Source organism: Elephas maximus, chromosome 9 (genome assembly GCF_024166365.1).
Source record: "Elephas maximus indicus isolate mEleMax1 chromosome 9, mEleMax1 primary haplotype, whole genome shotgun sequence".
In the NCBI taxonomy this organism is placed as follows: Eukaryota; Metazoa; Chordata; class Mammalia; order Proboscidea; family Elephantidae; genus Elephas; species Elephas maximus.
The window spans coordinates 56729052-56873230 of NC_064827.1; the positions used below are offsets into that span (position 1 = coordinate 56729052).

The window sequence follows — 144179 nt, forward strand, 5'->3', positions numbered from 1 at the left end:
AATATGAAGGAGAAATTAAGATATTTACAGATAAACACAAGTTTAGAGAATTTGCAAAAACCAAACCAAGGCTACAAGAAATGCTGAAGGAGATTGTTTGGTCAGATGACCAATAATATCAGGTACCAGCACAATACAAGGTCACAAAACAGAACATCCTGATATCAACTCAAATAGGGAAAGCACAAAAACAAACAAATTAAGATTAATTCTAAAAAATTAATAAATAAATAAAATAATACACATAACAGGGAATCATAGAAGTCAATAGGTAAAAGATCACAATAATCAAAAAGAGGGACTAAATACAGGAGGCATTGAACTGCCAGATGGAGAGTGATACAAGGCGATATAGAACGATACAAGTTAGGTTTTTACTTAGAAAAATAGGGGTAAATAATAAGGTAACCAAAAAAGGTACAACAACAGGCACATAGACCAATGGAACAGAATTGAGAATCCAGATATAAATCCATCCATGTATGAGCAGCTGATATTTGACAAAGGACCAGTGTCAGTTAATTGGGGAAAAGATAGTCTTTTTAACAAATGGTGCTGGCATAACTGGATATCCATTTGCAAAAAAATGAAACAGGACCCATACCTCACACCATGCACAAAAACTAACTCCAAGTGGGTCAAAGACTTAAACATAAAGACTAAAACGATAAAGATCATGGAAGAAAAAATAGGGACAACCCTAGGAGCCCTAATACAGGGCATAAACAGAATACAAAACATTACCAAAAATGATGAAGAGAAACCAGATAACTGGGAGCTCCTAAAAATCAAACACCTATGCTCATCTAAAGACTTCACCAAAAGAGTAAAAAGACCACCTACAGACTGGGAAAGAATTTTCAGCTATGACATCTCAGACCAGCGCCTGATCTCTAAAATCTACATGATTCTGTCAAAACTCAACCACAAAAAGACAAACAACCCAATCAAGAAGTGGGCAAAGGATATGAACACACATTTCACTAAAGAAGATATTCAGGCAGCCAACAGATACATGAGAAAATGCTCTCGATCATTAGCCATTAGAGAAATGCAAATTAAAACTACGATGAGATTCCATCTCACACCAACAAGGCTGGCATTAATCCAAAAAACACAAAATAATAAATGTTGGAGAGGCTGCGGAGAGATTGGAACTCTCATACACTGCTGGTGGGAGTGTAAAATGGTACAACCACTTTGGAAATCCATCTGGCGTTATCTTAAACAGTTAGAAATAGAACTACCATACAACCCAGAAATCCCACTCCTCGGAATATACCCTAGAGATACAAGAGCCTTCACACAAACAGATATATGCACACCCAAGTTTATTGCAGCTCTGTTTACAATAGCAAAAAGTTGGAAGCAACCAAGGTGTCCATCAACGGATGAATGGGTAAATAAATTGTCGTATACTCACACAATGGAATACTACGCATCGATAAAGAACAGTGACGAATCTCTGAAACATTTCATAACATGGAGGAACCTGGAAGGCATTATGCTGAGTGAAATTAGTCAGAGGCAAAAGGACAAATATTGTATAAGACCACTATTATAAGATCTTGAGAAACAGTAAACCTGAGAAGAACACATACTTTTGTGGTTACAAGGGGGGGAGGGAGGGAGGGTGGGAGAGGGTTCTTTATTGAATAATCAGTAGATAAGAACTGCTTTAGGTGAAAGGAAAGACAACACTCAATACATGGAAGGTCAGCTCAATTGGACTGGACTAAAAGCAAAGAGGTTTCCAGGATAAAATGAATGGTGCAAAGGTCAGCGGAGCAGGGGCGGGGGTCTGGGGAAGATGGTTTGCGGGGACTTCTAAGTCAATTGGCAAAATAATTCTATTATGAAATCATTCTGCATCCCACTTTGAAATGTGGCGTCTGGGGTCTTAAATGCTAACAAGCGGCCATCTAAGATGCATCAATTGGTCTCAACCCACCTGGAGCAAAGGAAAATGAAGAACACCAAGGTCACACGACAACTAAGAGCCCAAGAGACAGAAAGGGCCACATGAACCAGAGACCTACATCACCCTGAGACCAGAAGAACTAGTTGGTGCCCAGCCACAATCGATGACTGCCCTGACAGGGAGCACAGCAGAGGACCCCTGAGGGAGCAGGAGATCAGTGGGATGCAGACCCCAAATTCTCATAAAAAGACCAAACTTAATGGTCTGACTGAGACTAGAGGAATCCCGGTGGCCATGGTCCCCAGACCTTCTGTTGGCACAGAACAGGAACCATCCCCGAAGACAACTCATCAGACATGAAAGGGACTGGTCAGCGGGTGGGAGAGAGATGCTGATGAAGAGTGAGCTAATTATATCAGGTGGACACTTGAGATTGTGTTGGCAACTCTTGTCTGGAGGGGGGATGGGAGGATAGAGAGAGAGGGAAGCCGGCAAAATTGTCACGAAAGGAGAGACTGAAAGGGCTGACTCAAGAGGGGGAGAGCAAGTGGGAGTACAGAGTAAGATGTATGTAAACTTATATGTGACAGACTGTTTGGATTTGTAAACGTTCACTTGAAGCTTAATAAAAGCTAAAAGAAAAAAAAAAAGGAAATAGAAGCTAGCAGAGATGGGGGACCTCAAACCACCAAGAAAGCAGCACCAGAAGCAGAGTGCATCCTTTGGACCTGAGGTTCCTGTGCTAACGCTTCCAGACCAAGGGAAAACATGCATCTCAAGGGCCTTCCTCCAAAGCCGACAGAGAGAGAAAGCCTTCCCCTGGAGCTGATGCCCTGAATTTGGACCTGTAGCCTACTTGACTGTGAAAGAATAAACTTCTCTTTGTTAAAGCCAAAAAAAAAAAAAAAAAAAGTTGCTATGGTGGCCTTTTTTTGTATATTTGTCTTTTCAAAATTTTCTATGATGAACATACACAGGTAGTCCTTATTTGAATGGTTCCTTTATTCAAAAATTTCAGTTACCATGGTTTAGTTAAATAACACCAGTCCCCCAACAACACAGGTCAAGCTTCAGTTACCAGGGCACATTAACTGTGAGTAACTTCACAAAGTACAAACTTCACTGCTAGCTCTTCTGCCAACAAATCACTATGTAAATAACAGATGCTCACCATAATCAGTGACTAAGCATTTCACATCTTTAACAGTCGCAATTTGTTACTGTAAATCTGTTAACCTGTTCATGAACAGACAGCAAAGTATGTAGTTGTGTTGCCTCCTTAACTCTCAGTGATAAACCCGCGTGACATTTTACAAAAAAATCGGTAATCGAAAGAAGCAATTGGTCAAGATGAAAGTACAACAAAGAAATGAGAAGTAGTAACACTGGAAGTAAAATTCAAATGAAACATAAATACAGTTACTGAAGAAATTGCCCACTGGGAATGTTGACACTGCCATTCTTCCAAACTCTTGATATGCACCTAGAGAAACTTAGTGACGGTGAATGTGAACTTATAGACATAAATGAGAAAAGTGGTAAGGACAAAAAGGATAAAGTGACACCGGCAAAAAAAGTCACATTAGGCGGAGCCAAGATGGTGGGATAGACAGACGCTTCTGGCGAGCCCTCTTTACAACAAAGACCCGAAAAAACAAGCGAAATGAGTATATTTGTGACAAGCTGGGAGCCCTGAGCATCAAAGGCAAGCTTAGACAATGAACTGAGGGGCAGGGGAAGGAAGAGACCATTCAGAAGCAGAGAGGAGTTACCGGACCTGAATCGCGGGGAGCCCTCAGGCACCATTCCTGGAGCAGTGGCGGCGGCTGCGGGCCGGTCCTAGCATTCAGCCGCAGTTTCCTCGGGGAGAAGCAGCCAGCCGCACAGCCCACTCACACCTCCAGAACCCGAGGAGAACGGCGCTTTCGGCAAAAGCTAAGTACCTACATATATTTTACCACGCCCCCCACCCCGCCCCCAAGCTGGCCTCAGCAGCTGAATCCCTGGGCCTGAGATAGACCCTGGTGAGCACCTAGAGCCATCCTCCCAGCCTTGGGGAATGAAAAAATTTGCAACTGGGGGGAAAAGATAATTTGCTAGCTCCATTAACCAGGGGAGCTCAGGTTGGAAGCAGTTCCTGTCCAGGCATAAACCACCTGTGGGTCTTGAGCACCTTTCCGTTCTGCACAGGCCTGTGTGGGCCTATTTCGGGAGAATAGGCCCTTGTCGGCAGACTCCAACCATTTCGGCTGTGTGGTGGAGAGGTGGGTGTTTGACATTTGACATTGCTTTGCCTATTAAACAAGGTCCTCACCTACCCACATCAGGGACCAAAGGACTGGAAGCTCCACTCAGGTCACTTAGCCACCCTTGACAGGGGTCCAAAGATAACTGGTACCTCCCAGTCCTTACGACCAAAAACTTTGGGTGCCCATGGTCGCTCTGCAGAACCCACCCACCAGCACGCTCTAGGGAACAGAGACGCGTTTTCCTCAGAGACACTTGGGGCTTGGTTCTCAGCCCCCTGCCTTGTTCAGAGTGTGACCCCCAGCTGCAATCAGATACCGGTATATATGCCAATCACCCCTGCCCCTCTAAGACTGTAGGACAGAGCCTGTACCACACACTTGATGATCAGCTACCTGGAAACCTGAGCTGAACTCATACAAGAAAACTGAATGGACTCCTAGACTGATATGCCTGATAAGAGGTCTAGCCAGCTGGGGACAGGACACCAGAGCTCCAAAGATGAAAATAATCAAACTAGCTCACTCAAGCAACCCATGGGGTATACCAAAACAAAACAAAGCAAGCAGCTACGACACAGTAAGCAAGCATAAACTAATACAATAACTTACAGATGGCTTACAGTCAGTATCAAGCCACATAAAGAAACAGGCCATGATCACCTCAACAGGCTCTCAAAACAAAGAATCCAGGGATCTTCTAGATGAAACTGCATTCCTGGAATTACCAGATGCAGAATACAAAAGTTTAACATACAGAACCCTTCAAGACAAGAAGAAGGAAATGAGGCAATGCACAGAACAAGCCAAGGAACACACAGATAAAGCAACTGAAGAAATTAGAAAAATTATTCAGAAACATAATGAAAAATTTAATAAGCTGGAAAAATCGATAGGCAGCAATCAGAAATTCAGAAGATTAACAATAAAATTACAGAATTAGACAACTCAATAGAAAGTCAGAGGAGCAGAACTGAGCAAGTAGAAGCTAGAATTTCTGAACTCGAAGATAAATCACTTGGCACTAATACATTGGAAGAAAAATCAAATAAAAGAATTAAAAAAAATAAATCTTAAGAATCATGTGGGACTCTATCAAGAGAAATAACCTACGAGTGATTGGAGTACCAGAACAGGGAGGGATAACAGAAAATACAGAGAAAATTGTTGAGGATTTGTTGGCAGAAAACTTCCCTGATATTGTGAAAGATGAGAAGATATCCATCCAAGATGCTCAATGAACTCCACATAAGGTAGATGTTAAAAGAAAGTTACCAAGACATATTATAATCAAACTTGCCAAAACCAAAGATAAAGAGAGAATTATAAGAGCAGCCAGGGATAAACGAAAAGTCACCTACAAAGGAGAGCCAATAAGAATAGGCTTGGAATACTCAGCAGAAACCATGCAGGCAAGAAGGCAATGGGATGACGTATTTAAAAAATTGAGGGAAAAGAATTGCCTGCCAAGAATCATATATCCAGCAAATCTGTCTCTTAAATATGAAGGTGAAATTACGACATTTCCAGATAAACACAAGTTTAGGGAATTTGTAAAAACCAAACCAAAACTACAAGAAATACTAAAGGGAGTTCTTTGGTTAGAAAATCAATAATATCAGGTATCAACCCAAGACTGGGCAGAGCAACCAGAAGTCAACTCAGACAGGGAAATCCAAAAAAACAAAGCAAGATTATATATATATATATATATATATATATATATATATATATATATATATATATATATATATATAAGCCCCAAAACAGGGTAACAGCGATGTTACTATATAAAAGAAGACAACATTAAAATAATAAAGAGGGACTAAGAAAGGTAATCATACACCTTCCATATGAAGAGGAAGATACGGCGATACAAAGAAATTAAAGTTAGTTTTAAATTTAGAAAAATAGGGGTAAATAATAAGGTAACACAAAGGAGACAAACTATCCTACTCATCAAAATAAACTACAAGGGAAAAATACAGACTCAGCAGAAACAAAATTAACAACAACAAATATGAGGAAAGGACAATATATAAAGAAAATCTACTCAGCACATAAAATCAAGTGGGAAAAAGAAACTGTCAACAACACACAAAGACATCAAAATGATAGCACTAAATTCATACCTATCCATAATTACCCTGAATGTAAATGGACTAAATGCACCAATAAAGAGACGGAGAGTGGCAGAATGGATTAAAAAACAAGATCCGTCTATATGCTGCCTACAAGAGACACACCTTAGGCTTAGAGACGCAAACAAACTAAAACTCAAAGGATGGAAAAAAAGGTATCAAACAAACCACAATCAAAAAAGAGCAGGAGTGGCAATATTAATTTCTGACAAAATAGACTTTAAAGTTAAATCCATCATAAAGGATAAGGAAGGACACTATATAATGATTAAAGGGACAATACACCAAGAAGATATAACCATATTAAATATTTATGCACCCAATGACAGAGCTGCAAGATACATAAAACAAACTCTATCAGCATTGAAAAGTGAGATAGACAGCTCCACAATAATAGTAGGAGACTTCAACATACCACTTTCGGTGAAGGACAGGACATACAGAAAGAAGCTCAATAAAGACACGGAAGATCTAAATGCCACAATCAACCAACTTGACCTCAGACATATACAGAACACTTCACCCAACAGCAACCAAGTATACTTTCTTTTCTAGTGCACATGGAACATTCTCTAGAATAGACCACATATTAGGCCATAAAGCAAGCCTTAGCAGAATCCAAAACACTGCAATATTACAAAGCATCTTCTCTGACCATAAGGCCATAAAAGTGGAAATCAATAACAGGAAAAGCAGGGAAAAGAAATCAAACACTTGGAAACTGAATAATACCCTGCTCAGAAAAGACTGGATTATAGAAGACATTAAGGATGGAATAAAGAAATTCGTAGAACCCAACGAGAATGAAAACACTTCCTATCAGAACCTTTGGGACACAGCAAAAGCGGTGCTCAGAGGCCAATTTATATCAATAAACACACACATGCAAAAAGAAGAAAGGGCCCAAATCAAAGAATTATCCCTACAACTTGAACAAATAGAAAGAGAGCAACAAAAGAGACCCACGGGCACCGGAAGAAAACAAATAATAAAAATTACACCTGAACTAAATGAAATAGAAAACAGAAAAATAATTGAAAGAATTAACAAGACCAAAAACTGTTTTTTTAAAAAAATCAACAAAATTGATAAACCACTGGCCAAACTGACAAAAGAAAAACAGGAGAGGAAGCAAATAACCTGAATAAGAAATGAGAGGGGCGATATTACAACAGACCCAACTTAAATTAAAAGAATCGTATCAGATTACTATGAAAAACTATACTCAAACAAATTTGAAAACCTAGAAGAAATGGATGAATTCCTAGAAACACACTACCTACCTAAACTAACACAAACAGAGAAAACGAAAGAGATTGAAAAGGTAATCAAAAAACTCCCAACAAAAAAAAAAAAAGCCCTGGTCTGGACGGGTTCACTGCAGAGCTCTACCAAATTTCAGAGAAGAGTTAGCACCACTACTACTAAAGGTATTTCAGAGCATAGAAAAGGATGGAATACTACAAAACTCATTCTGTGAAGCCACCATATCCCTGATACCAAAACCAGGTAAAGACACCACAAGAAAAGATAATTATAGACCTATATCCCTCATGAATGTAGATGCAAAAATTGTCAACAAAATTCTAGCCAATAGAATTCAACAAAGTATCAAAAAAATAATTCACCGTGATCAAGTGGGATTCATACCAGGTATGCAGGGATGGTTCAACATTAGAAAAACAATTAATGTGATCCACCACATAAATAAAACAAAAGACAAGAATCACATGATTTTATCAATTGATGCAGAAAAGGCATTTGACAAAGTTCAACACTCATTCATGATAAAAACTCTCAGCAAAATAGGCATAGAAGGAAAATTCCTCAACATGATAAAGGGGATTTATGCAAAGCCAACAGCCAACATCACCCTAAATGGAGAGAGCCTGAAAACATTCCCATTGAGATCAGGAACCAGACAAGGATGCCCTTTATCACCACTCTTACTCAACGTTGTGCTGGAAGTCCTAGCCAGAGCAATTAGGCTAGATAAAGAAATAAAGGGCATCCACATTGGCAAGGAAAAAGTAAAACTATCCCTGTTTGCAGATGACATGATCTTATACATAGAAAACCCTAAGGAATCCTCCAGAAAACTACTGAAGCTAATAGAAGAGTTCAGCAGAGTATCGGGATACAAGATAAACATACAGAAATCAGTTGGATTCCTCTACACCAACAAAAAGAACATCGAAGAGGAAATCACCAAATCAATGCCATTTACAGTAGCCCCCAAGAAGATAAAACACTTAGGAATAAATCTTACCAGAGATGTAAAAGACTTATACAAAGAAAACTACAGTATATTTCTGCAAGAAACCAAAAGAGACTTACATAAGTGGAAGAACATACCTTGCTCGTGGATAGGAAGACTTAACATTATAAAAATGTCTTTTCTACCAAAAGTGATCTATACATTTAATGCAATTCCGATCCAAATCCCAACAACATTCTTTAATGAGATGGAGAAACAAATCACCAACTTCATATGGACGGGAAAGAGGCCCCGGATAAATAAGGCATTACTGAAAAAGAAGAACAAAGTGGGAGGCCTTACTTTACCTGATTTTAGAACCTATTATACCGCCACAGTAGTCAGAACAGCCTGGTACTGGTACAACAGATACATGGACCAATGGAACAGAATTGGGAATCCAGACATAAATCCATCCACATATGAGCAGTTGATATCTGACAAAGGCCCCAGAACAGTTAAATGGGGAAAAGACATTCTTTTTAACAAACGGTGCTGGCATAACTGGATATCCATCTGCAAAAAAATGACACAAGACCCATACCTCACTCCATGGACAAAAACTAACTCGAAATGGATCAAAGACCTAAATATAAAATCTAAAACAATAAAGATCATGGAAGAAAAAATAGGGATAACGTTAGCAGCCGTAATACATGGCATAAACAGTATACAAAACATTATAAAGAATGTAGAAGAAAAACTAGGTAACTGGGAGCTCTTAAAAATCAAGCACCTATGCTCATTCAAAGACTTCACCCGAAGAGTAAAAAGACTACCTACAGACTGGGAAAAAGTTTTAAGCTATCACATTTCTGATCAGTGCCTGATCTCTAAAATCTACATGATACTGCAAAAACTCAACTGCAAAAAGACAAATAACCCAATTAAAAAATGGGCAAAAGATATGAATAGACACTTCACTAAAGAAGACATTCAGGTAGCTAACAGATATACGAGGAAATGTTCACGATCATTAGCCATTAGAGAAATGCAGATCAAAACAACAACGAGATTTCATCTCACTCCAACAAGGCTGGCATTAATCCAAAAAACACAAAATAATAAATGTTGGAGAGGCTGTGGAGAGATTGCAACACTTCTACACTGCTGGTGGGAATGTGAAATGATACAACCACTTTGGAAATCGATTTGGCACTTCCTTAAAAAGCTAGAAATAGAACTACCATGGGATCCAGCAATCCCACTCCTTGGAATATATCCTAGAGAAATAAGAGCCTTTACACGAACAGATATATGCACACCCAAGTTTATTGCAGCACTGTTTACAATAGCAAAAAGATGGAAGCAACCAAGGTGCCCATCAATGGATGAAAGGATAAATAAATTATGGTATATTCATACAATGGAATACTATGCATCGATAAAGAACAGTGAGGAATCTGTGAAATATTTCATAACATGGAGGAACCTGGAAGGCATTATGCTGAGTGAAATTAGTCAGTTGCAAATGGACAAATATTGCATAAGACCACTATTATAAGAACTTGAGAAATAGTTTAACCTGAGAAGAAAACATTCTTCTGTGGTTACGAGAGGGGGGAGAGAAGGAGGGTGGGAGAGGGGCATTCACTAATTAGATAGTAGATAAGAACTACTTTAGGTGAAAGGAAAAACAGCACACAATACAGGGGAGGTCAGCACAACTGGTCTAAACCAAAAGCAGTTTCCTGAATAAACTGAATGCTTCGAAGGCCAGCGTAGCAGGGACAGGGGTCTGGGGGCCATGGTTTCAGGGGACATCTAAGTCAATTGGCATAATAAAATCTATTAAGGAAACATTCCACATCCCACTCTGAAGAGTGGCGTCTGGGGTCTTAAACGCTAGCAAGCAGCCATCTAAGATGCATCAATTGGTCTCGACCCACCTGGATCAAAGGAGAATGAAGAATACCAAGGACACAAGGCGATTATAAGCCCAAGAGAGAAAGGGCCACATGAACCAGAGACTACATTATCCTGAGACCAGAAGAACTAGATGGTGCCTGGCTACAATGGATGACTGCCCTGACAGGGAACACAACAGAAAACCCTTGAGGGAGCAGGAGAGCAGTGGGATGCAGACTCCAAATTCTCATAAAAAGACCAGACTTAATGGTCTGACTGAGACCTCATGGCCCCCAGACCTTCTGTTGCCCCAGGACAGGAATCATTCCCGAAGCCAACTCTTCAGACATGGATTGGACTGGACAATGGGTTGGAGAGGGATGCTGGTGAGGAGTGAGCTTCTTGGATCAGGTGGACTATGTTGAGACTATGTTGGCATCTCCTGCCTGGAGGGGAGATGAGAGGGTGGAGGGGATTAGAAGCTGCCGAAATGGACATGAAAAGAGAGAGTGGAGGGAGGGAGCGGGCTGTCTCATTACGGGGAGAGTAATTGGGAGTGTGAAACAAGGTGTATATGGGTTTTTGTGTAAGAGACTGACTTGATTTGTAAACTTTCACTTAAAGCACAAAAAAATTATTAAAAAAAAAGGTCACATTAAAGGAACTCTTAGAGATATTTCATGATATTGAAACCATAAAGGATTAAAGATTGTAAGCTAATCCAAACTTAGAAAGGATGTGATAATTCATCAAGGCATAAAAAAGATGCTCACTCCATATCATAAGTTAAACCATGAGAAGAAGCCAAGCACTTCAAACTACTCTTGATAAGATTTTTACAAATAAATAAAACACCTTTATTCTCAGTGTTGCCAATGTTTTTATGTTACAGAGTACTAAACCAATACGTTTTACTATTTTTTTACTTTCCTATACATTTATTAGAGAAGGCCTAGTGGCGCAGTGGTTAAGCACTCAGCCATTAACCGAAAGGTCAGTGGTTCAAACCCACCAGATGCTTCACAAGAGAAAGATGTGGCAGTCTGCTTCCAAAAAGATTAAAATCCAAAATCAGACCCATTGCCATCAAGTCGAGCCTGCTTCCGTAAAGCTTAACAACCAAAACCAAATCCACTGCCATCAAGCTGATTCCAACTCATAGTGCCCCATACGACAGAGCAGAACTGCCCCATAGGGTTTCCAAGGAGCAGATGGTGGATTTGAACTACCAACCTTTCAGATAGTAGCTGAATGCTTAGCCACTGCGCCACCAGGGCTCCTCTGTAAAGATTACAGCCTTGGAAACCCGTCGAGACTGTTCTACTCTGTCCTATAGGATTGCTGCTAGTTGACAGCAGTAGGTTTGGTTTTTTTGGTTTACATTTATAAGTTAGACAGTTTTTAATGTTTTGATTTAAAAATTTTAAAGGCCACAGAACAGTCACAATTTTTCCCATTGCTTATTAAAATCACTCTGCACAGTTTTAGCTTGCACTGTCATTGCTAAGATTCCATGCTACTGGGCAAAGTGGGAATTGCATGAGGAAAAAAAAAAAAAAGTGCCTTTAACACATGTTTTAAAGAAACAATGAAGAGCAGTCATGTTCTTCCCTTTCCCTCCTGCTCCTGCTAATTGGCAGTGTCTCCAAGAGGAGCTACATCCTGACACAGCAAATGTTTGTAGGTCAACTTCAGCATACACAAGAATCATAAGCATCCAATCTCATAAGCAGTTATACATAACATAATCCATTGCATGATTTTACCAATCATTTTGGGGTAAAAAAGGTGAAAAAATAATATATGAACTTAGCATATTTATTGACTCCATCATTCAAAAAAATTCATTCAAACCTTTTCAACTGAAATCTTTTTAAGTTTTCCCAAAAAAGGAAAAAAAATTTTCCTAATTCTATAAACTTTCAGGTGTCTAAGTTCTTTGACCTTGCAGTCCACCTTTTTGTAGCTATTCACCCTGGTGTTACTTCCAGGAACATAAACTTTTCTTGGAAAAATATATTAATCATTTTCTATATCCAAGAATCTACGATAAATTCTGAGAATACAAAAACAACTCAAACACTGAATTTTCAGTCTAGTATAAATGTGGTGCTTCTAGTAAGGCACCGGAGATTTTAGAGATGATCTTGCTCAGTTAGGGTTTCCTTGTATTTGAGGAGCCAAATCATTCATAGACTGCATTTTTAAGGGGTGATGTTTTGACATTTCTTTAGGAAAACAATTCTTTCAGTAATATTTTGTATCAAAATTATTATCATATATTAGTCATAACGTGTTTTAATTCTCCATCTGCAGAGGTCCCCAGTGTTAATAGCTTCATGTATTTACTTTTGCACTTTTCTCTTTATTATACACACACACACACACACACCAAGAATTATATTCTTTATTCTTTTTGTCCCCCCAAGAAAAGTGGGAGGTATCTGAAACTTATTTATTCCCCCAATAAAATAAAAAAGTATGTCACACATATCTCTCCAAATCAAACCAATACGTAAATACCTTTTATATTTCACAGTATGGACAAGTCAAAATGTATTCAATGACGCCACTATCGATGGACATTCAAATTTTTTCTAGTTTTCCTTTTTCTTACCCCTATAAGCAAGATTACAAAAAACGTCTGGGTGTATGTATACATATATGCATGTGTTTGTTAGTAGACTTTCTGGCTGACTCCCTAATATCCACTCCCAGATAACTGGTCAAAACCAAGGGCAAGTCCCACTCCTAACCAGTGATTGCTGAGGGGGAACAGGCATATGGCCCCCTTCTGGACAATGAATGTGGAGGAAGTTGGCTACAGAGACAGAAGAAGAACCAGGGTCCTCGATGACGTTTTTGCACACAGAATTAACCAACTCAACAGTCTGTCCTGCTTTTCTGAACTTCTTTTCAGGTAAGATACACAGTTCTTGTTGTTTAAACCAGTTTAGGCTGGGTTTTCTGTTCATTGTGAGGAGTCCCGGGGTGTAAATAATGGTTAACACATTTGGCTGCTAACTGAAAGGTTTGAAGCTTGAGTCTACCCAGAAGCATCTCGCAAGAAAGTCGTAGTGATCTGCTTCTGAAAAATCAACCACTGATAACCCCGTGGAGCAGTTTCTACTCTGACACATACGGGGTTGCCATCAGTCAGAGGCGACTCGATGACAACTGGGTTTCTTTTTTTCTGCTCATTGTAGCTGAGAACACATTCTAACACATATAGCTTATGTAGTAGATGCTTTTATTTCTGTTACAAAAATTCACAAAAGAGTTTGCTATATATTTGAGTTTTACTACATTCCAAAAATGTTGTAGCAATGCGTACTTCCACCAACGATGATACATGAAAATGCCTATTTTCTCCACATCTTTCCAAGGAAGGGAAATTACCAATTATTTGAGTTGCAATTCAGTTTCAAGTGACGGATAACTGAACTAAAGTGGCTTAAGCTAAAAAAAAGGAATTCATCTGCTCATGTAACAGAGCAGTCCAGGAGTAGATACAGATTCAAACATGGCTTGACTCACAATATACACAGTATTGTTACTGTGAAACAGAAGAAGTTGATATAGGACAGAGGGGGGAAAAAACAGGTGTACATTACATCAATATTTTAAATTTTCACCGATATGACAAATTTTAAAAAGTGTATTTTTATTTATATTTCCCTGGCCACTGGTGGTGTAGTGGTTGAAGTGGGATTTGAACCTAGGTCAATTGACCCTGAAGTTCATATTCTTCTACCCATACCGAACACTGTATCCTTGATAACAGCTCCATTTGGAATCCTGGACTAGAACAAGGCAAGAAAGAAATATAATACTGTCTAGTGGATCTATGAAAATGACAAAAGATTTATAAATTCTACCTGGAAAAACTTAATGAAAATAGGATTGTTTTTCTCAATGCTAAATTTTTAAAGGCCACAAAATAATGTAACTTTTCAAGAAATTTTAAGGGTTTAATTGTTGGCTTTTATTGAGAAAGAATCTTGAAAAGATACTGACCAGCTAGCAGAAGAGGAAAGAGACTGAATTGGAGCCAGAGGGACTCCACTTAATCACACAATCACATTTCTCAACAGAAAGCGTACAACACAGGGATGGGTGTAGCACACATGTTGTTTGTCTGTCCTGCCTCTCCCCCAGTTCACGTGGTCCTGATGGAACTGTGAATAATGACACTGACTCAAGAGTGATTGTGTAACCCAGGCTGACCAATCAACATGCCCTAACCCTGTGGTCATGGTGAATGGTCACAGTGAAGGATAGGCCTGTGATATAAGCTAAGCTAATCAGAGTCCTCACCAGGACTTTTCTGCCAGAGTAATCAGAAAAGAACACCTAAGAAATATCCCTTGAAAAGAAATGCGCGTAGTCTAGCAAATGGAGGCACTGATTATGATGATAATGATGAAGGTCTTAAATGAGAACACCAACATTTTGACAGGGAAAATCTCAGGGATTTGGCCACTGTGGTCACAACACCTACTGAAAGGGAAATCAGTTCTCAACATTAATGTTTCCCATGAGTGTTGACTGTTTGGGTGAGGAGGGAGGAAGAGGGAAAGAGAAGTGGGAAAATATTTCGAAACATGAATTTATTCCACATAGCTGTACATCAGAAAACTCAAATATAACTCAACAACTCTATCAAGACTTTCTTTTTGTTTTCAGATGGTAAAAGGAGAAAATAAGCTGTCATTATCAGAATGATCAAATGCAGAGAAAAAAAAGAGGCAGAGGCAAGTAAAACACCAATTACTGCACTGCCAGTCTGTCTGAATTGGGTTCCTTCCAAACAACAGACCAAATGGATTTGAGGACGTGGGGAAGGGGGAGGTGGGGGAAGGGAAGCAAGAGCTGCCAAAATACAAGACAGGGAGGCTTAGAGAAATTGCCCCCTGGCGCTCTGGCAGGAGTTTAATCAGGCAGAGCCCGAACATTCCCATGCACCATTTCCATTGTGTGTGTTCACTTGCAGGCTTGCTCTCTTTGTTTTGGTATCTAGACATGAAAAAGAATCATCTGCAACCACAGCTCAACCTAATTCCCAGTTCCTCTCTGGAAACTATCTGTTGGCCTCATGAAATGTTCTGTGTAAAAGGCCACGCTTGTGCTGGTCAAAAGGGGAATTTCAGACCCTCTTTCAGGGCTTTGTGGGTAAAGCTAAGCCAATTCCCGGAAAGTGACAGAGGAGCCCCACACCCCTGGAATAATTTGTGTTGCCCCAGCAGCTCACTGTTCTTGCCAATGACAAACAAGAACCCCTGACAAGTTTTCCTCTCTCTCCTGGCAAATGCGATAATGGCACAGCTGTTTTCTGTCTATAAAAAGACAGTCACTCCTTTTTATCATTCCAGCCTATCGCAAAAGGTCAACTTATATTTCTGATCGAACTACCTACCATGCATGTGGCATGTGAAGAAACTCCAAAGAGATTTACCAGGAGAGGTTCTAAGTTTCTAATCATGTTGTGCACATTGCAGCAACCTGAATGAAGGAATGAATGCAGGATGAGGAATTTGGATAAGAAAAAGTCATGGCCTGCTGTTTTCAGCAATCTTCACCCAGGGTAATTTAAATCCCCTTCCCCTTTTTTTCCTTTGGGTCAGGAAAGCCACTGTATCATATTATAATTGCTTTTATTTGTGTCGAACATCTACTAGATTCAAAACACATCCATGAGTACTCGTAAAGGATTATAAAAATTGGAAGAATGAGTGAGTAGACTTCTAGTAAATATGAAAGGCTGAGCACACAAATTTGTTTTTTTCTTTCCCAAACCCATCTAAAAATTAAAAGAAAAAATGTAACATAAAACCCATAAAAACAAAGAATATAGAAAAGGAGGTGCCAGCAAGGGGGGTGGCCAGGAGCCAGGGGAGGGGAGGAATCTACCAGAAGCAAACCAATGCATGCCTTAGAATCCCCAGAAAGGCTTGGGCATTGAGGGCGCCAGGTGTCTCCGAAGGCAGGAGCACTGAGAGGGGTTGAAAACAAAGCAATTGATTCAAGTCTTTGTAAGGCGCAAACCATCTCCCAGGGGGAGGGGAGCCACTCATCAGCCCTTTGTACCCAGGGAGCCAAGTCTCTCTACCCCAGCAGAAGACCAGAAGTGTCGTCCCTGGAAATGTCAACACAGGTGTTCTAGACTTGGGAATATCAGGCACAGCTGAGGATGGGGTGAGACACCACAACTAAAGAGCAAGATTGAGTGAAAAATCATAAAATAAACAAAAGGTACAACTCTTCTTTATCTCAGTTCTCAGAAATGTTGCCTTTCAAACTTGAAACTGCAGGCGGGAGACAGTAAAATGAGTCACAAAGAATTAGGAGTTGAATGGCATCATCTCCTCAGTGGTAATACTAGCAGCCTAATACTCCTTTACTCTCATCCAATCCTACCCCTATTAGCACAAGTGGCTGTGGAGTCAACTCCGACTCATGGTGACCCCATGTGTGTCAGAGTAGAATTGTGCTCCATAGGGGTTTTAGTAGTTGATTTTTCGGAAGTAGATCGCCAGGCCTTTCTTCTGAGACTCTCTGGATAGGCTCAAATCACCAACCTTTCGGTTAGCAGCTGAGCATGTTAACCATTTGCACCACCCAGGGACTCCCAATCCCATCCCTACATAGCTCCAACCTCTGGGTTCCGTGGCTTTGACTCTATACATACCTTCCCACAAAATATTGATGTTTGCCTCTTTATTGTCGGTATGGCATAGTCATCCAATCCCGTGTTACCAAAGGAATGGTGCTGGTTCTTAGCCTAAAGAGATACTGAGGAGCTGGCCTTTGCAAAGGAAAAGGGCAGCAAGGATTGTGATCCCAGATCTTGGGATGGTGCTTTACTCTTCATTCACTGTTCTCTTCTTGTGATAATAACGAAACTGCAACTACAGCAGCCAATTCCAAGTATGTTCCTGCTTCCTGTAACACAGCCCAAGACTGATTTCATCCCTCTTTCCTCTTTTTAGTGGTGATTGGAGGAGCAATTGGATCGTGAGCCTGGCGATATTTGGAGTGGCAGCCTTCCAGATGTGCAATCACCACAAAGCTGCAGACAGGAATAATGAACCTAGGGTGGAGTCAGTGGGTTCAGGGGCCATAGATCTGGTGGTATCTCATCATCAGAACATCAGCCTTGGCTTCCTTTCTTGGCTGTATTCAGGGACTAGATGCCAGCTCCTCAACAGCTGTGCAATGGAGGCAAGAAAATGATGCCCAGAAAGTCCGCCTCAGTTTATGGAGCCTGCGGCAGCCAGGGCCTAGCCATTACTTCATACATACTGTAATTTTGTTGTTACAAGTGTCCTTTTAGTGTTTAAATTTTTTATTCTTTAGGTAACTGATAGAGACGATGATCATTTTTACTTCCAGCAAGCCAATAAAGAAGAAAAGTCAACCCACATAGCCTGAAAAAGAAAAAAAGATAGGAACCTAGTTATTTTATACCAGGCAAAATTTAAGAGAGGTTTTTAGGGATTCACATATGTACACTTCTATCCTGCCTCTTGTCCCTGGGCCTTGTGTTTGTACTTGGCCTCTCTGCCATTTGAATCTTGACACTGGAAAGGTTGGCCCACTTCACCCAGGAGGAGGAAATGTGCACAGTGCCAAGGTTAAAACCCTGAGTGAGTAAGAGAAAACAGTGTCATGAACTGAAGCTGGAAATAAAAGAGAAGAAGCAATTGAGGGAAAGAAGATAAGTTCGTTTGGGGGCATGGTCTATTTGAGATGCCCGCAGAACATTCCGGTTGAAGTTCTTGTGAGCAAACCTGGGACCTAAGCTAAGGGGAGAAATGAAGATTAGTTTGTAGATTTGGAATTCATTTGATTAGTGAATAAAGTTAAAACCATGATCTTGGATGGACCTACTAAGGGATAAGATAAATAGTTTAGAAAAAACAAACAAACTAGAAGGCTATATTAGTCAGAGTAGAGCTAGATTATGCAGCAATGGTCTCTGTAGCCGAAGGAAAGGAGGGTCTCCCACTAGCAATTAAATGCTATAACCCAGAAGAGCACTGGGTCGCTGAGTCAAATATCAACATGATGGCACTTAACAATAACAGTCCAGAAGTGACAGACGTTACTCCTGTTCATAACTCAAAGGCCAGAATTCATCACATAGCCGCACCCAACCACCAGAGGGCAGGAAGTATAAGCCAGCCATGTGTCTGGAAGGAGAGGAACGCTGACACTAACAAGCCACGTAAATGACTACCGCATGGTCCAGGAGATAATTTATATAAACATGTTACTTTAGAGGTGTGAGAACTAAGAACAGAAGATGCAGGAGACAATCAGACATAGGAGGAGGGCTGGAAAAGCAGAAGTCATGGATGACCAGGAGGAAGGAGACAGAATGAAGAAGGACATTATTAATGCAAGAGCTTCTAGTGGAAAGGTGCACCATGCACAGTAAAGCAGAGGGGCTTAATGAGCTTAGTTGGCTCACACAAGAGGCTCTTCAAGGTGGCACTCACTTCCTTAATGAACTTCTCAGAGTCACAGCTTCTGTGTTATGAGCCTACCTCAACCCCAGACCTAAACTTATTTATAATGATGCATGCTTAGGGCTATCTTAGCCTGTTACCACTAAACATTCTAAATGTCCAACCTCAAGCCCTTTGCTCGGATTTCCTTCTTATTAAGCTAAGTTCTGCTTATAATTTGGCTTTCCTTGAAGGTCTGTCTTCAGTAAGAGAAAGTGGTAGTCACACAGACTTAGAACATTTCAGGCTAGATGCCAACTCCATTGCTCAATGGGAGAGTTTGAAAACCAGAATTCTGATTCTATGCATCAGTGTGATGAGCTTGGTATACATGAGTCTGCCACTAGATGGTTCCATCTGTGATATACACGCAAACATAAGACCTACAGGCCTTATGTGCAATATCTGATTTTTTTTTTTTTTGTAATGAGCATTCTGAAGTAAGGAAAAATACAATAACAATAAATTTTGTATTAGAGAGAGACAGAGGAGTGAAAAGGAGAATTCAACTGGGCGGAAAGGGAGGGAGTAAAACGTAGATGAAAAGGAAAAAAGAGACAATCAGCAGAGTCTGCAATTTCAAAAACCTAAAGAGTCTGGTGGTGTTTTATTTTTGCTCAATTTAAAATAGGACTGCAATTGTATATAGATATGATATAAATGATAACATTTGTTGCAATTTTGCAAAAATTTCAGTTAAGGTTATCGATGATGGTGTAAGAATATTAAAACTGAACACACGCCAGAAGTATGTACCAGGGTCTTCTATTTCTAAAAATAAGCCTGCTGGGAACTGTTAAATAAAGTACAATAGAGCTGGATTATATATTACAATATTATATATAATATAGTAAATTATAACACATTATAAGATGATGGAATACAATCCAGTCATCAGAACTAAAAGTGACTATTAAATGGAACAGGAAAAAAAAAAAGAGGGCCTCAATGTAACCTTTAGTGGGAAAAGCAGCAGGATTTTAAAATGTGTGTGCCTTATCATACCAACGTTGAAAAACAGAAAAGACTGGAAGATCTCAAAGACAGGTATGGGAGTGGTGGTGTAATTATGGCTGATTTTTATTTTATTCTTTATACTTTGCTGTGTTTTTTACATTTTCTATAATGAACTTAGAATTCCTTTATGATAATGTAAATTACTTTTATAGAGAAGCATGCTTCCATTAGCAACTCACTTTTTCCATTATTTTATATTGAAATTAAAAACTCATTAGATACATTAAACATAATGTTTTTAAATGCTCAGGGTATATATGCTCCCGACTACTTTTAAAATGAAGTTCTAATTAGATGGAATAAGAGAACTGAGACTAGAAAAGCTCTCTGAGGGTAATGGCAAGGATGTGATAGGCCCTATTTCAAATTCTGTGAAATACCATACAAATGGTAATCTTGTAGACATACCTTACACAATGCAATACATACAAATTAAAACAACTTTAGATCCACTTCTAGATTTTAATATGAATAAAACAAGTTTCCAAATTGCATGAAAAGTTTATTTGTACATATAAGAAAATGACTTAAGCAAACCAATATTGAAAATAAGATTATTGAGGAAATAATCCGCCTGCCTATAATTTATACTGTTTTCAAATAGTGGAACTATCCTTCACATACTTTACAATGTATGTTAATTAACAATTAATACTCTAATTATAGTTCTAAGCTCCATTTGGTGATACAGAAGAAATGGAGAGAATTTCCTTTCATCTGATGGATTCTACTTTCTCTGTAAAGACTGCAGCAAGATCATGTGAGAGTAAGGACGCGGTGTGAAGGTCAGGGATCAAGGAAGGTAGAGGGGCTTGAGTTAGTTTGCAGAGAATAGGAGAGCATGCCCACCAGAAAAACATAATAGGATTGCCAGGGCTTGAAGGTTGAGACCTAGCTGTGGATTGATACCATTCAGGTACTTGGTGATACTAATCTAAAGATCCCATTGAACAAGCTAGATTCCTAGGATGCAAAGAGAAAACATTATTCTTCACTCCCAACTGTCCATTTGAATCCTCTTTGTTGGGTCAGCCCACTTCATATGAAATATTAGGGAGGTCTCCTGATTCTGGTCATCACAGATAACAAAATGTCCTAGAGTCACTTCTGTCTCAAACCACAGACTCAGTTTACAAATTAATATGTTCCCAACTTTTATAATAAAATCCCAAACTTCATTCCAAGATTAGCTACACTTTAGGCAGAAGGGCCTGCAGTGGGGAATAAGGGTTCCCCATTAGTGATACTTCCCCCTACTGTATACCCCGTCCCTACCACTTGGCTCTCAATGGCTCCTCCAGGATAGTGGCAAAGGAAGCAAGAAGGTAAGAGGAGAAAAGGTCTTATCTGACTTGCAAGATACAAACTGGTGTAGTTTCCCTCTGTCTTGGGCTGATGTGTAAGCAGACTCTTACTTTCTCATTTGAGCATCTGCGGCCTCTGCAGACCCTCCTCTGCTGGACCTTTCCAACTGGAGTGACGTCTTAGTTATCTAGTGCTGCTATAACAGAAATACCACAAGTGAATTGCTTTAACAAAGAGAAGTTTATTTCCTCACAGTCTAGTAGGCTAGAAGTCCAAATTCTGGGTGTCAGCTCCAGGGGAAGACTTTCTCTCTTTGTTGGCTCTGGAGGAAGGTCCTTGTCATCAACCTTCCCCTGAACTAGGAGATTCTCCGCACAGGAACCCCAGGTCCAAAGGACACACTCTGCTCCTCGTGCTGCTTTCTTGGTGGTATGAGGACCCCAACTCTGCTTGCTTCCTTTTCCTTTTATCTCTTGTAAGATAAAAGGTGGTGCACGCCACACCTGAGGGAAACTTCCTTTACATGGGATCAGGGATGTGGCCTCAGTAAGGGTGTTATAATCCCACCCCAATCCTCTTTAACATAATATAATCTTGCCTCATTAACCACAGGCAGAGGTTAGGGTTTACCCAAAACCAAAAACCCACTGCCGTTGAGTCACTTCTGGCTCATAGCGACCTTATAGGGCAGAGTAGAACTGCCCCATAGAGTTTCCAAGGACCACCTGGTAGATTTGAACTGCTGACCTTTTGGTTAGTGGGTATAGCACTTAACCACTTCGCCACCAGGTTTTCCTAGGTCTTACAACACATAGGAAAATTACAATCACAAAATAGAGGACAACCACACAATACTGGGAATCACGGCCCAACCAAGTTAGCACATATTTATGGGGGGCACAATTCAATCCATGACAAGTGGCCTCTCCTTTAACTGGCCACTTACAATCCCCCTCTGCTCCTATATCCAGTAGAACCTCTAACCCCTGTTTGTGGAGGCCACTTTACCCATTATAGGAGGTCTTCTTAGTTTAAAACAACCCAGGCTTACATTCCTACTGTGGGTTTCCCATTTGGTCCCTGGAAAAATGCAGCTTTGACCTGGCATCCTTCCTAAATGCAACCCTCTGCTGTGCTGACAGTTCACTTCAGCTAGCCTCTCACTCAAAGGCTTTTTATTTTTTTTCTTTGCATGAGTCAATTGTTTGCCTATGTCCTCCAAGCCTCAAAAGATACCTGTCAAGCTCTCTGTGAAGCTACCAATGTCTGGGAGGTGTGTGGGGAGGGTATGTCAAATAGGAAGAACTCACAGCTCAAGGTAAGTGAGAAATAAGGATCACAAAACCCACCTCTCTATGACTTCTTTGAAATCTTCTGTTCAGCTCTTTTACTTCACCATTTCTTCCTTTCGCTTTAGCTATTCAATGTGTAAGAGCAATTTCCAGACTCTCTTCTGACATCCATTTTGGTCTTTTTTTTCTTTCCTGTCTTTTTAATGACCTGTTGCTTTATTCACATATGATGTCATTCCACAGCTTGTTTACTCTTTGGTCATTAGTGTTCAGTGAGTCAAATCTATTCTTGAGATGGTCTCTAAATTCAGGTGGGATACGCTCAAGGTCATACTTCAGCTCTTGTGGACTTGTTATAATTTTCTTTAGTTTCAACTTTAACTTGTATATGAGCAATTGACGCTCTGTTCTACAGTCAGCCCCTGGACTTGTTCTGATGATATTGAACTTTTTCATCATCTCTTTCCACAGATGTAGTTGATTTGATTTCTGTGTATCCCATCTGGCGAGGTCCACCTGTATAGTCACTGTTTATGTTGGTGAAAAAAGGTATTTGGAATGAAGAAGTCGTTGGTCTTGCAAAATTGTATCATGTGATCTCCGGCATCATTTCTATCACCAAGGCCGTATTTTTCAACTTCTAATCCTTCTTCTTTGACTCCAACTTCCATATTCCAATCACCAGTAATTATCAATGCACTGTGATTGCATGTTTGGTCAATTTCAGAATGCAAAGGCATTTGACTGTGTGGATCATAATAAATTATGGATACCATTTTGAAGAATGGGAATTCCAGAGCACTTAATTGTGGTCATGAGAAACCTGTACATAGATCAAAAGGCATTCGTTCAAACAGAACAAGGGAATACTGCGTGGTTTAAAGCCAGAAAAGGTGTGCATCAGGGTTGTATCCTTCAGCCATACCTATTCAATCTGTATGCTGAGCCAATAATCTGAGAAGCTGGACTATATGAAGAAGAATGGGGCATCAGGATTGGAGGAAGACTCATTAACAACCTGTGTTATGCAGATGACACAACCTTGCTTGCCAAAAGTGAAGAGGACTTGAAGCACTTACTGATGAAGATCAAAGACCACAGCCTTCAGTATGGATTATGCCTCAACATAAAGAAAACAAAAATCCTCACAACTGGACCAGTAAGCAACATCATGATAAACGGAGAAAAGATTGAGATTGTCAAGGATTTCATTTAACTTGGATCCACAATCAACACCCATGGAAGCAGCAGTCAAGAATCAAAAGATGTATTGCACTGGGCAAATCTGCTGCAAAAGAACTCTTCAAAGTGTTTTCTAAAGCAAAGATGTCGCCTTGAAGACTAAGGTGCACCTGACCCAAGCCATGGTGTTTTCAATCGCATCATATGCATGTGAAAGCTGGACAGTGAATAAGGAAGACAGAAGAATTGACTCCTTTGAATTGTGGTGTGGTGAAGAATGTTGACTATACCGTGGACTGCCAAAAGAAAAAACAAATCTGTCTTGGAAGAATTACAACCAGGATGCTCCCTAGAAGCAAGGATGGCCAGACTATGTCTCACATACTTTTGGACATGTTATCAGGAGGGATCGGTCCCTAGAGAATGACACCATGCTTGGTAACTATAGAGGGCCAGCGAAAAATAGGAAGACCCTCAATGAGATGGACTGACACAGAGGCTGCAACAATGGGCTCAAGCATAACAACGACTGTGAGCATGGCACAGGACTGGGCAGTGTTTCGTTCTGTTGCACATAGCGTCGCTATGAGTTGGAACCAACTTGATGGTACCTAACAACAACATAACAGAAATACCATAAGTGAGCAGCTTTAACAAACAGAAATTTATTTTCTCACAGTTTAGGAGGCTAGACTTCTGAATTCTGAACTCCTCTAGGGGAGGCTTTCTCTGTTGGCTCTGGAGGAAGGTCCTTGCCTTTCAGTTTCTGCTCCTGGGCAATCTTCATGTGGCTTGGCATCTCTCTTCCCTCATCTTTGCTTCTCTTGCTTAGTTGTTTAATCTCTTTTAGAAATTGATTTAAGACATACCCTACACTAATCCTGTCTCATTAACATAACAAAGACAACCTATTCCCAAAAAGGATTATATTCACAGGCATAGAGGTTAGGATTTACAACACATATTTTGTGGGGACACAATTCAATCCATAACAGGGGTCTCAGTGAAAACTGGAACAAACAGTTCTATTTTGACTTTATTTTCCCTCTGTGCAATTACCGTAGCAGTGCTCAGCCTCCTAGGTAAAGAGAAAGCAGATGACTGGGTTCAGATTATATTAGATAAGAATAATGAAAAGTAGAGGGGCAAGGGGATTTGGGCTCTGGGTAAGAGTAATTGAATTGACGCACCGTGGACTGTAAGCTGAACAAGGAAGTGAAGAAGGTCAATGGGCTAAAAGACCCAGAGAGGTTGGAGAATGTAGAAGGAATGGCTGAGTAAGCATTCCGGAAAGATAGTCTAAGCAGCTGATTGGCTAAAAGCAATGGAGATGAGAGGGTGAACAGTCTTTGGGTTTTGGAGCCTTGCTCATTGGTCAGTAATTATTGAATTGTTGACAAAGTCAGGGTACTGGTTTTAGGAACTGCTGATAAACTCCACTTTGAAAAAGCCGAACCTGAGGGACAGTGAGACATCAAGTGGAGATGTTACAGGAGTGCTAGAGCTCAGAACAACAGGATCCGAGATGCCCCTTTCAGAGCCAGGACAAGAAATATTATTGGAAGTCCTAAGATTCAGTGATTCCTCCAAGGAAGAAAGTAAAATGACTGAATTGCAGAGGTCAAGGACCACTTGAGAAATGCTTCCTGTTAGAGGGAGGGGACACACAGAGAACTTATTATCTGTGGGAAAACGGGGCTCTCTGCCACCAAGAGAAAGAGCTGCATCTGAGTCAAGTCATCTGTTCTGAAACGGGTTTCATCCAAATATATCTCTTCTTCCTTCCCAATCAGCTTTATCTCCTTGTTATGTAGCTAAATCTCCTCCCACCTCTTAAGCCTCAGTTTCCACATCCATAAAATGGAGATAATAATAGTGTCTACATTCTATCTAGGGCTATGATAAAGATGCAGTGAGAGAATGGGTGAATGCCTGGCACAGAGTGCAGACCCAACAAATGTTAGTTACTCTTACTACTGTCGATATTTGTCTGCTTAATCAAGATTCACTCCTTGACAAGATGAGCATCTCAAATTTATTTTCAGCTGTTTTATCCTTTTGGTTACTCACTCAGAGGGAACTTTGATGCAGATAGCACTGAGAAAGAAAGAATGACTCCAACACCCCGATTGCTAATACCCTGGCATGGTTAAGATAGTTTGCCATTATGATACTGGTTTTATTTGCAAAGATATAAGTTTAGAGTTTATTTACAGTTTCATTTTAAGGACTAGACCTACAATTTAGAGACATTGCCACTAGGTGGTTGGTGGCTGCTGAATTATGACATTTATTTTCTGCATTACTTTTCTATTGTTGCACAAGTTACCACAAACTTGGTGGCTTAAAACAATACCCATACATGAGAAAACGTTCCCGATCATTAGCCATTAGAGAAATGCAAATTAAAACTACGATGAGATTCCATCTCACACCAACTAGACTGGCATGAATCCAAAAAACACAAAATAATAAATGTTGGAGAGGCTGCGGAGAGATTGGAACTCTCATACACTGCTGGCGGGATTGTAAAATGGTACAACCACTTTGGAAATCCATCTGGCGTTATCTTAAACAGTTAGAAATAGAACTACCATACAACCCAGAAATCCCACTCCTCGGAATATACCCTAGAGATACAAGAGCCTTCACACAAACAGATATATGCACACCCATGTTTATTGCAGCTCTGTTTACAATAGCAAAAAGCTGGAAGCAACCAAGATGTCCGTCAACGGATGAATGGGTAAATAAATTGTGGTATATTCACACAATGGAATACTACGCATCGATAAAGAACAGTGACGAATCTCTGAAACATTTCATAACATGGAGGAATCTGGAAGGCATTATGCTGAGAGAAATGAGTCAGAGGCAAAAGGACAAATATTGTATAAGACCTCTATTATAAGATCTTGAGAAATAGAAAAAACGGAGAAGAACACATACTATTGTGGTTACAAAGGGGGGAGGGAGGGAGGGAGGGAGAGGGTTTTTTATAGATCAATCAGTAGATGAGAACTGCTTTGGGTGAAGGGAAAGACAACACTCAATACAAGGAAGGTCAGTCTAATTGGACTGGACTAAAAGCAAAGAGGTTTCCGGGATAAAATGAAAGCTTCAAAGGTCAGCGGAGCAGGGGCTGGGGTCTGGGGAACATGGTTTGAGGGGACTTCTAAGTCAATGGGCAAAATAATTCTATTATGAAACCACTCTGCATCCCACTTTGAATTGTGGCGCCTGGGGTCCTAAATGCCAACAAGCGGCCATCTAAGATACATCAATTGGTCTCAACCCACCTGGAGCAAAGGCAAAGGAAGAACGCCAAGGTCACATGACAACTAAGAACCCAAGAGACAGAAAGGGCCACATGAACCAGAGACCTACATTATCCTGAGACCAGAAGAACTAGTTGGTGCCCGGCCACAATCGATGTCTGCCCTGTCAGGGAGCACAACAGACAACTCCTGAGGGAGCAGGAGACCAATGGGATACAGACCCCAAATTCTCATGAAAAGACCATACCTAATGGTATGATTGCGACTAGAGGAATCCCAGAGACAATGCTCCCCAGAACTTCTGATGGCACAGGACAGGAACCATCCCCGAAGACAAATCATCAGGCATGAAAAGGACTGGTCAGTGGGGGGGAGAGAGATGCTGATGAAGAGTGAGCTAATTAAATCAGGTGGACACTGGAGAGTGTGTTGGCAACTCTTGACTGGAGGGGGGATGGGAAGATAGAGAGAGAGGGAAGATGGCAAAATTGGTACGAAACGAGGGACTGAAAGGGCTGACTCAATAGGGGGAGAGCAAGTGGGAGAAGGGAGTAAGATGTATGTAAACCTACATATGACAGACTGATTGGAATGGTAAATGTTCACTTGCAGCTTAATAAAAATTAAAAAAAAAAAATACCCATTTACTAGCTCACAGTTCTGTACGTCAGAAATCTGTGTACAGCAAGGCGGGATTCTCTGTTCAGGGTCTCATTCACAAGGCTGAAATCAAGGTGCCAGATGCAGTGCAGTCCTCATCTGAGAGCTCAGGATCCTCTTCCATGCGTACTGGCTGTTAGCAGAATTCAGTTATTTGTGGTTGTGGAAGTGAGGTCCCTATTTTCTTACTAGCTATTAACTGGGGGAGGAACCCTGGTGGCACAGTGGTTAAAGTGATCGGCTGTTAATCAAAAGGTCGGTGGATGGAACCCACCAGCCACTCTGAGGGAGAAAGATGTGGCAGTCTGCTTCTGTAAAGATTTACAGGCTTGGAAACCATATGGGGCAGTTTGACTCTCTCCTATAGGGTTGCTATGAATCAGAATCAACTCAGTGGCGGTGGGTTTTGGGTTGATTGGGGACCTCTGCTCATAGAAGCTGTCCCTCTCCACCAGCAATTCATATCATAGTTGTTTGCTTTCTTCCAGGCCAGCAGGAAATGTTTATGATTTCTTCTTCTGCTACCAGTCAGAGAAAACTCTCTGCTTTTCAGGGATTCACCTGATTAGGGTGGGCTCACCCATGATAATCATCACCCATGAAAATGAAATGTCCTTATATCCATAGCTTCCAACCATACTCAAAGGTAAGGGAATTATACAAAGACAAGGATCATTGGAGGTGATCTTAGAATTCTACCCACCACATTTATTATAGAACAGCATTTATGTTCCAGCCATTGCACAAAGCACTGTGGGCACAAAGATGTATTAGATACTGCCTTTGAGTTACTTATCCTCTAGACCTGCATTGTCCAATACGGGAGCCACTAGCCTCATGTGGCTACTGAGCGCTTGAAATATGGCTAGTCAAAACTGTGATGTGCTGGAAGTGTAAAATACACACTACGTTTCAAAGAATTAGTACAAAAAAGAACAGTGTAAAAGATCTTGTTAGTATTTTTTATATTGATTACAGGTTGAAATAATAGCATTCTGGATATATTGGAATGCTATATATAAATAGTATATATTACTAAAAGTATTTTCACCTATTTCTCTTAAGTTTTTTTAATCCAGCTACTCTTGGTGGTGGTGTGTACCGTAGAGTCAGTTCTGACTCATAGCAGCCCTATAGGACAGAGTAGAACTGCCCCATAGGGTTTCCGAGGCTGCAATCTTTATGGGAGCAGATCACCAGGCCTCTTCTGTCACAACGCTCCTGGTGGGTTCAAACCACTGACCCTTCAGTTAGCAGCTGAAGGCTTAACCACTGTGCTACCAGGGCTCTTTAATGTGGCTTCTAGAAAATTTAAAATTGTACATGTGGCTCACATTGTACTTCTATTGGACAGACTGGCCTAGATTAAGAGAAAGATAAGCACTTCCAAGTGTACCAGGTACCATGAGAGGAGGAGGCAATGGTATTTTGTGGACACAAAGAGACAAATACCAATTTGCCTAATGTCAAATCAGAAAAAAGGAAGAAATGCTGAAATCTGATATATAAATTTTTTCCCGTAATGGCCTTTTTTTCAAAAGAGTATTTCCCTGTAGATTATCCTCTTAGACGAGGTCCCACTTCCATACGACCCATGTGAATAATTTTTTCTCATTAGTCAAATACTTTTATATGCAAATAGTTAATACTTGTTGAGTACATGCTATGTATCAGATATTGTGCTAAGAACTTACCACAAAGACAGAGTGGTCAGTGTAGCTGGGGAAGAGAGTGAGACTAGGAAAAGCTCAATTGCCTGGTTTCTCATTCATAACACACAAGGTAGAACATACTGTCTCAGGCAAAAATCCTTTCCCTGTAAACAGAAATTCTTTATACACAAATGCAGAGCAATTACCCCTGAATATTTTATTTTAGAAGAGTCCCTGAGTGGTGAAAATGGTTAACACGTTCGATTGCTAGCTGGAAGGTTGGAGGTTCGAGTCCAACCAGAGGCACTTTGGATGAAAGGCCTAGCAATCTACCTCCCCCCCAGCCCGCCCCCCAACAACAACAAAAAAGCAGCCATTGAAAACCCTACGGAGCAGAGATTTACTCTGATACAAATGGGTCACCATGAGGTGGAAATGACTCCACGGTAATTGGTCGTAATAAAATACCAATTTTAGAAGATACAATTTGGAGCAAGATTTTAAAACAAGTACAAATCCTCAAATACTAGTTAGTACTTTTCTGACAAACTTTTAACTGTTCTCCATCCATCTGTACCTTCTTCTCCTTTCTTTTGGACCTGAGACAACATGGCTCTCTCTCTGAGCTTCTTTTTTAAATTTTTATTTTGTTGTGCTTTAGGTCAAAGTTTACAGAGCAAACTAGTTTCTCATTCAAAAATTTGTACACAAATTGTTTCGTGACATTGGTTGCAATCCCTCAGTGTGTCAGCACTCTCCCCCTTTCCACCCCAGTTTCCCCGTTTCCATTCATACAGTTTTCCTGTCCCTTCCTGCTGTTTCATCTTTGCTTTTGGGCAGGTGTTGCTCATTTGGTCTCATATACTTAATTGATCTAAGAAGCACGCTCCTCACATGTGTTATTTTGTTTTATAGGCCTGTTTAATCTTTGACTGAAAGATGAACTTCAGGAATGGCTTCAGTTCTGAGAAGCGTGGGTGGGGGCCATAGTCTCGGAGTTCCTCCACTTTCTGTCTAACCAGTAAGTTGGGTCTATTTTGGTCTACATTTTTCTCCCATTCAGTCTGGAACCCTCTATTGTGATTCCTGTCAGAGCAGTCGGTGCTGGTAGCTGGGCACCGTCTAGTTCTTCTGGGCTCAGGCTGGTGAAGGCTGTACTTCATGTGGTCCATTAGCCCTTTGGATTAATATTTTCCTTGTGTCTTTGGTTTTCTTCATTCTCTTTTGCTCCAGACAGCATAGATGTATCTTAGATGGCCGCCTGAGCTACTTCTTAGGGTCAAAACCATCAAGGCTCTCATCATCAGGGCTTTGAACTGGTTCATTCTAGTTCAAACTCCTGCTGAGAATTTGCATTTCTACCCCAGATATACTGAATCAGAATCTACAGTTTAAGAAGACCCCCAGGTGATTGTTATGTAATGAATTTTGACAACCACTGCTCTACTAGTGGTTCTCTAATCAATCCCTAGCCAGCATTAGCATCCCCTGGGAACTTGTTAAAAATGCAAATTCTCAGCAGAGGTTCAAACTGGTCATCATTGAAAGCAGTCTGTCTTCAAAAGTCCTTGCAGACGTTTCTCTGGCTTCTGATCTTTCCAACAGAGGGCAGCTATTACCAGCTTAATTACAGAGCAGTTAATTACCTTCTTGGCCTCCCAATTAGTTCAAAGACCTCTCTGGCTTCCTTGCGTTATGTCAAATCAGAAAAAGGAAGAAATGTTGAAATGTGATGTATAAAATTTTTTCTATAATGGCCTTTTCTCAAATGAGTGTTTCCCTGTAGGTTATCCTCTTAGACCGGGTCCTACCTCCATAATATCCCATGTGAATAATTTTTACTCATTAAACAAATACTTCTTTAGCTAATAGTTAATACTTGTTTAGTACATGCTATGTATCAGACGGAAACCCTGGTGGTGTAGTGGTTAAGTGCTACGGCCGCTAACGATAAGGGTCGGCAGTTCAAATCCCCCAGGCGCTCCTTGGAAACTCTATGGGGCAGTTCCACCCTGTCCTATAGAGTCGCTATGAGTCAGAATCGACTCTATGGCATTGTGTTTGGTTTTTGGTTTATGTATCAGATGTTGTGCCAAGCAGTTATATGTATCATCTAATTTAATCTTTACAACTCAAGAAGGTAATAATATATGATACTAACCTTTATTGAGTCTTTATTAAGTATAAGGTATTTTTCTAATCTCCTTATATTTGTGATTAAATTAATTTAAAGATTTAAGGATTAAATGAGCTGAAGACATGGAAAGTGCTAAAAACAGTGCCTAGATCTGAGTAAATGCTCAATAATATTATATATTAATATGATACACAATATGTTAATATTTCATTTATATATTATTAAGCACCCTGGTGGCACAGTGGTTAAGGTCAGCAGTTTGAAACAACCAGGGGCTCAACAGGAGAAATGACCTGGTGATCTGCTCCAGTAAAGATTACAGCCTAGGAAACCCTATGGGGCAGTTGTATTCTGTCCTATAGGGTCCCTATGAGTCAGAACCAACTCGACGGCACACAATAATTATTAGTAAATGTTAATCAATAATATTTAATCCTCACAAAAATCCTGCATTATAAATACCATTATCATTGTTATGTTAACCAAAAAAAAAAAAAAGCCCGTTGCCATCAAGTCTCCTAGTAATCCTACAGGACAGAATGGAACTGTCCTATAGGGTTTCCAAGGCTTTTTTTTAATCAGTATGGAAGCTAGACTGCCACCTCTTTCTCTGGTGGAGTGGCTGGAGAGTGTAAACCGCTTTAGTGGTCTTCAGAATCACCTGGAGGGCTTGTTAACACACAGATTGCTGGGCCCTACCTCAGAGTTTCTGATTCAGTAGGTCTAGGGTGGGGCCTGAAATTTTGCATTTCTAACAAGTTCCTGGTGTTGCCTGCGAAGCAGCTCAGGGATCACACTGCTCTAGATCATACAGCTACTGAAGATTCCAGCCCAGCTGTCCACGCTCTTCACTACTACTCAACACCCCCTCTTGGTCAAGTTATATTAACAGGGCTTAAAGTGTCTAGAATTCAATCAAATGTCAGATTAGACAACTTCAGGCAAACTATAGATTTTTTTTTAAAAACTGTATAAAATGATTGACTTCCATTACTGAGAAACCACTGTAATTCTTCTGGAATCCAGATTTTTGGGTCCATGGAGTTAGGGTGACCCACCCAGGCCATCTGCCCTTAGGTGTGATTTAGGAGATAATATTGGAGCCATTATTCCCTGTCCTAAAATGTGACCCAGCTGGAGCTGGACTTCCAAGGACTCACAAGGACACATCAAATGGGCCCTGAGGTATACAGACAGTAGCTAGGACAATCTTAGAACACATCTTTTTGGGAAACTTACACATAAACAAATCATAAAATATAGCACAAAAGACCCACATACTTTCCACTGTTATCTTTTTCTGTTACAGTTTAATGAATAGTGAGATTTGTTGGATCAACAGGACCCTCCTGACTGTTACTGAAACCTGTACCAATGATTGTTAAGAAAGACAATTCAAAATGTAGAGTCACAGTGATTTGGCAGTTTCTAGCCAACCTGTGAAAAGGTGAAGCTTTCAATGGTTTTGTCCATTTGTAACGGTAATATATACTAATGATTCTGTAACTTTCCTTTGGAAAGACAAGGCTCTAGCAGCATGCTTGTCCATTTCCCCACTTTTGTCTTTTCTGTAATATTGCTTGGACTCAGGCAGACATGGCTCTAGCAGCATGCTTGTCCATTTCCCCACTTTTGTCTTTTCTGTAATATTGCTTGGACTCAGGCAGACATGGCTCTAGCAGCATGCTTGTCCATTTCCCCACTTTTGTCTTTTCTGTAATATTGCTTGGACTCAGGCAGACATGGCTCTGGCAGCATGCTTGTCTGTTTCCTACTTTTGCCTCTTTGACAATATGCCGAATAAAACCTTTCTTTTGCTTTACTAAACTTTGTGATGTTTTTACCCTAGACTCCCTCTTGATCAAGTTACGTTAACAGGGCTTCAGGTGCCTAGAACTCAAGTGAATGTCAGAACTTAGAAAACTTCAAGCAAACTACAATAGATTTTTTAAAAATAGTATAAAATGATTGACTCACATTACTGAGAAACCATTTTAATTCTTCTGGAATCCAGATTTCTGGGTCCACAGAGTTGGGGTGACCCACCCAGGTCATTTACCCTTCGGTGTTCTTTTGAACTTTGAGCCTTTAAGGATGGGTCTTTTGCTCATTTCTAGCATCTCTTTAATCAGGAGTTCTCAATTTCAGCAACTCATAGATGAAGTCTGGTCATCCATATATGCTGGCAAGAATGAGTAACGTGTTTTCTAAATACGCATTTGGATGCACCTTCCCATACAAATGATGGCTTGTTCTTATAGGAGAGGGATACACACCAACCTCAGGTTGAGTGTTATCTCCAGAGAGGGAAAGAGAGCTACGGGATCAAAAGGAATTCACAAAGGGCTTTCATAATAATGTAAGAGTTTTAGTTCTTAAAAAAAAAAAAAAGTGAAGCTATTTTGGCAAAACATTGAGGTTTGTTAAAACTAGTTAGTGAGCATACCAAAACCAAACCCACTGCTGTTGAGTCAATTCCAATTCACAGTGACCTTACAGGACACAGCAGAACTACCCTATAGGGTTTCCAGAGCAGCTGGTGGATTCTAACTGCCAACCTCATGGTTAGCAGACACATGCTTAATCACTGCACCACCAGGGCTCCTAGTGAGCATATAGATGTTTATCATATCATTCTCTACCCATTTCTGAATCTTTGAACTGTTTTCTAAATACATATTTCTCAAAAGCCCTATGCCTACTACTTGCTAAGGAAACCACACGGAGCAAAAATAGACACAACCCAACTACTACAGTAGCAACTGCCCAGTGAAGGAGGCAGCCCTGAATCAAATAATTATAGATAAAAAAAAAAAATTTTTTTGATAGATAGGTATATAGTCCAGAGTGCTATGAAAGCCTTTAACTGTGGTACCTGACTTAGCCTCGGTGTCAAGCAACACTTCCCTGCGGAAGTCGGAATTCAACTATGACTGAAGAATATCTAGGCGCAGGTGGGCTGGGGTACAGAGAGAACAGTATGTGAAAGGCCAAGTAGTGGGAAGGAGCAAGGGATTTTTCAAAGAATGAAAGAATTTGTGTCTGGAGAAATGAGAAGGATGACACAAGATAAAGCTTAAGAGGACAGACCGCGTAGAGCCATTTGAGAAGTTTGAACTTTGTTAGTGCCATTTAGTCGATTCCAACTCATAGCAACCCTACAGGACAGAGTAGAACTGTCCCCTAGGGTTTCCAAGGAGCAGCCTGTGGATTTGAACTGCCAACCTTTTGGTTAGCAGCCAATCTCTTAACTACTGTGCCACCAGGGCTCCATATATACATATATTTATATAACAGAATTTTTTGTTTAATATAGCACATGGTTTATATTTGTCTTCATGTTAATTCTTCTTTGGTACACAGTAGGTGTTTTCAGTACCTTTTATACTTCTGGCTATACGGAAGATAGACTTTCCTGATGGCAAGTTTGTTTTTTTTTTAAGACTGAAATGCAAGAGTGGTCTCCTTGGAAAAGGGCACAGACAATCCTCCAGCATCACTCACAAGGGGCAGAAATAATTTCCCTTTTAAACTTTTCCTGTATGATTCATTTATCACATTAAGTACAAGTGAAGGGTAGCATGTGCTTCTGTGGAATATCATTTGAGATCTCTCCAAAGACTTGTTATTACTTTAAAAACACTCCATTTCAGCAATTTATTGCTATTGCAGTATCTTATTCATTCCTGCTTGCTTCAAGGGCTGTACTCAGAGCCCCAAAGAGCCACCCAGGGGTACGTGGCCATGGGCTGGCCGTATTTCTCTGAGAGACTTGTCTAAACTTTTACTATGGACATGAATTTTCAAACATACAAAAAATTAGCAGAATGAACCACCATGTACCCAGCTTCAATAATTATCAACCCATAGTCAATCTTGGTTTACCTGTACCCCCAGTCCTTTCCCAAGACAATACTGGATTCCTGAAAGGCTTCCAAAGGAAGTAATGGAATCTTGTCCTGTGGCAATAATACCACACACATTCCCTCCGGGAGATGTAGATTTTCTTGTAGCTTCATAGCATGAGAACAACCATCAAAGAAGGAATGACCACATTTTCTAAGGCATTCTATCTTACATGCTTGTAGTTTTACAACAAATAAGTAAAAGAGGGTGACATTTTCAGTCCAAACTCAACTGACTGATCAAGTCAAAAGGGTGGTCATTGAGGACATAAAACAATTTCCAGTTTAACCTACTATGTGACTGTGAACACCTGCAATAGTCCTATTACTATAAATCTCTCCCTGACCTTTATGTAATGAGAGACACTGTTTACCGAATCCTGAACCCTGCTGGGATAGTAGGAAATGGTTTCAATGTTTATTTCAGGAATCCTCAATTTGGAGAGTTTAAATTTAAATCACATTCAAAAGCAAGTTCATATCTTTACTTTAGAAGTAAACCATTAAGAAAAGCATGGGGAAGGGAGAAAGAGAGAGAAATTAAGAAAACTTGAACATTGATCAGTTATTGAACAAACTATGGAGTTTTAAATTATTTTTTTAAATGTGACATGGTATTTTATTATTATTTTTAAGTTTCATGCTTAAAACCTAAAGTTCCATGCTGATGGGGGTATGGGTAAGGCTACAGAGGAAACAAACCGACAAAGTTTGATAATATATTAAACTGAGTGATGAGTCCCTGAAGGTTCATTACATTCTGTTCTTTATGTACATGTGTAAAATTACCCACTATAAAAAGTTTTTTAAAGTAATAAAATAATACGTATACTGTGATCCTATTAACTTATTTTTATATCTTCTTTCTTATTCTTTCACATGAGACATACTTAGTTTTTTAATATAGATATAATACACTTTTTTAAAAGAAATAATTTGCCAACTTGAACTTATGCTAGACATTAATTCCACAAATTTACTATTTTCCTAGTATTTCTAATATATCACTGTGTTTAACAGTTCTTAAACTATTAAATATACCAATGTGTTTGGGAAAATATTAAAAAAAAATAACAACGATGTAAGTTGAAGTCACTCATAGTCTCAAATTAAATTTGTGGTTTTTTTATTATCCTAAGGGCCATATGAGGAGCCCTAGGGATGCAATGGTTAAAGCGCCTGACTGCTAACCAAAAGACTGGTGGTTCGAACACACCTGCCACCCTGCAGGAGAAAGATGTGGCAATCTGCCTCCGTAAATATCTACAGACTTGGAAACCCTATGGGGCAGTTCTATTCTCTCTATAGGGTTGCTAAGAGTTGGAAATGACTGGATGGGAACAGTTTGTTTTTTGTTTTGGTTTAAGGCCCCATACATCAACTAGGAAATGTTTTTTATCCTGTGGCCCAGGAGCCTGATAATTCATGCCTAGAGCAAGCAAAAAAAGAAGAACAACTCCTTTGAAACCTGGGCTTTAAAGTCTGAATCCAAAGGTAGACCTTCGTAAACAAAGCAAGGAAGAAAAGGCAATCTCCTATCAGGTGAGTCCAGAGAAACAAACCAAAACCTTTTTTTTTTTTTTACATAGATGACTTGAGTAGTTTCCAAAATTTTAAAGAACCACTTTGCCAAAATTAGCAAGAAGTGATTGTCTCAGGTACCAATTTTTCTTTTGCTCTGTTAAGGTGGCTGTATTTACCTTAATCCCTTGGGTAGCGAAACAGTAAACCCTCAAGACCTCATATTTTCAAACTTCTAAAAGAGGCATTTAAGCCTTAAATGGGCCTTCCTAAAAGCAAGTATACAAAATGGAATTAGGATAAATTAAATATAAAGTACTTATCAATTCAGAGCTTCTGTTGATGGGCGTGCAGTGCTATGTAACATTAAGAAAAAAAGCAGCTTTGTAACATACTCTTGCTTAAAAGCTCAGCCACAGGTACTGCACGCAAGAAAAAAATAGCAATTTGAAAACTGAATGACTGTGATTCTTCTTGCACCCTGCAAGGGTCCAAATTGTTTAACAGTCTAGAAAATGCTGCTTTATTTCTAGTGTTGGTGTCCCCACCTACAGGGCCCTCTCAACTACAGGCCCTGAGCTCTATCTCGGTAATTAAGTTCTATTCCACTCAGTCCCTGAGCCCAAGTTTATTATCTGTCTGGAGCAAGTCTATGCCCCACCAGAGAGCAGGATCTGGAATGGGCATTGCTCCTCTATCCTGTAGCCAGATAGGCAGGGGGGCAGGAGGCTTCTCTCCAACCCCTTCTCCTACAGCAGCGCAGGACTCTGTTTTAATTTCAGGGGCTTCATTGCTCCCCTCGTCCATGCCCAGAGAGCAGACTCCAAAACATAGCCTTCAGCCCCCAGAGGTGACCCCTTTCCTTCTTCCTCTACATAACGGACCACCTGGAACCACACTGCCCCCTGCTGGATGCCATTCCTCCTGGCTTGAGATTTCTGCAACCAGTCTGGCCAGCCCCTCACTTCACCAGGGCCACCCAAATATCTCCTCAGGCAGGGATTGAACTGCAATTTGCGGCACCTATAAACAGTTTTTTTTTTTTTTTTTTATAAACAGTGGCATGCTGGAACAGGAGCTGACTGATAAAATTTTAGAAATTTTGCAAGCTGGATTGCTGAACACAACCTTTAACTAAAATATAAATGACATAAACTTACAAGTAAATAATTTACATTAAAAACAAAAAGTTAATAAATAGTCAAAACTCATCACTCCTTAATTATCTTACTGTATTTTACTATTTTCCATACTCTTGAGGTTATTTACATCTATTTTTGTCCCTGTGGTGGAAATCACTCCGGTTGTCAAATCATGGTTGAATCGAAACTATAAACTGGCTATGGATGTAAGAGTTCAGCAAAAAAATCAATGAAAACATCTGTGAGAATCATCTGGCTCCATGGAATTTAAAATAGAGTATTCTATAGTCTATTATGATTTATAAATTACGTGTTACACATCCTTTGCATTGATAAAACTTATAATTTTTTTTCCCAGTGAACCAATTGTTAAACACTTCCCAGCACAGCACCACGTCCCTTCCTTCCACTTCAGGGCCAGTTTTACAGTCTCATTAACTCTCCTAGTTCTGCTCACCTCCCATTCCTGATTTTGAGTCTGTTGGAAGGGGAGGCTCATCCCTAAACCGCTTTTGATTTATCTTGTTCATGCCAATGGATATCAATTAGCACAACACACCTAGCCTCTCTAAGTCCCTCAAACATTCCTCCCCTGGGAAGGTGAGTTGACCTGCCTGGCTGGAGAGTTTGGAAGGAAAACCGGGCACGCACAGCTTAACTCCCTCCGCTTTTCCTTCTCTTAAGAGCTACCGACAGGGGAGCATCTTTCTCTACATGGGAAGGCTGCCCAATTCTGGTGTTCCCTAGGCTGATGGGTAAGCTGGTCAAATTCTGGAGTTCAGTGCTAGGAACTCCACTTGTTCAAGGAGAAGCTGCATCATCCAAAGTAGCACTGATCAGCAATTTGTTGTTGTTGTTAGGTGCTGTTGAGTCAGTTCCAACTCATAGTGACCCCATGTACAATAAAAAGAAACACTGCCTGCTCCTACACCATCCTCACAATCGTTAGGCTTGAGCCCATTTTTGCAGCCACTGTGTCAATTATCTCATTGAGGGTCTTCCTACTTTTTGCTGACCCTCTACTTTACCAAGCATGATGTCCTTCTCCAGGGACTGATCCTTCTTAATCGGGGCCATATGCTGCTCTCCATCTGTGGATTCCTTTTTATTTTTCAATTACTTCAAAACTAGTGTGGGGGAAAGAGTGCTATTAGGCCCTTTAGAACCCCAAACAGGTCCTCTCCCATCAGCCTTTGCTCCTGAGGTCTGAGAATGCCTTGTGGCTGAGCCCATACAAGCCCTTTCTAAGAAAAAAAAAAAAACAAACAAATCTTGAAACAGACTGGCAAATTTATTTACCTCTAATCCCTCTTATTACCAACATGTGTATGTAATAGTAACAATGTTTACACAATCAATCACCTTTTATATGCCAGGTATTGTACATGTCAGATACTGTACAAACTTCACAATGATCTTGAAAAACAGGTATTATCATCCCTTTTACAGATGAGGAAATTATGATGTAGGGTGTTTAAGTAACCTCCCAAAGTCACAAAACTACTAAGGGACCAAGCTAGTTATCTGACGACAAAGCCCTTGCTCTTCCCATTACACTTTCTCTCCCTCCTCTTTTCTTTCTCTTTCTTTCCATACTCAGTTGAGCTCTCTCTCTTTTCCTCCATTTCTCTTTCTCTTCCTAAATTTTCTTTTCTGTCCCGCTAGTCTTCCCTCCCTCTTCTTCTCTCCCTTCTAAAACCACCTTCCCTCTTTTCCACATTTTCCAGCTCTTAGACATTACAGAAAACCAAAGCTGCTTTGGAAACCTCAGAGACTGCAGTATATTCAAAAATCTTACCCCAACAGCTGGCCCTCAAGAAACCTGGCAGCAGGCAGTAGGAAAACTGTGGCTGTCTTTTTAGTATCCTCCTCAGGTTTCTCATGAGGAATGTTGAGCATCAAGCACTGCATTCAAGGTCCTAGGGGAACAGGTCACAAAAAAACTAGTGTGCATAGAGACACCACCTGACTTCCTCAGCCTGGGGTCTGCCTGCGGCTGGGATCTAAGGAAAATGCAGCCTTTCGTCAACTGAGGTGCTTGCTGTTACCTCCAAATCAAAATTTCTTTCCCTGGGGTCAATAGTTGCACAATAGGTGCAAGGACCGAGCCAAGGGTTTAGGGATTACTTGTGGAATAGATGAGGGAAGGAAACAAAAATACGTATGGTGCATTCTCAGCAGGAGTGCTATTGCCCCCAAGGGCACAAAAATTGGTTCTTGAGGGACAGGGTGAAAAACGTCTTACTCTCTTTATGCATAAAGCATAGATATATACATCAAGTACCTAAGCAAATACACCATATATCTGTGGTGGTAAAATTTCATGAAGGGAATGATTAGGAAAAACATGTCAAAAAATGCTCCTTAGGGGAGCAATTTAAAAAAGCTTAAAAACACTTACATATATAAAAAGAAGGAGCCCTGGTGGTGCAGTGGTTAAAGCACTCAGCTCCTAACCCAAAAGTTGACTGTTTGAACCCACCAGCTGCTCCATGGGAGAAAGACGTGGCAGTCTGCTTCCATAAAGATTTACAGCCTTGGAAACCCAATGGGGCAGCTCTACTCTGTCCTATAGGGTCGCTATGAGTTGCAATCACCTTGACGGCAGTGGGTTAGTGGAATATGTGACACATAGTAGATATTCAATACACAAGAACTACAGTTTTAATTATTCAAGTTATTTGTTATTATGATTGTCCTGTAACCCTACTAGAGAAGCCATGCTGTCCCCATCGTGGTTAGGACGGGGAGGATGGACAGTGGCAAGTACACAGATGACGTTAGCTTAAGGTGGATCCCACCTGAGCTAGAGGTAAAAACCTCCTGAGTTATAGAAAATAAGCAGATTCTTACACATTGCTGAAATGGCCCTGACCACCTGCCCTGGGATGTCCAAAAACACTTGTGCCCAATGGTGTTAAAATAAGAAAATCCAAAGAAGTCTGCATGCCCAGTATAATCCTGTAGGGAAAGGACAAGCTCCCCAAATTCAATTTCTTCCTGGCTGAGAATGGCCATCAAATTTTGTGCATATCCTTTTGTTTGTCCTTCAGAGGATCTGGCATCTAAGAGCCACTCAGTAAATGAATTAATATGGGGTTGAGGAAAATGCTGGGAAACTCCTCACATGCTCTGTATGTGCTCTGCAGGTCTGTGAAAAACTAAACAGCAAATGATTGTTTTTAAAACCTATGTTTGTATTGAATTTACAAAGTGGTTTCACAATTAATTTCTTATTAAATCATCATCATAACCCTGTAAGGTCAGTAATATATCCTTATTTGAAGGATAAAAAGCTGAGACTTGGAGAGTTTACTTTGTTATTTGTCCTTTTTAGCCACCCAGGAATAAGAACAGAGTAGAAAGTCTCCTTTCTACTATACTATGTCACCACTCTAATAATCCTTTCTACTATACTATGTCACCACTCTAATAATCCTTACCCACAAAGGAGGAAGACATACAAAACGGTAAAACTATGAAAGAAAAGTCACAATCCAAGTCTTGGGGACTCCCTTGTGGGGGTATGGTAGTAGCTTTGAATGGACACAAATCTAGACACAAAAGAATAGGTGTCATCTTCATGGAGTACGACCCTAGTACATGATAGAACCTGCTGAGGCTGATCAAAGCCATGCACTGCCAAGCAACAGGGGCAAGTTACAGGGAAATGAAAGCCCATCAAAATAGAGTATGGAATTATCTCAAGACGCTGTAATTCAGAACATAAAAGACTTAGTTCCTCAAAAAGTTAAACATAGAATTACCATACCCAAAACCCTGCAATTGCAAAGAAACGAAAACAGGTATTAGAACAAATACTTATACACGGATATTCATAGCAGCACTATCCACAATAGCCAAAAGGTGGAAACAACCTAAATGTCTATCGCTGGATGAATGGATAAACAAAGTGTGATACATACATACAATGAAATATTATTCGGCCATAAAAATGAACGAAGTTCTGATACATGTTACGATTTGGATAAAACTCAAAAATATTCTATGATTCCGTTTATCTGAAATATCCAGAATAGGCAAATCCATAGGGAAATAGAATAGATTAGAAGTTACCAGGGACTGGGGGGAGAGAAGAGTAGGGAGCGACCACTTAATAGTTACAGGGTTTCCTCTTTCTTTGGGGGTGATGATAATATTTTAGAACTAGATAGAAGTAAATGGTTGCAAAGCATCGTAAATGTACTAAATGCAACTGAATTGCACATTTTACAATGGTTACTTTTATATGAATTTCCTCTAAAAAAATAGGCGGGTTAGGTGTACAATAGCTGAGAATAAAAATACGACATAAAAACTATAATAACTAGGTACACACTTTATGTAGGATTTTTATATCAGGGCCGTAGCTTCAAATGTAGGAATGATGGATATTTGGCTAAGAATGGAAGGCATTTTTCAAGGACTAAAAACAATGTGTTTAGTCAGAGACCAACTCATTGGGCTAAAAGAGTTGTAAATGGGAAACAGATGGGAAGGAAGAAAAAAAACACCTAGATAAAACTGAAATGGGTTTCCATGGATGACATTAAGGACAGCCAAGGAAGAATTTAAACAGTGAGAGAGGTGCCGAATAATTCAATGAGGAAACAACCGGGAAGAACATCAGAAACAAAACATAAGCAGCAGATGGCCAAATACCATGCACAGAACATGAGCAACATAGTAACCTTCAGATTACAGCACGGGGTGACAAACAAGACTTCACAGATACCAGCAAGAGTTGGCGGATGGAACTGAACCATGGGACACAGCGATAGAAAGGTGTGCTGTGTACCAAGGACCTGCTGGGGGAGGCATGCAGCAGCATTGTGGGCTGTGATAACAACAGATTCAGAGGAATCTCTGAACGTTTGGATGGAGATAAAAGGAGACAGGAACACAAGTGATGTTTTCATGGAAGCAAAGCTGAGCCACATGGAGATAAGAGATGATACATTTCTCAAACACCTCACAAAATTGGCACAGCACACGTAATTAGTGGGGATAACATTCTGGATGTTTCATTCAGATAAAAGCAGAGTTTTTCACTCGCCTTCCTAATAATTTCATTCTAGAAGGTAGAGGAAGGAATAAAAATAACTGTGCTCTGACTGATTCAAACCAATAAAAAGAATATTCTTATGAAATCAATAAGAAAAAATTTAAGTACTCTAATAGAAGACTTGTCAAATGATATGAACAGGCAATAAACAAATTAAAAATACGAGTGGTTTATATACACACATTAAAAAAGCATTCCACCGCACTAGTATTTAACTCAATACAAGTTAAAATGACATGAGATATTCGTTACCACATATGGTATTTTCAAAGTAAAGGAATAATTTGAGGTGACAAGCTTCATTAAATATTTACACTTACTATGAAGTTGCACAGTGTAAAACAAGGTGATATGGGGACTAAAATAGACAAATGAAACACTAGGACAGATGAATGCTTCCCAACAGACCCTTACATATTTAGATAGATGTAAAGAATTAACATGAAGACAAATATAGACCATGTGCTATAAACCAAACCAAACCAAACTCACCGTCAAGTCGATTCCAACTCATAGCGACCCTACAGGGCAGAGTAGAACTGCCCCACAGGATTCCTAAGAAGCAGCTGGTGGATTTGAACTGCTGACCTTTTGGCTAGCAGCCATAGCACTTAACCACTGTGCCACCAGGGCTCCAATGTGCTATATTACACACACAGAAAAAATTGTCATGTATCTATATAACAGGTCTTTTTCCTGTTATAGATTGAAAAAAAAAAAAAACAAACACCTGTTGCCCTTGAGTAGATTCAAACTCATAGCAACCCTCTAGGACAGAGTAGAGCTGCCCCATAGGGTTTCCGAAAAGCAGCTGGTGTATTCAAACTGCCAACCTTTTGGTTAGCAGCCGAGCTCTTTACCACTGCACCACCAACCAAACCTGTTGCTGTCAAGTCGATTCCGACTCATAGTGGCCCTATAGGATGGAGTAAAACTGCCCCATAGTGTTTCCAAAGAGCGCCTGGTGGATTTGAACTGCTGACCTTTTGGTCAGCAGCCGTAGGTGTTAACCACTACACCACCAGGGTTTCCACTGTGCCACCAGGGCTCCTTATATCTATATATTTGTATCTGTATAACAGGATGTTTTTGTTTGTTTAATATAGCATATGATTTATATTTGTCTTCATGTTAATTCTACATTTATTTCATTACTAAAATAAGCTGGATCATTTCTATTACTGGCCTACTATTACTGAAACAGGAGTCTCTGGGTAGTTCAAATGGTTAAGTACGTCACTACTAATCAAAAGGTTGGTTTGAACCCACCCATAGGCACGCCTCCAGAAAAAAAGTACTAGTGATCTGCCTCCAAATAGTCACCCCCTTGAAAATACTATGGAATGCAGTTTGACTCAACAGCAAGTGGTCGGCTTATTACTGAAACGTCAGTTCTTTTAGCGCCGAACCAAAATGCTACTCATACACTTTCTGCTTATATGGCTCTAGTGGTTAACAGAGAACCAACCATGGGATCTGACTGCTGGGTTTTCTGTGCCACTAAACCTCTTTGCCACAGGTTTCTGTAAGGCTGTGAATATATTAGAACAATGGCCTTTAAGCACATGGCAAATGGCACATGAGTGATAAAGGTATTATTATTGCAATGCCATTCATAGCCCCAAGAGTTTGTTTGTTCATTCGTTTGATTTTATTTTTAACTAAAGTACATGTGGGCTACATCTACTTTATAATAATTTGAAATTTGGCAGTGAGAAAACCCAAGAAGGAATAAGACAGACTGGAAATTCCATGGGGAACTAGAAACTATAAAACCAATTTCACTATCCAAGGAATATGCAATAAAGGATGTATCAGCAGGTCAGTTATTATCTATACTTAAAACACTTTGGGCCTGGGGCTCATCTTAATAGTGTAACATCTCTGCATAACAAGGGAAGGCTTATATTAAAAAATACAAGTAATAAACATACATTCATGGAAAAGAAACCCACACTCTCCATTTAAAATCTAAAAAGTACCTTTTTAAAAATGCTCTAAATAAAGGTTCTTCCAGGAAGGCTCAGATCAAATTAATTTACTCAGAATTTAGTTTATGAGAAAACAATGTTCTGATTCTAAAACAATTTTCAGGGCATTTTGTCAGTACATAGATTCAATAACCAGCTGTGGACATCAGATACACAGCTGGAAAAAGGAGGATGAGACTAATGAGATTCCCCTGTCCACAGCCCACCCCCATCCAGAGTCAATCAAGCTTCCTTGAACATACCTCAATTCCAGCACATAACCCAGACCTTTTACTTATCTATTTCTCCTGCTACCTTACCGAAGGCAGATATTCGGAGATTCATCTGATTGAGGGCCTAACATGTGTCTCTCAATAAATACTGGTGCACAAATAATAATGAATTTATTAACAAATAAAAGTGGTTTCAACAAAAAGCCAGCTATGATTTTTAGCTCAAAAGACAAGCCAGGTATACTTGAAATAAATTATGCGTGAAAATCAACTTTAACTAGAAATGAGAACACTGGAGTGAGAAAAAGAATGTTGAGTTGGGCAAAAGACAGTGTTTAAACATATTGAACTTTAGCAAAAGATCTATTTCACAATTTATTGCTAATACTTTTTCTCCTCTCTCTTGCAAAACAGATGAGAAAATCAGTTCAAATGAGAAAAAGAATGTTGAATTGCATAAATGATACTGTTTAAACATTAAAAATGTGAACGCCAGGCCTTTGCCCCAGTGGCTGGCTGACTGCACCGTTAAACCAACTTTCCAAATCGCAGTTAAGTAGCTAAACCAAGAAAAGTAGTTTTAGGGGGGTATTTTTTTTTTTTTATGCAGGTAGAATGGGCAAGGCTTTGATCCCTTTTCAACATGAGTTGAAATTCCAAAAGTTAAGAACAATCTATCTGGGTAAATGGCTTTCCAAAAGGTTGTAACAAATTCTAAGTCAGCAGCGAACTAGGAACACATCAGCTTCATATACTTGATATTACCAGACGTTACTATTAGCTCTTGTTTAATTTTAATACCTAATAATATCACTGTTTCAATTTTTTTCTCAGTGGGTAGCTAAATTTTCCCTTTATTATTAACTGAGCTCTTTTTCTGTTCCGGGCACTCTTCCAGAGACTCGAAGGATGAGAGTGAACAAAACTGTGATCCCTGTCTTCATGAAGCTTACATTCTAGCGGGGAGACATTAAACAATAACTCTAATAAATAAATTATGTAGTGTGTTAGAAGGTCAATAGAAAAGCAAGTAAAGGACACTGGGAAACGCAGGACTCGGAAGCGTTGGCCATTTTGTCATATTAAATAGGGTAGTCAAGGGGTCAGGGCAGGTTTCATACAGAAAGTAAGATTTGAGCAAAGATTTAAAGGAGGTGAAGGAGATAGCAGATATCTACAGAAAAATGTTTCAGAGCAGAAGGACAAAAGCCCGAGGCAGGAGTGGACCTGGCCAGTTTAAGGAACACCAAGGAGGCCAGTGTGGCTGGAGCATAATGAACCTGAGGAAGCATGTAGCTTGATAAGGTCAGAAAGGTCAGATGGGTGAGGGCAGGGCAAATCACCTAGGGCCATCTACACCACTATAAGATTTTCAGATTTTACTGAGTGCAGTGGGGAGCCATAATAGGGTTTTGAGCAGGAGTGACCTGATTTATGTTTAAAAGCCTCACTCTGGCTATTGGGCTGAGAATAGACAACATTAGAAGTATATTGATGGTGGAACTAATATGATTTATTTATGAAGTTTGAGAAAAAGAAATTTCTTGCTGTGAAGCAACTGTAAAAAATTTCCTGTGCAATTAGACTGTTTTTCACTTTTTTTTAAAGGCTATTTGTGGCAACCATGGAGATGCGCCACTCAGGTCTTTCTTCCAGAGAGAACCTGCTGTTTAGCTAAGGGGAATGCAGTTAGCCTGCAGCCTCCACCTGCACCATATTCGGGGATCTGCTGCAGCATTTGAACAAAAGCCACACTCTTTGTTGGCAGCCCCCAGCCTCTGAGCACATTTCCGTCTAATGGGAACTCCTTGAATAGACAACTTTTGCTCCAGAGCTTCTCACTGGGATAGCCAAGTCTTTGTCATATCTGTACTGTCCAATTCTGCATCCTTCCCTCTTTCCTTTCACAGGTACCAGATTAGTATTACTATCTAAAACTTTTCCCTATCCAATCCTGATTCCTCCCTCTTTATATTCCACAGGTGATACCCAGCAAGAAACCTCTCGTACTCCTAATTCCATTTCAGTGTCTGCTTACCACAGGACCTGGACCGATGAATAAGAGATTCCTACAGCTGTGAAACTTGGCTGTGCGAGACAGGATGAAGGGTGAGGGAGCCAACAGTCTAAGCTAGAAGACAAAAGAGATTTTCAAAGCTCAATTGTTAAGGGCTATCTTAGTCGCCTAATGCTGCTATAACAGAAATATCGCAAGTGGATGGTTTCAACAGGGACAAGTGTATTCTCTCACAGTCTAGTCAGCTACAAGTCTAAATTCAGGGTGCCAGCTCCAGGGGAAAGCTTTCTCTTTCTCTTAGCTCTGGAGGAAGGTCTCTGTCATCAATCTTTCCTTGGTTTAGGAGCTTCCCCGCATAGGAACCTGGGGTCCAAATGATAAGCTGTGTTCCCAGCGCTGCTTTCTTGGTGGTATGAGGTCCCCCTGTCTCTGTGCTCACTTCTCTCTTTTATATTTCAAAAGAGATTGGCTTAAATTGTAGATTAATCTTGTAGATTAAGTCTACATAACCGTCGTTAATCCCATCTCGTTAACACAGAGAGAGGATTACAACACATAGGAAAATCACATCAGATGGCAAAATGGTAGACAATCACCCAGTACTGAAACATGGCCTAGCCAAGTTGACAGATATTTTAGAGGGACACAATTCAATCCATGACAAGGGCTAAAGCTTGTTTTAAGCAGATTTTTTTTTTATCATGGCCTACAGAAATATTTTTAATGAAGAGATCATAACTACCTTAGTTATCTAGTGCTGCTATATCAAACACAAGTGGATGGTTTTAACAAACAAATTTATTATCTCACAGTCTGGGAGGCTGGAAGTCTGAATTCAGAATGCCAGTTCCAGGAGAAAGCTTTCTGCGCCGGCTCTGGGGGAAGGTCCTTGTCATCAATCTTCCCCAGCTGAGGAGCTTCGCAGTGCAGGAACCCCAGGTCCAAAGGACATGCTATTCTCCTCGCTCTTGTTTTTTGGTGGTATGAGGTCCCCCAGTCTCTCTGCTTCCTTCTCTCTTCTTTATCTCAAAAGAGACTGACTTAAGACAAAACCTAATCTTGTAGATTGAGTCTTGCCTCATAAACATAACTGCCTTTAATCCTGTCTCATTAACATTACAGAGGTAGGATTTACAATACATAAGAAAATCACATCAGATGACAAAATGCTGGACAATCACACAATTCTGGGAATCAGTTGACACAAGTTGACACACATTTTTGGGGGACACAATTCAATCCAAGACAATAATTTTTCTTATAAGGAAATATTTTTATACTTAAAACCATGAAATTATTAATGAAATATGACTATTCTACAAATACCTATAATTTAGAAAGTGGTCCTATTGAGATGAAATATATGTCATAAATAACTGATATACCTACAAATGACAGAAAGGGGGAACCATAACTCAGGCTAGACATATGTTTTGCCTATAGAAGGACTTAGATGCAAACACTGCCATATTTATAGATAGGGTCCAGAATCAGTTTAGTCATCTTTCATTTCCTACACAGTGCCTGGTACAGAGTAGGTGCTCAGAGGGCATTTGCTGGGTAGATTGGTGTCCTGCAGGTCACGATCACCCAGGGTAGACACTCTCTTGAATGACGACCAGAGGACTCCGAGGAAGTTTCCTAACATGGACTTATGTGCAGTGAGCCTCTTTCTCTCACACCGCCATCAACTCCATCTATTCTATCCTCAGTAAATCCAGAATCCAACCACTTCTTACCATGTGTACAGCTTCCACCCTGATACAAGTCACCTCTCTATTCAGGATTACTGCAATAACTTCCTAATTCATCTTCTTGGGACCATCCTTGCCCTTCCCCAGGAAGTCTTCCACACAGCAATCAGAATAATCCTTACAGAACAAGTCAGATCATGTCACGCTTTTGCTTAAAACCCTCCAATGACTTCCCATGTTACTCAGAGTAAAAGCTAAAGTCTTTACAATGGCATTTAGCCCATTGTCCCACCTCCCCCATATCTCTAATGTCATCGCCTACTTTCTCCCCCTTGCTTTGTTGGTTCCTTCATCCAAAGTCCTTGCTATTCCTCTAATATGCTCAGGATGCTTCTACTTCATGGCCTTTGAATCTGCACATAATAAATGCTATGTGAGTGTGGCTATTGTTGCTGTTCCCTTTATTTGGGAAACTCTTCTCCCAAGAATCTATATGATTGCCTTCCTCACATCTCCCTGCTCTAATGTCACCTATCAGAGAGTCATTCCTTGATTAACCTGTGTGAAAACAAGGGTATCAGCAGAAAAACAGATGCTGTATTCAAATAAGATTTATTCAAGGATTCAGTTTAGGACCTCTTTATAATGATGTGGGAGAGAGTACAGAAATACCACAGGGAGAGTGCAATACCCTGGGGAAGCCCTGGTGGCTCAGCGGTTAACCAAGAGGTTGGCAGTTCTAACTCACCCAGCAGCTCTGTGGGAGAAAGACCTGGCGATCTGTTCCCGTAAAGAGTACAGCCTAGAAAACTCTATGAGGCAATTCTACTCTGTCACATGGGTCACTATAAGTCAAAAATGGACTCAATAGCACCTAACAACAACAGGTCTGAAGGGGCAAGATAGGGATCAGAACCTGAGGAAGTGAGTCACGTGGACAGGAGGCACCCTGCAGTAACGACTTTCCATCAGGGGCGCAGCCAGCCGCAAAGAAGACGCTGGATGAATAAAAACTCGAACTTAACCCTCCTCTTTCATGTCTATCGCCTGCTGGTTCTCTCCAACGGCACCACCCAACCAGAAGCCAGAGATGAAAGCTAACGGGAACATTCTCTGTAGCAACTCTTCTTTTCTCCAGCACTATTGTTGTTACGAGTCAGAATCAACTCAACAGCAACAGGTTTGGTTTTTGTTTATCGTTGTGGTCAGTTGTCATCGAGTCAAGGTAGAACACTGCTCCACAGGGTTTTCAAGGCTGTGACCTTTCTGAAGTAGACTGTCAGGCCTGTCTTCCAAGATGTCTCTGGGTGGATTCAAACCACCAACCTTTCGGTCAGTAGTTAAGCACTTAACTCTTTGTGCCACCCAGGGATTCTCCAGGACTATTAATTCTCCTCAAATGTTCTCTTTTTTTTTTTCTTTAACAGCACCATCATCACCTGACAGAAATATTTTTTTGATTTTCAGTTTATTATCTATTTATTATTCTCCTAGAATTTTTTTTTTTTTTAGAATACACACTCCATGAGGGCAGGGATTTTGTTTTGTATTCTACCGTATTCCCAGCACTCCAACAGTTCCTGGCATGGATAGAGCCTCAATAACTATTTGTTGAATGAGTGAATGGTCTGAAGTCTGCCTTTTTTACCCTGTGATTTTTTAAAATCAGCAGCTGTTGCATCTCTGCTTGCTCATCCTCTTCCCTGAAATCACTTGACTGATTTCCAAAAATGCAGGCAAAACTCCCTGGCTTGTTACCAAATATTTGAAATCCACAACTCCCTTCCAGCTCCAAAAGCTCTAGGAGAGAGGCCCAGGGCCTATCCTGCAGGGCCTTGCTCACCAGCACCCTCACCTCAGTGGCTTTTAGGTGGGGGTTGGGGAGCCCTAACATGTGAATTGTGGGACTCTGGGATCTGGGTTTAGGCAACTACATCCCACAAGGAGACAAAGTCTGTCCAATTTGTGCCACTGGGCCAAGAGTGGGTGTGGCTGGTATGCAGTTTTGCTAGAAATTCACAAATCAAAAAAACAACAACAAAAAAACCTTTCTATCTTAAGACTGTATTTTAAAGAAAATTTTACTGAGTGAATTTTTTAATTCATTGACATTTAAAATCTACTCTTGTCACAACTATTGGAGGCCATGTATTATTGTATACCCTTAGAAAATTTCTAAAAACACTCAAAACAATGGTTATTTCTGAGGGGAGGATGGGGGAGACCTTTATTTTCAATTGACCCCTTTCTATACTGTTTAATTACTATTTTTCCAGGAGCAAAAGACTGCTTTTTTCAAAAACACATTCAAATATATGGAGAAGCATCTTCTCTTCACCCTACCCCCCCCCCACTTTTTTCTGTAGACAGGCAACAGTAGTTTTAGCGCGGAAGGATTTAATATTATAATAACATTATACAGCATATTCCAGTTTTAAAATGTTTTCATCTATTTTCTTACACCTATTATAAATTATAAAGTGACCACTCTTTTTTTCTACCACCAAATATTCAACACCCACATTCTGCTAAACTCTGAAAAGAGCATGATGAACAAGACTGACACAACACCTAGCCTCATGGAGATTAGTTGGGAGTCCGTCAGTACATGCTTACAGAGCACCTGCTGTGTTCTAGAGCCTATTCTATGTGCTGGGGATACAGCCGTGAATAAGACAGTGAGTTCCTTTCCCTAGGAAGCAGACACAAAGGGAAGGAGAGCAGTGATTATGAGGCAGACAATAGACAAATTTGAAAAAATAGTAATTTCAGGAAGAGTCATGAAAAATTCAAACCAGGGTAATGTTGTACCTACCTCATAGAGTTTTGTGGGGGACTAAATGAGATTATCCAATTGAAGTAGCTAGAACAGGGTCTTGCATAAAGTAAGGGCTTATACATGTTACCAAAAAAACCAAATCCATTGCTGTCAAGTTGATTCCGACTCATAGCGACCCTATAGGACAGGGCAAGACTGATGCATACGGTTTCCAAAGCTATAAATCTTTATGGAAGCAGACTGTCATTGTCACATCTTTCACCCATGGAGCAGCTGGTCAGTTAGCAGCCAAGCACTTAACCACTGTGCCATCAGGACTCCCTTATATATGTTAATCATATATTACTACAGTCTTGGAGAAATCTCCTCTAAAGAAGTAAAATTTGATTTGGAACCTGAATGATGAAAAGGAGTTAGCCATTCAGAGGTTTACCAAGACAGTGTTTCAAACTTAAGGAACCTCAAGTGCAAAAGCCCTAAGGCTACAACTAGTTTACCCCGTTTGAGGGATGCGAGAAGGGCAGTGCAGAGGATGTCAGTGATTGATGGGGAGACGGAAGGAAAAAGATGAAGCCAGCTAATTTGGCAGTCAGATGATGTGTAGTCTCCAAGGCTAGTTAAAGAATTTTAGCATTTTATTCTCAAGTGTAAATAGGTACTAAGTATAGATGTAACATGATCAGATTTATGGTTCAACAAGACCACTCTGGCTGCTGGGGAAGCTGCTGGGAGAAAAGAGTAGACGTGAACAGACCAGTTGGGAGGCAAGTGAAGGAAAATAGTGGCATAGCCTAGGATTGTAGAAGTAGAAATGGTGGAAAATGGCTGAATTTGAAATTTCATTTGGAGAATAAAATTGACAGAACTTGATAATGGATTGGATGTGGTGACTGTGGGGTAGGAAGGGAAGAAAGAGACTTATCAGGGATGACAACTAGAGTTCTGGCCTGGGCACCTGGGTAGATGGTAGAGTCATGCAATTAACTAAGATAGGGAAAACTTGAGAGAGAAGCAGGTTAGGGATGGGGGCTGCAGAAGGAAATCAGTGGTTCTGTTTGGCCACGTTAAGTTTCAGAGGCTTGTTATATTTCAAGTGAAGACATTGAGCAGACAATTGGCTAACTCTATCCGTAGCTAAGGGGAGAGGTTCAGGCTGGAGGTATTTCAAAACAATAAGACAGAATGAAATCACCTGTTGACCAAGAGTAGCTGTCATGAGGCTAGAGAGCAGAGAATTAGATATTTTAATTACAATGCAGTGAGATAAGTGCTGTGAAAGGGGAAATACCAGGTTAAAAATGAGGGAGGTTGGAATTCATGTAAGAATTATATGCCAGCTTCTAGAATCCATGGAAAACCAAGGGGTGACATTGTATCAGTGAGGATGCTGGTCCAGAGAGGTAATTTGCAACTGGTCACAAAGGGGTTCGACTGCTTTATACTTGAGCCACTCACTGTAAGTTAAATGCCACAAAAAACAAAAACGCCTGCTGCTGTCAAGTCAATTCCAACTCATAGTGACCCGGTAGAACAGAGCAGAACTGCCCCATAGAGTTTTCAAGGAGCACCTGGTGAATCTGAACTGCCAGCCCTTTGGTTAGCAGCCATAGCACTTAACCACTACGCCACCAGGGTTTCCTAAATGCAACAAGGAACCCTAAAACAAGGCAGAATAGCCGGGCACCTAAAACCACCGGCTCTGGAGTCATTCTGCTTGAGTTTAAATTATGGGATCTGCCACTTACTAGTTGGGTGACTTGCACTTTACGTAACATCTCTGTCCTTCAGTTTCCTCACTGGTAATTAGGTATACCAATAATACCTATCCAGGGATGGAGTACTTATTATATTATGTTCCTGGCATTAAGATTTTACATATGCTGTATTACTCACCACTCCCTCTAATAATCAATGAGTTGAATACTCTTATTACCCCCATCTTCCTGATGAGGAACCTGAGTCACACTCACCCACACCACAGATAGTTACTGTGTCCTGCCTGCTATGTGCCAAGTATGTTTCTCAGATGCCAGGAATACATCGGTGAACAAAACAAAATCTCTGCCTTGGTGCAGTTTCAGTCTGGGGTTTAAAGGGGCAAAGTGAGAAAGATCATAAACATAATACCATATACACTGTATGTAGTTTAAAAAACAAACCCGTTGCTGACAAGTCAATTCCGGCTCAGTGACCCTAGAGGACAGAGCAGACCTGCCCCACAGGGGTTTCCAAGGAGCGGCTGGTGGGTTCGAACCGCAGACCTTTTGGTTAACAGCCGAGCTCTTTACCACTGGGTCACCAAGGCTCGTATAGCGCCTGGTGGATTTGAACTGCCAACCTTTTGGTTAGCAGCCATAGCACTTAAACACTACGCCACCAGGGTTTTCATATGTATAGGTGATAAATATTCCTGAAAGAAAAAAAAATAGAGCAGGATAACGGAGCTAGAGAGGTTGCGATTTTAAATAACGTAGCCGGGACACACCTCACTGAGGTGACATTCGAGCAAAGATGTGAAGGAGAAGAGAGAGCGAGGCATCCAGATATCTGGGGGAAGAGCCATCAGGGTGTGGGAAAAGAGAGTGCAAAGAAAGGCCCTTCGGCGGGAGCTCAGCATCCATCAACAACAAGCGGAAGAGACAGGAGATGCGATGCAAACTAAGGGTCTAGTAGCCACTTGTAAGAACCTTGAGTTTACGTTGGGTGACACGGGGAATCACCGGAGATTTCTGCGCAAAGGAGTGACGTAACTTAACCTCCGTTAGGTCCTTCTAGTTCGGCCCAAGTTCAGAAGGTTAGTAAGAAGAGAAGACAAAATGTGAGCCCGGGCAGTCTAGCATCGTACGTAGCCTGTGCTCTCAGGATTAAAGAATCAGTCAACATCACATAGCCTCAGGCGCGTAGCAGGGGCCCATCTCGGTGGTTACCTGGACCCTTTCACTTAAACTCCGCCCCGATCTACTGCCCTCTAGTTCTCCAGCTCCGGAGCTCAGCACCCACTTGGTCCGCTCTCCACGTAGCGATTCCCCGGCTACTAATTGCGCAACTCCGGCGGTCGGGGGGGCTCCGGGCGTAGGCGGGGCGGCGGCGGGCTGGGAGAACACCCGGGCTGCAGACACCACAGGGAAGCCCTGAGAGCCCAAGCGACGTCCTCGGTGTGCGCCTGCGTACGCCGGATCCCGGCCGCCGACATTCCAGAGCAGCAATACGCCCCGCCCCCAATTCTGGGGCGGAGTTCTTTACCACGCATGCGCATAGTCTCGCCGCACCCTACGCCTGCGCGCTTCGCCAGCCCGTCCCCATCCCCAGCTTTTCGGGTGGGGGAGGGGGGTGCGTCTCGGCGAGTCACGATGATGGCGGCGACCGTCGTGTGGTGAGCTAGCGGATTCCCTGCTTGTCGCTCAGAGCCCCTCGCACCTCTTGCAGACTCAGTGGCTGACGCCGGACGCGGCCGGAGCTCGCGTGGAAGGCCGCGGTCGCGGAGGCAGCGGCTCGGCCTGGGGCCAGGGCTGGGGGAGAGGCCGCTCCGCAGGGCGAATGTGACAAGCCCCCACCCCCACCGCTTTCCTCTTGAGTGTGCGAGGAACGCCGGCGACCCCAGGGCCCGGCCAGGCCACAGACCCCGCCCAGCGGCCAGCACCCGGAGCAGGCCCGGCAGTGGAGCTGCGCGGTGGCACCATGCAGGTCACCCTGAAGACCCTCCAGCAGCAAACCTTTAAGATCGACATCGACCCCGAGGAGACGGTACGAGCGGCGGGGAACACAGGGCCTGGGGTCGGGTGGAGCGGGGGCGGCCGCGCGCGGGCCTCGGGGAGCGTGAGGGGCCCGCCGGGCCTCGGTGGGGGCGGCACGGCGGCCGCTGCGCGCGGAACCGGGTCTCAGCCCCGAGAGGAGCCCTGCGACGCGCCCGGGCGGGGAGAGCCTTCAGCTCACCCACGAGGGCGCCGTGAGTGCGGGCGCGAGGTGCGGCCTGTGGGCTGCGGGCGCGATAGGGCCCAGGGTTCCGGCCTCGGACGCGTGCGTCGTGCCGGACCCTTCGGAGTTGGCCACCGGCTTTGTGGAGGGAGGATGGGAAGCAGTGGCTGGACGCCGAGGGCCTGGTGGCAGATGGCGGGAGCACGCCCGCGGGGCGCCGGAGGCCTCGGCCTGGGAGCTCGTGGTAGTGGGGCCGGAGGGGGAGGGGAGGTCGCGGCGGCCCCTGGAGCGAGCCGGGCTTTCTGGCGTAGGTTTACAGGTGGGGGAGGGAGATGAGGCGTCTGGACCTGAGTAGACCTGGTTAGGTTCTAAGGTCTAGGAGGTGGTAACCCGAGATAGCGAGCCTTAAAAAAAAAAAAGTATCAGGTTTCGCCTGCCGCAGTTTTCGGAGGTGAGTAGTGGTGAAAACGAATTCTTTGCTTCTTTTCCCTCCAGAGTTATTAAACCTTTTATTTGCATGTATCACGAATCCAGCCACCCAACACACATGCACATGCAGATTGCACGTTAAGGTCTCTTTGGTGGTGAAGATTAGAGCTCTTTAGATTCTGGCTCGGTCCCAACTCGAGATTTCATGGGTCCTCTGTTAGAAGTCTTGGAATTGGAGGAGTTGTATTGGAACCCTGTTCACGCCACCTCACCGCCCCCCCCCATAGTAGCATTTCAAGGGAGATATCCATATTTAAAAAATCTTTTAAATCTGTTCTGCAGTTAAACATTTCAAAAATCCGCATGATAAATTCTCAAGCCATTTTCTGTATTTGCGATTGCAAAAAGAGCAACTAAGTTGAAGTCAGTACAGTTTTATGCCAAAAAGCTAAAAGTGTCACGTGTGTAAATTTACTGCTTAGGTTCTGGAGTTGTTACGCTATACACAGTTAAGCAGTTTTCTGCCCATCTATATATTTTTTAAAAAATTGATTATATTTTTGTTGGAGATCAGGAGTCGTGGTGTTTATTAGATAGACTTGAATTCCGTCTGTGGGTCTGTAACTCTCTTAGTTTGGCCTGCTGTACAATGGGGAAAATTACTTGCCTTTTAGAGAGATGTGAGGACAAAATTGCATTTAACTGGTGGTCAGTAAATGGAATTATTACCCAGTGGATACCTCTTAGATACAGTGTTATGTTTTACCCTCTAATTTTATGAAGTTTTCTATGTCTTTAATTGTTTAAGAGACAGATTTCCCAACTTCTTTTGGAATTGTGACACAAGATGATTTGATTGCAAGACATTTCATTATATGTGGAAGTGTGGGTGCGATATATTCTTAATATAGGTGTGGGAAATATCAGTTAATGTGTGAGAAACTGAAGTGTTCTCAGGAGTATTTGACTGGATTAGTATTATAAATAGAAACAAAATTTTCCCAAACATTTCCTTACTGTTTAGTGTGTATTAATAAGTTGAAGGATGAAAGTTATGTTTTCAGACGCAGCTTTAGTTACTACTTCAAACTATTGTGTAGCTATACATAAAATGTCTATATGTTTTGGTTCTTTGTACTAATATATGTTGGTGCCAAAGTATCTTTACCGGAATTAATTCCACAATTACTGAAACCTAAAGAAGGTTTCTTTTTTCTTTTTGTGGTAACTAATGAGCCCTGGTGGCGCAGTGGTTAAAGCGATTGACTGCTAACTGAAAGGTCTGCAGTTCAAAACCGCCAGTCACTCAAAGGGAGAAAGATGTGGCAGTCTGCTTCTGTGAAGATTTACAGCCTCGGAAACCCTATGGGGTCGCTATAAGTCGGAATTGACTCTGCGGTGGGGTTGGTTGTTTTTTGTTGTTGTTTTGGTTATGTGTGGGTTTATTGAAGTTAAGCAGTGACTTTCCACAGCTCCAATGAAATATTTATGCTCTATGAGAGTTGTAAAGCTCTTTAGGTACTTACGCTATTATCTTAGAGCCAATATTATAATTGTATAGGTTCTTAATTATATTTGCTCTTTTCCAGTTTATTTCTAAGCGTATGTATATGAACTTGAAAGTATACTTTTAGGAGTTTATTTTCATAAAGCTCATTGTTACAGAGAGTGGCATCTTCAGCATTTTGTCTTAATTTGGCTGAATACTGTTAGTCTCGGGCCAGAAATTAAAACATTTAATCCATGATATATGGAACATTTACATACATTAAAATGACTTGTTGGTTTTCAGTTTATTGGCTTTGACTTTAAGAAATGTTTTTCAGAGCAGAGCTATTTTAATTTCATCTTACTGATGAAATTCTTTTTAATAACCATTTATTTTTGATGCAGAGCTTTGGAGTCAAATTCCAGTAAGGAAAAGGAACAGTTAGAATTAAGATATCATTGTAGGGAGACTCTTAAGTGTCCTGCTTCTAACTTATTGTGAGGACCAGGTAACCAAGAATATTAAAAATAGATCTAAAATAAAAAATTGGATTTTAGTGAGACCTGTAGGAAATCCACGTATAAAATGATCAGATTTTGGCCGCTGAAACCTCTTATTTTGGCTACTCAAAGCTTTGTTTTCAAGATTTTTACCTAGAAGGAACTAAGGAAATTAGCTAAGGTAGCCAGTATAGGAATTCTTGAGAGCTTGAGCAAAATAAGTGTAAGAAAGGATTGAGGGATAAGGGAGATCTTGGGAGTTATTCATTTTTCGAACAAGTTAGATGTTAAATGAACGTTGACTGTCAACACTAGAGGAGTACAAGGACATGTAGAACATGATCTTTGCCTCCTGGGAGCTTTATTGACCTACCTGGGGCTCAGTGGCTATAGAATGGGGCATGTAGAAGGTGGAAAAAGCAAGAGGATTTGTTTTACCCTGTTTATATTTGCTCTAGTTTTTTGAATATTGCAAGTTCCCTTCCCTTTTTAAAAAAAACTAGAATAATTTTCTTAAGCTTATTGTTTTGTATCATTCACTTGGCTATATGCATGCACGGCTTTTACTGCTAGTTTTCTATAGTTTTTTTTGTTGTTGTTGTTTTTATAATAGTAATGTATCTCCTCCAACATTTAAACAGTATAGAAACAATAAGTTCTGTTTGGAGATAGGGTGTTGTTAAAGAGAATGTTCTTAAATGTGTGATGTTCTATTTTAATAGATGACTTAGTATAAAAACCATAGCCATCGAGTCAGTGCCAACTCAGCTACCCTGCAGGACAGACCAGAACTGCCCCATAGGATTTCCAGGGCTGTAATCTTCATGGAAACCCTGGTCGCGTAGTGGTTAAGTGCTACAGCTGCTAACCAAGGGGTCAGCAGTTCAAATCCACCAGGCGCTCCTTGGAAATTCTATAGGACAGTTCTACTCTGTCCTATAGGGTCGCTATGAGTCGGAATTGACTCCATGGCACTGGGTTTGGGTTTTTTTGTTTGTTTATTTACTCTTTAAGGAAGCAGACTGCCACATCTTTCTCCCTCAGGGTGGCTGGTGGGTTTGGACTCCTGACCTTTCGGTTAGCAACCAAGTGCTTAAAGCCAGTGCCGTCGAGTTGATTCCGACTCATAGCGACCCTGTAGGACAGAGTAGAACTGCCCCATAAAGTTTCCAAGGAGCCCCTGGAGGATTTGAACAGCCCATCCTTTGGTTAGCAGCTGTAGCACTTAACCAGTATGCCACCAGGGTTTCCGAGTGCTTAATCATTGCTCCCCCAGGGCTTTTTATACTGTTAACAGTATGAGAAATTTAACTTGTGTGTGTGTGTGTGTGTATATATATATATTTATATATAGCATTTTGAGATGCCTAGTAGTCTGCTACTCAAAATTTTTTTAAAGATTCTGAAGTTTTGGTGGTATGATGGACTGTAAGAAGGAAATGGAATGCACGTGGTTTGTAAGCTGAGATCCAAAGTCACTTTAGGTTTTTTTTGTTTTGCTGTTGCTTAATGCCATTTTAAGTTAAGGATAGGCTGATTAAAAAGAATTTTTTTTTTTAAGATAATTGCAATACCGTGCGGTATTTTATTCTGTCATTGAGTATGATGAAGAGAAAGAGTGCATGGTATACAGATTGAGTCCTGCAGTCAGTTTACCAGTGATTATATGCCTTGAATGATGGGGGGGTGGGGAGGGGGAGTAAATTTCAAATGAGACTTAAGGCAAAAGCTGAAATGAGATCACATTACAATGTAAGTGACACCAAAGGTGTATATATGTTGAAAGTTTTTGATAGGAAAATTATAAAGATACAGTAGTTTGAATTTCTGTAAACCGTATATTTACTGTGCTGTACAGTGATCTGCAAAGAATTAAGTCATTTATAGTTTACCTCTATAATGTTAGTGATCACGCTATGAAATACTGCTTGAGTACTTGTTCCGTAGCAGTATTTGCTGGCCATCACTTTTTAGTGACTTTTTCCTATTGTGGTTTGTTGCGTTTCCAGTATTGTCATGGTAGAGATAGTCCCTTATAGATGTTTCCTAGATTATTAAAATCGTAAGTGGTGAATATATTAACATACTGTATTGCAAAGATAAAATTAAGGATTCTTGGACGATAGTAGAACAAAATACAGGAAGAACCTGGAAAATCTGGTTTTGTCTCTACCAAACTTTTTCTCTATCAATGCATACAGTAGGTATTTAATAAATATGATTTGAATTAATTTAATGTATTCATTTGGCAAACTATTAATTCAGTGTTTCTTCAGTGTAATGTGTCTACATGTTGAATCATTTGTCAAATAACTGTTGAGCACTTACTGCATATTAGGCCCTGCTGTCATAGTGCATACATTCTAGTCAACACATTTTAAAAATGAGATAATGGTAAATGCTATGCAGAAAATTAAGGTAGGGTGAGGTGATTTGACAGTGCGGAATAGATGGTTACTTTTTAGGTTGAATGATCACATTCATGTTGAATGATCACTTTCTGAATAAGGTGACATTTACACTTAGGTCACAGAGCTCTGATGGCGCAGTAGTTGAGCTCTTAGCTGCTAACCAGGTTGGTGGTTCAAACCCACCAGTCGCTCCACAGGGGAAAGATGTGGCAGCCTACTTCCATAAAGATTTAAAGCCTATGGGCAATTGTACTCTGTCCTATGGGGTTACTATGAGTTGGAATCATAATGAGGGCTCAGAGATGGGAATGGTTTTCTGTAGAGAACTGCTAGAGTAAAGACCTTTATGAGTTTTAAGAGTGTGTTGTGGGAATTTAGAAAAGGCCTGTATTGATGGTCTAGTAGGTGAGGGCGAAGATGGGTAAGAGATCAGTGAGTTAGGCAAGGGGCCAGAACACTACAGCTTTGGAAGCTGTGTTTTTCAAGGTAAAATAGGAAGACTTTGGGGGATTTTAAGCAGGGGAGAAGTAATATTTTATCTATGATTTTAAAAGATTACTTTGATTGCTGTATGGAGAATGGCTATTAGGGCGAGCAAAAGTGAAAGCAGTTAAGCCAGTTAGGCTTGTGCACTGGTCTTAGCAATTGACTGGTATAGTATAGGAGTGGAAATGGAGTAGAGTGGACGGATTTGGGATATGTTTTGGGGGGTAGAGTTGAGAGGACTTTTTAATGGGCTGAATGGGGAAAATTGAGAAATCAAAGATTAAACCTAGATTTTGGTTTTGTGAATTGTGTAATACTTGTGTTCTTTCCTGAGATGTGGAAGGCTGAGAAAGGAGCCAGTTTGGGGATTGGAGTGAAAACTCAAAGACTTAAGTTTGAGATGACTCTTAAGGAGGTGAGTTGTTTTATGTGTCTGGATTCCAGAGAGAAGTCTGGACTTGAAAATAGCCAGCATATATGGTTGACTTTTCAGTCAGTGGGACTGAACGAGATCATCTAGCAGCCTTTTTTAACACTAGTTCCTTGAGAGAGTTTAGCTCTAATGTCTAAGTTATCTGTTGTATGTAGTGAATTAACTTATGTGTTTCTAGAATTGTTCTTTAATTGGACTGTCCATGGGTGAATTGAGGAACTTTATTGAGAATTTTGCTAGGACATAGGATGGGTCCTAGAACTGAACCCTGGGATGTTCTAACATATGGAGATTGGTCAGAGAAGAAGTCAGTCAAGGAACAACCTTTGAGGTAGAAAGAAGCCAAGAGAAGAAAATGTTTCAAGGAGGAGGAAAGGGTCAACTGTGTCTAATACCTGAGAGATTAAGATAAGAATGAGATGTGACCTTTGGTTTGGGCAAATTATTGAAGGTTCCTAGTGATCTTGATGAGCAGTCTCAGCCGGGACTGATGGGACCAGAAGCTAGATTTGAGTGGAGTGAGGGATAGTGGGAGAAGTGGAGATAGTAGCTTTGGATGTACATTGTGGGTTACCCTTTTTTCTGATGTAGCTGTCTTTATCTGTGGGTTAAAAAATACAAAATTCGTCACAATAATTTTGAGCTTTACAGCATGTGGTAAGCATTGTTTACAAAGGAAACCAACCCCAGAGTTGTGAAAAAAGTATGTACTAATACATGTTTTAAAAAGAAGGAAAAAAGGGAAAAAAGATGATTAGTAATTTGCTCCACGTTCGCACAGTAAATGACCTTGGTAGTTTGAACAGCTATGAAAGATGGCATTTTCCAATATTTTAACCTTTTATTCCTTAAATGTTTATCCAGTGATCTTTTCTTCTGTTCTACCTCAGTTACTCAGTGTCTGAGTTATCTAGTGCTGCTATAACAAACACCACAGGTGGATGGCTTTAACAAAGAGAAATTTATTCTGTCACAGTCTAGAAGGCTAGAAGTCCGAATTCAGGGTGCCAGCGCCAGGAGAAGGCTTTCTTTCTCTGTTGCTTCTGGGAGAAGGCCTTTGGCATCAGTCTCCGCCTGGTCTAGGAGCTTCTCAGCACAGGGACCCTGGTTCCAAAGGTCATGTGCTCCTGACTCTACTTTCTTGGTGGTATGATGTCCCCTGACTCGTAGTAACCCTATAGAATTGCCCCATAGGCTGACTCGTAGTAACCCTATAGGATTGTCCCATAGGCCATAAATCTTTATGGAAACAGACTGCCACATCTTTCTCCCATGTCTCTCTGCCCACTTCCCTCTTTTATATCTCAAAAGAGATTGACTTAATACACAACCTAATCTTGTAGATTGAGTCCTACTTCATTAACATAACTACCTCTAATCCTGCCTCATTAACATCATAGAGGTAGATTTACAACATGTAGGAAAATCATATTAGATGACAAAATGGTGGACAGTCACACAATACTAGGAATCGTGGCCAAGCCAAGTTGACAGATACTTTGAGAGGACACAATTCGTGATATTTAGTCTCATGACTAGTAACTGTTGTGTTGTTGGGTGCTGTCTAGTTGATTTAGACTCACAGTAGAAACTGCCCCATAGGGTTTTTTAGGCTGTAATCTTTACAGGAACAGGTTGCTAGATCTTTCTTCAGCAGAGCCTCTGGATGGGTTCAAACCTCCAACCTTTGGGTTAGCGTTGGACACTTAACCATTGTGTCACCAGGGCTCCTTTTAACTAGTAACTGTAACTGCCTCCACCCCCCATAATCACTATACTCAGTCTCCAGATTTCTGTGTCTGTTTTGCTCTTGTTGAGACCATACTGTTAGGAATATATTTCATTACAGAATAGACGAAAGTGGCTTTTGTGGGTTGGTTTAGGAGGCTAAATACCATTTTATGTAGTTTTTGTGGGAAAATGAATTTTGGATTTCAAACCATGTATTTAAAGTAGTAGACTTTTAGATCATAACCCAATTTAAGGATTGCCTTTATTTTTTACTGTCTCCTTAAAAATAGATTCACATTATTAATACTATGCTTTTAGTTACTGTTTCAATAAAAATCTCATTTTTTCCTATACTTCATTTTTTTATTATTTGAGTTCAGTGGAAAGATTTTTCTGTTTGCACTGCAGTTAGCTGGCATCTTTATAATCAATTTTATTTTTAGAAATAACAGGGACCTATTTTTGAATCTATGTTTCTTGGTACCTGTGTGAGTATCTCAAATGCGTGGAAACCACTGAAGGAATCAAAATAAAATAGTGCAAGTTCATGAAATCCTTTTGTAAACCTGTTTAGCTTAAGTAGCCTCTTTCTGTTTGCAAATGGGTAGTTGCCAAAATTTAATTGGTCTTTCTAGAGGCATGCGTCAGAGATACCGTGGTATTGGTTCTGGACCACTGCGATAAAGCAAGTATCACATTGAAGTGGATATTGCACTAGAGCAATTCACATGAATTTTTTTGTTTCCCCGTGCATGTAAAAGTTATGTTTACACTGTACTGTGTTCTATTAAGTGTCAGTGGCATTATGTCTAAAACAGCAATGTACATACTTGAAAACTAAACCTGTTGCCGTCTAGTCAATCCCGACTCAAAGCAACCCTATAGGACAGAGTAGAACTGCCCCATACGGTTTCTAAGGAGCACCTAGTGGGTTTGAACTGCCAGCCTTTTGGTTAGCAGCCGTAACTTTTAACCACTGTGCCACCAGGGTTTCCATACCTTAGTTAAAAAATACATTATTGCTAAAAAAAAAAAAAAAAAATGCTAACCATCATCTGAGCCTTCACCGAGTTGTAATCTTTTTACTGGTGGAGGGTCTTGCCTTGTTGTTGATGGCTGCTGACTGATCAGGGTGGTGGATGCTGAAGGTTGGGGTGGCTGTGGCAATTTCTTAAAATAAGACAGCAATGAAGTTTGCGCATTGATTGATGCTTCGTTTCGCTGAAGATTTCTTTGTAGCATGGGATACTGTTTGATAGCACTTTACCCACAGTAGAGCTTCTTTCAAAGTTGGAGTAAATCCTCTCAAACCCTGCCTGCGCTTTATCAACTAAGTTGATGTGATATTCTAAATCCTATGTTGTCAATTCAACAATGTTCACAGCATCTTCACCAGGAGTAGAGTACATCTCAAGAAACCACTCTCTTTGGTCATCCATAAGAAGCAACTCCTCATCCTTTAAAGTTGTATCGTGAGGTTACACCAGTTCAGTCACATTTTCAGGCTCCACTTCTAGTTCTCTCGCTATTTTTGCCATATCTGCAGTTACTTCACTTCCTCCACTAAAGTCTTGAACCCTTCAAAGTCATCCATGATGGTTGGCATCAGCTTCTTCCAAACTCCTATTAATGTTGATATTTTGACCTCCTGTCATGAATCACGAATGTTCTTTAATGGCATCTAGAATGGCGAATCCTTTCCAGAAGGTTTTCAGTTTCCTTTGCCCAGATCCATATAGGAATCACTAACTATGGCAGCTATAGCCTTAAGAAGTAAGTTTCAGTAATAAGACTCAGAAAGTTGAAATTACTCCTTGATTCATGGGCTGTGGACTGGATGTTTTGTTAGTAGGCATGAAAACAACATTAATCTCGTACATCTCCATCAGAGCTCTTGGGTGACTAGATGCAGTATCAGTGAGCAGTAATATTTTGAAATGAATCTTTTTTTCTAAGCAGTAGGTCTGAATAAACCAAAACCAAACCCATTGCTGTCAAGTTGATTCTGACTCATAGCAACCTTATAGGACAGAGTAGAGTTTCCAAAGAGTGCCTGGTAGATTCGAACTGCCTGCCTTTTGGTTAGCAGCCGTAGCTCTTAACCACTATGCCACCAGGGTTTCAACAGTGGGCTTAAAATTTAAAATGTTCAGTAAACCATGTTGTAAACAGATGTGCTGTCGTCCATCTTTGCCGTTCCATTTATAGAGCGCAGGCAGAACATATTTAGCATAATTCTTAAGAACCCTAGGATTTTTGGAATGGTAAATGAGCAATGGCTTCAATCTAAAATCACCAGCTACGTTAATCCCCAACGAGAGAGTCAGACTTTGAAGGTTTGAAGCCAGGTATTGACTTCTCCTCTCTAGCTATGAAAGTTTTAGATGGCATTTTCTTCCAATATAAGGCTGTTAATCTACATTGAAAATCTGTTTAGTGTAGCCATCTTCATCAATTATCTTAGCTGGATTTTCTGGATAACTTTTTGCATCTTTTGCATCAGCACTTGCCGCTTCATGTTGCACTTTTTATGTTATGGAGATGACTTCTTTCCTTAAACCTCATGCTAGCTTCAAACTTCTTCTGCAGCTTCTTCACCTTTCTCAGCCTTCATAGAATTGAAGAGAGTTAGGGCCTTGCTCTGGATTAGGTTTTGGCTTAAGGGAATGTTGTGGCTGGTTTAATCTTCTATCTAAAACTTTGTCCACATTAGCAATAAGGCTGTTTGCTTTCTTATCATTTGTGTGCTCACTGGAGTAGCACTTTTAATTTCCTTCAAGAACTTTTCTTTTGCATTCACAACTTGGCTTACTGGCCCAAGAGACCTAACTTTCAGCCTACCTGGGCTTTTGACACGCCTTCCTCACTAAGCTTAATCATTTCTAGCTTTTGATTGAAAGTGAAAGACCTGCGACACTTCACTTGAACACTTAGAGGCCATTGTAGAGTTATTCATTGGCCTAATTTCAGTATTGTCGTATCTCAGGGAATAGGGGGGATCAAGGAGATGTGGAAAGCTGGTTCATGGAGCAGAACACAAAAAAAACATTATTAATTAAGCTCTGTGTCTTATGGGCATGGTTCCTGGTGCCCCAAAACAATTGCAATAGTAACCTGAAAGATCACTGATCGCAGATCACCATAACAGATTTAATGAAAAAGTTTGAAATATTGTGAGAATTACCAAAATGTGACACAGAGGCACAAAGTGAGCACATGCTGTCGGAAAAATCGCACTAATAGACTTGCTTAACACAGGGTTGCCACAAATCTTCAATTTGTGTAAAACGCAGTATCTCTGAAGCGCAGTAAAATGACATATGCCTGTACTTTTTAACTTGTTAGGCTATGTAGTATTAGAACTATTGCCTCAGACTTTTTTTTTTTTTAATGAAATCTGTTTACAGAATTGGAGTATTTTTCTGTGTAATATTTACCTCTGTACTAGTTACCTGTTCCTATGTAACAAATTACTTCAAACCAGTGATTTAAAATAATAGTAAACATTTATTATTTCATAGTTTATATGATTCAGGAATTTAAGAGTGGCTCAGCTGGGTGATTCTGACCTAGTCTGTCTTAGGTTGCATCAGGGCCTACAGTTATCTGAGAACTTGAGCGAGACTGGAGGATTCTGTTCAAAAGTGACTTTCGCGTGACTAGCAACTTGGTGCCGATTGTTGGCTGGGGAACTCAGTTCCTCCCCACATAAGCCTCTCCCCAGCCTGCTTGAGTATCCTCATGACAATGACATGGCCTGACATTACCCCCAATATGAGTAATCCAAGAGAGCAAGATGGAATCCACAATGGCTTTTATAAACTAGCCTCAGAAGTCACACTGTCACTTCAGCAGTATTTTACTGTTCTGATGGGCTAGCCATAATACGGTGCACGGAGAGCATACGTAAAACCTTGAATAGCAGGAGGCAAGGGTCATTGGAAGCCTTTTTGGAGGCTGGCGACTATAATCTCAGAGTTGTTGTGTAGATTAACTGAGTTAATTATTTCAATGCTCTTAGTGCACTTATGCAAAGGAGCTGTGTAAGTAGGAAGATGAGTATGCAGCATCTCATACTACTGTTATGGGAATGTAATTTGCAAAATATTGTTCTGTTATCTCAAACATAATCTACAACCTTAATTTGTTGTACAGAAATGACTGCTTTTAGTGGTTATTGCCCAAACTTGAGTAGCGGTGGATGCAGTGGAGTGACCATGTTAGGAAGTGATTTCCTCTGATGTTAGTTAGATGGTATATTGGCATCATTTGATGAATGGTTTTGGTATGAGAATATGGGAAAAGGAGATAAGGACCTCAGAAGGGAATTGAGATGAAAAAGGATAACTGATCGACTTTTGTGTTGGGAATTTTTGACAGTTGTCCTGTGTTTTCTTTTCCCCCCCTTTTGGGGGGGGGGGAAGCCATGTCAGCTGTGTTTAACATTAGATATTGAGTATGCTTTCCTTTTAAAATGAACAATTTTATAAGAGAAGTATGTGACTTGAAAAAGCTTTTTTTATTTGAGTGTTAACCATGCTTCGTTTCCAGTTGAGTTGATGATAAACTCCCATTCTTTAATCTAGGAGAAAATAAATAGCAAAATGAAAGTTAAATTCCTGCTTCTTGTTTATCAGCATTGGGTGAGGTAGTCCTGGTTATTTACTGGCACTGTAGTACTCTGTTTTAGATCCGTCCTATTGAAATGACTCATTGTAACAAGAGCATTGACATGGGGTCCAGCACAGTAGAGGAGTCATAACTACGTTCATTCCCAGCCATAACCTTCCCAAGTTAAATATCCAAAGTTGATACCTCTTCCTTCTTCACAGCATCCAGAGAGATGAGTTTTTTCTTTTTTCCTTCTGATCGTATTTGAAAGCGTGCTCAATTCACTTGGATTACGGAAGATTTATATACTAATCTAGAAGCCATCCTGCAGCACAGGCATTATGGTTGACTTGTCTATGGTACATCCAGATGAAGGGTCCAGTAGAGAGTTGGGTATGTGTAACTTAAGGTCAGGGGAGAGAGAGAGAGATATCTGGGTGATGATTGAAACTAGGAGTAGATGAGATGGATTACCGTGGAAATCGCTGTAGAGGAAAAGGCAGCCTTGGACATAACCATAAGTAAGATTTAAAAGGCTGGCCAAAGAAGACAATTTCACAAAGGCTTGAACAGAGAGGAAAACCAGAAATATATGGTGTTAGGAAGGCAGTTTGAAAGGGATGATAAGGTCAGTAGTATAAATATGACAGCAAGCAAGATAGGAAAAGATAAATAAGTAATGATTATGATATTGCTGAATTCAGTGATGTTGGCAAGAGTGGTCTTAATGGAACTGTGGGAGTAGGCACTAAAAGAGGAAATAAGCAGCAAAATGAGTAAACTTTTTGTATCTGTTTGTCAGCACTGTATATCACCCTTGAGTGATACATGTGGGATTATGATTAAGTGAAGACAATGTATACAGTTAATTCTTTGAAGAATGCTTAAGACTAAGGGGAAGAGAGAGTAGCTGGCAAAAAAATCCCAAACCTATTGCTGTCAAGTCAATTCCAACTCATAGCAATCCTATAGGACAGAGTAGAACTGCCTCATAGGGTTTCCGAGGAGTGGCTGGTGAATTCAAACTGCCGACCTTTTGATTAGCAGCCAAGCACTTAAACACTGCGCCACCAGAGAACTGAGTCAAAATGTGAATGGAAATGAGTTAGCTTTGAGGGGAAGGTTGAAAGTGAGGGTTAGGGGGAGCTAATGAATCTAGCAGAGTACTTAGAAACACTGGAGGGGGAACCAGAGGACAGGTGGAATGAACTAGGGTTGAATCAAAGAAAGGGTTACCTCTTTCTTTCAACAAGTAGGAAGGAGATTAGGTGGACTTAGAAGCAACAAAGTATGTTAGTTTGGTGGTGGAAAGTTGAGGGCAAGTTCCTCCGATGGCTTCTATGTTTTTAATGAAGTAGAAAGTATGTTCGTTTCCAGAGAGAGTAGGGGTGTGTGTTGGGAATTGGATTTAGAGGAGAATGTTGAATGGTGTGGAGAATGAAGAAGAGGGCTAACCAGGGGAACAGAAAGATTGAATGTGTCTTTCCTTTTCTCCAGTAGCATTTGGAAGACTGGATGTAAATGTGAAGAGGCAGTTGGTTAGATAAAGGTTGACATTTGTTAACTAAGTAAGTAAGGTGGAAGGAGAGTAGGGCAGAGAGTAGTTGAAGTAAATTTTACGTTGAGTACTGATGGAAATAATTTTAATTGTGTTGATCCAGATGCGGAATTTTGTCTGGCAGAAGGGCAAGGCATCTGTGATGTTAGGAAGAAAGTTATAGAGCTGGCCATGAACGTTGACGTGAAAGTAGAGATTCAAGGGACCTTTATGACATTCAAGAGACTTAAGGATCTTAGTGAGGTTCAAGACCACCCGTTAAAACTCACTGCCATCAAGTCAATTCTAACTCATAGCGATTCTATAGAACAGAGTAGAATCGCTATTACAAAGCTGTAAATCTTTATGGAAGCTGACTGACACATCTTTCTCCCACGAAGCAGCTACCTGGTGGGTTCACACTGCCAACCTTTTGGTTAGCAGCTGAGTACTGAACCACCGCCCCACCAGGGATCCTGGTTCAAGACCAGGTATAGTGAATAGTTACCAGGAGAGCTGGCAGTAATAGGAAATTGGTCACTTAGAATTTCAAAGATGGGGCAGTTTTGGGATGGCAGCATTCAGCCTGTGGCTATGAACAGATGACTTAAGTGAATTGCAAATAAATATCACTGAGTTGAGGTTAAAGAACAGTGCCAGAATTTTGGATAGATCAGTGAACCCCGTTCCAGAGTCTAATTCAGTTATTTTCTTTGATACGTTCCCAGAGTGGTATTGCTGGATCAGACTCTTCCTTCCCCCCATATTGCCCTCAAAATTTTTTATCATTTCATGCTCTCAGTCTGAACTTGTATGTCTTCTCACTTGTTAACACCAAGAATTGTTTGAAACAGATTTTTCCAGTATGACAGTCTGTTGAATATTTGACATTAAAATGTGTGCTTTGGTTGCTAATGGGGTTGAACGTTCCCCATCTATTGGCTGTGTGATTGTGAATTGCCTACGCCTTTCATTCGGCCATTTTTCTGTTGGTGCAATAATTTTTTTGTTCTGCCTTTTCTGTTTTTGTGGTTTTTACTTTTATTAGCATTTTTTATTTGCCTTATTCTTTTTGGTTGCATGCTTAGTTGATTAATTTTCCTTCTTTTAATTATAAATGTTTATAGTTTAGTCTGTGATTACTTTAGCCAAATTATATAGGCATTGATGTGTATAAAGTTCTCACTATGTTCTTAGCATTCTTTAATCACATCTTTGATTTCTTGAAACAAAAGTTATCTAGAAGTAGATGATTGGTGAAGCCTTTTTCTCTTTTGGTCTTACTTTTCTTTATTTACAGGGATTTGTTTTTGCCCCAAGGAGCCCTGGTGGTGCAGTGGTTAAAGTGCCTGGCAGCTAACTGAAAGGTCGGTGGTTTGAACCCACCAGCCACTCTGCAGGAGAAAGATGTGGCAGTCTGCCTACAGCCCTGAAAACCCAGTGGGGCAATACTACTCTGTCTTACAGGGTCACTGTGAGTCTCAGTCAACCCGATGGCAGTGGGTTTTTGGTTTTTTTCCCATCCTCCTTTGATAAGCAAAATTAGAGAGTGGGTCTGTTATTGATCTAGGCTTTTTGAAATATATTAAGATACTTGTGGCCTAAAATTTTAAAATAAATATTCTGAGTGCTGGAAATATATAATTTCTTTTGGCTAGAGAACTGTGTGTGTGTCTGTGTCTGTGTGTGTGTGTCAATTAAATTGCTCTTAATTATTGCACTTACTATGACCTGTCAAGGAGTGGGAGTCCTGCTTGTATTATTTCTTTTAATTTTTCTTTCACATATTTTTATGGTGTCTTCATTAATTCATTTCAGCAAGTAATAACTGAGCACCCAGTATGTACTAAACCCTGTTCTGAGAACTAGGTTCACCTATAGTGACACATGCAGTCAGTTGTCTGCGATTCATTTGTAATTTTCACCAAGCGATTACATTTTCAAATATTTCATCTCTTTCTCACAAAAAAAAAAGTTTGGAAGGAGATTTATCATTCACCACAGAGCACTTTAAGCATGTTCTGTCATCACTTAAGTTGTATCATTTTGGGCAAGTCATTTAGCATGTAGGATAGTAGTTCTCAAACTTGATTTCAAGACCCCTTTACACTTAAAACTTTTGAGGACTCCATATAATTTTTTTATGTGGGTTGTGTTTATTGCTTTTATCATATTAGAAATTAAAGCTGAAAATTTGTTTAGATGTTCACTTAAAATAATAAGCCCATTAAATGTTATAATCAATATTTTTTGTGAAAATGACTTTTCTAAAACAAAATAGCAGCGTGAAGACATACATTGTTTTGCATTTTTAGCAAATCTCTAGTGTTTGGCTTGATAGAAGATAGCTGGATTCTCACGTGCTTCTGCAGTCAGCCCTTTGTGATATCACATACTTTATAATAAAACCTCTGGGAAACTCCGCTGTATACTTAGGAGAAGGTGAGGATGATAAAAAAGCAAATAAAATAATATCTTTTGACCTCACAGACCATCAAAGGGGTCTTAAGAACCCTTAGGGGTCCCTGAGTAACACTTTGAGAATCCCTGCTCTAGGCCTTAGTATCTGATAGCAGTATAGGGGTTTAACTAAATGGTCTTTGAAGGCTAACCTTTATTTAACCTTTCTTAGATAGTATCCATTATTTCCCACTCTTATCATAAAGTGTTAAGTGAATGTTAGGCATGAGGTACTTGACTTCTGTTGTTGTCGGTGTTAGCTGCCCTTGAGTTGCTTCCAACTCACTGTGACCCATGTGTCAGAGTAGAGCTGTGATCTGTGGGGTTTTCAAGGCTGTGACCTTTCAGAAGCAGGGCCTCTGGGTGGGTTCCAACTGTCAGCCTTTTGCTTGTGGTCAAGGGCTTAACCATTTGCTCCACCCAGGGACTCCTAAGTGTTAAGTGAATGTATAGGTAAGATCAGAAGTACCAGCATAAATGCTCTTTAAGGCAGGAGTGAACCACACCTAGCATAGAGTTAACTATCTAGTAATACAAAAGCAGTAACACTAAATTTAATGAAGTTGTAGAAGTCATATCCTGAGCATACTAATGGTTTTGACATTAGATTTTCTGAATGCATTTTTAAAAAGTTGTTATTGGTGTTTTATCTTTGAAATTTGAACAACAGAAAATAATGGATTGAGATTCTTGTGATATATTTCTAATTTGGAAACCCTGGTGGCATAGTGGTTTAAGAGGTACAGGTGCGAACTGAAAGGTCATCGGTTCGAATTCACCAGCCACTCCTTAGAAACCCTATGGGGCAGTTCTACTCTGTCCTATAGGGTCGCTGTGTGTTGGAATCAACTCAACGGGCAGTGGGTTTTTTTTTTTTTTTTTTTTTTTTCCCCATTTCTAATTTAGGGAGTATCAGAATATCAGTGTTGCTGCTGACTCATTTCGGGAAGCTCAGAATAGCAAGGTGATTTATATGGTGTTTACAAAATACTCATTAAGAGCACTGTGATTTAGAACAGATGATTTAACCCCCCCTCTCTTTTCTCATTTATAAAATTGAGTGGATGGTATTCCCGTTTACCCCAGAGTTTCAAGGATTATGTAAGATTATGTATGTTAATGTACTTTAAGCTATGTAAACACTATTACCTTTGTTTTGTTTTTTGGAAGTACACATCACTTTTGAATTGTACAATAAAAAACTCTTTCTTTGTATCTCTTTCTGTCAGATAATTTTTCCGTAAAGCTCAGAGCTATCAACTTAGACTGTTTTCAGAATTATTTTGGGTAATCGAAGGAAGTGGAAGTCTTTTCCTCTGGACTCTTGTGGCCATAAAGTAATCAAACTAGTTTGATTAAGCTACATGGGAAACAAGTCTCTCTGCCTTTTTATCCTCCTGCGTCACCCTACTTTTTTGATCAGTTGGCTTAAAAAATTGATTAGACTCATAGTTTTCTAAATACTTCATAACGAGCCTATCATCATATGATGTTAGGAATCAAAGAGGCCATAAAGGACGTCTGCTTCAATCCATCTTATTTTTACAGAAGAGACTGATGCCAAGAGAATCCAAGCTATATTCTTAAGGTCTTTTAAGTGGTACATTGGTTCTCAGCCTTGGCTGAACTTTGGAACCACCTGTAAAGTTTTTAAAGGTACCCTGGTGGTACAGTGGTTATGCACGCTCCGCTGCTAACTGAAAGATTGGCAGTTGGAACCTACCAGCTACCACTCATCTGGAAAAATACATGGCAGTCTGCTTCCATAAAGATTCTGGCCTAGGAAAGCCTGTGGGGCAATTCTACTTTGTCGTATGGGGTTGCCATGAGTTGGAATTGACTAGATGGCAACAGGTTTGTTCATTTTTCGTTTGGTAAAGCTTTTTAAAAATAGTGATGTTCTGGCCTTGCCCTAATAGATTCTGTTTTAATTGGTCTTCATGAAGCCCGCCTCCCCTAGGTGATTATAAGGAAACATTACGACACTTAGAGTGAGTCATTTGCTTTTTAATATTTACATTTAGCTTCTAACATTGAAGTAGTCTTATTATTACTTTCTTACTCTGTGAGAAATAAACTCATAAACTTGATAGTGAGACTCAAAACTTTTTTATGTTGAAACCTTTGTTTTAAATAAATTTATTAAGTGAACAATTCACTTTTTTTTTTTAACGATGTATATGTAACAGATAGGGTAAAACAAAATTTACACCTGTCACACCTAATAATATGGATGAGCAGTGAGTCTTTTTGTATATATTGGGAGACATGATCTTTGAGTTTTGAGAAACATTAATAATTAAAATGTAGAAAAATATTTTATCTTGCATCATTTTTTCAGGTCCTGGTTTGTCATTTTTTTGCTTAGACTTTTTGAAGAAATGTATTTCTCTTACAGGTGAAAGCACTGAAGGAGAAGATTGAATCTGAAAAGGGGAAAGATGCCTTTCCGGTAGCAGGCCAGAAATTAATTTATGCGGGTATGAATTAAATATTGAAGTTAACATGCTGTTTTCTTGCTTACCATGCCATTGTTTTCATTTTAGAAATGGTTACCTTGAGATTTCTAGTGTGTACAAATTGATTGTGTCAGAAACATTATTGTATAGATACATACAGTGAAAGAGCAGTCATTTGAATATGATCTTAATATTCAGTCTTCTCTTTATTCACATTTATCGTATAGATTTTTCCTTTCAGCAGTCTTAGTTTTGTTTGGTCTTATAGTCATCACATAACCGGATTTTGTGTTTTTATTTGATCTGAGCATCTGTCTTAAGTACCAAAATTGAAGAATATGGAAAGTCTTGTATGTCAGAAAACACTGTAAATAAATGATGGGAGGAAAGGTAATCAGATTATATAAAGAGCTTTTAGAAATCAATAAGAAGAAGATGACTCAGTTAAAAAGCAACAAAGGCTATTAACTGGAAATTGCAAATTTAACTAGCCTCACTAGTAACCAGGAAAATGTATGTTGAAAATAGACTTGATACTCAAATTTTGTGGGGAAAATTTTCTTTGTTCTTCAAAGAAAATACTAAACACGACTCATTGGCGCTGTCAATAATTTGGGTCTTTGATTTCCCATGAATTGTCTTTTCTTGGATAGAGATTTTGTAGTATTTTCTTAACTGAATTGGTTTAGAGGACTGAGCCAGTTTCCTCTAAACACTGGCGTGGTAATTCAACCCCACCGTTTTTATAGGTCAGGAATCAGAAATTTTAAAGAGACAGGTAGATGGCACCCATTGCCGTCACGTCAATTCTGACTCGTAGCGACAGAGTAGAACTGCCTCATGGAGCTTCCAAGGAGTGCCTGGTGGATTCAGACAGCCAACCTTTTGGTTAGCAGCGGTAGCTCTTAACCACTGTGCTACTAGGGTTTCCAGGTAGATGGTAGCAGGCATAAAACTAGAATTCCCAAGTCTTAGTCCTAGCCTATTTTCTCATTCCTATACAGAGTACAGATTCTTTGTTCCTCTGTCTTAATGCTTGCAGCACTTGGTTTCAATAACTTTTAAAAATGGAAAGCTATGTTCAAGGAAGAAAACCAGAAAGAATCCTGACCTAACATTTGACCTTCAGCATGACCAAGGTCTTGTGCACTCCTTTGTGCCTTCCTCAGTTCTATACTAATTTTACTTTCCTTGGGTACTGAGTCCTTTTCTGAAGTCCTTTTTACTGTGAATATCTCACCTTCATACTTTTAAGAAATTGTTTTGAGTATCTATATGCATATATATGTTTGCCATCTTTTAGTCAAATGCTTATGTCTTTTTAACCAACCATATTTCCATTTCATGTTTTTCTTTATCTTCATCTATTGGTTCAGATTTTTCTTTGGGGAAAGAATTGATAGAATCACAGTGGTGATTGATTAATAGAAAATTGTTTTAACTTCAGTTATGTTTATGTGTAAGACAAAAATTACGATGCCTTAAATAACACCTTTCTCAATATATTAGGCAAAATCCTCAATGATGATACTGCTCTCAAAGAATATAAAATTGATGAGAAGAACTTTGTGGTGGTTATGGTGACAAAAGTAAGTTCCATCCTCATTCTCTACATATTTATGTATGCATGTGAGTCTTTAGTTAGAAAACAAAGATCTCAAATCCAACCTTTATACCTTTAAGTGAACACAGTTTATACACATGCATAGAGATACGCACTTACCTGCAATTAATGCCTTTAAGAATTTTCCTTGAGTCAACCGTACAATTAATAATTTTGTATATTTGTAGTTTTAATGTAACTTTTAAGTAGATTAAAACTGATTGAGTAAAATCTCATGTTAAGAATTGGTAGATTTTGAGTAGTAAAATCACTAATTATATAATTATTAGTCAATGGTGATGGTTAGAAATTGAATAAATGTTTTTTATTTTATAGTTTTTAGTAAGGGTTCTTTAAAGGATTTTCCTAAATTATGTACTAGATCCAACAGACTCCTCAGTGCAGAAAAGTCATATAGCCTCAGAATTTTCAGTGGTATTTCTTCGTGGATGCGATAGATTTTTAGCAACTACAAAAAGGAAAAGGCAGCTAAAGAAATGTCAGAATGATTACTCTGAGTATGTTTTAAATATGAGGAGCTTCTTTGTAATTTATTCAGTTAAATATATTTGGGACAGTACATACAAGTGAAAAATTTACTCTAAAGCAGAGAATGAATGAGTTCTCTTAAGAGGCATTGTTTTAAAGGTACTTATTCATGCAGTCTGACTCTGTGGCAGCTAACAACAACAGCAACCATCTCACGGAGACTTAGGACAAATGGAGGAGTAGTGCTGTTCATGATTACAATCTTTAGGACTGAATTGTCAGTCTCAGAATAATGTTACATGTAACACTGGATAACTGAAACCAGTTCATCAAAGGCTTAAGGTAGAATGTTTTGTTTTTCTAAGTCACAGAGTGTTTGGTAATAAGTAATAGAAAGTTGAGTTGATCAAATTTTAATCAGTGCATACAGTGGTACTCAGAAGCAAAAAGTCACTGAACAGTTTACATATATCAGACTTGAATTTTTTTTTAATCAATTAAGAGTTATATTGATTTTGCTATATTTAAGCACTTACTCATTAAATGTTGAACTTTAAGTATAGAGGAACAGAATCAGGTGAAGAAGTCTTTTCCCATCTGTTTTTATGATACATAGCACATAATGGAAAAGGCGACAGCCGTACATTTGGGTATGTTTCATTGTTGACCTTATTTTCTTTAGTATTGCAATAATTGACTATTGAGAACATAGTTAAGAATTAAAGAGAATAGGTCTCAGAATAGATTCTTAAATTTGAGGACTAGATACTCAGGACCCATTTATTCATATTTTACTTAGGATCCTAATGATATTCATGGCTGTTTTATTTTGAAGATAATAGTCATTAGGTGGGGTCGAGTCAATGCAAGCTGATGGCGGCACTGTGTAAAAAGAATGAAACCGTGCTTGATCCTGTGCCATCCTCACAGTCCTTGCTATGTTTGAGCCTATTGTTGCGGCAACTGTGTCAATCCATCTTGTTGAGGTTCTTCCTCTTTTTTGCTGACCCTCACTGTACTCAGTATGATGTCCTTTTCCAGGAACTGGTTCTAAAACAGATTTGTTTGTTCTTCTGGCAGTCAATGATATATTCAATATTCTTTGCCACACCATAATTAAGAGTCATCAGTTCTTCGGTCTTCCTTATTCATTGTCCAACTTTCACATGCGTACAAGGTGATACAAAATACCATGGCTTGGGTTAGGTGCATCTTAGTCCTCAAAGTGACATCTTTGCTTATTTAACACTTTAAAGAGGTCATTAGCAACAGATTTTGCCCAGTGCAATATGTCCTTTGATTTCTTAACTGCTGCTTCCATGGGCCTTGATTGTGGATCCAAGTTAATGAGTCTTATGCCAATCCCGATGCTGCGTTCTTCGTATAGTCTAGCTTCTTGAATTACTTGCTCAGCATATGGATTGAATAAGTATAGTGAAAGAATACAACCCCGATGCACACCTTTCCTGATTTTAAACTATGTAGTATCCCCTTGTTCTGTCTGAATGACTGCCTTTTGGTCTGGGTACAGGTCCTGCACGAGCGCAATTAAGTGTCCTGAATTTCCCATTCTTCGCTATGTTGTCCATAATTTGTTATGATCCACACAGTTGAATGCCTTTGCATAGTCAGTAAAACACGGGGTAAACATCTTTCTGGTATTCTCTGCTCTCAGCCAAGATACAGCTGACATCAGCAGTGATATCCCTCGCTTTATGTCCTCTTCTGAATCCAGCCTGAATTTCTGGCAGTTCCCTGTTGATGTATTGTTGCAACCATTTTTTAATTATCTTCAGCAAAATTTTACTTACGTATGATGTTAATGATATTGTTTGATAATTTTTGCATTTTGTTGGATCATCTTTTTTTGGAGTGGGCACAAATATGAATCTCTTCAGTTAGTTGGCCAGGTAGCTGTCTTCCAAATTTCTTGGCGTAATCAAGTGAGCACTTCCGGAGTTGCAGCCGTTTGCTGAAATATCTTAACTGGTATTCTGTCAATTCTTGGAGCCTTGTTTTTTACCAGTGCCTTCAGCACAGCTTGAATCTCTTAATTCTGCGGGTTTTTCAAATCAGATGCTACCCCATGAAATGGCTGAACATCGACCAATTCTTTTTGTTACAGTAACTCCTTGTATTCCTCCCATCTTCTTTTGTTGCTTCCTTCATCACTGAATATTTTGCCCATAGAATTCCTCAATATTGCAGCTCGAGGCTTGAGTTTTTTCTTCAGTTCTTTCCGCTGGAGAAATGCTGAATGTGTTCTTCCATTTTGGTTTTCTTTCTCCAGGTCTTTGCACATTTCATTATAATATACTTTGTCTTCTGGAACCCCCCTTTGAAATCTTCTGCCCAGCTCTTTTACTTCATCATTTTTTCCTTTCACTTTAACCAGTCTCCATGCAAGAGCAAGTTTCAGAGCCTCTTCTGAAATCCATTTTGGTCTTTTTTTTTTTTTCCTTGTATTTTTAAAGACCTTTTACTTTCTTCACGCATGATGTGTTTGATGTCATCCCAGAATTTATCTGATCTTCGGTCATTAGTGTTCACTGTATCAAATCTATTCTTGAGATGGCCTCTAAATTCAGATGGGATATAATCAGGATCGTACTTTGGCTCTCATGGACTTGTTTTAATTTTCTTCAGCTTCAGCTTGAACTTGCGTGTGAGCAGTTGATGGTCTGTTCCACAGTCGGCCAATAGCCTTGTTCTGACTGATGATATTGAGCTCCTCTATCATCTCTTTCAACAAATGTATTCTGTTTGATTCCTGTGTATTCCATCTGGTGAGGTCCACATGTATTAAAAAAAAAAATAGTCACCGTTTATATTGTCAGTAAAAAGGTCCGTCCAATGAATAATAGGTCATTGGTCTTGCAAAATTCTATCATGCACTCTGCCGTGTTGTTTCTATCACCAAGGCCATATTTCCCAGCTACTAATCTTTTTTCTGACTTTCACATTCCAGTCACCAGTAATTATCTGTGCATTTTGATTGCATGTTTGATCCATTTCAGACTGGAGAAGTTGGTAAAAATCTTCAATTTCTTCATCTTTGGTATTAGTGGTTGGAGTATAAATTGAGTTGGAGAGCAATAGTAGTATTAACTGAGTCTTCCTTGTTAGGCATATGGATATTATCCTGTCACTGACAGCATTGTACTTCAGGATAGATCTTAAAATGTTCTTTTTGACAATGAATGTGACTCTGTTCCTCTTCAATTTGTCATTCCCAGCATAGTAGACCGTATGATTGTCAGGTTCAAAATGGCCAGTACCAGTCCATTTCAGCTCGCTGATAGAAGCGTTCCATTTCATTATTGACAACTTCCAATTTTTCTGGATTCTTACTTCATACATTCTGTGTTCTGAGTATTAATGGATGTTTGCAGCTGTTTCTTCTCATTTTGAGTTGTGCCACACCAGCAAATGAAGGTCTTGAAAGCTTTACTCCATCCACATTGTTAATGTCGACTCTTACTTTGAAGAGGCAGCTCTTCTGCAGTCATATTTTGAGTGCCTTTCAACCTGAGTAGCACATCTTCCAACACTGTATCAGACAGTGTTCCACTACTAATCTTAAGGTTTCCACTGACCAATTTTATTAGAAGTCTATTGCCAGGCCCTTCTTCCTAGTCTGTCTTAGTCTGGAAACTCTGCTGAAACGTGTCTACCCTGGGTGACCCTGCTCTTATTTGAAATACCAGTGACACAGCTTTAGCATTCATTGTCAAAGAGAATATTTCAAGATCTATCCTGAAGCACACCACTGTCAGTGATAGGGTAATATCTGTATACCTACAAGGAAGACCAGTACACCTACATGCAAAGACAACAAGCCACCACAGTGCAACAAGTTGATAGATGAGTAGTGGAAGATAAAGTAGAGACCAGTAATTAGAAGGGGAAGGGACCTGCTACAATTAGGCACTATGGAAGCAAGGAGAAATGACCTTACTGCAAAGAAGAGCCAGGAGAAACTTAATATCAAAGCCAAGCAGAAAAACTTCAAAAAGCTGAGTGGCTGGTATCATTTAGCCCATTGTGACATCAGAGACCTTGAGGCCATGGAATGTTACAATGTAATATTGATCAGAAGTAATTAACGAAATATTAAATGGATATATTGCATTTAAAAATATTTTATTAGATTGGTTATGATAAAGTTTGGGTGTTTAAAAATCTAAATCTTCACATGTATGAATCTCCAGTTGACAATGACACATCATCTGAGGATTACAGCTCACTGGACTTGAACAATATTAATAATCTGCAGGACATTATATTGGCAGTTAAGAAGGATACAGAGCTTGATACAAGAGCCTTAGAATAGAGAAACCAACTCAAAACCACTTTTTTGGAGTTGATTCCAGCTCATAGTGACCCTATAGGGCAAGGCATAACTGTCCCATAGGGTTTCCAAGGCTGTAAGTCTTTGTGGAAACAGACTGCCACGTCTTTCTTCTGCGGAGCAGCTGGTGGGTTAGAACCACTGACCTTTTGGTGGACAGCCAAGGGCTTTAACCACTGTGCCACAAGGCAGTTCCCTTAGAGTTGGGAAAGGAAGGACTAAATGCCACTAGTATTTTTAAAAGCCCCTTCTGCCCTCTTCACCCCCCAGCACTCCCCACCTTCTTTTCCCAGTGCACTCTCTACTAACTTATATTGAACGAGACACTAGGCAGCTTGTCGCTTTTAGTTTTTGTTTTTTTAATACTTGAGGCAAATCGTGTTGAATTTTAATCCCATCTTTCATCAAACAGTCACCTTTCTTTAGAAAGATTAGAAGCTGAACAGTTAGTGTTAGGAATCCATCTTAGGAGTAGAATAAAACTCATATGATTTTATACATATGTAATTGCTTTTTGCTCTGTGGGAACCTTTATGACTCTGCTGTTCTAGTTCAGAAAGTGCTGAGCATGTGGTTAGAACTTTATTTGGCCTACATATATATATATCTCTGTCCTATCTCAAAATGTTATGTTCACCTCTTGTACTGTTGGCTTGTAGTCAGTATTGGAATTCTTCTCCCCCTTTTGGTACAGCAGAATATTTGGCATGTTCCTTAATTCAGTTTATAGTACATTTCAAGGAAATTATTTTGGTAATACTTTTAAGTGACAATAGATATTTTAAATTTATAACCAAGGAACTTAAATTATAAATAAAAAACTATTTGGAAAAATTGTGGTTCTTTTCTTTGCATATGCATTTTGTGTATTTACATATGTTCTCATTTGAACGCATTTTAAGTTACAACTTTGTATTAGTGTTTTGTTTGTAGCATCCTATAACTGTCTAGTCTGAGGGAATAATTGAGTACTTTATCATAATTCATTATTTGCTTTTTAATGTGTTTAGCCCAAAGCAGTGACAACACCAGCACCAGCTACACCTCAGCAATCAAATCCTGCCACCACTGCTGCAGTTAGTTCCTCTACAGCAGCAGCTGTGGCACAGGCCCCAGCACCTACCCCTGCTTTGGCTCCCACTTCCACACCTACATCCATCACTCCAGCATCAACAACAGCATCTTCTGAACCTGCACCTGCTAGTGCAACTCAACAAGAGAAACCCACAGAAAAACCAACAGAAACACCAGTGGCTGCTAGTCCAACCTCAACGGACAGGTAAGAACTGGATTTTAGAAAATTGTATCTCAAAACATCTTTGTAACAAGAACTTCATGCATGTATTTATTTTGATTATTGTTTTGATCAAACTGACTTTCTACTATGTTAAGCTTTTTTTCAGTTTTGTGCTCTCAAACGTTTGCCTGTGTTTATAGGTATAAATTTCCATAATCCAGATTTCTGTACGTCTTGATTGGTTTTTTGGGGGGTGGTGTCATAGTCCTTATCTGTGTAGAAAAGTTAGGAAATGCAAATGATCAAAAAGAACAAGAATTCTAAAATAACTTGATGTTTATCCCAGTCATTATTTATATTTGATCTTTATAATTATTTTTGACCATTGTCATACATATCATAAACATCCTTCCATGTCAGTAAGTATTTCTAGTTGCCACGTAGTTTTCCATTGTGTTTGGTTCTTAAATTTGTTAGTTCTGTAACTTCAGCCAAGTAATTGACTTTTTGGGGTTTTTTCACTCATCTGTAAAGTGTGGATAACAATAAAACCTATCTCATAGAGCTGTTTTAAAGGTTTAATGAAATAATAAGTGTAAAGATGTAAAGTAGCACATGGCACACAGTAAGTGCTAAGTATTAGCTATTGTTAATGTTTCACATAATAGCTTATGTTAGACGTGTGGGTTGTTTTCATTTTTCGCTGTTAACAGGTATCTGTTTGAGAAGCCCTAGTATCCAGTATTACGGGCTGTTAAAATATGTGAAGCTTAAGTATACTAAATGAACGTGGTTTCAAGGCTTTCATGTTATTGAGTTTAAAAAGCAAGCTGCAATACCTTTACTCTTAACAGTAAAGTTTAAAAGGAATTTTTAAAACCAACGTATGAAATAGTGCAGATTGTTCTCTAGGAAAAAAGTAATGGGGGGGGTGCTAGTCTACTGGATGCTAAAATGTATTATACACTATAATGAATTAAACAATTTAGAATTGCACATATTACAAAGAGTACTCAGTGAAATAGTAGTTTAGAAATAGACCCAAATAGGTACAAGACCTTAATGTAAGATAAAGATGTCATTTCGGACCACCAGCTGAAAAATGGTGGCGGTATAAATGCCTAACCATCTTCTGAGGGGAAAGAGATGGATCTCTCGTACCTCGAGCTCAGAAAAGTAAATTCTAGATGGACAAAGATTTAATGTGAAAATTAAGCTGCAAGTAGTGGGAAAACATGGGAGAAAATAAGAAAATCTTAGTTTGGTGAACTTCTTCCTAAGCAAGATAGCCAAAAAAGTTATAGAGATTAATATATTTGACTTCAGAAAGCATTTAAAAGCTGGGAACCACACTGAAGATTTCCTCAGTAAGAGCTTGATTTTGTGCATTAGGTGGAATACTGGGCATCTGTGGAAACACATGAAGTAGGTCTGATTGTGCTTACAAATAATAATTGTTAGTTATAAGTTGCTATTCTTTTAAATACAAGCTGGTAGTAGTGGTTGTCTCTAGATAAGGGGATCTTGGTCAGGAGAGTGACTTAGTTTTTCTGTATATTGTTCTTTTGAAATTCTGCCTTCTTTGTGTGTTAACTTTACTATCTAGTTAACAAAGCAACTTAAAAATTATACCAGGATTATTTTGATTGTAATAATCATTGGATTCTTACTACTCCAGGCAGTTTGCTAATAAGCACTTGACAAGCCGTAAGCCTACCTACAGTGGTATGGGCTATATGGATACTATCATTGACCTCATTGTATTGATGAAGGAAACTGAGGCTTAGAAAGTTTTGGTAATTTATGAATTCAAACTTGTGTTCCTTTGCTCTTGATCTGCTACAGTGCTTTCTCAGTACTGAAGTCAAATATGTTTATGTTTTTAAAATTGGGGCAGAAGGGCTCGTGTGTATGTTTTAGTTTAAACTGCTAACTACTACTTTTACCACTTTTGTAAATGTCAATTTATTTTTCTTAGGCCTGCTCTTCATGGCCTTTCATTATCTTGTCTACTTTTTTCCAAGCCTCATGTTCTGAAATTCCCCAACAGAAATTTAGTCCTTTTATACAGTCTACCTTAGGTTAGAACTTGAATTTATCCTACCTCTGTACTTTTCCTTATGCTGTGTTCCTTTGACTTGAATGTCTTCCTCTTTTAATTTCCTTGTTCAAAACTTATCAACAAGACTGAACTAAAATTCCACTATATAAAGACTTCTAGTCTTTTCCAGCCTACTTTGATTTAATTAAAATAAATTCTATTAAGGGTGATAGCAAAAAATTGGAAATAGGTAGTGGTGATGGATGTACAGCATGATGAATGTAATGTCACTGAATTGTAAATGTAAAGAATTTTGAAGTAGCAAATATTTTGTTATATTTATTTTTACTGCAATTTAAAAAAATCAAAGAATCTCTTCATAAATTGGACAGTTACGAAACTTTAATGTAAATTCTACATTTTGAAGTGTGATTTTCTAAAAACCTTTTACAGTACATCAGGAGATTCTTCTCGGTCAAACCTTTTCGAAGATGCAACAAGTGCACTTGGTAAGTATGCACTCTACCTCGTTATTACCTTATAAGAGTTAGGTAAGAGGTTTAAGTTTCATTTGTGTGATCATGAAAATGTATTTTCATAGTTTATTATAATTGAGCTACAAAATGATTGATTTCAATAATAATTATGAATGGGTATATGCCCCTAGGTGGTGTAAACGATTTGTGCTCAGCTGCTAACCCAAAGGTTGGTAGTTCGAACCCACCCAGCAGTGCTGCAAAAGAAAGGCCTGGCTATCTGCCCCCATAAAGATTGCCATCAAGAAAACCCGATGGAGCACTTTTACTCTGTAGCACATGGGGTTGCCATGAGTCAGAATCAACTCTGTGGCAATGGGTTAACATGTTACTAAATAACCCAACCCAGTGCCGTCGAGTCGATTCCGACTCATAGCGACCCTATATTATTAATATTTTACCTATTGAACCGTTTAAAACTCAATACTAGAGTTAAGCACATTCCCTTCTTTAAAGCAAATGATTTTCTGTTTTCCAAATGCAAATTTTAAATGAGGTCTTAACAAGTGTTGATTTGTATACAGACTTACAAAGCGTCCTTGAAATGGGTGTAACATTTTACTAGATCTGCTTCGCACTTATCTTTGTTCACCTCTGGCCTTCGTTTCCAACTTGTGGTCCTATAAGTGCCCATCTCCATCTGGTTTGCTTGTATTGTACTTGCAGCAAAATATTCTTTTTATCCCAACTTTTAATTTTATCTATTGAATGAGGTTTTTCCATCTCTTCCTCCCCTGTCAAAATAAATCAGGTTCCTCCACCCCATTTTCCCATGGTAGTATCTCTGGTAGGATTCCCATTGTGCCTGCTAATGGAGTGGGAAGAAGCAGGGAGGTAGAAGCCGGGAGGGGCTGGGAACAGCAGCTTCAGCGGGGTGGAGTGTAGGCTTTACATGTTCATATTTCCTAGAGCAGCCATTCTCTATGTTTTGGTCTCGGGATTACCTTTGCTCTTTAACGTACCCAGTCTCGGTTGATACCCTCCTCCTTTAAGTTTTATTTGTTTGGCCTCTGTGACACCATTTTTTTCCTGACTGATAACCTCTGATTATTCAAGTTTTCTACTACTTTTTTTTTTAACCTGCTCCTTCAACATACAGGGTGGTTCTGCTCTAGGCCATAGTTCAGAGTTCATAACAATGGGAGTGGCAATTACCTGTATACTAGAAGGATTCCCAAAATTTTAACTCCAGTAGAGATGTCTCTGAGCTCCTAGACTCATTCTTTAAACTCCCAGCTGGAAAACCTACAACCTCCACAAACTCGTTAGGCTCCAAATTGACTCATCTTTTATTTCGTCATTTGATTCTTTTGTTCCCTTCCTTACTTACACCATCATCAGCTCTTACAAATTGGCACCATCCTTGACTCCTCTGCCTCTCTTGGCCCTGTGAGCCAGTGAGCTATTGATTCTCTTTCCTGAAGTCTCTGGAACGTTTTCCACCGCGGCTTAATTCGGGTCCTTGCCTCATTGTTACTGTAGCATTATCCTTTTCTAACTAGTCTCTTCCCTGCCAGAGTGGACTTTCTACAAGGCAGATCTAATGGAGTTGTTATTAGTTTCTTTAATAGTTTCTTACGACCTAGAAGATAAATTCAAGATAAGATTCTTGATCCCTAACTCTCTAGCCTCATTAGCTCTGTCTCTTATCCATTGTACCTAGTTTTTCATTATCATTTGCCTTCATGTTGTTCAGATCTAAAAGTATCATTCTGCTCGTAGGCATTTCTTTTTGAGTTTTTATAACTTGATTAGTTAAGAAACTTGGTTTTAGAAGGCATAGTGTAATAATTAGGAATTGGGGCTCTGAAGCCTGATGGCCTGTGTTTATATCTTTAGCACCATGGTTTACCAGCCATTGAGAACTTGAGCAACTTACGAATCTAAGCCTCAGCCTCATCCTCTTTAAAAGGAAATGAAAATAAATCTATCTCACAGAGGTTTCGTGAGAATTAAATGAGAAACACCAAATTAAAATAGTATAATCTCAGTACTATAAAACTATATTACCTGATTGTGTATGGGGGAACTACTGAAAAGCATGTTACCACTTGAGTGGCTTTGTGCTATAATTATTATATCGATGAGTAATTAATAAAAATACATTAAAACGTACTTTATGAATTAGGAACCCACCAAAAAACCCACTACCGTCAAGTTGATTCCAACTCATGGCGACCCTACGAATTAGGAAAGAAAAGGTCGTTACCCTTTTTCAAATGTCTGCATTTGAACAAGGTATCAAATGCAGAATTTGCTCATGAGATTTTGGTTTTATAGCTACTTTCATAGCTATTGGATACCTTTATTATTGAAAATTCTGCAGAAATACCTAATTTATTCAAAATATTGTGCATCAGCTGTGTTTTAGGGACACAACGATAGGGACTAACACATTCCCTTGCATAGTTGAACCTCACATTTAAGTGGCAGAAAGAAGAATGAATTAAATAAATTGCAAATCATGACAAATGATCTTAAGAAAACACATGAAGAATGGAGAGGGGAGAAGACTACCTAGGGTGGTTAGGTAAAATCTCTCTGAGACTGTAACTTTAATTGACAGCTGGAGCACATGAAGGAACTAGCCATCCAGAGAAGGCTGGCACATGTAAAGACTGTAGCAGAAAAATATATGACTTGTTCAAGTAACCAGGAGAAAACCCAGGAGTGTAGTTGGTGTGTGGTGGATGGAGACTGTTGAGGCCTGGAAGTCTAAAATGAGATGTAGTTTTCAACACTTTAAAGAGGTCCTTTGCAGCAAATTTGCCCAATACAAGGTGTCGTTTGATTTCTTGACTGCTGCTTCCATGGCTGTTGATTGTGGATCCAAGTAAAGTGAAATCCTTGACACTTCAGTCTTTTTCTTGGTTTATCATGATGTTGCTTATTGGTCCAGTTGTGAGGATTTTTGTTTTCTTTATGTTGAGGTGTAATCCATACTGAAGGCTGTGGTCTTTGATTGTCATCGGTAAGTGTTTCAAGTCCTCTTCACTTTCAGCAAGCAAGGTTGTGTCATCTGCATAACCCAGGTTGTTAGCGAGTCTTCCGTCCATTCCTGATGCCCCCATTCATAGAGTCCAGCTTCTCAGATTATTTGCTCAGCATACAGATTGAATAAATATGGTGAGAGGATACAATGTATTAATTTTCTAATGCTGCTGTAATAAATTATCAGAAACTTAGTGGTTAAAAACTTACTATCTTGTAGTTCCGTAGATTAGAAGTATGACATGTGTCTCACTGGGCTAAAATCCATGGAATTAGCAGGGCTGTATTCCTTTAGGAAGACTCTAAGGAGCACTGGTGGTGCAGTGGTTAAGCACTTGGCTGCTAACTGAAAGGTCAGCAGTTCCGTGGGAGAAATAATGTGACAGTCTGCTTCCATAAAGATTTACGGCCTTGGAAACTCGGGGGGGGCAATTCTACTCTGTCCTGTAGGATTACTATGAGTTGGAATTAACTAGATGGCAATGAGTTTTTTACAGGAGAATCTGTTTCCTTGACCTTTCCGGTTTCTAGAGGCTGCCCACTTTCCTTTGCTAGTGGGCCCCCTTCTTCCATCTCTCACCTTGCTACCTATCCTCACATCCATTTCTCTAACCCTTTTTCATCCCTCTTCTGCTTTTTAAGGACCCTTGGTCCTAACTGAATGATCCAGGATAATTGCCCTCTCTTAAAGTCAGTTGATTAGCAACCTTAATTTTATCTGCAGCCTTAATTTCTCTTTGCCATGTAACTTAACATACTTACGGATTCCAGAGATTAGGGCGTGGGCATCTTTGGGTGGGCTGTTACTCTGTCAGCCACATACATGTTGTAATTTATACTGTTGGTCATCCTTATACTCCTAGCACTATAGTGCCTGAACTGTTGTATACATATATACATTCAAGATCTATGTGGAGAATTTTATTTATTAAATGTCCCTTTTCTCCCCACTTTTTTTTTTTTTTTAGTGACAGGGCAGTCCTACGAGAATATGGTAACTGAGATCATGTCAATGGGTTATGAACGAGAGCAAGTGATTGCAGCCCTAAGGGCCAGTTTCAACAACCCTGACAGAGCAGTGGAGTATCTTTTAATGGTAAGAAGCATATTTCATTTTTCTTTATTCTAATTGTTTAAGAGCAATAGTTCAAAGGAACAAAAATTTTAAAGTTTTCATCAGTTAATTTTTGGAAGTAAATCACCAGGCCTTTCTTCCTGGTCTGTCTGAGTCTAGAAGTCACCATGGGTGGCTCTGCTAGTACTTGGAACACCAGTGATGTAGCTTTCAGCAGCATAGCAACATGCAAGTCACCACTGTAAGACAAACTGAGAGACTGAGTGGTAGTTACCCGAACTTGAATTAGCAGACTCTCTCAGAAACATTGTTTCCAGTCCTGGAATGATACCAGATGCAGGCAGCCGTTACCCTGCTTTCATTATCCATCATTCCTTATATTGTTCTTTGGCTTCTGGTTTATTGTAAAGTGGGAGAATATACCATCTAGTCAAATGTAGTGTTTCCTTCTTCATTCTCTTCCTTCTAGAATCTATAAGAATTTGATAAAGACTATTTTTTAATAGGAGCAGAGGGAAGTGTTGTAAATCATGTCCATCAAAATAGTGTCCTGAAAGTGTTAGTGCAGTTTTAAGCTAAAATAACTTCTGAAGATAAATGATACACATTTGCTTAAAGCATCACTCGAAAGTTTATTTAAATTTCTTTTGTGTCTTTTTAGTTTTATAAGTTTTGAATAATTTTAATTTTACTTTTTTGTATGCAGCATTTTCTGGATGACACTTTCTCAGACCCATGAATTAGTAGAGGGATCCTTCTGTTTGGCCACTGGTCACCTGATCTGTCTCCATTAGACTTTGTCTTTTCAGGGTCATTTCAAAACTGTCATATATGCATCAGCACCTCTGGATGATCTTAAGGCTAGAGTTACAAATGCAATTTTTCACTGAGCGGCAGCTCACAAAAGTTTCTATGAAATAAAAAAATCAACTAGAGTTAATGTGGCACAAAATGCATGATTATGTTGAATTTTAATAAGATGTATCAATATTTTAAAATTTTAAATGACTGACCTTTTAAATATTGAACATTATTAACTTAATGCAAGGTTAGGATCTTGCCCCAGGTACTTTGGAGTTACCTGTAACATGTGTTGCTATAGAAACATTTCATGACTTATATTTTAAATTGCAAAACCCCTTTATACCTTAGAGCTGTATTGTCTAGTAAGGTAGCCACTAGTCACAAGTAACTACTTAGATTATTTAAAATTTAATAAAAGAAAACTAAAAATTCAGTTTCTTAGTAACACTAGCCACATTTCAAGTTCTCAGTAGCTATATATGGGCAGCACACATGTGGAGCATTTCCAGGATTGTGAAGCGGTCTGTTGGACAGCACTGCCTTATATTGTTGCAGTGTGGGTTCTTTTACCCTCAGGCCATTTGCAACCTAATTTGAATACTTGCAGCTTTCTTAGTAACTCTATGTATTTTATTTAGATGTTTTCAATATGCACTTTTTTTCCTTCTTTTTTTTAATTCTACTTAGCTAGCTTAGGACAAACTAACTTCTCATTAAACAGTACACATATTGTTTTATGACATTGGTTAGTAACCACATGACATGTCAACACTCTCCCTTCTAAACCTTGGGTTCCCTATTACCAGCTTTCCTGTCCCCTCCTGCCTTCTAGTCCTTGCCCCTGGGCTAGTGTACCCCTTTAGTCTCATTTTGTTTTATGGGATTGTCTGATCTTTGGATGAAGGGTGAACTTCAGGAGTGACTTCATTACTGAGCCAAAAGGGTGTCCAGGGCCATACTGTCGGGGTTTCTCCAGTCTCTGTCAGGCCAGTAAGTCTGGTATTTTTTTTGTGGTAACTTTAACTTTTTTTTTAATTAACTTTTATTAAGCTTCAAGTGAACGTTTACAAATCCAATCAGTCTGTCACATATAAGTTTACATACATCTCACTCCCTACTCCCACTTGCTCTCCCCCTCTTGAGTCAGCCCTTTCAGTCTCTCCTTTCGTGACAATTTTGCCGGCTTCCCTCTCTCTCTATCCTCCCATCCCCCCTCCAGACAAGAGTTGCCAACACAATCTCAAGTGGGTAACTTTAACTTTTAATTGAAGCAGGCAACTATTTGTTGCTTTTAGAAATTAGACAGGGTTATTAAATGGACTAATAAATCTTTTATTCTATATAATATTTAATGAACTTTGATGGAATATTTTAAAGCTTGGAAATTATGTTATAGGGAATCCCTGGAGATAGAGAAAGTCAGGCTGTGGTTGATCCCCCTCAAGCAGCTAGTACTGGGACGCCTCAGTCTTCAGCAGTGGCTGCAGCTGCAGCAACTACGACAGCAACAACTACAACAACAAGTTCTGGAGGTAAAGTAGAGTTTTCTCAGTGGGGAAGAAATGGTCCTGAATTTTTAGTGTTAACTAATCTTCTTTACTGGGATGAGGTTAATTCCTGAAGCATATTAATAACACCTAAGATAATGTTAGAGAGGGGCCCAAAAGAAACTTTGCCAAGAAAGGTATCCTTTGTTCATAATGTTATAAACATCACTGCTACTGTTTTTGGCAAAGGATGAATTCTGTGTAGCTTAATCTAAGGAAAGGTGCTCCCCAGGTTGCGTTTAGTGTTAAACTATGAAGCCATTCAGAATGGTTTGCTCGCCTTGTTTCTTCTTTAGCACCCTATAAATGTCACAAAGTATGTATGATTTTAAAGCCAGAAGGATCATAGTGGTTATTATTACAGACAAGGAAATAAAATCCAAGAGGTTTAAAATCTTGTATCTAGATGTGAGACTAAAACTTGAATCCAGGTCTCCTTACTGGTCAACACCCACACTTCCATTGTCAAAGGTTTGACTACAGAGTAAAGCCTAGAGCCCATGGGCAGGCCAGGAATTACATAGAATTTCCTTCATTCTATCTGTGTATATTGATAAAATAAGTTAAACTGTTATCTTTGAAGAGGCTATTCCTTCATGCATTTCTGAGTTCTAACTATAAAAGTTGTCGGGTCTGGGTGACAAAAGTCCCTAAGCCCTTTGTATGGAAAGAGGAGACAGTAGCTTTGGTGTCAGATTTGGTGTGCTTTCCCATTCAGCACTTAATTGGGTAACTTAGTTTCCAAGTCTCATTTTCTTCATCTATAAAATTAGTGTTATACAAAGAAGAAAAAACATTCATGTGCTGTGGTCATTTTCATTTGAACAATTGTCTTCCTGAATAATAAATGACAGCGTGTAAATTCTCATTACTCATAACCATAAACACAATATTTGGTTTCCTTAACATAACCAGACAAGCAACTATACCCCAAAAAGTCAGAAGTTATGTCTTATGTTTTATTGGGCATTATTAATATTTGTTATTGTAAAGGGATCTTTGACTAAAGATGTTTGAATGTCTTAGTCCTAGATTGTCTTACAGCTAACTTACCTGAAGTTTTTTACAGATCACAAATGTTTAAATTTCATTAAAAAGTCTTTTTTCTAATGATAAGTGTTTATATTAATAAAAATCCTCCTGATCTGCAAAGCCAAACTCTTAAGTGTTAAACTTCTTTTTCTGACTTGTTTGGTTTAGAAATTCTCAGGAATTTTAGCTTAGATTCTTTTCTTTGATGGTGTTTGGTTGTATTATAAAATAAGTGGGTTTCTTATTATTGTTAAGTTCTGGTATGTATTTTTCTGAGGAACTTTTGAGGAACAGGAACAACTGATAGTACATTTTATTTTGATAGAGTACATACAGGGCACAAGCTCTGATACTGGTAATATTGAACGGCCAAGACAATTGTAAGGAAGATTGGTTCTTCCACTGCGCTGCACTCTCCAAGAGCCTTTGCTGATAGGAATAACTTCTCTGGTATTAGATTTGCAAGTTGGTGCATCTTGAAGGTTTTGTAATAATTTACTTCCTATACATACATCTGAGAACTCAAATCATAATTTTTACTTGCCAGTGTTTGCTTTCTAAATGTATGATTTAACCAACTGTTTATATATGTAATTACTAGTTGTATTTTTTAAAATATTCATATGTATTTTTAGGACATCCCCTTGAATTTTTACGAAATCAACCACAGTTTCAACAGATGAGACAAATTATTCAACAGAATCCTTCCCTGCTTCCAGCATTGCTACAACAGATAGGTCGAGAGAATCCTCAATTACTGCAGGTGACTTTTTAATCAGTGTTGATTTTGAAAGTGGTCTTAAAGTGTATCACGTTGTGAAGAAGTTCATCACCTCCCCCCCCCCGCCCCCAACTTGGTGTAAACCGTTCTCCCATACCGCGTTCAGGAGAATTTTATGCTGTGGGTATCCCCCCCCCCCCCCCGCCCCCCAACTTGATGTAAACCGTTCTCCCACACCGCGTTCAGGAGAATTTTATGCTGTGGGTGTCCCCCTCGCCCCCCCCACCCCAGCCAACTTGGTGTAAACTGTTCTCCCACACCGCGTTCAGGAGAATTTTATGCTGTGGGTGCCCCCCGCCCCACCAACTTGGTGTAAACCGTTCTCCCACACCGCGTTCAGGAGAATTTTATGCTGTGGGTGTCCCCCGCCTCCCCGAGCCAACTTGGTGTAAACTGTTCTCCCACACCGCGTTCAGGAGAATTTTATGCTGTGGGTGCCCCCCGCCCCACCAACTTGCTGTAAACCGTTCTCCCACACCGCGTTCAGGCGAATTTTATCCTATGGGTGTCCCTGCCCCTGCCCCACCAACTTGGTGTAAACCGTTCTCCCACACCGCGTTCAGGAGAATTTTATGCTGTGGGTGTCCCCCTCCCCCCCACCCCAGCCAACTTGGTGTAAACCGTTCTCCCACACCACGTTCAGGAGAATTTTATGCTGTGGGTGTCCCCCCCGCCCCCCGCCCCACCAACTTGGTGTAAACTGTTCTCCCGCAGGGCGTTCAGGAGAATTTTATGCTGTGGGTGCCCCCCGCCCCACCAACTTGGTGTAAACCGTTCTCCCACACCGAGTTCAGGAGAATTTTATGCTGTGGGTGCCCCCCTGCCCCACCAACTTGGTGTAAACCGTTCTCCCACACCACGTTCGGAATTTTATGCTGTGGGTGTATTAATAAGAACTGGGTGGTGGATGGAGATTGGGTTAATTTGACGTGTTCAGATAGTGAGTTTGTTTCCCTCTTGGAGATTCCCAGTGCACGCTAACATACTAAACGGTCTGAGAAGCTCTGTAACAAAGTCTGTTTAATTTTTTAATTCACTTTTTTCCAGTTTATTGTGAGTGGAGTACTGCCTCTTAGAAAACATAGCTATCAGTTTATAGTCCCTAAGTGGTCTTTTTCCCACATTTTTTGTTGTTATAAAAATATATATAATACAACATTTTTCAGGTGTAAAGTTTAGTAATATCAATTAAATTATGCTGTGCAACAAATTTGGCAACCATTATAAGTGATGGTTGCCAAAGAAGTCTTTTTTTACATTAATGGGGTGCAGGAGAGCATTTGTCAGTTTTCTTAATCCATTACCATTTACCTTATTCAAAAGTACTGAGTTTCTTTAGTTATCTGTAAGAAATTACATCCATCTAGAAACTGAATAATCCAGAATCACTCTAAAATATTGCATTTGCAAAGTTAAAGCTTTTCCTCTTATTTGTGGGGTTATGTTCCTGAAGATACTTTTTATCAATGTGTTATTTTTCTCTGTCCTTCAAATCACCACAGCAAATTAGCCAACACCAGGAGCATTTTATTCAGATGTTAAATGAACCAGTTCAAGAAGCTGGTGGTCAAGGAGGAGGGGGTGGAGGTGGCAGCGGAGGAATTGCAGAAGCTGGAAGCGGTCATATGAACTATATTCAAGTAACGCCTCAGGAAAAAGAAGCTATAGAAAGGGTGAGTTTAAGTAAAACTAAAAATTCAGTTCAATAGCCCCACTAGCCATATTTCAGGTGCTCAGTATCACATGGGCCTAGTGGCTACTGTATTGGACAGCAGAGATACAAGGCACTTCTGTCATCAAAGATAGTTCTATTAGAAGAGCCAAATAGAGCATTGCCCGAGGAGTTGCAATAAAGACAGTCTCTTCTCAGTTCTGCTCCCCAGTTTTGTCCTTCGTGAAGCCAAGGGACTAGCAGTAAGTACCAGTCTGTCATGAAATAGGTGTTAATATCTGGAGAAACTAAGAGTTTCATTGATGTTTTAAAATTTGATAAGAAAAAATTGATCTTAAAGCATATACCCAATTCTAGATTATACCAGTTTTTTATATTTCAAATTTTAACAAGAATTATGTACAATAAACATTAGAACCTCTTTCCATCCTTCTCAGGTTGGTGAATGGAGATTGTGACACTGCAGTAACCTAGTTTTTATAACACTGAGACTTGTTCATTTTCTCTGGACCCCATTGTCAATATTTGTAAAAAGAGAATCATAGTTTCATGTTTATGCCCTGTTTTATCTTGCAAAATATTTTCTGAGATGAAAAGCAAATAAGGTGCACTTTAACTTAACACTTAGGAAATCATCCAGAAAATAATATGTTATTGTTTATGATATTGATGAGTGCTCAATGTTTATGTGTTTTAAAAATAGATATATCATGGTGATGTTTTGACCCCTCAAATAACAAATGAGTACTGGACACTCGTCTGAATTGTTGTATAACAGCTATTTTTCTTTTGAGATTCGGGTTTTAAATTCTTGATTTCTGTGTTGGAGATCTTCTTGTTGTTGTTGCTTGTGCTTTTGGTGTCGTATCACAGAAACGGTTCCCTAAAACAACAAAGTAACAAAGGTTTACTCCTGTGTACTCTGCAAAGAGCTGTGTAGTTTTAGATCTGTGATCTATTTTGGGTTAATTTCTGTATATGGTGTGAGGTGTAGGGGTCCAGCTTCCTTCTTTGGCATGGGGATATCCACCTGTGCTATTCTTAGTCCATTGAATTGTCTTGGCATCCTTGTTGAAAATCAGTTGACCATAAGCGTGAAGGCTTATTTCTGGGCTCTCAATTCTAGTCCATTATTCTGTATGTTTATCTTTATGGCAGTACAACACTGTCTTGATTATTGTGGCTTTGTTGTAGTAAGTTTTGAAGTCAGGAATCGTGAGTGCTCCAACTTCGTTCTTTTTCAAAACTGTTTTGACTATTCTAGGTCCCTTGTATTTCTGTAGGGAACCCTGCTGGTGCAGTGGTGAAAGCTCTTGGCTGCTAACCAAAAAAAAGGTTAGCGGTTTGAACCCGCCATCCACTCTGTAGGAAGAAATATGTGGCAGTCTGCTTCTGTAAAGATTTACAGTCTTGGAAGCGCCACGGGGCAGTTCTGCTCTGTCTTATAGGGTTGCTGTGAGTTGGAATTGGTGCCACAGCAGTGGGATTGATTCTTTTTTGGTTTTGTATTTGTATATCAATTTTAGAGTCAGCTTGTCCAATTTCTGCAAAAAAGATTGCTTCAGTTTTGATAAGGCTTGTGTTGAATTTGTAGATCCATTTGGGGATAATGGCATCTATCTTACTTTCTTAGTGCTGCTGTAACAAAAATAGCACAAGTGGGTGGCTTTCACAAACAAATTTATTTCCTCACAGTTTAGGAGGCTAGAAGTCTGAACTCCGGACACCAGCTCTAGGGGAAAGCTCTCTGTCTGTTCTGGGAGAAAATCCTTGTCTCAGCTTCTTCTTGGAAGTTCCTTAAAGATCTCCATCTGGTATTTTGCTTCTGTGCCTAATCTGCTCCTTTTATATCTCAAAAGTGATTGGCTAAAGACACGCCTTGCACTGATATGGCCTCACTAATAATACAGGAAAACCCTATTCACAAATGTGGTTACATCCACAGGTCTAAGGGTTAGGGTTTACAACACATGTTTTGGGGGACACGGTTCAATTCATAACAGCAGCATAACAGCATTAAGTCTTCTGATCCATGAATGTAGAATGTTTTTCCATTTATTTAGTATGAAGTATTGAATAAGGCATGGAAATTGAGAGTGGTGTTTGGTCCTAATGAAAAACATGATTTGCTTTACAAATAATTGGGTATAGTTACAGTTTAACTCCTCTAGGCGCTTACATCCTTACCTTCACTCCTTCATATGCTAAGGGCCATTTGATTTACGAGATTGTATAGGATCATGTATTTTATTTAAAATTTTATTGTGGCAAAATACATATAACCAGAAATTGCCCATTTTAACTATTTTTAAGTGTACAGTTTAGTGACATCAGTTACGTTCACCACTGCTATCTGTATTCAAGTGTTTTTCAGCACCCCAAACAGACAGTACCCCTTTAAGCAGTAACTCCTTATTTCCCCTTACCGCCAGCCCCTGGGGACTACTAAACAATGTTTATGTCTCTGCATTTGCTATTCTAGATATGTCATATAAGTGGGATCATGCAATATTTGATATTTGTCCCTTTGCCTTTGGCTTATTTCTCTTAGCATAATGTTTCAGCGTTCATCCATGTTGTTGCATGTATCAGAACTTCATTTCTCTTTGGCAAAATAACAGTTCACCACGTTTATTTAGCACACTTTGATCATCCGTTCATCTGTTGATGGACACTCGGGTGGTTTCCACCCTTTGGTTATTGTACATAGTGCTGCAGTGAGCAATGATGTGCTGCTGTCTTTTTAAGTCTCTCGCTTTCAAGTCTTTGGTTATGTGCTTAGCAGTGGGGTTTCTGAGTCACACGGTAATTCCATGTTTCACTTTTGGAGGAACCACCAAACTGTTTTCCACATTGGCTGCACAATTTTACATTTCCACCAGCAACATGCTAGGGTTCTGTGTCCTTGTCGACACTTATTATTTTCTTCCTGATAATAAGCTATTTTTGTGGTTGTGAAGTGGTTTCTCATTATGGTTTTCATTTTTATTTTTTTTAATGACTAATGATGTTGAGCATCTTTGCATGTGCTTATTGTCCATTTGTATATCTTTCGAGAAATGTCTGTTCAAGTCCTTTGTCCATTGTAAAGTTGTTTGTGTTTTTGTTGTTGACTTGTAGGAGTTCTTTATGTATTCTGAATATTAAATACTTATCATATATGGTTGACAAATACTTTCTTCCTTGAAGAGGTTGTCTCTTTTTTTTTGATAAAGTGCTCATCAGAGCACTTTAGTTTTTAGTTCTAGTGAAGTCCAATTTATCTGGTTTTTCTTTTTGTGGGTGATTTTGAAAGTGTCATGTCAAGGAAACCATTACTAATCAAAGGTCATGAAGATTTACTCTTATGTTTTCTCTTAAGAATTTTATAGTTTTAGCTCTTACATTTAGACCTATGTCCCTGAGTTAATTTCTGTATGTGGTGTGAGGTGTTAGAAGTCCAGCTTCATTCTTATGCGTGTGGATATCCACTTGTCTCAGCCATCTGTTGAAGACTATTCTCTCCCCCGTTGAATTGTCTCGGCAGCCAAATTTTAGTGTTTATGCCAGAGTGTTCACACAGTAATTGTTAGTCTGTTTATGTGATAGCTTTCACTGGGAACAGAGAAGTGTAATTGTGGAAGGAAAGGTCCTGGATTCCTTCTAGCCCTTTGAGTTGGACAGTGCATCCATATTCAGAGAGGATGAATTCGTGTAAAATTCTCAAAGAGTTTTTTAGTGTCCCTTGTATGTTTTCAAGCATAATCTGTTATATAGTGCTATCCTGAGGTCTGTGATAGGTAAACAAAATTAAATGTGCTATAATTGATGGGTTGAATTTATATATTTTTTCTTTTTTTCCAGTTAAAGGCATTAGGATTTCCTGAAGGACTTGTGATACAAGCATATTTTGCTTGTGAGAAGAATGAGAATTTGGCTGCCAATTTTCTTCTACAGCAAAACTTTGATGAAGATTGAAAGGGACTTTGTTTTTTTATTTCACACTTCACACCAGTGCATTACACTAACTTTGTTCACTGGATTGTCTGGGATGATTTGGGCTCATATCCACAATACTTGGTATAAGGTAGTAGATGGTTTGGGGTGGGGAGGGAGGGATACAGGACATAGGGCAGGGATAAATACAGTGCATGTCTGCTTAAATTAGCAGATGCCGCTGATCCACACAGTGTGTAAAATATTATACAACCAAAAATCAGCTTTTGCAGGTCTTTATTTCTTCTATAAAACAGTAGGTAATTTTCCCTAGGTTTCACTCTTTTTAGTGTAATAGATCCAGAAATTTAGTGTAATGCCCTGCTTTATATTTCTTTGACTTAACATTGGTTTCAGAAAGAATCTTTGCTACCTAGAATCTACAGTCTATTTCATGGCAACACTGGATAATGGCTTTGTGAAATTGGAAGAATTTTTGGAGCAACTGTAAACAGAAATGCCAAATTATTGATAGTTATTGTTGCTGCTTCAAATAAGTACAAAATTAATGTGTAAGGAAGCCCATTCTTTCATGCTAAATACTTGGGGGGGGGAGGGAGAAGGGGAACCTTTTCTTAAAATGAAAATAATAATTGCTATTTTAAAATTTCTTGATCATTGAATGTGTGACCCTTCTAACATAATTTGAGAAGCTGTACAAGTATAGGCAGTTATTTTCCTGTTTACATTTTTTGTTTGGGGAAAAAAATTGGTAGGTGTCTAATTACTGTTTACTTCATTGTTACATTGCAGTAAAAGTTTTAAAACAACCGTTGCATGTTTGCTTTTGATGTATCCCTTTGTGAAAGAGCACTTTTGGGGCCAATGGAGAAATGCAGCACTCACTCTCCCTCACCCCCTTCCTTCAGCAGAAATGTGTTTATCAGCAAGCCGTGAGTGCAAACTGCTGCCTTTTTTTAAAACCCACCAAATGCTGATTCGGTAAAAAAATTGATGCAAATGTTTCAAAACCAGGTTTCTGATGTTTATAAATGTTTTCTTTATTAGATAAGAATGTATGGCCATTAGTGTTATATTGCCCTCAGAAAGAGAAGGGGAATGAAACTATACCCGGCATCTTTTATTGCATTGGAAAGACTGGTGAAATCTTTCAGAAGGGTTGGGAGATGTGGCTGGAAAAGTACTTCGGAAAATACACAATCAGGATATCTCATGGCATATTAAAAGAAAAATCTTAATAGCAGTCTTGGTTTTTATTTGGATTTTTTTTTTAATCTCAGTTTTTTTGATTCTCCTTCATAAGTAATGTTATTTGATCATAAAGAGAGGGCAGTTGTCTACTCATTCAGTTTTTAAAATCTGTTATGCCTGAATATAAACAAGAGTATTTAAAGAAATAATTTTTTCCCTACCATCCAATACTGAGTAAGATGAATTTGCACAGATTTTTCCCTGCGTAATGTTACAATGTTCTTAGCACAGTTTGGTGATGATTTTTAAGCTTTTACGTCATGCACTCGTAACCTGTCACTTATGAAAATAAATGAAACCATGATTTTTTCCCCACAGTGTTATGTAGTTTGATTCTCATTTGTTTGTTCCATAAACATGATAAGCCTTTGGACTTTGTATTACCTGTATGTTTTATAATGGATCATGCATAATGTCTCAGGAGAATAAAATGAGAATCTGTAAATGTTCATCTTCCAAGGCAGAGTAATGAGGTGGGAAGAAGGGTGGCATTTCTGGTCGGACAACGGAATACTCATTTATTACATTCTGCATGCTCCCTTATTGCTCAGAGTGTATCAAAAATCTGAAGAAAAAAACAAAGCAGCGGCAGCCTCTTTTTTTCTGGAAAATGACAGCAGAAGATGGTGGCATGGAGCTCTTGTCTTTGGACAGCGAAACTACAAATAGTGGAATTGATAATTACCCAAAGACAGCTCAGGCCAAGTTTTGGCCATCCTTTTTACCTTGTTAATCTGTTTCCTGATAGGCTTAAAGACGCTATAAAAGAAACAGGCTTTTCATGACCTTTTTCTGTTATCTTTTTAATTTACAAACCATTTTGCTAAGTCTCCTAATGTAAGTGGCTATTTGACTTTGGATTCTGACATTTTAGGTATTCTGTTGTCTATATTTCTTGAAATGTTTTTATTATTGTAGTTGCTGTATGGAAAATGTGAGGAAGCCTCAGTTTATATTTGTTAAACTTCTGCCGTCCTCTAGTCAAATATTTCTTTCACTGTTGAAAATTACTAAAGTGTTCCACCACGTAATTTTTCTCCTGTATTAGATGGCTAGGATTCTAGAGAATTGATTATAAAATATTTTCAATACATCCAACATTGCATTTCTCATTTTTTAAATGATTCTGCCACATGGAATTTTAGATTAAAACATTGACAGTGCCATAATCACTAGTGCTTCTATTTTCTTCGGTAATTGGTGAATGTAGCATATAATAAGCCAGGCACTAGATCAGTTTTATTGGCCTCCATATCTTCATGTATAAACTGGTTGCTGTCAAGTCGACTCTGACTCATAGCGACCCTATAGGACACAGTGGAATTGCCCCATAGACTTTCCAGGGAGGGCCTGGTGGATTCACGCTGCCGACCTTTTGGTTAGCAGCCGTAGCACTTGAAAACTACACCACCAGGGTTTCCTCTTCATATGTACAGTTTGTTCCTATTCTCAGTCAACAAAGAGATGAGATACGTGACAGAAGGTGAGTCAAGGTTCATGGTTGCCAAGTGGAGGCCTGTTAGAGATTATAGTAGAATTCCCATTTTCCCCACACTTGTCTCAGCAGCATAAGACCACTACAAGATACTCAAGAGTAAGCAGTTGCAGGGAATGGACACTTCCTGGCCAAGTCTATTTTGGTGGGTTTCCTAGTCATGAGGCTGTGGTCAGCATGTCCTTTCAGCTGTCCTCCATTTTTTTTCAGTTTGCTCTTCAGTGCCGGGCTGGCAAACTACAGTGATATAGCAGGCAGTGAGCCAGTTTGGCTCGCAGGGTTGTATGGGCCATAAGTTAAAAAAAACTTTTTATGTTTTAAAATAGTTAAAAATTATCAAAAAGTAATATTTTGTAATATGAAGATTATTCAAATTTCAGTGTCCATAAATTATTTAATCAGAACACAGCAATGCTAATTTTTTTCCATATTGTCTGTACTGCTTTCATGCTACAAAGGTCTGTTGAATAATTGTACCAAGGACCGACCGTATGGCCCCCAAAGCCATTTGTTTTGCCCTTTTCAGAAAAATTTTGTCGACCCCTGTTCTAAGCTGTGGCTAGCCTAGCATAAGTTAAATTGTATGATGTGTTTGTATAACTTTCTGGCATTTTAAACTGTTGACTTAAAGTCTTAGCTTTAGTTTGGTTTCCATGTAACCATCGCAGATCTTTCCAGAGGAGTGGTATCACCACTGCAAAGGGAGCATCGCTGTGTCCCATGTGCTAGCCAAGCATGTATGTAATTACCACTTTGAAGTTATTCTTTGTTGTTGCTACACTTTGTTGCTCTTACAGTAAGATAATGAAATTGAGCACTAAGCATACAGGCAAAAGCACATGGCATAGTGATGCAGGAGTCCTCCCCCTGCCCCACAAAAAAAAAAAAAATGCATTTGGGATTCTTTGGGCCCTTGATGGCACTGGGTTTTGGGTTGGGGTCAGAGTAGGGGTAATTGGAGGAAGGGTCTTAATCACAACTGGGAGGAGAGAGTGAGTGAAGTCCCAAAGGGAGGAATAGAACAGGTGAACCTGTTGAGTGGCAGGGTGATTTCCAGGCCTATGTGCATGTAGTTTGGGGGTGCAGACTGGGAGGGGCAGTGGTAAGGAGGCAGGGGCCAAAGGCTTGAGCTTACTAGGAAGAAGCACTGCAGTGTTTGGGGAATTCCAGGGGCAGTGATAATGACATACTGGCCTTCTCTGTCATGTGGTTACATTTGGAAAATACGGTGCCTCAAGTAGGATTGTCACTATGGAGAGGACTAAAGAATCATCAGTGATCACAACCTTGCTTCACGTCAGAGCTCTCAAGAGAAAAAGGCAAGTGGATGAGGGATATTGAGTGGGTATGACTGCAGCTTAACAGCAATTCTGTGGTCCTGTATCTGATGGAGAGAAAAACTACATGATCTATGAAAAATTTTCGCAAGCCTTCCAATTCTCTTTAGAAACATTTAGTCTCCAGTATTTGTCAAATGGAGAAGTGGTTGCTCCTTATCTAAAATATACAAAATGAAAATGTGCTAGATCAAAGGAAAAGCTGTGTTTTGCCCTTTTTTAGGGAAGTTATGTGGACGGAGAAAGTCTTGACTCCTGTTTGTATTTGTCTCCTGGCTGCCAGCACATATCTTAAAACAGAAGCGGAATTTTATTTTCCTTCACTAAAACATTCACCTTTAGTCCTTAATGTATCAGAGTAGTAAATCCAAAATCCCCCATTTGAAACCTTGGATCCATGTTTTATACTTCGAAAATTCCCAGGTTTTGTAAATGTAAAGCATTAATTTCATAGCATGCCCAGTGGGATCCTGTGCTGCAACCACCCTGTAGTCAAATGTTAAGATTTCTGTAGTCATATGGCACTGGGCTGGGTCTGGTATGTAGTGTTTACACAAAGTGTAGGGGTTAAAAGCTCCATTTCCTTGGGCCAGGTTTTTTTTGCATGAGTTAGTAATTTAAGAAGAAACAGTTTCAAGATGGGTCTTGGGATCGAAGTGTCACCTTTCACTCAGTGTCTGAAGATGTGCTGTCAGCTCAGATGACTTTCTCTTTACACCCCAAACCTGGTGCCTATTGAGTCTTGATTCTGCTTCAAACCGTGCTCTTGATTTCCGCTGTCCATTGTTTTGGCCCTCACCATTTCTCACCTGAAGTACTGTGGTAGTGGCCTAGTAAATCTGTCTTCATCCTCCTGTGGCATTAGTTCGGCATTGATTAGGTGATGGTACTTGTAAAGGGCCTTTGCTATTGTGATTCAGTTAGATTTGGAAAGCCATGTGCATCAAGTAGAGTTGTCACTGAGAGAGGCAGCTGGGAGGGCCAAAGAAACATCAGTGAAGACAAATTTGCTTCATGTGTGTGGTACTGTGGATGCCAGAATGAATTGAGACATGGTCAGTCATTGAACTTGTGATACTGAGCACAAATTAGAAAAGTCATCCCAGACTTCTGTCTTAAGTCTCAGTAAAACTTTATTTTTCATTCTTGTTGCCTTTGATCTAGGCCCTCATTTTCCTGCCAGAGCATCCCAACCCCGCTTAGTACGGTATATAGATGTTTTTGGTAGTGACCCTCCCCGGCTCATGAGGTGGTCTTCAGGGCAGCTGGAGAACCTGGACTCCTGAACTCTAACCCCCAAACGGGTTCGTCTTCCCCACTGTGCTGCACAAGTATTGTGCTTGCCATGATAAAAAAGATTGGGAAGCTGTATTCTACACTTGTAGTAGCTCTCTAGATGGGCTTCCTACTGTTAATGGTCTTCTACACTTAACCAGAGCTGGTCACAGCCAATTGAATTGTCACCTTAAGGCTCAAGGAATGTTTGATATGGATACTGGGTCTGGTTATTGACAACTTTGTTCCTTCAGTAGCTCATGAGTCTGACACAGAAGTGAATACCCTGAATTAGAATTGCCTATAGTTGTCTGTATTAAACTAAGGATTAAGGGAACATTTGGTGAGTTCTTTGAAGTCAGGGGCTGTGTGCTTTTTGTCTCTATCCCCAGAGCCTAGTGCAGGGCCTGACAAAAGGAGATGCTGAGTCAATATTGGATGGATAGATGACAATGAATGAATAGTTTGGGGAACTTTTGTCATTTTTCATGGAGCTCTAGGCTCTTTCCTTACCTTTTCTGCCACCCCACAGTTCAAAAAGTCAACTAAGAAGTTGAGGAACGATGAAAAATATCCAAGGGCTGTTCAGTTTTTCTTTCCTTGGCTTCAGGAACCTTCGCACCAGATTCTGAAAGACCTGACACACAATACTGTGAGCTGGCTAGTTTGGGGACTGCAGGGTTCTGTTTACACATTCCAGATGGGTCTACGTCTGAGACTCAGATGGATAGCAGGGCAAGATGTGCTCCTCAGAGACCTGTGCTGAGGGGTCAGGACTTGGAGTATCCTCACACCCTACATCAGCTGAGTGACCCAGCCAAGTCACTACCTTTGTGTTCTAGTTTTCTCATCTTTAAGATAACACTATCGATGCTGGCCCCATTGGTTGCTGTTGGGGGTCAAGTGAGAGAATGGATGGGGAGAGCATTTTTAGGCCAGGATTGTTTTTCGATGTGGGTGCTGACTGTGCCTTTCTCCAAATCAAAGACACGTTTACCATGAGAGGGCTGGGAGTGTGGATGACTTCAGTAGCACCTAGTGAACTTTTTTGACCTTGGGGTGCCACTGTCCCTCCTGCTTCAACATTATCCCCTTGGTGTTTCTAGGAAGCTGGTGGGCAGGAGGCTCAAACGTTTGACGTTTCAGGAACGGAAAGTTTTATGAACTGTTTCTGAGCAATGCTGAATTTCCCCCTTTCAGTTTCTAGACCAAGGAATTGGCAACCTCTCCTACGGGTCAAATTTGGCAGAGAGCATGGCAAACCTGCCTAACAAAATGTTCCACTGCTCCTTCCAGCCATCCCGAGAGACCATTTTTCTTTTCTTGATGTTTTCCTTTGATTTCTTCTGACAGCCTTTCAACTTGCCGGAGTCAGGGGAGGGACTGAGATTTTGGAAGAGTCCATGGGTGTCATCCAGTGATGAAGCCCAGTGCCTCTCTCATGAATGACCTCCAGGCAGCCTTCACATGAATGCTTTCAGTGACACGGGTGCTCATTACCGCCGGCTCAACTCCTTAGATTTCAGACGCTCCAGTGATGGAAAGGTCCCAAGTCAAGCCCTCTCTGCCCCTCTCCATAGATCATCCCAGGCCCTGGTTCACTCCTTGGGGCCACAGTAAGCCAATTTAATCCCTTTTCCCTGTACCAGAGATTCAGGTCTTCAAAGATAGTGATTGTGTCTCTCCCTAACCACCTTCTACCTCCTGGCCAAGTCTTCTCCATGCGAGGAAAATCTTATTTTGAATCAGTTGTGTCAAGTCACTGATCCATACTGATGAGCACAATACTTCAGGGACACCCTGAGCAGTATGGACTAAAAGAGAAACCTCACCTCCCTTATTCTGTGCGTGATAAATCTCTTCTAATACAGCCTAAATTTGAGTTTGCTTGTTTGGCAGCTGTGCTAATATACTGGAGTTTTCAAGGTGTATGTGCAGTTGGGATTCCTGTCTGGTCCCTGCGTGGTATAGAAGCAAAAGCAGCATTCCACAGACAGTCACGTGTATCTCCAGCTACTGAACAAATGCTACTGTCTTCGTAAAATCCTCTTCTGGCCCAAGAGAAGAAGGGAGCTAACACTTAAAAGCCTGGACATTTCACCTTGTGCTAAGTGCTTTACTTATACTAATCATTACCGCCATTTTATAGGTGAGTAAACTGAGGTTAAAGAGGGCAAGTGTAACCAAAGGTACACAGCTGCTGAGTAGCAGAGCCAGGAGGTAAACCTAAATTAATTGATTGACTCCAAAGTCACCTGAAGTGACACTTCTTCCTTCGAGTCCCTGAGCCTTCACATTTCTTGAGCTCAGTCTCTATCCCTCCTGTGACTTTTTTTTTTTTTTTTTAATCCTTCCTTGATATTTTGACAGCTCTTTGCTCTAGTGATTTGCCTGGTTATTGCTAGACCAAAGCAGTTCTTACATTGTGGTCTGAGGAGCACTTCAGTATGTCTATGGGGCCAAAACCATTTTCATAGTAACACTTTAATTACTTTTTCACCGCCATTCTGTTACAGGTGTGTAGTGGAATTTCCTGGAGGCTGTGATAACAGCAGATGGAAAAAAAGAAGATGTGAGAATCCAGCTATCTGGTATTAAACCAAAGAGATTTGCAAAAATTAAATACCATTTTTCTCTTTTTTTGAAAATAGTTACTTTTCATAATTTATTTTCACATATAATGGTTTATTATTTAAATAAAGCAATATTTTGAAAATTTCTTAGTTTTAATTTCTAATCAAGTAGATATTGATAGATATAACCCACACGACCAAAACCTTAGGGGTTCTCCATACTTTGTTTTTGTGTGGTAAGAAGTGTCATGCAGATGAAGGAACTAAGGCTCAGAGAGGGTGAATCTCGTGGCCAAGTTCTTTGTAACTAGTAAGTACCTGAGCGAATGGAAACTCCACTTGACACCAGGCCTTCCCAAGCCCCTTTTTATGCCAGCTAGCTCTGTGTACACACTGGGTGGGGGCGACAGTGGGACTTAGGTCTCTGAGATGCCTTGGGACCTCCTCCCTCCTACAACATGCCTGGGTGAAGAACACGGGGAAAGCCTATGTATGATTTGGAGTCAGATTTTTTTTTTTTTTTCTACCTCAGGTTTATCATGGGTGAGCCCATTCTTCTTTAGAAGAATCAGCCTGTTCACCTTCAAAATCAGTCCAAACTATATGAGCAGACAACCTCACATAGCCAGAGGACTGGGTCTCCAGTTCCTCCAAGGGGCTGAGAGGCAGGCATGAGATCACTAGCAGGGTCCCCTGGCCGGTCTGTGACACCACCTGTCGCTCCCTGCTTCCTGCTGTCTGGCCCAGACCCAATCCAGGTGCCACCTTCCAGCTGGAGCAGTGGCCTTCACTGGATCGTTTGGGTTCTTCAGCCAGAGGCTCCTACACCCCCAGAGGTGCCAGGTGGAAGTGAACCAGCAACATTTCCAAAGTGTCTCTCCTGTGGCCTGGAATGCTTTAGCAATCTCCCAGCCCCCTGCCCCTTTTTTTTTTTTTTTGGAAATAATATAACGAAGGTTACACAGTATGGAATGGAGTTGGGATTCCGTACCAGAGAATTTAATTTTTTTTTAATTGCGGTGAAAATATACACATCAGAGCATGGACCAGCACAACTTCCACATTTATAATTCAAGGACATTGATTACATTTTTCACATTGTGCCACCATTATTGCTATCCTGTCCCAAAATATTCCATCACCTTTAACATAAACTCAATGCCCCCAAAGTAAGAATTTTATTTTTTTAACAAAACTTTTTAGGAATAATTTTAGATTTACAGAAAAGTTGCAAAGATAATGCAGAGAGCTCCTTCATCCAGCTTCCCCCAATGCTAACATCTTACAATAACCATGGTGCATTTGTCACAACTGAGAAATTAACACTGGTACATTACTGTTAACTCCAGATTTTATTTGGGTTTCCACTAACATCCTTTTACCGTTCCAAGATCCAATCCAAGATACTGCATTGCATCTAGTATCCCAGAGCTTTTGACTCTCAGGTGTAAACTTCTGACCTGTCTTTCTTACTGCCCACTGTTCCCACTAAGGGTTTGTGGCCACAAACCTCTCAGTGATGTTGCCCCAGGTGTGTGTGTGGGCAGCCCAGAAGGCGGCATGCTGACTAGGCCACTGTTTTCTCTGAGTGCTTCCCCTATGCTTGCCCGTGGAAAAACTCCCACCAAGCCCAATGCAAGAATGTCCTTGTTTTTATTCAGCTCAGCAAGGGGGAGGAGGTGGAAGCAGGGGCCTGTATCAGGGCACCCAGAACTATTTCTGACTTGATCTTACTTTCCTAGAGCTGCCAGCTAGCACACCCCTTCCTTCTCTTTTCACCTGCCCGTCGCCCACTGCTCACTGGCCCTGCAGGTTTGGCTTGAGGGAACAGGAGTTAATTAGGAGATCCTGTTCTCTCCCACACCACCCACCTCCCTCACAGACCTCATACATGCCCCCTGTGTATCTGCTCTGGGTCCTGAGCCCCATGGACAGCCGCGCACTGAAAATTGTGTGGCTCTGAGGAGCTCTGCTAGCGCTACCTTTGTACTGTGGGATGAAAGAGAGAAAGAGAGCTTTACTGGCTGCAATGTGGAAAAGATACGTTATTGCACTCCATTCCAAGCTTTGCCACATACTGTCTGTGAGACCTCCTGAGTCGTTTCAGGTCTGGTTTTCTCACAGAACCAAATGTGTTCTTGTTGCATAGCAGTCAAAGAGTGTGATGAAGCCTGATGGTTTGGGTCAAATCCCAGCTCTGCCATTCACCAGCTGTGTGATCGTTGGCATGTTAATTAACCTCCCTGTGCCTCAGTCTCTATCTGTAAAATGGGGATTACAACATCCACTTTATGCGGATCTTGTGAGGATGAAGGGAATTAATAAATGCAAAGCATTTAGAACAGTGCTTGGCATGAATACTTATCTAAAGTATTATCCTAATTCACCTAATATCACCTACTTCACAGCGATGTTTACAGAGAATCAAATAAGATCATTATTGTAAAGGTGCTTTGTAAACGGTGCAATGATTAGGACTGTTTTTTTTTTTTTTTTAAGCTACTTTATTGCATCAGGAGGCACAAGTAGTTTGTAGGAAATCATTGCCTGTCTGAGTTGCCTTGATTTTGTCCAAAGCAATTCCTGGTTTTTATCTAAGGATCCACTCTTCCCCTCCTCTTGGTGTATAAGGTCTAGGGGAGGGGAGGGGAGGGCACATGACCTGTGGCCAAGCCAATCATTCGGGCACCAGCTGCAGTGACAGCAGGAGTGGTCACAGGATTCAAGCCTGTCCAATCAGAGTGAGTCTTAGCATTGGGCATAGCCTCAGACTTTCCTGCCAGGCTGTTGATGTTAGGTGCTGTCAAGTCGGTTCTTACTCCTAGCGACCTCATGCACAGCAGAATGAAACACTGCCGGGCCCTGCGCCATCCTCACAATCATTGCTATGTCTGAGCCATCTTCTTGGGGGTCTCCCTCTTTTTCGCGCTGACCCTTTACATTACCAAGCGTGATGTCCTTCTCCAGGGACTGGTGCACCCTGATAACACGTTCAAAGTACGTGAGACAAAGTCTCACTATTCTCACTTTTAATGAGCATTCTGACTGTACTTCTTCCAAGACAGGTTTGTTCGTTATTCTGACAGTCCATGGTACATTCAATATTCTTTGCCAACACCATAATTCAAAGAAATCAATTCTTCTTTGCTCTTCCTTATTCATTATCCAGCTTTCACACGCACATGGGGTGATAGAAAACGCCATAGCTTCGGTCAGGTTCACCTTTAGTCCTCAAAGTGACATTTTTCCTTTTGAACACTTTAAAGAGGTTTTTGCAGGAGATTTGTCCAATGCAATATGTCTACTGATAGCTGCTGATTCCATGGGCATTGGTTATGGATCCAAGTAAAATGAAATCCTTGACAACTTCAATCTTTTCTCCATTTATCACGGTATTCCTTATTGGTCCGTTTCTTTGTATTTGAGGTGTAATCCGTATTGAAGGCCAAACTAGGACTGGGCAATTGTAGAGCTGGAGTTTCTGTAGCTAGAAGCCTTGGCATAGAACTTGAGGATGAAGTCAGCAGTTAGTTGGAGAAAAACTCAATCTTGATGAGATCATTCACATCCTGAATCTTGCTGTGGCTGAAGCTAATGTTCTCTGTGGGCTGTCCTGGGCTAACAAGGCCCCATTTTTTAATATACAGTTGCTTGAAACAGTCCTAGCTGATTCATTCATTCCCATGAAAAATTCCATGTAAAGAATTTAGCCCAGTGCCTGTGCATAAGCACTCAACATAAGTCAGCTATTGTTATTAGCTTAATGAAAGGTAACCATTATCATTGTTGCCGTTGCCGTTGCCGTTGCTGTTGTTTTTGGCTCCTTCCATGTCACCTGTTTTGCAGGTGTGGCCTAGGCTGAGCTCCAGCTGTAAGGATCTGGGGTAGCCCAAGGCAGAGGCTCCCCTAGGGCTGGGTTTGTTTGCAAGCTGCCTCCCAGTGAGCGTGCTCAGTGGCTTCCCCTGCGTGCTTGTAATGCTGTAATTGCAGCCTTCTCAACTGTCGGCCAAGGAGACTGCCTAGAAAATGAGGTTGGCTCAGTAAATATTGAACCAAATCATGCAAATGAACTCACGCTAGAGACTCAGCTGCAGAGACAGGATCTGATTGGTGGGCTCAGGCCCAGCTTGCAGGAAGCCCCTCCTCCCTCCCCACCCATAGTTCCTCACAGTTCTAGGAGCCAAAGGCAGCCTTCTGGTGCCTGCCAGAAAGGCCAGCCAGCCCTGGAGTGCGATGGGGCCCCAGGGTCACCTCTGCCTGCTCCTGATGTCCATCAGGGGCAAGGGGTTTGAACAGCTTTGTGAGTGAGACTTGGGGAGCATATGTGGTGGTGGGGGGTAGTATTCAGCTTTCTTCCACATGTCTTACTAAAAAAGAGGCTGCCTTGGCAAACAGGTCTTCCAGGGCACACACCAGGGTGTGATGCTGACTTGTCTCTGCTCACTGTACCCAGCTGTAGGTGGAGGGCGCGTGGCCACACAGGAGCTGGGATTTTGGTTTGTTGTTTTTTGAGAGAAAAGCATTTCAATAGCCCTGGTGGTGCATTGGTTAAGAGTTATAGCTGCTAACCGAAAGGTGGATGTTTGAAATTCACCATCGCTCCTCGGAAACCCTATGGGGCAGTTATACTCTGTCCTATAGGGTCTCTATGAGTTGGAACCGACTCGACAGCAATGGGTTTGGTTTTGTTTTGGGTTTTTTTTTTTTTTTTTGCCTACTGGCAGGTCAAGGTCCTGAAAAACCCTGGGACGGCTGTAATGTATTGAATTGTGTACCTAAAAAACATGCGTCAACTTGGTTAGGCCAAGATTCCCAGTATTGTGTGGTTGACCTCCATTTTGTGATTTTCCTATGTGTTATAAATCATAATCTCTGCCTGTGGTTAAAGAGGATTAGGGTGGATTGTAACACCCTTACTAAGGTTACATCCCTGATCCAATTTAAAGGGAGTTTCTCTGGAATGTGGCTTGCACCACCTTTTATCTTACAAGAGATAAAAAGAAAGGGAAGTGAGCAGAGAGTGGGAACCTCATAACACCATGAAAGCAGCCCTGGAAGCAGAGTGCATCCTTTGGGCGCGGGGTTCCTGCGCACAGAAACTCCTAGTCCAGGGGAAGGTTGATGACAAGAACCTCCCTCCAGAACAGACAGGGAAAGCCTTCCCCTGGAGCTGACACCCTGAATTCGGAATTCTAGCCTGCTAGACTGTGAGAGGATAAACTTCTGTTTGCTAAAGCCATCCACTTATGGTATCTCTGTTGTAGCAGCACTAGATGACTAAGGCAACGGCCCAGCCCAAGATTCCAAAAATATGGATCAGAGAGTATATTTGGAAATAAAACTCTGAAGCTCTCACTTGGTAGGGTACAGGGGTCACTGTGATCCTAGTGGGGACGAAACGTATCTGGGCTCATCTGGTGAACTAGTGCGGAGGTCTGTTGGAAGTTTATTTATTTTGGTTGGGTGTCATCAAGTCGATTCCATGTCATAGCAACCCCATGTGACAGAGTAGAAGTGACCTATAGGGCTTTCTAGGCTATAATCTTTACAGGAACAGATAGTTAGGTCTTTCTTCTTTAGAGCCACTTGGTAGGTTTGAAACACCAGTCTTTCAGTTAGCAGCCAAGTGCTTAACTGTTGCACCACCAGGGCTCCTGGAAGTTTATTTACATGGGGGTAATTGGCTGAGGAGCCCTTGGATGGTGCAAATGGTTAATAAGCTCCTCTGCTAACCAGAAGGTTGGAGGTTTGAGTCTGCCCATAAGTGCCTCAGAAGAAAGGTCTGGCAATCTACTTGCAAAAAATCAGCCATTGAAAACAGTACAGAGCACAGTTCTACTCTTACACACATGGGTTTGCCATGAGTTGGAATCAGCCGAACTGACAGCTGGTACTGATGTTTGGCTGAAGGAGCAGATCAGGTTGCAGCAAGAGCCTGGTGGAGAAGGCGGTGGGCTGGGAACTGCAGCCTGAAGCTGACAGTGTTGCACAGGGGCACAAGCAACACTCCCCTCCCCTGAGGACAACAGTGTGAGTTGATGTGACGAGGACAGCACGGTTGGAGAGCTGCTTTGGAAACTCCAGCATTTGACGCTCTGTGTGTCCTGCAAGATGGTCCCCTTGGGATGGGCACTGGTGCTCTCAGGGGGCACCAGCAGTAGTGGCAGTGGCAAAGTATGACCCAACGGCCATGTAGACCTCTGACGTTGCTGAAGGAGCTGGAGCGGAAGGCTGGAGAAGTGTGAGCTCTCATGAGTCACCCCCAGGGATGTCTATCCAGAATAAACTGAGAGAGACTTGGGGGTGGTTGGAAAGGGCTGAGCTCCTGGGTAAGCCGGTTGTTGCTGGTGTGTGCCATCAAGTCAATTCTGACAAACAGCAATCCTATCTTCCCCATAGGGTGTCCTTGGCTGTAATCTTTACAGGTGCAGATCAACAGGTCTTTTCTCCAGAGGAGCTGCAGGTGGGTTTGAACTGCTAACGTTTTGGTTAACAGCCAAGTGCTTAACCATTGTGACACCAGCCCTTCTTGGATAAGCTGGTAAGGGCACTGTATTAGCTTCCCATTGCTGCTATAACAGATTACTGCTAACTCATTGGCTTGAAATAACACGAATTTATTATCTTAAGTTCTAGGGGTCGGAAGTCTGAAATGAGTCTCCTTGGGCTAAAATAAAAGTGTTACGGACAGTCTAGGCTAAGATGCAGGTTTTTGTTTGTTTTTTTATATTTTCTTGTTTTAGTGGGATCCTCCATTCCAGCTATCAAATCCTTCCTGATTTTCTGACAGGGATCACAATAGAGGGTCCCAGACAGAAGTAGGAGGAAAATGAGAGCAAAATTCAAATTTACAAAAAAGACGACTTACTGGTCTGACAGAGACTGGAGGAAGTCCCCAGACTATGGCCCTTAGACACCCTTCTAACTCAGAACTGAGGCCACTCCTGAAGTTTACCTTTCAGCCAAAGTTTAGACAGTCCTATAAAACAAACAGTAACACACAGAAGGGACATGCTTCTTAGATCAATCAACTATACAAGACCGAATGGGCAACACCTGCACAAAAGCAAAGACAGAAAGCAGGAAGGGACAGGAAAACTGGACAAATAGACATAGAGAACCCAGGGTGGAAAGGGAAAGGGGGAGAGTGCTGACACATTGCAAGGATTGCAACCAATGTCACAAACAAGTTGTGCATAAGTTTTTGAATGAGAAACTAATTTGCTCGTAAACTTTCACCTAACACACACACACAAAACTTTCTGATTTGAAATTATATGTCCCTTAGTTTTTTTTCTCCCACATACAAAAGAGATAACCTTTATGGGAAATTATCCTTTTTTTTTTTTTTTTTAAGAGGGATAGTCCGGCAAATTTAGGGAAATTAAAATTATCCATAAGGAAAACTTTGCAAATGGGAAAGAAACAGATGAGTTCAGGAACAACATAGCAAAAAATCTTTTCTTCTCCCTAAAATCAGCTAAGGGGTAACTAAAGGCACCCAAGGAAATTCTGTTTCTCTTCCCTTTTCCCTAAAATAAACCGATTGCCGTCAAGTTGACTCCAACTCATGGCTACCCCATGTGTGTCACAGTAGAACTATGCTCCCTAGGGTTTTCAGTGGCTGAGTTTTTGGCAGTAGATCACCAGACCTTTCTTCTGAGGTGCCTCTGGGTGGATTCCATCCTACAAGCTGCACAGTTAGCAGCTGAGCATGTTAACCATTTGCACCACCCATAGAGACTCCTCTACCTGAAATAGCCTCGGACTTACAGCTCTGGCTCACTCTTGGCCATGGACACCCTCTCCCCACAAGCCACAAGCCAATCTCATTATCAATGAACCCTCTATAAGGTCTGTTCTCTGTTTACCTCCTTAGCTTATCTTTACCACACCTCATCAGGCCACCTGCCAGCTCCAGCCACTCAAGAAGAGTCATCATTTTGGCAAACCCCAAGTACTTTCACTCCCACTGGCCTCCTGTCGGTTCTTTTTCACCTCCTCGTTTGTCTGGTTGCCCAGGGTCCCAGCTCAAGTATCCACTGTTCTGTGCGAACTGCTCCACAAAATGAAAGATGAGCATGAAGTCTGGTCCTCTGTCTTCCAGGAATGGGGAAAGAAAACTGCACCTAACAAGTAGGGCTTCAAAATACAAGGTAACTATTTTTAAGGATTGTAATAGTCTTTACTCTTACAACCTCACACAACCTTATATGTGATCTCACAACAACTGCATGAGGCAAGTCTTATCATCATCTCCATTTCTCATCTGGCTAAAGTTTAAAGAGATTGGGAGGGCACCCAATATTATAGAGCTGGCAAGTGTCAAAGCCAGGCCTGGAAGTCAAGTCTTCTGATCCCAGGGCCCTGACCTTAACCAGTTGCCATCAAGTTGATTCTGACTCATGGCAACCCCATGTGTCAGGGTAGAACTGTGCTCCATAGGGTTTTCAATGGCTGATTTTTCTGGAAGTAAATTGCCAGGCCTTTCTTCTGAGGTGCCTCCGGGTAGGCCAGAACCTCCAATCTTTCAGTGAACTATTTGTACTACCCACGGACTCCAGGGTATAATACTGCCTGCTGACAAAAGGGAGTCCCTGGGTGGTGCAAACGTTCAACTTGCTCAGCTGCTAACTGAAAGGTTGGAGGTTTGAATCCACCCAGAGGAGCCTTGAAAGAAAGACCTCGTGATCTACTTGCAAAAACTCAGCCATTGAAAACCCCACGGAGCCCAGCTCTACTCTAACACACATGGGATTGCCGTGAGTTGGAATAGACTCGATGACGACTGGTTGCTCGTCAGAGGCAGAAACAAAGGGCCTGGGCATGCCAAACAGCTGGCATGGTGCAGTAGACCAAGCATGGGAGTCGGCATAGGAAAATTTGGCTTTCAGTCCCAGTGGGGCCACTTGCTTGCTGTGAAATCTTGGGCAGGTTGCTTGGCCTCTCTGAGCCTTGGCTTCCTCATGCCTACCCCACAAGCTCATTGTGAGGATCAGATGGGACAAGGCACATGAAAGTCCAGGAGATCTTTCACCATCTATGTGGCACGGGATTATTATCAAGAGACATTGGGAAAGGCTTCCCGGTAGGGTAGCAAAACAGATGAAGGTGCAGACAGCCTCTGTCCTTTAGGCCTGGGGGCAGACAGAGAAGACACAGGAACAGGCCCAGCTGCACAAGTACCTGTCTTCTCCGGAAGCCTCCCAGCTGCCGCAGGCACGTGTGGGGAGTGAGGGAAAGGGGGCAGTCCTCAGCTTGGTCACATCCAACTGCTGAGGTGCCCTTTGCAGTAAGAAAAAAATGAGTCTTCAGGAGAAAAAATCTAGACTCACTAAACTGATATATCAGTAAAGAGGTGATACTCGCTCGAGAAAAGGACTTATGATAGGTTTCCTTCCATTGAGCTGCATGGGAAACGCATCTGGTGCCTGGCAGAGCAGGGCTGGGGTCTGGCCGATTTGAGGTACCACTCCAGGCTAGGCTTAATTGCTTCATCTTTCTGAATCTCAAATTCCTGGCTTCTGACACAGGGGTGATAGCTTTTGTACTACGTACCTTATGAGGAGTCAGCGGAATAAGAAAAATAAAATTCATGTATAGATGACAAAGTAGATCCATAATAACCATGTCCTTCTATGGAGGTAGGAAACCCTGGTGGCATAGTGGTTAATTACTACAGCTATTAACTAAGAAGTTGGCAGTTCAAATCTGCCAGGCACTCCTTGGAAACTCTATGGGGCAGTTCTACTCTGTTCTATAGGGTTGCTATGAGTCGGAATCGATTCGACGGCACTGGGTTTGCAAAAAAAAAAAAAAAAAAAGTTTTTTTTCTTATGGAGGTGGGGACCTTGATGCCTGGGAGGGAGAGAGATATTTTATTTTATTGTGTCCCCTTTTATACCTTGGGAATAGATTACTTATTGGACAAATTAAATTTAGAAAAAAGCAATAAAGTCTGATGCAAATAATAGTGACCATCATCGTTGTCATTGTCATCTGCTATATCACCATTAATTAAAAGGTTCTTTTCCCATGATCTTCCATGTTTGCTCTCACCAGGTAATAAGGAAACTAGGTCTTCAATCTCCTGAGTTCTTGCTCTCCCCACTGGACCACACTGTCTTCCAGGTGCCTGGGAAGAGCCCTATAGATTGAAGTCCTTGGGGAAGGTGGGGCAGAGATGTTTCAAGTTAACATAACCTACCATAGAATATTAAGTAGCCATAGCCATTTAGGAAGATTCAGGGTTCTTCCCTATGACCTGGAGGGAGGGACCCGAAGTGTTGAAAAATGTAAGAAAACATGTGATCCTATTTTATAAAACAAGCAACCACAGTATACAGCTATATAAAAAATTAAAAAAAAAAAAACAACAACCTGTTGTCATCAAGTCAGTTCCAACTCATAGCGACCCTATAGGACAGAGTAGAGCTGCCCCACAGGGTTTCCAAGGAGTGCCTGATGGATTCGAACTGCTGACGACCTTTTGGTTAGCAACCATAGCTCTTAACTGCCACACCACCAGGGTTTCCATATAGGTATAGACAACAATTTGTATAAGATGATATGGGTGTAGGGAAAAGGGGAGACGCATACTAGACTGTGCATAAGGATTGCCTGGGGGGTGTAGATGGAGTGGGGGAGCTGATGCTGGGGGGGATGAGAGTGGAAGGTGTTGATGATTAAAAAATATTAATGATACCTTCTCATTTACGAAAATTTACATATATGTCTGTATATAAGAACAAAAACAAAGCTGATAACCAATGTTAATAGTGGTTATCTCAGGGCAGTAAGATTTTAGGTGATATTTTTTTTGTCCAGATATTTGAATAGTTTGAATTATTAAAAATCAGTAGGTATTATTTATGTGATCAGAAAAAAATTTAATTTCGATGTGAAAGGAAACCAAAATGAGGCAAAAACTAAACATAACTGATGTGTACCACTTTAACAGATGGAGTTACAAATAAGGTTGGATTTCTTTATAATCCAAATAGAATGATTCCCAAGGCTACTTACACGAGGGCAGTGGTGGTTTGATGATAGAATTCTCACTTGCTGTGGGGAAGACCCCCGGTCAATTTTTAGGCGATGCACCCCACGCAAAGCCACCGCCCCTCTGTCAGTGGAGGTTTGCATGTTGCTGTCATGCTGAGCAGGTTTTAGTGGAGCGTCCAGACTAAGACGGATTAGGAAGAAAACCCCTGCGAGCAACTGCTGAAAAATCAGCCAGTGAAAATCCAATGGATCACAACGGTCCACTGTATATAGGGTTGCCATTGAGTTGGTGACCGACTGGATGGCAGCTAACAACGTTGAGGTTACAAATAGACTGTAAACAAGACTCATTCAGTAAAAAGGTGCTACTGCTTAAGCTTAAAAACAAAAACAAACCTTGAAAACAGTTGTTCTCTGAGTTGGAACAGAAGTTTTCTCCCACAGAGATTCTCAGGACGTCAGCGTCCCAGGCAGAAGCCTGATGTCCACCAGGGACAATATTTTCAGAGCTGCACCCCTCTGCGAAAGGAGTCCCCACGCAGACTTACGTTGGCAAGCAATGTGTTTCACGTTTGCCATAAACTGAAGATCCAGTTGACAAAGATACACTCCTATATTCCAAATTAGCTAGATTCCATTTCTAAGATATATGTAATCTGCATAACCCAAAACCAAACCCAGTGCCGTCGAGTTGATTCCGACTCATAGCGGCCCTATAGGACAGAGTAGAACTGCCCCATAGAGTTTCCAGGGCGTGCCTGGAGGATTCAAACTGCCAACCCTTTGGTTAGCAGCCGTAGCATTTAACCACTACGCCACCAGGGTTTCCAGTAATCTGCATAGCATATTTTAATTAAAAAATGCTTTATTATATGCATTCAACATGCAACAAATATTTATTGATTGCTTTACATATATATATATATACATATATATGTATGTATGTATACCAAGAATTTAGGATATATCAGGGAACAAAATAGACAAAGATCTCTGCCTTTGTGGGGCTTACATTCTGGAGGGAGGTTACAATCAACAAACAATAAAAACAAAACAAAATGAAAACCTCTTCTTCTGGCCAGGATAAAATAACAGAGACTGGATTTACCCTCCTGCCTGAAACAACTAAAAAATTAGACAAAACTTATAAGACAACTATATTAAAGACATTGGGCATTGGGCAATAATTAAAGGGTTAATAACATATGTAGAAGTAAAATGTATACAATTTTTATATTATTTATATTGTATACAATTGTGTATATAATAATACAAAGTTTGGGAGGGAGGAAATCAAAGTATCCTGTTGTTAGATTCTTTGACTACAGGTGAGGTAGTATAACATTACTTGACTGTAGACTGTGATAAGTTAAAGATGTGTACTATAAATTCTAAGGCGACCACAAAGATACCATCGCAATGATCATAGCTAATAAACTAACAAATGAAATAAAATGGAATCATAAATAATATTCCTTTAATCCAAAAGAAGGCAGAAGAAAAAGGAAAGAAAGAACACATGAAGCAAAAAGAAAATAAATAGCAAGATGGTAGATTTAAACACAACCATATCCATATACAATAATTTATTAATTAAACAATTTTTAAAACAAGTAATATTGTACATTGAGAGGTAATAAGTGCCATATAAAGGTTGAATATGATAAGGAGATAGGGAATGCAAGAGAGGCAGGTTAGAGTTTTAAATTAAGTGGTCATAGGACTTTTTAAGAAGATAGCAGGAGGTGAGGAAGTTAGCCACTTGAATATCTGTGAGATTCAAAAGCTGTAGGGTGCAAGCATGTCTGGTGTGTTGGAGAAATAGAAAACAAGACAAGGAGATTGGAGTAGTATTTTTTTTTCTTTTTTTATTGAACTTTAGATGAAGGTTTACAGAACAAACTAGTTTCTCACCTAACAGTTAATACACACATTGTATGACATTGGTTAACAACGGTCCAACATGTCAACACTCCCTTCTCAACCCTGGGTTCCCTATTACCAGCTTTTCTGTTACCTCCTACCTCCCAGTCCCTGCCCCAGGGCTGGTGCACGCTTTTAGTCTTGTTTTTTTCCATGGGCCTATTCAATCTTTGGCTGAAGGGTGAACCTCAGGAGTGGCCTCATTACCGAGCCGAAAGGGTGTCCAGGGATCATACTCTCAGGGTTTCTCCAGTCTCTGTCAGGCCAGCAAGTCTGGTCTTTTCTTTTTGAGTTTAGAATTTTGTTCTTCATTTTTCTCCAGCTCTGTCCAGGACCCTCTATTGTGATCTCTGTCAGAGCAGTTAGTGGTGGTAGCTGGGCATCATCTAGTTGTCCTGAACCCAGTGTGGTGGAGGCCGTGGTAGATGTGGTCCATTAGTCCTTTGGATTAATCTTTCCCTTGTGTCTTTAGTTTTCTTCATTCTTCCCTGCTCCTGAAGGGGTGAGACAAGTGGAATATCCTAGAGGGCCATTCACAGGCTTTTAAGACCCCAGACACTGCCCACCAAAGTAGAATGTAGAACATTTTCTTTATAAACTCTGTTATGCCAATTGTGCTAGATGTTCCCTGAGACCGTGGCCCCCACAGCCCTCAGCCCAAAAATTCAGTCCCTCAGGGAGTTTGGATGTGTCTATTGAGCTTCCATGGCCTTGCCTTGTACAGGTTGTCCTGGTTTCCCCAGTATTGTGTACTGTCTCACCCTTCACCAAAGTTACCACTTATCTACTAACAAATGTTTTTCCATTCCTACCCCTTCCCTACCCCTTCCCTCCCTCGTAACCATCAAAGATTTCTTTTTGTTTGTAAAACTTTTCATGAGTTTTTACAGTAGTGGTCTCATACAATATTTGTCCTTTTGTGATTGACTTATTTCACTCAGTATAATGTCCTCCAGATGCATATATGTTATGAGACGCTTCACAGGTTCATCATTATTCTTTAGCGTTGTGTAATAATACTCCATAGTGTGTATGTACCACAGTTTCTTTATCCATTCATCTGTTGATGTCCATCTAGGTTATTTTCATCTTTTTGCTATTGTGCTTACTGTCCTGTGCTGAGTTCCTTTTGTTTGTGGATTTCTTTATTTCTTTTTTTGTAGATTTTGTTTTTATTGAGACTTTAGGTTTTTCTTCTTTATTTTGATGAGTAGGTTTGTTACCTTTCTTTGTGGTTACCTTGAAATTTACCCTTATCTTCCTAGGTTTGAACTAGTCTATTACTACTTGGTATCACCTTGCCTTCCTCTCCATTAGAAAGTTCTATACCTATATCTTCTATTCCCTTTTTTATTGTTCTGATGTTGTTGTCATTTACAGATTAACCTCTCTGGCTCCCTGTTGCAGTTGTTTTGGTTTTGGATGGTCCTTGAGAGTTCATCTCCTAGGTTGTTATCTGGCTGGTACAATCTTGCATCCTTGATTCAGGCTGTGGTCTGATGTTGTTTGTTCTCAGACCAAAGGACCCCCTTTAATAATCCTGGTAAGTTTGGTTTGGTTTTTACATATTCCCTTAATTTCTGTTTATCTGGAAATGTCCTAATTTTGCCATCGTATTTGAACATGAGTTTTGCAGGATATATTATTCTTGGTTGGCAATTTTTTTCTTTCAAGGTTTTATATATGTCATCCCATTGCCTTCTTGCTGCATGGTTTCTGCCTAATAAGCAGAGCTTAGTCTTATTGTTTCTCCTCTAGATGTGACTTTTTGTTTTTCTCAAGCTGCTTGCAGGATTTTTTCTTTGTCTTTTGTTTTAGCAACTGTGATTATGATATGCCTTGGTGTTTTTCTTTTGGGATCTAGTCTATATGGGGTTCATTGAGCTTCTTGGATGGTCAGCTTTTCATCATTCATGATATTAGAGAAGTTTTCTGTCAGCAATTCTTCAGTGATCCTCTCTGTGTTTTCCATTTTCTCTCCCTGTTCTGGAACTCCGATCACTTGCAAATTTTTGCTATTGATTGTATCCCACATAATTTCAGGGTTTCTTCATTTTTCTTCATTCTTTTTTCTGATTTTTCCTCAGACAGAGTTGTATCCAAGTGTTTGTCTTCAATTTCACTGATTCTGTCTTCCATTGTTTCAAACCTGCTCCTCAGCCCTTCTATGACACTGTCCATGTCTGAAATCTTGTTGTTTATGTTTTGGATTTCTAATTATTGTTTTTGTATGATTTCTAGTTGTGAATTTATTTTGGCATTTTGTTCCTGTATTACTTTCCTGAATTGTTCCATTTTTTTGTCTGTATTTTCTAAGAATTTGTCTGCCTTTTCCATAAATTTGTCTATTTTTTTCTCATTTTTGTCTGCTTTTTTGCTTCATCTCTTGGATTGCTCTGAATATTAGAGATTTGAATTCCCCGTCAGGTAGTTCTAGTGCCTTTTCTTCTACTGGAAAGTCATCTGGTGTTTTGTTTTGGACACCTACTGGAACCATCCTGTCCTGTTTTTCAATATGTTTTGATATTGTCTGCTGTCTTCGGGACATTCAGCAGTTATTCTGTTCATTTCTTGATTGTAGATTTGTTTGTTTCATCCTGCTTTTTCCAAAAGAGATGGAAAGAACCAACACCAGCTCAGGGGCCCTCCCAGTGTGGGCAGGGAGAATCCAAGCAGTCTGGGGCGAAAGCAGCTGCCTCTTGGCCAAGAGACTGTGGCTATCAAGAAGAAGAGGGGGGTCAAAGAGGGGAGAGGAGAGGGGGTTAGAAAGCATATATCGCTGGTTACCAGGTACTCTGTATCCTGCTGGAAACTTTGTGAGGCTACTTTCCTGTACCCCCATATGCCGATCTCCAACATGGGTGGGGCAAATCCAAGCAGCACAGATGCTGCACTTCCTGGCCTGCTGAGCCAGCACAGCCAACCAAGAAACTCGGAGGTAGAGCAGCAGAGAGAAAATAAAAAAAAGAGAAAATAGGGGGTGGGAAAGTGTGTATCGCTAGTTACCGGGTGGTCTGTCTCCTGCTGAGAGTTCCTCAAAGCTGCTTTCCCGTGCTCCCTGTCTGCTGATCCCCGACAGGAGTCCAAGGTGGCAGATCTGTACTATGTTAACTGATGGGGCCCTGCACAAGTATCTTTCCTCGCTCTCTGTCTTCTGTCAGTTTCATATTCCATTTAGTGTTTGGCTGAGTTCTTTATCTCTTCATTTGACACTTCACGTTCCAGGAATGACGTTTGTCTCTGTTTTACTTAGTTTTTTGGTCTTTGCTGTGTAGGGACGGTGTAGTGCTTCTGTCTATGGCACCATGTTGGCTGGAAGTACCAAGATTGGAGTAGTATTAGTATAAGCAGTAGGAGAGGAGGTCAGAGGGGTAAGGGGATGTGCCTGGAGACAAAGCATAGAGGTCATGATCTTACTCTGAGTGAAATGAGGAGCCATTACAGGGCTTTGAGGACAAAAGTAAGCTGATCTGACTTGGGCTTTAGAAGTATCGCTGTGAATCTGTTTTTAGAATAGACTAGGTAGGGGCAGACAATGGTAAAATCAGGGAGAATAGGTAAGAAGTTATTTAAAAATCCAAGCGAGAGATGTTAGAGGCCTAACCCAAGGTAATAACTGTGGAGGTTGGGAAGTATGGTGGAATTCTAGATATTTTATGTAGGTGAAGCCAGCAGCATTACCTGGTGCATTGAATATGGAGTATAAGAAGAAAGGCATCGAGGTTGACTCCAAGGTCTTTAGATTGAACAAATAGAAAGATGGGGTTCCCATGTGCTGAAATAAGGAAATCTATGGATGGAGCAGATTGGGAGAACAGCTCTTTCGGACATGTTGAATTTGTGATGTCTATCAGATGTCCAACAGGAGAAGTCTAAAAGTTTGTACAGTGATCTGGGCTGGAGATAAACATCTAGAAGTCAATAGCTAAGAGATGGTATTGAAAATACGCTCATCAAGGGAGGGAGTATAGATAGAGAAAAGATGAAGAATAGAGACTAATCCCTGGAGCCACTCCAAATTTGAGAAAGAGAGAATGAGAAACCAGCAAAAAAGACTAAAAGCTACCAGTGAGGCAGGTGGAAAACAAGAGAGTAACATGATCTGAAAGCCAAGTAAAGTGTATCAAAAAGGAGAGAGCAATTAACTATGTCAAATGTTGCTCATAGGTTAAGTAACAGGAGGACTGAGAGCTGACCATTGAATTTAACAACATGGAGGTCACCAGTGACTTTGGAAAGAGTGGTTTTGGTGGGAGGACTGAAGAGAGACCTAATCAGAGTTGATTTAAGAGAGAATGGGTGGAGAGAAATTGAAGACAGCAAGTGTAGGTGACTTCAGGAGCTTTGCCAAAGGGAAACGAAGAAGTTGAGTTGTAGCTTGTAAAGAAAGTTGAACCTGGAGAAATTTTTTTCAAAGATGGGAGGACTAATAGCATGTTTGTATTCAGATGGGATGCTCTAGTGGAGAACAAAATACTGATTATGTAGAATCAAGAGGGGAGAATAGCTAGAGTAATGTTTTTGAAGGCAAGAGGAGATGAGATGCCTTTGCAAGGGGAGAGACTGCCTCTGAAATTCCCCAACCCCAATGCTCAGAGCTGTGAGGTTATAATTATTTTGGTTTATTCAATGTCATACAGCCAGATGGCATCTCAGCACTAGGACCATGTATTTCATTATTTTCTGGACATTTCCACCATGATGTCCCACTGAGATGAAGGATTATGGACACTTGGAAGATAGTTTGAATAGATGGAAGACAATGCAGAATTTTCTCTAGTATTTGCTTGAGCTCTTGTATACACAACTTAAGCTCCTTAGGCACTTTGCCAAGCTTGTGAGTAACAAGTACAGTGGGATTCCTTCTAACTTTCAGTCAGCAATATCACCGGACCTCCAAGTTTCCTGTACGGCCTCTGATTATTGGTGTTGTCCCTCTGCTACTATCACTACTGAGGATAGAAACCTAGGGAAGGTTAATATTTAAGTATAATCAACAAAAAAAGAATAAGATGAAGCAGATTCCAAAAAGGTAGGAGGAAAGAGAGAAGTGTTGCAGAAACCCAGGGAAGTGAGTTTCATGTAGAATGGGGTTATCAACATGAGACTACCACAGAGAGGTCAAGTAAGATAAGAACTGACAAGCACCCACTAGGATTGGCAAAAGGCGGCTACTGGCCCTTGTCAAAGTGGTTTCAGTGGCGAGGGTGGGGAGGAAGCCAACTTGCTGTGGGTTGTGGTTGTGTGGGAAGTGAGAAAGTGAAGACAACATGTGGGGAATATTAGCTCAATTTATTTGGCTATGAAGTGAAGAGACGTGATGGCATCTTAGGGGAAAGGCAGGGTGAAGGGATAGTTATTTCAGAATGGAAGACATTTGAAGTGTTTATGTGAAGAGAAGAGGGAAGCAAAGGAGGAAACATTGAAGATAAAAGACCAAAAAAGAGGGAAATTCATGAAGCAAAGTTCTGAAGGAGATGGAAGAGACTCAAAGCACAAGTAAGGTGAAAGAAAGAAGATAAGTGAAAATACAGAAATATTTTGAAAGGGAGAGAAGTTGGGGCATTAACAGCTGATAGTTGTATTTGATACAGTAGGAGGCAAGTTTCTGTAGGGTGAGGGACTTTGCTCGCAGGCCGTGAATATTGATGATTCCCAAGATTGGCAGGCAAGACTGCAAGGCTTTTCCTGAATCGCGTAACTGCAGGGGCTGGTGAACCCAAGATCGGCAGTTTGGAGAGCAGGGCTCTTCTCACAGGCTGTGAAGATCAATGAATCCCAAGACTGGCAGATAAACTGGTAGCTCGAGTCCCAAGAACTGGAGGTCAGAAGAACAGGAGGCAGTCACAGGATCCAGAATGAACAAAAAGCCAGAACACCTGCTTATATTCAGATGTGGGCCATACCCCCAATGAACCTTCCTTTCAACTGATTGGCTACTCATAGCAGATCCCATCATGGGAGTGATCACATATAAACACTTAGAATCATGGCCTAGCCAAGCTGACACACAATCTTAACCATCACAGCCACTAAGAAGTAGGCTTACTCTCTGTCCTTGCTCTTTCTGACCTGTTGAGATATGATAGGATGACAGAAACTCAACTTCCCCTCCTTCTGTGAAAGGAAATTTAGGGCTCAAGGAGGAACTATTTAGAATAGTTCCGGAAGTCTCAGTCAGAAAAAAAAAAAAAAAAAATCAGGTAATGTGGGGGTCTTCATGATAAAAGCAGACCAAAGAAGTTTCTTTGGGCGCAATAAGGTGAGGGCTGGTATGTTGCAAGGAAAAGAGTCAATATTTTCTTAATAGAAGGAATATATATTCACCCCTAAAAGACCAGACTGTTCTCTTTGGAAGCAAATTATTGCTAGCAGTGGTGAGATGTGTTGCCCTCAGATAATTCAGAAGGAAACAGTGAATGCTATCTCTGACAGGGAGCTCAAACTGTAACCGGAGCAGCCTACATCTCCCCTAACCCCCTCCCTGCCCAAGTCACAGGACTGATTCCAACAACAGGTGCAGGAAGCTTCCTGATGATAGCTGGTGAAACTTGGGGTTCCAGAGTTTGCAAGATGCAAGAGCTGAGAATCAGGACTCCCTTGCCATATGAGGAGGGTGGACTTTCCCAACAAGTAGGGACATGGGTTAAGGGGATTTCCTAAAGAGGGTATGTGGGAGGAAGAGGGCAATGAGGGACTGAAGATCCAGAGAAAGAAGGGGAGCGAGCGTGTGTTTGTGTGGATGGCAGGGCATGCAGCCCGTGTGGTGGCACAAGGCTCTGTTATTAGGAGGACCCTATGCTTCCTTTAATGCTCTGAAGCTGACATCTTGGAATTATTAATAATTTTCGAACAAGGGGCCTCAGATTTTTATTTTGTATTGGGTCCTGAAAATTATGTAGCTGATCTGTGGGAAAGCTTCTAAGAATCCAAATGAGTTGATTAAAGTCATTGCTACAGCTTTGGGTTGGTGTTTAACACTGTAATAATCAAGTGAGATATACATCACCAGGCTGAAAAACCAACAAAGCAGCCAACATCTCCCCCAAGATAAGACCCTCTCAGCATGACTTCCTTCATATTACCCCCATAGGATACAAACCAATTGCCATTGAGTTGATTCTGACTCATGGTGACCCTGTGTGTTTCAGAGTAAAACTGTGCTCCATAGGGTTTTCAAGGGCTGATTTTTCAGACATAGATTTCCAGGCCTTTCTTCTGAGGCTCATATCTGTGGACTCAAATCACAAACCTTTTATTTAGCAGCCAAGCCCATTAACCATATGTACCACTCAGGGACTTGCCCCATAGGATAGCAGGGAACAATGCTTTCCCTTACATGCTTACACCCCCATATCTCCCCAACTCGCGTCCCGCCTCCAGCTTCCCAACTGACATAGAATAGAACATCCCAGCTATACCCTGGTAACCAAGGTGATGCCATCGTACTTAATCCCCACAGAGTAGCATTGCGTTGTTGCAATGGCCAAAGGACACCTGTGTACTTCATGGTTTAAGTAATTCCTTCTGTTCCTCTCACTGTCCACTGCCATTCATTCAATAACCATTTATTGCTAGATAGTTACTGTGTGACTAAGTGTTCCACCTCCAACCCACCTACTCAGATTTTAGCATGCCCCAACTACCCCTAAAATAAAGGACCCTCACAGGAAAAGACCCAGAACTATCAGGAGGGAACGGTTTCACACCCCATTTCCCCTACCTGCTCTTCTCTTTCAGTTAAAAAATCTCTCTTCTTTGGGAAATCATAATGTTATTGCACAACCTGGTGAGCATAATTAATGTCAGTGAATTCTACATGTGCAAATGTTGAAAGGCCAAGTGTTTTGTTTTATATGTATACTTTCCACAATTAAACAAACAAAACAAAACAAAAACCCTCTCTTCTCACATTGCAAGTTCACTGTTTAAAAAGTAGGAAATAACTAGACGGTGCCTGGCTACTATCAATGACCACCCTGACGGGACACAAAAGAGAGTCCTTGATGGAGTGGGAGAAAAATGTGGAGCAGACTCAAATTCATGTAAAAAGACCAGACTTAAAGGTCTGACTGAAACTGGAGAAACCCATGAAGCCATGGCCCCCAGACTCTCTGTTAACCCAGAACTAAAACCATTTCTGGAGCCCACTTTTCAGACAAAGATTAGACTGGACTATGAAACATAAAATAATACTCGTGAAGAGTGTGCTTCTTAGTTCAAGCAGATACATGAGACCAAATGGGCAGTGCCTGTCTGGAGGCAGGATGAGAAGGCAGGAAGGGACAGGAACTGGCTGAATGGACACAAGGAACCTGAGGTGGAAAGGAGGAGGTGCTGTCACATTATAGGGATTGCAACTAATGTCACAAAATAATATGTGTATAGATTTTTGTGTGAGAAATTAACTTGACCTGTAAACTTTCACCTAAATCACAGTTTAAAGCCTTATCCACAGATTTCTATATGGGAACCTCAGCTCCACAACGCATTTATCCAGTGGTGCCTGGGTGGAGGTACAAAGATAATAATACAATTCAGCTCATCATTTGACATGTCAGTGAAAGCAGGAATCCTTGTATGAACATCCATTTCTAATTCATTCTCACTGTAAAACTTTACCATGATATTAAGTAGATGGAAGAAAATTTCCTTTTTATATTACATCTCTACACCTTCCACTCCCCTCCACCACTGCCAACAGTTTTGTGTGCATTCTCCCAGTTCGCTTTCTTTCTTTGCATTTAAATCTATGTGTATTCTGTCTGTGTGTAGCTTACATATAACTCTTTAAATTTAAAAAAAAAAAAATTAATGGGATCACAATGTACCTAATGTTCTGGAAGCTACTTTTACTTGTTAGGTGCTGTCGAGTCAGTTCCAACTGGTAGCGACCCTATGAACAACAGAAGGAAACACTGTCTAGTCCTGCGCCATCCTCACAACTGTTGCTATGCTTGAGCCCATCATTGCAGCCACTTATGTTAATCTGTCTTATTGAGAGTCTTCCACTCTTGGGTTGACCATCTACTTTACCAAGCATGATGTCCTTCTCCAGGGACTGGTCCCTCCTGATAACATGTCCAAAGTACGTGAGATGAAGTTTCGCCATTCTTGCTTCTAAGGAGCATTTTGGCTGTACTTCTTCCAGGACAGATTTGTTTGCTCTTCTGGCAGTCCATGGTATATTCAATATTCTTCACCAACACCATAATTCAAAGGAATCAATTCTTCGATCTTCCTTATTCATTGTCTAGCTTTTGCATACATATAAGACGATAGGAAATACCATGGCTTGGGTCAGGAGCACCTAGGTCCCCAAAGTGACATCGTTGCTTTTGAACACTTTGAAGAGGTGTTTTGCAGCAGATTTGTTCGATGCAATAGGTCTATTGATTTCTTGATTGCTGCTTCCCTTGGACACTGATTGTGGATCCAGGTAAAATGAAATCCTTGTCAACTTCAATCTTTTCTCCATTTATCATGATGTTGCTTATTGGTCCAGTTGTGAAGAGTTTTGTTCGCTTTATGTTGATGTGTAATCTGTACTGAAGGCTGTGGTTTTTGATCTTCATCAGTAAGTACTTCAAGTCCTCTTCTCTTTCCACAAGCAAGACTGTGTTTTCGGCATATCGAAGGTTGTTAATGAGTCTTCCTCCAATTCTGATGCTGCATTCTTCTTCATATAATCCAGCTTCTCAGATTATTTGCTCAGCATACAGATTGAATAAGCATGGTGAAAGGATACAACCCTGATACACACCTTTCCTGATTTTAAACCACACGGTATCCCCTTGTTTTGTTCAAACGACTTCCTCTTTGTCTATGTACGGGCTCCTCATGAACACGACTAAGTGTTTGGGAATTCCCACTTTATCCCAATGTTATCCATAATTTGTTATGATCTACACAATTGAATGCCTTTGCATAGTCAATAAAACAGAAGTAAACATCTTTCTGGAATTCTCTGCTTTCAGCCAGGATCCATTTGACATCAGCAATGATATCCCCTTTTTCCACGTCATCTTCTGAATTCAGCTTGAATTTCTGGCAGTTCCCTGTCCATGTACTGCTGCAACCATTTTTGAATTTTCTTTAACAATATCTTATTTGTGATATTAATTATACTGTTTAATAATTTCTGCATTCTATTGGTTGGATCACCTTTATTTGGAATGGCACTGTCTTAGGCTGGGTTCTCTAGAGAAGCAAAACCAGTAAAGCACATAAATATATATAGAGAGATTTATGTCAAGGAAACAGGTCATATGATTGTAGGGATTGGAACGTCCCAAGTCCTTGGGTCAGGATAGAAGTCTTTCCCAATCACGGAGCCACAGAAGCTGGTGAACCCAAGATGAGCAGGTTGGAAAGCAGGCCTCCCGCTCACAGGCTGTGAAGATCGAAGAATCCCCAAAGTGGGCTTGCAAGACCACAAGTTTTCTCCTGATTCACGTAGCTGCAGGAGCTGGTGAACCCAAGATAAGCAAGTCGAGGAGCAGGACTCTCGCTCGCAGACAGTGAAGATTGATGAATCCCAAGATGGACAGGTAAGCTGCTAGCTCAAGTCCCAAGAACCAGAGGTCAAACAAGAGACAGCTGCTGGATCCAGAACATGCCAACAACCTTTGCAAGGCAACCAGGAGGGAGGTAGGTGGCAGAAGGCAGAGAGATGAAAGCTGAGGAGGTGGTGAGCAGCCACAAACACCACCCCCACCAGTACCACTCAACAGATTCCATCATGGGGCCGACCACATATCAAATATCAATAGGGAAGTGATCACAACATTATACAACTGCCAAAACACTGAGAATCATGGCCCAGCCAAGTTGGCACACAATCTTAACCATCACAGGCACAAACATGGATCTCTTCCAAATTTCTTGGCATAGCAAATGAACACCTCCAGTGCTGCATCCATTTGTTGAAACATCTCAAATGGTATTCCATCAATTCCTGAAGCCTTGTTTTTCATCAATGCTTTCAGTGCAGTTTGGACTTCTTCCTTCAATGCCATTGATTCCTGATCATATGCTATCTCCTGAAATGGTTGAACGTCAACCAATTTTTTTTAGTACAGTGGCTCTGTGTAGTCCTTCCGTCTTCTTTTGATGTTTCCTGTGTCATTCAATATTTTGGCCAAAATATTCTTCAGTATTGCAAATCAAGTCTTGAATATTTTTCTTCAATTCTTTCAGCTTGAGAAATGCCAAGTGTGTTCTTCCCTTTTGGTTTTCTAACTCCAGGTCTCTGCACATTTCATTATAATACTTTAGTTCATCTTCTTGGGCCACTCTTTGAAATCTTCTGTTCAGCCCTTTTACTTCATCATTTGTTCCACTTGCTTTAGCTACTCTATGTTCAAAAGCAAATTTCAGAGTATCTTCTGACATCCATTTTGGTGTTTTCTTTCTTTCCTGTATTTTTAATGACCTTTTGCTTTCTTCGTGTATGATGTGCTTGTAGTCATTCCACAACTCTTCTGGTCTTCGGTTGTTAGTGTTCAATGTATCAAATCTATTCTTGAGGTGGTCTCTAAATTTAGGTGGGATATACTCAGGGTCGTATTTTGGCTTTCATACACTTGATTTAATTTTCTTGAGCTTCAACTTGAACTTGCACAGGAGCAATTGATGGTCTGTTCTGCAGTTGGTCCCTGGCCTCATTGTAACTGCCAATATTGAGCTTTTCCATCATCTCTTTCCACAGATATAGCCAATTTGAAATCTCTGTATTCCATCTGGTAAGGTTCACGTGTATAGTCACCACTTATGTTGTTGACAAAGGGTATTTCCAATAAATAGGTCTTGCCAAATTCTATCATGTAATCTCCCGTGTCATTTCCGAAAGTTTTTCTTCATCTTGAAAGTTTTATTTCATCCACATCATTAAGGTTGACCCTACTTTAAGGAGACAGCTCTTCCCTAGTCGTATTTTGAATGCCTTCCAACCTGAGGGGCTCATCTTCCAGCACTATATCAGACACTGTTCCACTGCTATTCATAAGATTTTCACTGTACATTTTTTTTCAGAAGTAGACTGCCAGGTCCCTCTTCCTAGCCAGTCTTAGTCTGGAACCTAGGCTGAAATCTGTCCACCATAACAAACTGATAGATGAGAAGTGATACTTTTACTTAGTGATATGTGTTTCCATCACAGCTTAGGTAGCTTTATGTAATTCTTTTTTAATGCTAGTATAATATTATACTGTGCAGGCATATCAGAGGTTATTTAATAATTCTATTCTTGCTAGCTATTTAGGCTGTATACAGGGAATATCATCAACAATATTATTCTGAGTATCTTGTTTATACATATTGTGCCCATGGGCAACTGTTTTGTCAGGAGAGATGTTTAGAAAAGGAATTTCCAGATCCTAGGTTATGCTTCTTCTTGCAACTGCTAAGTCTCAATTTAAAAATTTTTCATCAATTTCTTCTCCTACCAACAATATGTGAACGTGGCTCTTTCCAAAATCATTTCCAATATTTAGTATTGATCTTTCATTGCTATTACAGTTCTCATTTTGTTGGTTGTTAGTGAAGCGGAGCATTCTTTAATAAATTTGTTAGCTGTTTACATTTCTTCTTCTAGGAATTGTATACTTTACCTATTTTTCATATTTCACCCTAAAAATAACAACCCTAAGAGGTAGGTTCTATTATTACCCCCATTTTACAGATAAAGAACTAAATATCAAGAAGGAGGTCCTGAGTTAGCTGTGCCAAATGTTGCTAAAAAGTCAAGTAAGATGAGAACTAAGAACAATCCCAGTTTATACCTTGTCCTGCTATTCCATTTAGCAATATAACAAACTCTTAGGAGCTGTAGTTGTGGTTGAAAGTTATTGTTACCAATTGGAGACTAAAGCAGGGAAAAAAGGAGTAGAAATTGTTTTCTCTTCATCCCCAATACTTGACCAGGCCCTCCTTTCCTGCTATTGTCACTACAGGGACAAGAGGAACCCCAAGGAGTTATAATAATTGGGGGCGGCTCAGGAGCAGGAAAACCTCCCTGACCAGAATAGAAGTAGGTAACTCTACCCATGCCCACCATCAGTCACCTGGCTCCCTTCCAACATTGCCCCACAGCCACTGACTCATGCCCATGCAGGCCTAGACCTGTGCTCACACAATACACAGAGAATCTCCACTCTCCCTCTGCCAGTGAGGGTGGTAAACATTTTCCTGAGAATGCAAAACCCATGTGGGCCTCTCAGAAGCCAGATCCTGGCTGGGCCTCCTGGGTTGTTCAAGCATCTCTCCTCTTCCTCCCCCTCACCTCCTCCTCTTTTTTTGCCTCTTATGGAAAATATACTGAGATTAAGCAATGCTCTGGAATAATTGGGTCGAGTCAGGCATGAGTAGGGAGAAGGAGACAATTGGGCTGTGTAGGAGACTATGTGTCAGGCAGCAGCCAACACACCATTCACTGAACAGGAAAATCTGGAGCATCCACACACTGACTAGTCAGCTACCCATTACGTCCTGGATTAAACCCAGCTCCAATGGGTAAGCCAGGTAGCCTTCACCACCAGGTCCCTGCTGACTCCTCAGCCTCATCTCCCTCCACTCCCCACCATGCATCCTACTCTTCAGCCACATAGGACTTGTCATTGTCCCCTGAACATGTCAACCACTCATGTCTCTGTGCCTTTGCCCATGCTCTCCCCTTTCCCGGAACTGCTCTTCCTCCCTTCTTGATTGCTCTAAAAACTCCTTCTCCAACACCTTCTCTAAGGTGTCCCCAACTCTCCCAGGCAGATTTGGTTACTTTCTCCCCTCTTCTTCCAAAGCATAGTGCTTGTATTGTTATTAACACTTTACATATCTGTCTCCTAACTCATCAGATTGTGAGTTACGCAAGAGAGGAACCGTGTCTTATTCATCTTTGTATATCCAGAGCCTACCACAGTATTCAGTTCCTGTGAGGTGCTTTGTAAATGTGTGTCAGTGGAGGAATGAATGAACAAATGAGCAATGGTAAAAGGATTGGCTATAGGGTCAAGATACCTTGATTGGTCCCCCAGCTGTGCCAGTGGCCACCGTGTGATCTTGGTCCAAACACAACCTCAGATGCCTCTGCAATATAATGGTAACAATAACATCCACACTACCTACATCATAAGGTTGTGGGGAGGACCCAATGATGTAGTTTATGGGAAAGGACCTTGTGAGCTGAAACGGTAGATGCATGCACCCCTAACACCATGAATTCTGACTGGGCTTTAAACTCCTCACTCCTGAGCTAGGTGAGTGCTGGGAATGAGGCCTTCTCCCCTCCGAACACTCCAAGAAACTGTCAGCAGCAGCATCTCTCAGTGCAAGCACAAAGACAGATGTGTGTGCTTATATGGAAATGTGTTTTTAACAAATGTAACATGAGAATGGAATCCTTTTTTCCCCACATCAAGTCTTCATACCTAATTAATTCCACCTGGAGGAGGGAGCCAGAATCTAAGCAAGGAAGAGTCCTTATTCCATGTTTGGGAAAGAATTTTCAGTAGCTATTTCATAGGGATCTGAGGAAAGCCAAAGGATAAACCAACTCATTGGTTTTGAAGGATCTCAGAGATTATTTAGTCTGACCTCATCATTTTATAGGAGACCCAGGGAGGGGAAATAATTAACTCAAGAAACCAGTAAATGGGAGAACTGGAAATGACCTCCTGACTTGTATTTCACTGCTTTTTCCTACATACCAAGTCTCCTGATCCCAGGCTCTAAAGATATTTCTTAACCAAAGTCTGTCAGTGGTTGTTGAGTTGAACAGGTGTGGACAAGGTTAATTATCCAAGGAAATGCTCTTTACAGCAGGAGGCATTCTCCTCTCAGCAAATATTGTGGTCAGATGAACACTTGCAAATTGATGACCCTCAGCCCCCTCTTGCCTTCCTTCTGATAATCTCCACGTTCTCAGATCTCACGTGCTTTTGACGCAGCATTTATGTTTTTAACATGATGTTTATTTGTTGTTGATGCATCTGAGTAGATGCTGAGTGCTGTGTTGGATTCTGGGACAATGAGATACAATGTCCAACACTACAGTGGAGAGAGGTGAAGACTGGTCACTAGGGTCCTGGATTTCAGTTCCCTGGCCTTGCTACCAACTGGCTGTGGGGCCTCAACAAGGCATTTCTATCCACTGAACCTCAGTTTTCAAATCTATAAAATAAGGCTGAGCTCCTTCTCGATCTCAGCTCTGTGAAACTAACTGGTTTTCTGGATGTCTATCTGACAAGAACAGGATGTTGCGTTCAGATCTATTTTCTTAACTCAGATGTCATCCCTAACTCAGTCTAGAGGCCATTTGATGGGATGGAGTCAGACACTGTGTAAAGGCTTTTAAAATAGTTGAGCAATATGTTAAGCAAAAAGCAGCATGAGACAGGAGCCAAGCAAGAGGCGAGCAATTCTGCTCCCCTCTCTTCTCCCTCTGTGTACTATACTTGCCTTCTCTAGGTCTTTCTTGCCCTCTAGGGATATCAAGGAATAAGAAACTGTGGCCTGTATTCATTGAAGCATTATTCACAGCAGCCAAAAGGTGAAAGCAATTCAAGTGTCCATCAACAGACAAAAGAATAAACAAAACATGGGATAGCCATACAATGGAATATTGTTCAGCCATTGTCTTAGTTATCTAGTGGTGCTATAACAGAATTACCACAAGTGGATGGCTTTAACAAAGAGAAATTTATTATCTCACAGTCTAGTAGGCTAGAAGACCAAATTCAGGGTGTTAGCTCCAAGGGGTGGCTTTCTCTCTCTGTTGGCTCTGGAGGAGGGTCCTTGTCATTAGTCTTTGCCTGGTCTAGAAGCTCCTCAGCACAGGGACCCCAGGTCCAAAGGACACGTATGTTCCCGGTGCTCCTTTCTTGGTGGTATGAGATCCCCATGTCTCTTTTCACACTTCTTTTATGTGTCAAAGAGATTGGTTTAAGATACAATCTAATCTTGGAGAGTGAGTCTTGCCTCATTAACCTGACTGCTGCTAATCCCACCTCATTAACATCATAGAGGTAGGATTTACAACACATAGGAAAATCACATCAGATGACAAAATTTTGGACAATCACGCAATACTGGAAATCATGGCCTTGCCAATTTAGCACACATTTTGGGGGGACACAATTCAATCCATAACAACCATAGAGAGAAATGAAGTTTTCATACATACTATGACATGAATGAAACTTGAAAACATTATACTAAGTGAAATAAGCCAGACACAAAAGAACAAAGAACAGATATTACATGAACTCACTTATATGAAATATCCAGAATAGGAAAGTTCATAAAGAGAGAAAGTAAATTAGTGCTTCCCAGGGGCTTAGAGGAAGGGGAAATGAGGAGTTATTGGTTAACTAGGAGCTTCTATTTGGCATGATGAAAAAATCTTGGAGATAAATAGTGGTGATGATTTTAAAAACAAAGAAACATCCTGCCCTTAGCCTCAGTCACATTTTTTTTTTTTCTGTTATGTTACTCCATTGAGTCCCTGGATGGTGCAAACAGTTGAGCTCTTGCCTGCTAACTGAAAGTTTGAAGGTTCAAGTCCACCCAGAAGGACCTCAGAAGAAAGGCTTGGTAATCTACTTCCAAAAAATCAGCCACTGAAAACCCTATGAAACACAATTCTACTCTTACACACATGGGGTGACCGTGAGTTGGAATCGACTTCACAGCAACCAGCTTCAGTTTTAATGTTATTCCATTATTAACTGTTTTCCCTTTTAGCTGATTTTTTTTCTTTTTAACTTCATTCCCCCCTTCTCCCCTGGTCATCTCATCAACACTCAGTTTCCACTCCCACCTAGATGCTGAGGATTTGGAATCCTATTCTTCCAGTCCAGGGCAGAACCATATACTGTCTCCTAGATGTCTTCCTTTGAATGTCTTCTCTGAGCTTCAGCTATATATTCATTTGAATGCCCCCCATTCCTATCAAATTCAAAATCTCCTCCCCAGACCCTCCCCTTCCCTGTGACTTCTCTCCCAGTCTTCTCCACCTTGGAAATGGCATTATCATCCGATCAGCTGACCAAGTGAGATGTCGGATACATCTCCTGGAAATCATCGTTGACGTCTCCCTTGCCTTGCCTGCCCCAGCCATCAGTTAATCAGTCCTGTAGATTCTCCCTCCTTCACCTCACTCAACCCTTCCTTTAGTCTCTATTTCTACCATCTCTGCCCTAGTTCCAGCCGTATCGTCTCTCACCCAGACCACCATATCAGCCTCTTAATCTGCCTTCCTGGCTCTTCCTTAGTGTCTCTTCTTCCTATCTATCCTCCACACTGGAGTTGAGTGCAGTGGGTCTCACTCTTGATTGCACATTGGGATCACCTGGGAAGCTCTCTCCCACTGATGCCTGGGTCCCACCCCAGAGAGTCTAATGTAATTTGTCTCGGCATGGTCCCATATGGGGATTCTTTAAATGCTCTTCAGGTGATTCTAACATAAAGTTAAGGCTACTGACTTAAAATAATCTTTCTAAAACTACTTGCAGGATAAAGTCTAATCCATACAGCTGGCATAACAGACTGTCCCCAGCCAGGCCACAACCTCCCTTATCTATGACCTTAACTTCCCAGGTGACTCCAGTGTGCCATCAAGGGTGAAAGCACTGCTCTTCACTGCAGTGTGCAGGATGGATTGAATGGAGAGATTAAGAGGCAAGGAGGCCAGTGCAATTGTCCAGGCGAGAGATGCTGAGACAGAAACTAGGGCAGAAGTGGCAGAAATAGAGAGTTCCATGACTCATTTGTCCTCCCTCAAGCCCAGAGGTATGATTAGTAAAAATGCTCCCAGATGCAAAGCCTGATATGCCTTCCCTAGATCTGCTATGTTGTATATCCTCCCAGCAAGGGAGAGTGTTTGGCTAAGCATACTTTAACTATTCCCCTAGTGAAAGGGAGGGTGGGAAGGGATGGCCTGATATCAGAGAAGACCTAGTAACTATTGTGCAGATTCACTAAGTACCAAAGATGGTATAAAGCAGCTCTTTACTTGCCCCTTGCCCTTGTCTACCTTTCCATTCTGAGCCTACCTGAGTTAGGCATCAAGGTTGCCTTCCTCTCTCTGGTTGCACCTCTTTGTGTCTCATAGTCTTCGTTTGTGTGTAGGGGTGGGCGGGAGCATGGGCAGTGTTTAATGCCTTTGCCTTCCCCTGGGGTTCTACTCCTCCTTCTCTTGGAAGTTGGATGCATTTGGTTTTCTCCATAATTGAACTAGTGGGGGTGAGATATGGGGACACTTGGAACCCAGATCTGTATGACTACACAGTCCACACTCTTCCCACTGTACTGAGCATCCTTTAGTAACGTTTGTTTTTCTGATAAATCAAGACTTTTCCAAGAGCAATCTAATCTGAACAGCCTGAGGTCAGAAAACAGATGTGCAGGAGTGAGCATTTCCAATGCTTGTGCTTTCCAGATAGATGTCTTGCAGTGAGGGGTCACTGTCCTCTCAGGGTTTCTTAGAGGCAGAAGGACTGCCTCAAGGGTGATGCTGAGGGAGAGGCTTCAAGGGGGAGTAGAAAGCACAGGGTTAGGAACCAGTAAAACTGCCAGAGTCCTGAATGGCAGGTCAGGTCAACTCAAGAAAGTCACTTAACCTCTTTGTGTTAATTTTTCTTATCTATAACAGAGGATGATATATTTACTTTCTTTCGGTTTATTGTGAAGAATCTATAAACAGATGTCTGGAAAAGTGCTTTTTAAACTGTGAAGAACTCTGAATACATAAGGCAGTATGATTCCACATGCAAGTGTAAAGCATTGATGCCTGAAAGTGAATCGTGGGGTTGATGCCAAACTGACCAGGTGTTGGATTCATCAGGTGGTTCATATGGTTTTCCAACAAGGGATCATAATTTGTCTTGGGATATCCAAAAACTTCGGTAAAACAATACTGTACAGGATGTAACATATTGAAGATTAAAGATGTATGGGCATGATATCCAGATTTAGAACATACTGGCTGTCTTGCAATTTGAAAGCCTAAAGCCAGATTTTGGAAAGAAGTGTTTCATGCCTAGCCAAGCAGCACAGCCAAAGAAAGAAAGGATCCAAAGGAGAAAGCCCAGTGGGTGCTTCTAGAGTCTAAGCAGGGTTCGCAAACCCAAGTGTCCACAGTGGTAAAGCAGTAGGGTTAGGACAATAGCGGGGAGAAAGGGGAGCTGGTCTTCTGAGGGACCATTAGGGGGGCAGCAGCTACTCAGCACCTGCTGACTGTGGCCATGTTGGCACTGGGGCTGAGAGTACCTGATTTTCTGATTCTGGGAAAGAAACCGGAAATCTAGGTTTTTGTATGCACATGTGTGTGAAGGTTCCATATTTTTAAATGTTGGTAGTCAAAAAATTTTCAAACACTGAGTGGATCAAACCAAATAGAGGAGATAGTGTAGTTGGGTTTTTGCTCTAGACCACTTGGCTGCCCAGTAGAAACTACTGGTGAGGTTTTAGAAATCCCAGTGCTCAGGTCTTATCCCAGATCAATTAAATCAGAATTTCTGAGACTGAGATCCAGGTGTCTACATAACTTAAAGCTGGCCAGGTGATCCCAGTGTTCAGCAGTTTGAGAACTAGTGCTTTAGAGCTTGCTCCTTAAAATATAGTCCTTACACTCAATCCCACTTGAGTCAGCCATGACTAAACTTGTCACAGTGAGGAAGACAGAGCAATTCTCTCAAAGTCACCCTTTCTATACTACTTCTAACCTCAGGGCTGGTGTGGAAGATTTCTCTAGGCCATTCCCTACATACAAGTCAATATATTGGCTTTGTATCTGGAAACCTTGGTGGCATAGTGGTTAAGTGCTATGGCTGCTAACCAAAAGATTGGCAGTTCAAATCCACCGGACGCTCCTTGGAAATTCTATGGTGCAGTTCCACTCTATCCTATGGGGTTACTATAGTCGGAATCGACTCAACAGTAACGGGTTTTTTATACGACTCATGAGGCAGTTCTACTCTGTCCTGTAGGGTCGCTATGAGTCGGAATTGACTCAACGGTAGTGGGTAAGTGGGTGGGGAAGTAGAAAGGGGAGAATCGATGATAAAAGAGCATCAGTTAAGATTGGGTTCAGTTGCAAGTAACAGCCAAAACAACAATGGCTCAAACAAAATAAAATTTTGTTTTCCTCTTGCATTAAAGAAGTCATGAGTAAAGAACCTTCCATGATAAGCAGGATGACTTCACAAAATCCTCAGAATTCTAGATATTTTTATCTTACTGCTCTGCCATGCTTAGACACATGACTATACCTAGTTACAAGGGAATCTAAGGGATGAAGTCTTCATTCTAAGTAATCATACATCCTGCTAACAATGAGGTGTTCCATTTCTCAGATTAAAAAACGAAAGAAAAATAGATACTGGGGACAAATAGCAACTCTGCCACTGGTGTCTGAATTCCTTCAGTGGCCTCCATAATCCCTACCTCCTTATGTCCATACTACTGTGTAATATTCTTCCCTTGAGTATGGGTAGGACCTGTGACTTGCTTCTAATCAACAGAATACAGGAAGGAGGATGGGATTACATGACTATGTTACATAAGACTGCAGTGCCTGTCTTGCGGGAGGCTCCCTCTCTCTTCAGGGATAGCTGTGAGGAAGCAAGTTCCTCCCACATGGCAAGGAACTGAAAGTGGCCTCTAGGAGCTGAGGATGGCCTCCAGCCAACAGCCAGCAAAAGACGAAGCTCTCAGACCAATCACATGAGTGAGGAAGGAGATTCTTTCTGAGTGTAATGTATAACTGCCAGATGAGAATCCATCCCTGATTTAGACTTTGTAGGCTTGTGAGACCATAAGCAGATGACTCAGCTACCCTGTGCCTGGACTCCTAACCCACAGAAACTAAGACAATAAATGTGTGTTGTATTCAGCCCCATATATATATGTAAAAAACCAAACCCATTGTCTTTGAGTTGATTCTGACTCATAGCGACCCTATAGGACAGAGTAGAACTGTCCCATAGGGCTCCCAAGGAGCACCTGGTGAATTCAAACTGCTGACTTTTTGGTGAGCAGCTGTAGCTCTTAGCCACTGTGCCACCAGGGTATATATACGTATATACCCAGCCAAGTGGTCTAGAGCAGAAATTATAGGTGGGTGACCTGAGGACCAAATCCAACTACCTCATCTATTTGGTTTGACACACCCAGTGTTTTAAATTTTTTTGACTACCAACATTTAAAACTGTGGAAATTTCACACACATGCACATACAAAAACCTAGATTTCCAGGTTCTCCCCCAGAATCATAAAATATATATATATTCCTCAGACTGACAGCCTCAGCAGCCCCCAGGAGCCTGCCAGAATCTCTGCAGCTGGAACCAGGAATCAGTATTTTAACAAACTCTCCAGTGATTCCTTTTGTGTATGTGTGCATTTTAAAATAGCTTTTTATTTTTATATTGTAAAGTTACAGAAAATTTCCAATAAATTTACCCTCACTTGTTTTATCATTCTCTCTCTCTCTCTTTTTCTGAAAAATTTAAGAAAAAGTTGGAGACATTGTGGCCCTTTACCCCCTAAATGAAGGAAGGCTGGTGGAGGTGCAACGGTTAAGCAATCAGCTGCTTATCAGAGGTTGGTGGTTCGAACCTACCCAGAGACTCAGTGGGAAAAAGACCAGGAGACCCGCTCCCGTAAAGATTGCCAAAAAGACCAAACATGTTACCATCGAGTCGATTCCGACTCATAGTGATCTGTAAGACAGAGTAGAACGGCTCCATAAGGTTTCTGAGGAGCAAATGGTAGATTTGAACTGCAGACCTTTTAGTTAGCAGCCGAATGCTTAACCACTATAAGATTACAGCCTAGAAAACCCTATGGGGGCAATCCTACTCTGTGACAGAGGGTTAGTATAAGTTGAAATTGACTCAACAGCACCGAACAATGCTAAAATACATACTAAACTCTAAATGCTTTAGTAAGTATTTTCTAAGAATAAGGGCAATCATTTATATTTAACCACAGTGTAATTATCAAATTCAGGAAAGTTAACATTAATATGATGCTTATTATCTAATCCGCAGTCCAAATTTTGTCAGTTTTCCCAATAATGTCCTTTGTGGCTCTTTTTTTTTTTTTCTCCAAGAGATTCTTCGGCACATCAAAGTTTGAACATCCCTGATCAGGTCCTGTACCTCAAACTTTACCTACGGATCCCTTGAGGATCTTGTTACAATGTAAGCTTTTATTCAGCAGGTCAGGGGTGGGGCCTGAAAGTCTGCATTTCTGACAAACACTCAGGTGATGCCTGCACTTTGGGTGCAAGAGCCACACCCTGTGTACCAAGAATCTAGCTCAGGAGTTGGCAAAAGACAGACAGCCTATGGGCAAAACCCAGCCTCCTATCTGTTTTGTATGGCCTGCAAGCTAAGAACGATTTTTACATTTTTAAATGGTTGGCAAAAATTGAAAGAAGGATAACATTTTATGACACCTGAAATTTGTATGAAATTCAAATTTCAGTGTCTACTTGTAAAGTTTTATTGGAACACAGCTACACCCGTTTATTTATGTATCGTCTATGGCTCCTTTTGTGTGACAAAGGTAGAGCTGAGTAGTTTCCAAAGAGACAGCATGGACCACAAAAAGTAAAACACTGACTCTCTAGGTTTTACAGGAGTTTGCTGGTCACCATGGTTCCAGCATGCCCTGCTTTGTCCTTCACATAGCCACCCAGATGTCTCTGTGAATCTCAGTAAGGTTGCTTCATCTCATGAAGCCTCAGTTTCCTCTTCTGTAACATGGGAATAATAACACTTACCTCACTAAGCTCTGATAAGATTAAAGGTGGGAGTGTTTTCAAAAGTGCATGGCACAGCTCTTGGCACATAGTAGATATTCAGTACTTTGGCTGGCCTTGCTCTCTCTGTGTCTATGTTTCCTTTGTTAGACATTGTTATTACACAGAGTGAGACCAGAGAAATGCTTCTGTGGAGGTCATCTGGAAAAGAGACGTGTGTATATATGGCAGATACTACTAGGAGTCTACCCAATACTCATTCAGTCTCCTCTGTTTCCTTACTAACTCTCCTAGTTTCCTAGTGCTCCTGTAAGACAAATACCGCAAGTGGATTGCTTTAAAGAACAGACACCCATTTTCTTACAGTTCTAGAGGCTGAAAGTCCAAATCAGGTCTCCTATATGTAGATTCCGTCCTTATCAGTAGACTGGGGGCATCCCTTGATTCCTTGGCTTGTAGGGCATCCTCACATGGAATCTGTCTTTTCCCTGTGTATGTGCTTCTGTGTCTATTCTGTTCTTTTTATAACTCAGAAGTGATTAGATTTAGGACCACCCTACTTGGGTAAGACCTAATTAATGTAACAAAGAAAACCCCATTTCAAAACAGGATCCTATTTACTGGTATAGGGACAAGAATTTCCATACATATTTTTTTTTGGGGGGGGGACGTAATTCAATTCATCACACTAACACAAACCCAACTCTTTGGAGCAATAATAGGCCCAGCTAAAAGAAACTCAATTTCCCAGGCACTCATGCAGTGAAAGGAGGCTAGTGGGTGGGGAGTCTATTGTTTTTCTGATAAAAAGAACAGACTCAACTGGTTGATGACTTATACTTGTTGTCCTTCCTCTTATTCTGCCTGGAACTAGGATGCAATGACTGGAGGTGCTGCAGCCATCTTTTGAACCCGAGAAGGAGAATGACATGCTAAGAATGGCAGAGCAAGGAGGTGGAAGAAGCTTTGGTTCCTGATGGCATCACAGAGTCACTGCCCCATCCCCGGCTTCTCCCAGACTTCCTGTTATTGTGAGAAAACAAAGCCCCTTGGTTGTTGAAAAACTGTGATTGGGTTTCAGTTACCTGCAGCCAAACACCTGCCTAAATTGATTGCCTCTGCAGAAATAGAAGGATCTCAGAATGAAAGCAGGGATTTCTCTGAAAACTAGAAACTAATATTGAAATCGTCACCTTTATACTGCCAGATCTGAGAATCTTTGTGAAACATTTCACATCTTTGTGAAAAATATTTGCTCTTGCTCAGGAAATAGACATAGCTCCCGTATGGGGACTTCCTTGGTTTTACTGATGAGTGGTAAGGAGTAAATGTTTCAAGATAAAGCAGGAGGGGGCAGGGAATTCTGAGACTTTCAACAGAGTTCATCAGAGAACAGATGAGAAAATGAATGTAGAAGAGCTTTGCAAACCATCCACAGAGCACCGTGTGCTAGAAGGGATGGTTATCATCATTGAAGCTCTTTTCTACTTGGTAAAAATAAAATAGAGAAATGAATGATGAGCCACGGACCTCATGGGTGTAAGAACCATAGTAGGAAGAGCACTGCGTTTTGAGCCAAAAGGATCAACGTTCAAGGCCTGGCCCTGCCACTTACTGGCCACGTGGTCTAGCACAAGCCAGCTAGCTGTTCTGAGTCTCAGCCTTTCTTAGCAAAACCAAAAAAACCTGTTGCAGTCGAGTCGATTCTGACTCAGAGCAACCCTATAGGACAGAGTAGAATTACCCCATAGGGTTTCCAAGGAGCACCTGGTGGATTTGAACTGCTGACCTTTTGGTTAGCAACCATAGCACTTAACAGCTACGCCACCAGGGTTTCCTTGGCACTTAGTAGGTGCTCTAAAATGTAGGCCCTTTATCTCTTTCTTCTGCACCCAGTAGGGTCTCATTAACTAACAGTTCAATTTAAATCAAGACTGTGATCTCAGGGCTGTACAGAACTTGAATTGTCCTCTGCTCCAGCCTGTGTCTCTGGCCAGAATCTTGGCTACAGTATCTATCCCAGATGGACACACAACCTGTTTGTACACTCTCAGGTGGGGGTGCTTGCTACACCCAAGGCAGCTGCTTCCGACTCTGTAGAGCTCTGCCTGCTACCAAGTTATTTCTGGAGCCGAGTTGAAATCTGCCTCCTAGGAGCTTCCTCCCCGGAACCAGACTCTAGCCTTTTCTGAACTGCATGAGTGCTGTCTTCTTAAATTCTGTGGCATGTG

At 40.6% G+C, this 144179-nt stretch overlaps 1 protein-coding gene across 1 annotated transcript; it reads left to right on the forward strand.

The window, feature by feature from the left end:
• The first annotated feature begins 55035 nt into the window (after positions 1 to 55035).
• Positions 55036 to 100655, forward strand: RAD23B (RAD23 homolog B, nucleotide excision repair protein). The gene is made up of 10 exons (XM_049895497.1): positions 55036 to 55516; positions 74173 to 74254; positions 75743 to 75822; positions 81687 to 81955; positions 84408 to 84463; positions 88450 to 88577; positions 90757 to 90892; positions 92575 to 92702; positions 94223 to 94393; positions 98236 to 100655. The coding sequence occupies exons 1-10, from the start codon at positions 55451 to 55453 to the stop codon at positions 98347 to 98349; spliced, it is 1230 nt and encodes a 409-aa protein (XP_049751454.1). The 5' UTR covers positions 55036 to 55450; the 3' UTR covers positions 98350 to 100655.
• The last annotated feature ends 43524 nt before the right edge of the window (positions 100656 to 144179 follow it).

Coding starts and splice junctions, on each gene's coding strand:
- RAD23B (XM_049895497.1), top strand. CDS start 55,451: ATGCAGGTCACCCTGAAGACCCTCCAGCAGCAAACCTTTAAGATCGAC. Junction 55,517..74,172: donor ACATCGACCCCGAGGAGACG/GTACGAGCGGCG, acceptor TTTCTCTTACAG/GTGAAAGCACTGAAGGAGAA. Junction 75,823..81,686: donor TGGTGGTTATGGTGACAAAA/GTAAGTTCCATC, acceptor TAATGTGTTTAG/CCCAAAGCAGTGACAACACC.